Below are 126,307 nucleotides of genomic sequence, written 5' to 3' on the forward strand. Positions count from 1 at the left end.
AGTTTTGACTTTCACCTATACAATTTCCAACTCAGATCAGTCACAAATCTTAATACTGAAATTTAAGTGGTTCAGATGTGTTATGTGATAACATATAAACAGAATTAGATGGTGATGTTTCAACATCTAAATATCTATCTAAATGTATTATGACTAAGAAAAAAAACACAAAAGAAAGTATTATCAGAGTTATACTTGTCATGTGAAATAAGAGTAAAGTCCAGTGGACTTAAACACCCAGTTAAAGGCATTTTTTACTGAGTCAAGGCAGTAATTTGCTGTGTTTAACTTAAATATGTATTTTCACATTTTCTTTCTTCTTCAAAAAAATAACAAGAAATCCAGTAAAATGAAAGCCTGAGGGGAAATCATCCCACACCACATGCACAGCTGATTACTGTGATACAAACGTGGGGTAAACAGCACATTTTGGATAAAAGTCCGACATATTTGGACAGTGAAGTTGTTGAGAATAAAGAAAGTGGTTAGGTTAGACTACTGTGATATCTCAATGAAATAAACAGAAATTTACTCTCTAGGGGAAAGTGCAATTCTGAACATCCCTCTGAGCCCAGGTAATGTTGTGCTATCATCCCAGCCTAAGCTATTCTGTCCTCCAGGTGCACCAATGAATGACCTACCCAGTCATGTTTAAGCCACTGTAATTTTACCTCTACCACACTATCAGCACTAGATTATCATTTTCCTGAACAATACTATACCTTTTACAATCCTTAGGTAACAAATTGTGTCTGCATGGAGGCAATGCATGCTGCTTGATCTCTGAACCTCAAACTACAGTCGTTTGGACTTTTCCCCCCCTTTTTTTGGAGAAGTCCTCGCTGTGGAGGAAGTTAGGAAATATAACATTGCAGTATTAAAAAGGTTTTGTGCAGGAATTTCTCTTGTAGACATTTACTACTGTATTCAATAGTTTGCATTTGAATTGGCTGGGTTAGTGGCGTGGCAGTGGTTAGCAAAAGTAGCTCAGATAATAAAGTGATATGGCCACGTTGTAAGGTTATTAGTTTGAACCCTGGCATTTATTGATATGTTATAACTATGACTAAGCACAAAATAATAGGAACACTGACTAAACTATGTTAACATATATCAAATAATACTCAGAGACTTGGGTGCGACCTACACTCGTCAGTAGTTTTCCTCTGTTCTAACACTGCTCTTCAGTTTATGGATGGTCTGGACATGCCTGGGCTTCACCTGCAGGTGGGGTCTCCTGTGCCTGCTGTATCAGACTCATCATCTAACTGAATTTAAGGACCAGCTCCAGCATTTCGTCTCTGCCAAATTGCTGTTTATTGTAGAGCAGTAATCAGGCTCCTTCGTGGTTTTAGTGCCCCCCTGAGTTTACGGAGTGCTTACATCCTTACTGTCTTGTTTTCCAGTCGTTCTTGTACAACTTAGAAGCACACTCCCTCCAAGATTCACTTACCTGTTTCCACAAAACTGGTCTATTTCATCTGGAAGATTCTGGCCAAACACTCACCTCTCTGACTCACCTGCTTGTTCGCCCTCCAGTGGTGCTAAACTCCCACAGAAACCTGACCAGTGGCTCCCTCCTTGTGTTCTCCTTCTTCCAAGTAAGAATACTGATCTGCACTATTAGGCAATCGATGACTCACAGTTTGGCCTGGACTAATTCTCTCTCCAGTCCCGCCAATCCCCTCCACGTTTCACTTGTCACTCCTAATTAAATGCAAATAAAACTGTAGAACTATAAACTGTCAAGTCTCAGGTTCTGCTTCAGGGACTGCAAACTGCCATTGCCTTTCAAGGCCATGACACTTGGATAAAATAATGCATCAGTAACTGAAGGGAAATGTTGCATTTAACTGCATTTCCCTATTGCACATGGAAATCCATCAGTCCTTTATGTGGAAAAAAAACATTTTCAAAACTAAATAAACCTTATCATAGACCTTAAAACCAGAAAAACAAGAAGCTGAAAGAAAAGGGCTTCTTGTGTATGTATAGGTTCTCACTCAACCTGGTTGTGGTAGTCTCGGGTCCTTCCAAGCACTCAAGCCTTTGAAAGACTATCTGTGCTGTTGCTTTGTCAGTAGCACTAGGACTGACACATTATCATTATGAAATGGATAAATAGATTCAAATGAAAGGGATCAGTTAAAGTAGTACCAATGGAAGACCACAGAGAAAGTTTATGGATGTAGTAAAGGATGACGTGTAGAGGGTTGGTGTGATAGATGATCAGATTACCTGTTTTGGTGACCCCTAAGGGAGGCATCCAGAAGAAGAATTATAACAGCACCACAACAAAGATAAAGACACACAATTACAGCTAAAGACTGCACTTTAAAAATTTACTGTTATACTGAGTAACATTATAGAAAAACAAAACCTAGCCAACCTATAAACCTGTGAGGAACCACCTTTCTGAACCCCCATTTTTGTCTGATTCCAAGTCGAGTCCAAAGCAGGACCTCAAACTCAACTACTAGCTACCAGCTCTCTTATCTGTGAGGGAACTGGAGGAGGCAGCCTAACCAGAGCTGCTAAAATGATTCATGTTACAGTGAAACATGTTTGCCAGATGTTTTACCCTGAGAGTCGCAATGAGCTAGACTATACACAACTGTTGGCCAACCATCGATGACAGTTCAGGATGTATTAAATGTTGTTGGAACTGAAGAAGAACCAACAATAAGTGAAATGTGGTTTCATTAGTTTCTGCTGGTGACTTTTGATGTGGTTCCACCAATATCTCCTCACCCCCAGGCAGATGGCTGCCCATCCCTGAACCTTGTTCTGCCAGATGTTTCTTCCTGTTAAAAGGGTGTTTTTCCTTCCCACTGTCATTTAATTCAAGTTCACAGGCAATCATGTCATTGTTGGAGTTTTCTCTCTAATACGACAGGGTCTTTATTTTAAAGCGTAAAATGCCTTGAGTAAGGCTTGTTTGGAAGGGTTGGTGGGTTTTCCCAAAAAAGAACATGCCAGCACAGCTTAGGTTTGGAAAGCTGCATCTGAAAAACTTCTGGTAAAATGTCTTTTGGACAGACAAGACCAAAGACAAGATGTTAATAATGCAATTGAGGAAACAATGGAGGAGTGACGATTTGGGCTTATTTTGCAGCCACGGGACCTATAGAGCAGTCACTGAGACCACCGATGTGCACTAAAGTATTCTAGAGTCAAAGGTGAGGCTACGTGTTTGGCAGGTAAAGCTCAGACAAAACTGGATCATCCACCAGGACAACGATCCAATGGTCAAAGTAGAAAATTTACAACAGAATGACTGAAAAAGAGTCATAGTGCTGCAATGGCCCAGACACCAGATCCCAACCTGACTGAAAAGCTGTGGTGGGATCTAAGAGAGCTGTGCATAAAAACAGTGAACTGAAGCAATGTTCTTCAGTGATGTGAGAGACTGATAAGGATACATTTACTTAAATGTAACTCCTAGTTTTGAATATGTTTTATGTCCTGACATATAAAACCTTAGAATTGACGTGGGTGTAAATTTTTATTTATTTTTACTTATTTTACCATGGCTACACACAAATATGATAGTTGATTGTTGAAACTGTATTTTTACGTGGAGGTTTTAAGCATATATGATCACTTTCGCAAAATGATTCTCTCTCTTTATTTTATATTATCCTAAACCGAGTAGACTATTATTAGAATATGAACTATGGAAAATTCTTTTGGACATTTTTCATTTCCAATAATTAAATAAATAACGTATTTTTTTTTTAATTAAGATATTCTCTCCCGGTTTAGAGACTTTATCCACATTTGTTCTTTTCACCTCTCTGTCCTGCTGTTTGTTATGTGCAGAGCTACCACACTGTACAGCGCGACCTCACTCGACCCCGTGCAGACCGGAAATGCTGTAACACATCGGCTGACCAAGTGTCTCTGTCCGGAGCGTCCATCTCAGCTGCGCCTTGTTCACAGCAAAAGGACAACAATCTGGCTAAAAATAGTGCGCTGTCTCGGACCTCCGCTGTCATCCCGATGCCCAGCGCCTGCGCTAGTCTCCTGCGGCTGACGTCACATCCAGCATGGCGGTCAAGGTGACTCCGTCAATATTTCTTATCAGATAATAATTTTTAAAGGCAATAAAACGGCCGCGAGCTTTGCGCTGTCGGATGCCGAGGACGGCTCGTCTGCGCGGACGCTTGGTTTCAAATCCTTAGCCTGAAACGCAGCGGTGTCCTCCCCCCCTTTTATTTAAGCTCTGCATCTTTACACAGGCGCATCTCTCCTGGCCTCGCAGAGACAGCTGTAATTTCTTTTTCTCTGCTGCTTGTTTCTGATTCTGGAAGATTTGATGGGACTTTGCTGTGTGAAAGGATCGCAGCACGGCTACTTCCATATGCAATGCCAGACTGTTGCTGTTAGTGGTCTGTGATCGATGCGTAAAAAGGGGGGGAAAAAAATCAAAGCTAAACTGTGACAGACTGAACTTCAGCTTTATTTATGGTAGAGTTGCCTGCTGGAGCTCCAAAAACTACAGGCATTAACGTGGTATGGTCAGTTTTTCATAACAAATTCCAACTTGTGTGTTACAGGTGCAAGCAACCAAAAGGGCAGACCCCCAAGACTTGAAGACTGTTTTTCTGAAGGTAAGGCTTGCTCACAGGATTAAAACTGTTTCTAATACTAACTGGTATGAAATCAAACAAATACTTTAAAAAGCCTACTGGTGCAGTGAGTGAGTAGTTTGTGTGGCGTCCACAGGGACACGTAGCTCTGTAAAGGTCACAAAAATACTCTGACTAATTATGGATCAGCTACTACAGAGATTCGTCCTTGGCTTTAACTTTCTGCATGTGCAGAGTGTGTGTGTTCTTTATTTTTATTTTTTTATCTTTAAAAATTAAAGAATTCCTCTTCGTTCTTCCGAGACAACCAATTCCCAGCATTGTTGTTTGTTTACCCCCAACAGGTCTTGTTTGGAGTGTCAACTTCTTAAGTCACCTTATGGTCCCTGAACATCTCTTCACTCTGCTAGAACAGGGCTGCGTAATTTGTGTTGCACATTCAGGTGGAAGGTTAATTACTGGAAGCTCATTCTGACTGCCTGTATAATTTGATTAAGAACTACTTGAGGCCTACTGCGCGGGTGAATAGATACACAATCATGTGATGGAGAAATGTGGCAATAAATTGCTCGGAATTAATATTTTCACTTAAAAAGATTAATTCAGCAGACTGCGTTGAATTGTCCTGAAAACACTTGGCGTGGAGGTCTCCTCCCACACTCTCAGCTGGGTTCATGTCGTACTCTCTCTGTCTGAGCTTGGCTCGGGCCCATGAGTGTGGCCTTTCTGTTGCCAGTTCATGTGGTGTTTGTGTTCCCAGAGCTATCTCTGCTCCAACTTGAAAACCAACCCGGGCTCTAAAAATGACCTTATGTCTTAGAGCGTGACCCAGATCTCACGTTCAGCACGGCACTGTATTGCATGCTTTGCGTCAGCAGAGTGGAGTAAAACACATTTGCAACACAAGGCTCTGTTATATGCAATTTATTAATTGCAAGTAGATTTGGAGGTTAGAATTGTATATCATGAAACAGCAAGGATTTACACCACTTAATTTTTTTTTATTTTTAAAATTTTGGACAATTTTTCAATCTTTACTGCTATAGTTTCTAGATAGTCATCATTCCTAGAGTTTCAATCTGCATGTCAGGTGGAAGCTCTGGAATTTCTATGGAGTTGTCGTCCGAGATTTAATTTCTCTGGAGAAAGTTGGTGAGAGACACTGTTGCATGGAGAAGATACTGATGGAAAGATGAGGTTCACTTTGGTTTTGGAGTAATACAGGCTATGAATCACCTTGTACTAAATCAAACTACCATGTGGTGTTGGAACACTTATGAATAAGGGATATTGCTTCTTCCCAAAACTCTGTTAACAAGCTGCTGACCAAACTTGGACATTAAGTGTGTCTAATTTGAAGGTAATGAAAAGAAAAAAGTAAATTTGGAAGGATGCAAACTGTCAGAGTTGCAGTATCTTTTGCTCTCCAGGCTGAACATGCCCTATTCAGCTGACTAGGTTTAAAAGGATGGTTATGCCACACTGGGGCATGTAAGGAGATACTAGAAGCCTTGCAGGCTACTTTTGTCTGAGTTGGTATTTGTGGGGACTTTTTAAACATAAAGTTTTGTTGTGTCTCTAACTGCACAACTGAAGAACAACAGATAGGAAAGGGGTATCTTTTTAACAGCTGAGGTCTCACGGAGTACCCACAGTGGGACATATCTTTATTACTTCCAACAAGCAAGGCCTCTCACATTGGCTGCCCAGTAGTATCACCTCGAGACCGGAATACCAAAGCAACCGTCCTCATTAGACTTGTGTTTAGCCCTGTAACACCATATACCCCCAAAACACATAGCATCCATAGATGTTCACGCTCAAATAAATCTCTACATAGTATACTGTGGCACAGCATGTTTCACACCACTGTACAGGATTACACAACATAGAACATCATAGAAAAATGTATCCTGCTAACTTAAGACTTTGGATAAGCGGGCCTGTTCAAGTCCCTGATTGGTGAGATGAGTGAAACAAACATTTTCCCATCCCTGAGGAGCCCCTGAGAAAGGCCTTGAACCTCTCACACGGAGGCCACTGGAGCTGCTCAGCGGCCAGCAGATTGTACTGCAGCTTCCAGGTTTGAATGTGTGCAAGTGTGTGAGTGGGAACAGGGTGTTCCTGAAAAGAGAGGGGCTGTCAGCAGTGTTGCTCTGAATGAGTAAGGGGTAAATCATTGTAATACAGTGTTCCTCTCACACAATAACACTTCTTTTTTTCTTTTTCTTTTTTTTTTCTTTGCAATTTCAGTGGCACGGCATGCATCATTGTCTGTTATGTGTGTAGCAGCGTCTTTTGTACAAGAATGAGATTCATGGTTAGAATGAAGTCAAGAGATCACAAAGCTCAGAGATGCTTTTTCAATGCTGCCTGTCATTATGGGCTGTGGCACAGCTTTATATATATGCTTAAAATGCTCTATAGGGCCGATAGATTTAGATTCCTTTATGCTGTTAAAGGAAGCGGGATGCATCGTATTGTTACTGAGAAAAGGGATATGTCCACATCTTCCTCTTTTTATGCACACAGTAAAGTTTCAGCCTTACTGGTTCTCCAATTAAATGCACATATGGATCCACACTGAGTCTTGTTTATAGCTTGTCTGTTTCTTCTTTGCAGTATGCCAACGTGGTGCAGGATGGAGAGCATTACATGACCCCCAAGGACTTTGTGCAGCATTACCTGGGTCTGCATACACAGCCTCAACACAATCCCAAAACTGTGGAGCTGATAGCCGGAGTGGCTGACACCACCAAGGATGGGTGAGTAAGAACAAATCATGCGATGAAGGTTGTTATGCTTAGCTCTTTTATCTTTTATCTTTCTTTTTTTTTTTTTTGCTATAAGCAGATATTTATTTTAGTACATCAACAACCTATCAAACGTTTTCTTTTCTTCACTGATAAATAAAGGAGATAGATAGATAGATATGCGTGTGTATATATCAATGTATAACCACTGTTAATAACATTATTTCATTGGCTAGTTTGTGTTGTTGCTAAGAATGAAAACTGAAGCTCGGCTATAAAACATATACCTTTAATGCTTTTTGCGCCTTGTCCTCAACATCAGTCCGTGTCCTGGACACAGACTGATATTGAAGATCCATATATGTTTCATCATTCATTTTTTTTCTTTCTTCTCCAAACAGATTGATCTCTTTCCAGGAGTTTCTGGCCTTTGAGGCAGTTCTATGTGCCCCCGATGCCCTGTTCATAGTTGCCTTTCAGCTGTTTGACAAGACTGGTACAGGGAACATCTCATTTGGTATGTACATGGTAGTTAATGTCAGTGTTTCTGCACAGAGGATAATTTAAACTGGATAATGTTATTATACCTACGTCTGACTTAAGATGTAGACCTGATGTAGATAATTAAAAGGAATTTAAAGTGCTTCTTGTTGAAAGAAAACATTGATGACATAATGGTGAAAAACACTAAGAAAGTACTGGGGTGGGGATGATTAAACACTGTAGAAGTTCTTTTTTTGTGTGTAAGCATGTATAGTCAATAAATATGGGAGTATCAGAGCTTTTGGGGGCTTCTTCTTTAGAGTATTAAATATGCTAGCAGTGAGACCTTTTTAAGGTCTTGTCTCTGGGCAGTGCTGCAATGAGCTGTGTGAAACATCACATTATACGCAGCTCCATTCGACATGAATCCAGTCTGTCATAAACCAAGAGAGTCTTACAAAGAAACTGCTGTCGTGCTCTTTCTGTGCAATAGGCCTCCATAAAGGCAGCTGGAATTGAGAGTAGAACTTATACAGAAAATTTCCTGGAAGGACTCACGACCCTCAAAATGTAACAGCCACTTCAGATTCGCCATCCAAACTGACTCTTTCATCTCCTTTAACTGGGTTCTCTGCAAAGGGAATGAGCACGCGAGATGGACATTACAGCTCCATCTTGCAGGTTTTTCCTTTTGTCTTTTGTTACTGCTCACTCGGGCCTCTCTCTTCCAGAGAATGTACGTGACATCTTCAGCCAGACTACAGTCCATCACCACATTCCCTTTAACTGGGACTGTGAGTTCATCAGGCTACACTTTGGCCATGAAAGGAACAAGAACCTCAGCTACACAGAGTTCACCCAATTTCTGCAGGTATGTATTTTTATCTTGGAGCTTCATGTCAAAACTGATGTGCAGTGTGTTAAAGGAATGAGCTAAATTTCACAGATGAGCATCGGTCCATTTTTAAAATTAAAGCAATGATTTTACATTTTGTGCTGTGTATATTACGTCTACAGAAGCCAGATAACAGAAGCTGCATCTAGGCTTGTGAAATTTGTATCTCTGCTGCTGCCATCTTGCTCGGAGGGGTGGGGCGGTGGGGTGGTTCATTTCATATCTCAGTTGGTAGACTGGTCCTTCTTTTTAAGTTGACTTAATATTAAATAACACTACCTTCTGTCATTTAAATTGGCTCTAACTCTGTTGGTGTTCTTCTGCAGCTTTCATTACATGTCTGACGTTCACAGTTCTCTCTTTGTAATGACGAGATTTGTTAGATCAATTTTGAATTTTTACAAACTTTTTTTGGGCAGAATATTACCGACAAGCAGATTGGTTAAATTCCTGCCAAATGTTAAGCAGTATGGTGGAGCAGTGGGTGGTAGTTTCTCATCTCACACCAAGAAGGTTTGGGGTTTGAACCTGCTGCCTGGCTTTGCACGTTCTCCCTGTGACTGTGTGGGTTCTCTCTGGGTAATCTGGCTTTGACCTCCAGTCCAAAAACATGCACTTTAGGCAAATTGTTTATTGGCTGTAGATGTGAAAGTGAAAGTGCAAGTGCTTGATTTCTCCCAGGATCACATGAGATATCTCTAGAATAGGCTTCAGCCCCCATGTGACTTAAAGTTGACTAAGCAGTTGATGCTTAGTCAACTTTGGATGAATGGATGGAAACCTGTATTGCCAGTATTTTGTTATGAAAACAAATAATATTATTAATATTATAACAATAATATTATAAATATGGAATGGTGGACTGAAAAAAAGTTGAAAACTAATGATGACCTGTGGCCTCTGTAGACATGTATGCAATATATATTACGGAAAACTGCATTCCCTGTCAATCATGGCGGCCGCGTTGATGCATCTTCCAGTGAAACAGAAGTGACCCCTGCACTATCTACATGTGTACATCTGTGTTCAGAGGAGCCACTTTTCTTTTGCTTAGTCTAAAAAGTAGCATCTATCAAAAGGTTTTTAAAAAACACACAACAACGTCACTATTCCAAAAAGTGTAAAATATACATCTCACGCTCTTTTCATATGACATTTTTTTTATTTAAGAACATGCCCCCTCTAAATAAGTGCAAACGTCTTTAAAGATAATACTTAATGAACAAAATCCAACTTTCTCATCTAAATCTGATTAAGCTCCTAGGACCTGCCGTCCACATATGTGGACATTGCATTTTGGGTTATTTAGACCAAAATACTCAATTTTGCTCTACATGGGCCTGATATCCACTTATGAGGACATTATACTGCTACTGTTCTATCAAAACTTTAAACGAATATCCTCATATGTGGCTCTTATTTTTCTTAAAAACAAAAATAAGGTAAAAAAAAAAAAAAATCTGGTAATTCTTTGTTTTTACATTCATCGGGCCCCAATATGCCCAAATATCAAAGAGAAATTAAAAATGCATGTCGTGGAAGAGTTCGGGTCTTAGGAGGTTAATTTAGTATCTTCTGTATTTAAAGTAAACAGTTTGTACAGAAAAGCAGCCAAAAGTGCTTCAATAGCATCAGAAAATATGAAGTCATTTCTCCTGTGGGGATTTCATCCCACTTGGGGTCACATTGGACTATATGCCATGCATATAGTTGGCATGACTAAAAGGGAGGGGAGTGTAATCAGCAGTTCTGGTGGTTTGAGGGAGCCTGTTGTGCCATTAAGACAGTTAAAGTTGGGCACCAGTTTAGCCCACTTGTTGAGCAGGCGCCCATACAGTTACAGCTGACATGCAGTGGCCCAGGTTTGAATCCAGTATGTGTCCTCCCTTGCTTTCTCTCTTCTTCCTAACTTCGCTTCACTGTTAAACTGTCAAAAAATGCCCCAAAATCGCTATTTTGCTTGATTGATTATTGCCCGGTGTGTGTGTGTGTGTGTGTGTGTGTGCATGTGTTGTCAAAAAGAAAAAGCGGGAGCGGGGCTAGTGCAGCGACCTGGTTCAGAGTCGAGGGCTGTGGTCTGAGGCAGAAGCTGGGTGGTCCAAGATTTATGCAGGCTGCACTCTGTCTCCACTTCAGTGTGGGATCTCTCAGAGCGCTTTGTGGTTTATCATACTTGACTGGAGCTTCCCACCGCTACACCAAACACTCCTCTGTGTGTGGAATTTCATCTCTATGTATCATTTTTATTGTCTTGTTTTCTGTCATGTCCGAGCACATTACATTTCTTCTAAGCGTTACTTGAAATTGATGCAAGTAGATCCGATTGTTATTGAAAGTTAGGGCTCTTTCACAGGAATGTGAAACTTCATCGAGTTCACAGAGTGTTTGTAAGTCTAAAAAAAGTACATGTCTGTGTAATGAGTATCATGACCAGTTTTGAGCATTCTAATCAGAAAACATTGTGAGAATAAATCCACTGATTAGGTTATCAGAACAAGAATATGAGAATGAAGAAGCACCTCGGTGTTGGAGTTCCTCCACAGTCCTTTGGTTATACGCGATGAGCTTTGACAGCAGACACTGACCCGGGGTCAGCCTCCCCCTGCATCCCCTTCTGATTGCACGGTTGTCATATTGAATCATCTTGTTGCGGACACACCTGCCGGCCGCCTCGCCAGCCACTCAGCTCAAATGCGGGATCAGACTACCCGGGACGTGGTTTTCATTAGTCTCTGGAGAAACGACTGCTATTAACAAAAAAAATCTGTCTAACACGGTCACATCTCATGACTTTCACATCTGTTTAACACTGATATTATTGTACTTTCTTCTTCCAAGGTTCTGGGAACGCACTCTGCTTTTTTTTTTTTCTACCTTTTTAGCATCTTAACCTTGTGTGTCTGTGTGTGCTACAGGAGCTGCAGCTTGAGCACGCCCGCCAGGCATTTGCACAAAAAGACAAGAGCAAAAGCGGCACCATCACTGCCTTGGACTTCAGTGACATCATGGCCACCATCAGGCACCACATGCTGACTCCGTTTGTCGAGGAGAATCTGGTTTCAGTTGAGTTATTACATTTTCCTTTTTTAAACAGTGACACAAGAATTCACAGTTAGCTCGGACATCTGTGTTAGCGATTTATGTCTTACTGAGCTGCTGTCATTTAGCTGGTTAAGGAAGATTTGAAGGAACATAATAAGATCCATCCGTAGTCCCTCCTATCCAGTAGGTCTGACAGGCTTTTGGTCTTGCTGTAGGCTGCGGGAGGGAGCACCTCCCACATGGTGAGCTTCTCCTACTTCAATGCCTTCAATGCTCTCCTCAACAACATGGAGCTGATCCGCAAGATTTACAGCACGGTGGCGGGCACGCACAAAGACACTCTCGTCACCAAAGGTACTGCCGAGCGTCTCCCGAAATAATCACGTCTGCATCGTAAATGTGATGTGAGATGTTCGATCATATTTTAACTTTCTTGACAGAGTGGTGTGAGTGAACACTCAGGAAACATTTACTGTAGCACTAAATTACTAAGGTAAATGAACATTTTCAATCTGGTAATCAGATCATCCCCTCCCCTCCCCACACATGTATACCTGAGTAACTGATAGTCGTTCTGTCAGTCACATCTGTTCCCAGTTGTGTTTCCCATTCAGATGCAAACTTTAGACTTCTGCTTCCTCTTCATTGGTATTTTGCCTTGTAGAAAAGACTTTGAGCAAACAGTATTTGCAAATAATTATTGTTATTTGTTGCCGAGCATGTCGAATATCATTAAGTTTTAAGCGAGCACTCGCATGTCTGCTGTCCTTCACCGAAAAGTATATCATTGTACGCCTCGAGCATACTTGTAACTAAAGGTGTGGAGGAAGTGAATAACAAACTCTTTCCCCTCTCTCAACAACTACCATTAGGTTTCCTTTTAGAACGACCACCTGATGGCAATGGAGTTTCTCAGCAGGCAGCAGTAAAGAAGTGAATATAAATCCCATATAGTAGAGCCGTGCAGGGTGCTGCTGAGAGTGGTTCAGTTAGTGGTAGTCGAGGAAGAAGTAAAGCGCACACAGGACTGGCTTTAATGGTTTTAAAGATTTTTCTGCAACAAAGAGCCACATAAAGAAAAAAAATACAAGGAACATTATTTGCAAATACTATATAACACAAACCTCCAGTATATAATAACTAATGTTTTTATCCTCTCGGCCTCATGTCTGATGTTTGACACAGCGAAGCTTTGAAATCCAGTTTGTGTGACTGCATCGTCTCCTGTCTTTGTTAAATTGTAGAGGAGTTTGTTCATGCTGCAAATAAGTTTGGTCAAATCACTCCGATGGAAATTGACATCCTGTATCAGCTTGTTGGTCTCCACTCTCACTCTGGGTAAGATCTCCAGTTATTCTGTTGTCACCTGTGGATGTTTATTGGTCAGTGAACATTTTTCAGGCTAAAACACGTTTACACTAAAGAGTAACAAGACTTTACTGGACAACAGTTTATAATAAGGTACTTGTATTTACCATTAGCTTATTTCCATGCTTATGTGGAAAATCTTTATTAGTATTTCAAACATTTTCCAATTAGCAGGCCATTAAGAGATTACCTCTCAATACCTCAACTGCTTTATAAGTTCACTTAATATGGATTGCTTAAAAAAAAAAAAAAGAACCCTAGTTTAGTTGTATTACGTTACACCAGTGATGCTCAAATAATAGCGCTAGTAGTACTTTCACAGTAACTAAAGGCTCAACTCATTTAAAAAAAAAAAAAAAAAAAAAGCAAGAAAATACAGTTAATTAAAGAACTGATTGACCTGGACAGGTTTGTATGGAAGCTTGTTTCTGCCACTTCTCAGTGGCAGAAACAAGCTTCCATAGGTTTGTGCAGAAAAGTTCATTTTAAATAAAAACAGGATTGCGTAAATGATAAAAAAATTGGTAAATAAACAAGTACGCAGGGAAAAAAGTTGTACACCCCACTAAAAGTGTTGTCAGCTCACTGCATAATAGATAATCAACTGAAAGACCTATCAAAAATTTAGATTTAAAAACTAGGAAATTCTTGACTAAAGGTGTAATTAAGTTGAATTTATTGAGCAAACATGAGCATATTAAGAAAAAACTAGTTAGCTAAACATAATGGAAGGAGTGGTTGAAATGAAAAGTTTATATTTATAGATAAGCAGTTGAGACCGTTTACTAACCATAACTGATAAATGGTGAAGTGAATCTAATGGGAAAGAGTAAATGGTAACCTGGTCCAGTTCCATACTGAACACATTACAGTGCAATAAACCGGTTCTCGGGTCTGTGGGGGGACGTTATTATAACAGCAACCACTGCATTTGACTGTATTTAATAAGTGTTATTAAGGAAGAATGACCGTCCCGACTCCTGAGTAAAACATACATTATAAAGAAAAACACTAGGAGGATATTGATGGAAAACCTTTAGTTAATGACCTACAAATTGAAGAATGTTTTCATGCATATGAAGCATTAATAAGTGTTTTATAATTATTCATATAGATTTACTGAAAAAGTAGTACACATGCTAATAAACAGATGTCTAATGGTGAATATTTGTACTGTAATATACAATGTGTCTTTTAATTGTACCTGTTCATGTTGGACAAGCTGAAAAAGTGCTCTTGTACATAGTGCGGCATTTAAATTTGTAACTAAATTATGAATATGCTGTCATTAAAAGGACACAAAAAGAAACTTGGACAAACTTCCTTAATATTTTAATTTTTTTTCTGTTGTGTTTATGTGTATAAATGGGGAAATAATTATTCCAGCTTCTGGATTAACTTGGGTGGTTTTTGACTGTGTAATTTTTTAAATGTAGTTCGGATTTCTAGCAGACTAATGCTTTCCTAAATTGCCAAAGTCCGACCTGCATATATGTGAGGAATACATGAAATGGAACGAACCAAACTCGACGTGGAGTCCAAAGAAGTGCAGAAATGTTCTTTTCCACTGTCATTAATGCAGTCGCCCAGGTAGCTTCTCCTGCTATTCCCTCAAATTTACATTTACGCAAGCTCGTGTTTTTATTCTAAGCCGACACGAATGGAATGAATATGTTATAAACATCTGTTTATTGGTCGTAAAGAGAAAGTTATTGCTCATTCTGTTTAACAATGGTTGCTCCAGTGGCTGATTAACAAGACACACATAAAACATGAATGCAGTCTTTATGATGCGTCAGACCAGCGGGGGATACTTGGATCTCCAGCATTTAGTAACAAAACACTTTCATTTACTCATTGGGCCCCTTCCAGCTTTGTTTGTCTGTTGTGTGTATAAGCTCGAGTAGCAGGAACTTTAAGTTATATGGCAGTAAAAGGTCTGTGGAAAATCTTACATCACTGGCTGCCGCTCAGAGTAGATGCACGGCTTTCTGCTTTTTCCTGGACTAAATCCCTTCCTCTCTCCCCCTCAAGGCGGCTGAACCACGCAGACATCGAGAGAGTTGCCCCGCTGGAGGAAGGAGACATGCCATACCACCTAGCAGAGAGCCACAGACAGGTAGCCTGAGTGTCTCCTCTAATACACCTCACATCCTCCTGCCTTTCATCAAAGCCTTTCCCACTTCTTCGCCCTGCTTCCTTCTCAGAAAGAAGCGAGAAAAAGGAAGACTGTTCGGTCGCTGAATTAGCAGAGTGCCCATGTTTTTCTTCCCCTGTGAAGTGCATTTCTTTAACTCCCAGATAAAAGTACTCCAATTATAGTCATAGAGGAGGAATGGATTGTTGTGTTGCACCTCTCCATGAAAGGCACTGCCTATTTTATTCAGTATGGCTGTACATACACATCAGCTGCAATCACACATCTGAGACGCTAATAAGAGGCTTTTATCAGTGTGGGGCTTGAGAAGTTTTAGGAGCCTTTAGCAAAGTCTGCTAATGGCAGGAGGGGAGTGGGAGTCAAGGTGGATGTGGGAGAACAAAATAGTTCCTGCCTCCACCGGATAACACGGCTCTATATCAGGCTGTGGTCAGAGCTTTCAGGCCACTCCTGGGACTCGTGCTCAGAGGTCTGGAATTTGATTCCTTTGGGGGGGATGCTGCAATTCTCAGCCTTGCCCTTCTGTGGAAGTAGGCTAATTGTTTAAACCCTTTGATCAAGACCTCGATCTTGTTAGCATGCAACTCTGGGTGGAAGCATCTGGGAAGGGGAAAAAAATGATCTTCTCCACTCTCCGCTCATCTGTTGGCAGGAGAAGTTGCTAAATACATCGACTTGCACACACATTTGACGATGTCTCGCTCGGACCGTGTAATATTCATGTAGATTCTTATCTGGACATGGAAAAGAGTTGTGAGGCTAATCAGTTCCCAGTGAAAACAAAGGCATATGCTTTCAACATCAAACACCAATCCTGAGATCAAGTGGATAAGGGAGAAATTATGCTTTGTTATAAAAATAAAAGAAGACCTTTTTAGCTTTTAGCCTCCCACATGTCGCATGCGTGGAAAACTCAGCCGCAGGTTCACACAGTCATTTACTGTATCCAGAGCTAGTCTGTCTGTGACATTTAATACAGGCTGATGATGAATCAGACATTATGTGACATGTCTGCATTCCATCGCCTTCCTCCGCCGTTGAGTACTCTATAGCATTTTTCTTTCCACAATGTATCTGGTTCGCTATAGTTTAATAGCCAGCCGATTCATGTTTAGCGTCTGATCCCCCCTCCTGTCTTTCTCCAGATTCATTTGACCGCTGGTGTCTTTTTCTCCTATACAGCACGCTCACGAAACGTCTCGGTCCATCTGGCTCCAGGCTGCGGAGTCTGCCTACAGGTTTTCTCTGGGCTCAATCGCTGGAGGTGAGTGACATGTCTGCGGCGGAGCCCCCGGCCCGCCCGAGCGGTAACCTTAGCCGGCTGGCTGCCGCGCCGAGGCCCCGGGGCCGACCATTGTCCTGCAGGGAGAAGGGCTGTGATGTGAGGCTCCGGCATTGTGCTGCCGTGCCACCGTGGCTCCAGGCTGTCGTTGGAGTCGAAGCTTTGGAATGACACAAATCTTCCGGAACCGCACTCCCTGGAATCTCCCTCTCTAATTACGCTGGGAGGAACTGATACAAGGAACTTCTGACATAACTGCCCCTCAGATAGGAACACGGTCTTTGTATGTGTGTGTGCGCACTTGTTCTCCCTAAATACGCAAAGAGTTATCAGTCATCATTCAGCAGAAGCCAATTCAGGCCAGGTCAGAGAGAGAGATATACTGTAAGTCATGAGGCATACAGAGAAACCACCAGGAATGAGCTGTTTCTCACTCACTGTGCTGCTTTCTCTGTTTGCATGTTTGGGAATCATCATTACAGCAGGCCTTGATGCCAAACAAGACATACCGAGTGTAACTGATAACAACAGTTTAGTGCAGTGTTGCTCAAACTTTTTCTGGCAAGCTTCCCTTCAGGAGTTGAGAGAGTTCACACCCGCCAAACCGTGATTTGGCGGGTGTTATTTGATTTTGGCGGCCTTTATTGTTATTTACAATAACAATAAAGGCTCGAAGGTGCATTCTTTTGAAATAACAGAGAACATAAAAGCTTCAACACTCTTCTCTCCTTACTTTTCCACAAATCCTTCTCATTAAACTTGATTTCATCTTGTATTTTTCACCCAGTCGTCCACTTTGCAGGACTTCCTACTCTAAGCTTTATGATGATTTCTTTGAAGTGATAAACCATCCCCAAATGTAGCTGCAGAATTATTGCTGTACATCTCAGTTGTGTAGGACTCTAGATAAATAAAGTGATGGCTTGTATGCACTAGAGGGCTGTCCAATATCAACAGGTAATTAATTGAGTTAAAAATAAATTAAAAAGTAATTCATTGTTAGAAGCACAAAGATCAAACATTTACTAGCTTGTCTAGATTGGGGAAAAAAAGGGGGGTTTCTTTGTCATTTTGGGTTTTCTTGTCTGCCAGTTACACAAATCAGAAAACAAACTGCAGCTCTTTTTGTCACATTTGCCACAAGTCAAATTTGAATTTGCTTTCTGACTTGTTTAGATGCTCAAAAAAAATCTGTCCAAAATAGCGTAAACCCCCCCAAAACTAGTTCATTGTGTGTGTGTTTGCAGCTGCCGGCGCTACGGCTGTGTACCCTATTGACCTGGTGAAGACGCGCATGCAGAACCAGCGCTCCACCGGCTCCTTTGTAGGAGAGCTGATGTACAAGAACAGCTTCGACTGCGCAAAGAAAGTGCTCCGGTACGAGGGCTTCTTTGGCTTTTACAGAGGTAATCCTTTACAGATTTATTTTTTCAGTAAATGAAAAGACCTGAAATCTCTGTGCAAGCCAACATGTGGGTGTCGTGCAAAACAAACCATCTGATGGGAAAGCATCAGCATTCGCCAGCACGCTAATATCGGGAGCATGGTTCGCTAATTGATACCAGAAACCTTTGCCCTCCCTGTTCAGCAGTGAATAAAGCAACACCCAGGGGTCACGTTTTCATTATCTCAGTCCCTGGGAGAGTTGCCCGAGGAGAATGACCAGCAGTATTCATGTAGCAACAGCAGCAGCGGTGTCTGATCTGCCTCTGCCTGAGTGGTGATAATGGTGCTGAAGGCTTGTGATATACAACACTTCTTTCATATGAGGGAAGTCAAGACTGCCATCTACTGCTGCCTCTACCGCTGCAGCACTTTGTTGCTCTGATCTGCGTCCCCCTGCCCTCCTTCCTCATCTCTTGCACATGATAAGAGGGTGATTGACTCAGAGACAGACACGCTCGGCTGTTTTCTGGCTGCACACCAGCAGCAGTCACTCAGCAGCTCCTTCAGAAGTTTATCTGGCCTGATGAAGGACAGACGGTGAAACAGTATGGCAGTTATCGCCACTGTAGCACCCAGCCTCCCCCCTCGATCTTGTACGTGACCACACAGCTCTCTCTGTTCCCCGCTAACAGCAGGATCAAGTCTCCGCGATGCTGATCCCATATGGAGCAGCAGTGTCATATTTTTGGGGACTTTTGTTCAATTTCAGTGGGACCTTTGTATGCTGGTGCATCAGCTGTATCAGGCACCATCTGTAAATATTTATGGGTTTGTTTTACACGCACAAGAACCCCGCAGCTTATATTGTTCTAGCTGTCAGTGGATGTATTCATTCAGCAAAGATACAAAAAAAAATGTGCATTCATTTCCAGCCAGACTGTCTTTCTCTCTCTCTCTCTCTGTCAGGTATTCTAATGGTATCTATGAATAATATTTTGCAGGTCTCCTCCCGCAGCTCATTGGCGTTGCCCCGGAGAAAGCTATCAAACTCACGGCAAGTCATTCCACTGTGTAGCTTAGAGTGCTCAAAAAGTTGTTCTGAACGATTCATTGTGAATGGGGAAAAAAACATGCAAAGAAGAAGAGACACACTTTGCAATCAAGATGCGACTGCAACCACAAGTTAACATTAATGCCCTGCCATCAAGACTGCGATTGTGTCTCATCTGACTTTTTCTTCTTCTTCTTCTTCTTCTTCTTTGTGTCTTCTTTCCTTTTTTTTTTCTTCTTTTCTTCAGGTGAACGATTTTGTCAGAGACAAGTTCACCAACCAGGATGATACCATCCCTCTTCCTGCAGAGATTCTGGCTGGTGGATGTGTAAGCATTACTGAGGCGATCATCATTCAAATTCAGTCTGTAGATGAACTCAAAACACCTTAAAGATAAGCGATGTATGCATGAGTAAAAAAAAAAAAAAAATAGTGCCGGGATTATGTGCGTTTTGTAGTCTTGGGTTCATAAGTAAGTACAGAAATAAAATGTGTAAGTATTTCAGATGCAAAGCCAAACTGATACCGCTCTTTTAGTGTTTTAATTTTTGTTTTAACGTATGTGAAGGGTGAGAAATGTATTTAACATGCATGGAATGATCATTATATGCCGTGTGGATGAGGTATTCAACTTTACTTAAAGGTGTTATATGTAAGTACGTTGTTTTGTATTTTTTTAACATCCCTCCATCATGTCTGTCCTCAGTGTCATTTAGCTGCATCTCCAGTGAGTCTCTAAAATATCTCCAGTGGATGGATCCAGCTCCACCAGCTGCAGCTGGAAAGCCCAAGATGGGGGAGCTGGTTCTGCTCTGCATAGTAACACGGGGAGCTGGTTCTGCTCTGCATAGTAACACGGGAACCAGATTTCTTATATGTTGCAAGTTGAGGTCGGCGTGTCAGAGAGACTCAATGTGGAGGCAGCTGAATGAAATCTAGGACTACCACAATATTAATCTTACCTGTCGGTAGTAAGGATGAGCATTTCAGGCGCGTATTGTTTTCAGTATTCTTCATGTACTGCCTTGCTGTGCCAGGCTTTTGCCATTCTAGTTCAGTTTTTAGCTTAATGACCATTTAAATATTTGTAAATCATGACCATCCATAGCTGTCAGGTAGGAAAACATAAATATCTTTCAAAATAAAATACTAGTGTAAAGCCAATTAAAATAAGAGTATCAAAACATTCTACAAGTCCACATCCTGCATCACCATCCAGAGAGGTCAGTTAAAAGTACAAATATATAAAAAGTATATATCTTTATTGTTACTAACGAGGCCTGCAGCACTTGTTCACTTCAATCATGTATTTAAACGGACACGTATGTTAAGTTTCACTTACTGCTATTCTTTTTATCTTCACTACATGAGTGTATATAGTCCATCCATTCATCAGAAACACAAAACAAATGATAATATACACATACATTTAAGACGAGGTAATCAATCAGACACTATTACTATCACTGTTTGATGAACACTTATTAACAAATATGGATGACAGCACTTTCCAGTGGCCCCAAAGTGCCACTGCACTACAAATTGAGCAAAATGTATTTACAAACGATGCACACTTATCATAGATCAGCTACTGTGCATCATCTAAACAAATTATTAGGATTCGAGTGTTATATAATTATTCCCAAAAGCTATAAACATGTTGATAATCCTGGTACCCTAGGCAGGTTGTACAGTGAGTTTCATCCAGACTGATCAATGTGTCTAAGAGGAACAGACATGCATATGCCACAATCATAAAAGTAAGATATTAATGCATGATGAGTAAGTAGTTTTTTGCAGGTGAGAACATTATAAATACATAGTACAGAAAGAAGTGTTTCCCTCTTTAATGTGGTGATGTGGAGTAATGAAATGAGTAGACTACAGTCACCCTGTCTTTGCACCTAAGCAGAGTGCTTGATGCACTTTTACAGTCCCACAGAAGAAAAAAGACACTCCTGTTTTGTTGTAATGTTTTGTGCCTATGTTTGTGGTTGTAACCACACCATTTAGAGGAGAAGGTGCCCCGTCTTGTTTAAAGGTTTTGAAAGACAAGTCTTTCACCTGCGTTTGGATCTTTGTGAGGTGTCCGTTTTGGATTTGTAAACACAGGGAGACATCGTGGTTTTATTTTATTTCATTTCATTTACAGATTTTTGCTTTAAATTGAATCTGACTTCATTTGCCAGTGTGTTTACTGTTGCTATGGTGACTCTTATTAAGTGAGAGAGGTTGCTATAATTCAGCGTCTAATGTCAGCACATCGGAAGTTTTCCAAAACAGAAACTATGATTGTGAATCGTCTGAAATGGCGACTGCGGTCAGGTGTGATTCCTTTTTCTGTGTAGCAATTTCTCGTTGCATCATCGGATTAAAGATGCGTCTGTGCCGGCTGTGCTGAAATAAAGCAGGAGCGCTGTGGAGCAGAGGCCGCAGGTTGGACTCAGAGGAGCTGAGGTCTGCGGGGTCGTGACCCCTGTCAGGGTGCAATTGAAGGAAGAGGCCCTGGAGGAGCCTGGATGAAGCGGGGTCTAGCTCATTGTGATTGAGTTTGACAACGCGGTACGAACCTGAGGCGTAGTCACCGTGCAGGTCTTTGCACAGGATGAGGATGGTGTCCACTACAATGCTCGCTGCGAAGAAGTTATTCCATCTGTGGACCCTGATAGAAATGTATTTTATGACTTTCCCCATATTCTCGTGTTGCTTCATGAGAGTTTGAAGTCTGCTTAATCTGATAATTTGTTAAATAATTGCTTCCACCAGACAGAACTGAAGGAGATAAAAGGGAGCAGACGAGTGAATCAATCTTCAGAGAAGCGGATATTCCCCGTCCACTCTGAAGATGACTAAATATGCCTGAGCTTTTTTTAGACCTTTGCTCGGATGTTTACAGATAAGACCCCTGCCCTGAATGTCACCAGCAGGCATCCTGAGGCCTGATTAGATGTGGGGCGGGTGATAAATGTGCCTGAGTCAGAGGGTGCCGTGCCTTTAGGGCATCGCTTTCCTGGACTCTGAGCTGTCTGGGTGATTCAGCGCTCTCCCCTGGGAATAGGGGTGAATTGGGGAAGTGTGCGGGCCGAGGCCAGGCTGGGCCACTCACCCTGCCACAGGAGGTGCCTCGGGGGAGGCGAGGGGGCAGAGGGCTGGTGCCAGGGTCAGAGCCTCCCAACCATGAGCCGAGACTTCTCCTGCTCTATTGTGACCCCGGTTGTTCTTCTATCAATGCTTGCTTTTTCCTCCTCCTGTCAAGGCCACGCTCTGACAATATCACATCAGATTTAGGAGGAGAAAAAAAAGTATTCTTTGTGCAAGAGGTTTACCGAGATGATTTTAGAATCCCTGTGGGGGAGAAATGCTTACACATCATTACCATTTCACCCAGAATTCACCCCTCACTTGTGCAGCCTCACACACCACTGAAAATCCACTTAGAGACCCTGATCCTTGCATTCTTAAGCCACAAGTCAGCTGTTTGTTTATTTTTATTTTTTTTCCCGTTGCAGGCTGGAGGCTCCCAGGTGATTTTCACCAATCCTCTGGAGATTGTTAAGATCCGTCTGCAGGTGGCTGGAGAGATCACTACTGGCCCAAGGGTCAGTGCCCTGACTGTTGTGAGGGACCTGGGCTTCTTTGGCCTCTACAAGGTAGGTCAGCACCATGACGTCTGCAGCATCAACCTCCTTTAACTGTCATACAAGGGCAGTGAAAGGTACTCCGATGTTCCTGAGACACAAGCAGCCAACAACATGAGGAGTTTATTTTTGTTTGCCATGGTGTTGTCACTTAAGTAAGTTTCTCATCTAAATTTCTTTCCACTGATTTTTCTTGATTTGATGAAATGTTTGATACGTTAAATTCACAACCAACATCCCTCTAAATAAGAAGGTGGAGACTGACATCTTTAATATTTCTGCTTGTAATTTTAAACATTTGTTTGATTTTTTAACTATAATTTACATTGGGTCTGACAGTTAATATAACTTGTGCAATGAAAGTGGCAATACAGCAATTTAACACCTAAAGGTTCTCGATGCAAAATCATATCTATTCTAATATTAGTCTTAATTTCCAACTCTCTGTATCAAGAGTAAAAGGCACAATATGAAACACTACTGTTTTTGAACAAACATCTTGTATGTGTACATAGACATAATGGAGCTGGAGAAACAGAAATTTGAAGATCAAACATTGCTCTGCTGACTGTTTGCAATTTTCCAAAACAGTGTTAAACATGCAAACGGAACCGCGGCCAACAACCGACAGCAAATTACTGAGGGATTACGCTTTGCTACTGCTCCTTTCCAAATCCTTGCGGCTTTACTTACAGCTGGAGTCATGTGTTCATACTCCATATTTTAATGAGCGGCAGACAGTGTGTGGCTTGTTTGAAAAAAGAAAAGGGAAGGAGGGGGGAGAAAAAACGGACTTCCTCTTGGTAAAAGAAGCCAGCACACTGAGGTCTGTGGTGTGATGGATTTTTCTCTGGAGGTCCAGTGCCTGGGGCTCTTTGGCTCCATCATCAACACTAAAGCCCCCTGTAGGTTAAAATAAATCAGATCCCAGACCATTTAATCCCAAAGACAAACCTGCTCCACTGCTGTCTTTACTCATTCTTCAGCCCTGTTACGATGCATTTATTTTTAAGATCTTCTTTTTTTTCTGTTAGGGAGCCAAAGCTTGCTTCCTGCGTGACATTCCCTTCTCCGCCATCTACTTCCCCGTTTATGCCCACACCAAGGGGAAGCTGGCAGATGACGATGGAAGGCTGGGGGCTCTGCAGCTGCTCACTGCTGGAGCTATCGCAGGTAACGAACATCTGGAAAGCTCAGAGAATCTGGACATTGAAACAGCGGCACGTTGAGTCGTTTTGTAAAGGGATCTGTCATGTTGTCTGCACAAAAAAATGCATTTAGGCTTCCTCCCCGTTTGTGCATAGCATAGCGAGAGTGCTTTATGATGTGGTTGTTTTTTGTTGTTTTATTTAAACAAGGTGTACCAGCAGCTTCTTTGGTGACCCCTGCTGATGTCATCAAGACCAGGCTCCAGGTGGCAGCCCGAGCAGGCCAGACGACGTATAACGGAGTCATCGACTGCTTTAGGAAGATCCTCAAGGAGGAAGGTTTTAGAGCGTTTTGGAAGGGCGCAGGAGGTAAAACACACACACACATATATATATATATGTGTATGTGTGTGTATATGTATATATACACATGTATGTATATGTACATGTGTATATGTGTATATATATATATATATATATATATATGTATGTATGTACAGTGGGGCAAAAAAGTATTTAGTCAGCCACCGATTGTGCAAGTTCCCCCACTTAAAATGATGACAGAGGTCAGTAATTTGCACCAGAGGTACACTTCAACTGTGAGAGACAGAATGTGAAAAAAAAAAAAATCCATGAATTCACATGGTAGGATTTGTAAAGAATTTATTCTTAAATCAGGGTGGAAAATAAGTATTTGGTCAATAACAAAAATACAACTCAATACTTTGTAACATAACCTTTGTTGGCAATAACAGAGGTCAAACGTTTACTATAGGTCTTTACCAGGTTTGCACACACAGTAGCTGGTATTTTGGCCCATTCCTCCATGCAGATCTTCTCAAGAGCAGTGATGTTTTGGGGCTGTCGCCGAGCAACACGGACTTTCAACTCCCGCCACAGATTTTCTATGGGGTTGAGGTCTGGAGACTGGCTAGGCCACTCCAGGACTTTCAAATGCTTCTTACGGAGCCACTCCTTTGTTGCCCGGGCGGTGTGTTTTGGATCATTGTCATGTTGGAAGACCCAGCCTCGTTTCATCTTCAAAGTTCTCACTGATGGAAGGAGGTTTTGGCTCAAAATCTCACGATACTTGGCCCCATTCATTCTGTCCTTAACACGGATCAGTCGTCCTGTCCCCTTGGCAGAAAAACAGCCCCATAGCATGATGTTTCCACCCCCATGCTTCACAGTAGGTATGGTGTTCTTGGGATGCAACTCAGTATTCTTCTTCCTCCAAACACGACGAGTTGAGTTTATACCAAAAAGTTCTACTTTGGTTTCATCTGACCACATGACATTCTCCCAATCCTCTGCTGTATCATCCATGTGCTCTCTGGCAAACTTCAGACGGGCCTGGACATGCACTGGCTTCAGCAGCGGAACACGTCTGGCACTGTGGGATTTGATTCCCTGCCGTTGTAGTGTGTTACTGATGGTGACCTTTGTTACTTTGGTCCCAGCTCTCTGCAGGTCATTCACCAGGTCCCCCCGTGTGGTTCTGGGATCTTTGCTCACCGTTCTCATGATCATTTTGACCCCACGGGATGAGATCTTGCGTGGAGCCCCAGATCGAGGGAGATTATCAGTGGTCTTGTATGTCTTCCATTTTCTGATGATTGCTCCCACAGTTGATTTTTTCACACCAAGCTGCTTGCCTATTGTAGATTCACTCTTCCCAGTCTGGTGCAGGTCTACAATTCTTTTCCTGGTGTCCTTCGAAAGCTCTTTGGTCTTGGCCATGGCGGAGTTTGGAGTCTGACTGTTTGAGGCTGTGGACAGGTGTCTTTTATACAGATGATGAGGTCAAACAGGTGCCATTCATACAGGTAACGAGTGGGGGACAGAAAAGCTTCTTACAGAAGACGTTACAGGTCTGTGAGAGCCAGGGATTTTCCTTGTTTGAGGTGACCAAATACTTATTTTCCACCCTGATTTACGAATAAATTCTTTACAAATCCTACCATGTGAATTCATGGATTTTTTTTTTCACAATCTGTCTCTCACAGTTGAAGTGTACCTCTGGTGCAAATTACTGACCTCTGTCATCATTTTAAGTGGGGGAACTTGCACAATCGGTGGCTGACTAAATACTTTTTTGCCCCACTGTATATATGTGTATATATATGTGTATATATGTATATAATAGACATAAACATCTTTAAGGTTTGTTCAGATGAAACCAAGGTGAATTTCCACCTCATATTTCACCTGAACTGAACAAACAGACTGTATATGAAGATAGAGACAGCCAAGTGTAAGTTTTGATGCCTTAGCTTTTTGTCTAGCAGATCTGTCAGTCGTAATGACAAATGCAAGCTTTAAGCATTAATAAAAGGGTTTGTGGGGCTCAACTGTAGTGGCCTCCAGAGGAACTGAAGAAACTGCAGTTTCACGTTTCCATTAATTACCGACCCTCAAGGTTGCCGTTTAGCCCTAACAACCATAGAAGTCCTTTGATTTCTATAAATGAAACTCACACGACGCTCACCAGAGTAATGCCATTTCTCTGTAACTGTCATTTTTAAAATTTCTCCCTCTAGCTCGCGTCTTTAGATCGTCACCGCAGTTTGGCGTAACACTGGTGACCTATGAACTGCTACAGAGATGGTTGTATGTTGACTTTGGAGGACAGTAAGTACATTAATCGCGTCTCAAACAAGCGCGAGCCACTCATTAATGCATCACGAGGCTCAGCATCTCCTAATCTTTCTTCTCAGTCGTCCTGCTGGATCTGAGCCCACTCACAAACCTACAATCAAGGACCTTCCCTCTGTGACTCCAGACCACCTGGGTGGTTACCGTCTGGCTGCCTCAACATTTGCTGGCGTGGAGAGAAAATTTGGCCTGCACCTGCCCAAGTTTAAGCCTTCCGGAGAGGTGACAATCACATCAGCGACGTCCAAAGCGGAGCCTCAAGCTTCATAAACAGTCACTTCTCGTGAGGGCTGCATGCTCTTTCAGCCCTCATTTCCTCCTTTACTTAACCACATTTCGATTCAATGCATAGAAGTGGTTGTCTTACTATAAATGCTGCATGGGTATGGCTTTAATTGCATTTTCTTTGCATAGCTTGCACAATTTTTTTGTACATCTTGTACTTCTCCACAGAGGGACATTATGGCATCACAAAGGATTGTCACTGTGCTTTTCTGGTGTGCATGTGTGACTTACATTTAAGAGACACGAGGATGTACAGATATTTTCCAAAGTATTTATTTTGAAATCACAACCAGGGGACTTGGGAAATAATTTAAATGTATTTATTGTATTTTACTGAAATAAATCATTCAAACTGTTGATTTCTATTGTGAAATGTACATTCTCTGTTTTGACACCAATCTCTATTCAGAGCCCATCACCGTACATGACAAACGTGGAAATCACAGAGCAGTTACAGCATACATAATCACCCTATTCAACATGCTGGGGTGATATTCCAACCATCCCGGATCCAACTCGAGCTGCGCTGATTAAGAGGCAAGAAGTGCAGTATAAAACAACATCTTGGTAGAAAGACTTTGACATTTCACTATTTTACAAACACGTGTTTATGTTATCCAGTCTAAAAGAACAGAGATGGCGACGTGGGCTACAGCTATGAGATGTTTACATTCCTGGGTGTTTAGAGATGTGATTGCTTTACTACAACTTTGGTGGAAATGGAGAACAGCTCTTACTGATTTTCCTGAATATGTTGAAAGTGGAGCACCGACTTAACTCATAATTAAGGCTGCCATGCTGTAAATAATGGTGGGTAAAGACGTGACAATCAAGATTTAAATTAAACTTTAAGGCATCTGGTTGAAGAAAAGATGACTGTTTTGTGAATATGGCTTTGGGTTAGTGTCTGAGGTTCGTAGCCCTGTCGCTTGGCTTATTCAGAGGAAGACAGACCACGGTGCAGCGAACTAAGAAGGCAATTGTCTAAATAAAAGGAGCGTTGGAAACCAAGCGATATCCATACTTCTTTCTGATACAAACTTCATCTTTTCCATCTATCAAAACAGGTCATTAACGAGCACATGACTGGTCCCTTAAATGCCTCGTCCAGGGAGATAAGCTCATGCGGCCAGACGCTGAGCTGCAAGCTCCTCTGCGTCATCCCTGTTCTCGTTGATTTCTGCCAGTGTGCGAACAAAACGGGTCCATTCGTCATTTCGCGGTACCGCAATTTGCTGTGGGGGAGGAACACGACAGAGCCGTGAATTTCAAATGCAGACAGGTTATGCTCTGTGCATTTTTTACTCACAAAGAGCAGACCTAAAATGCACAAATTAGTCCTTAAGATGCTCTTCTAAAATCTCAATAAGGTAAATGCTTTACAATTAATCCCTCATTACTAAATTACACATTATAGCAGGTGAGAGGCTGACTCATTTTTGCAAAATCCAAATTGTTTTTTTTTTTTTAAAGGTACAGTCAGAAACTGAAAGGCTGACTCATGCTTGCTCACCTCTCCAACATCATAGACAAGGACTTGTCCATCAGAGTCTCCCACAGCGATTTCTTTGCCAGAATGAGCCCATCTGACCCTGTTCAGGGCTGGGTTACCCTGCACTGTGACGCTGGCGGTGGGGACCTGAAACAATAACAGCAATCAGGAGTGTACTTGCACGCACAGGATCTGATATGGTTAAAAAGGTCAAAATCAAGATATGAGTATCTCGTCTACAGTAAAGATGGTAACAGCACACAGCTGCTCTTCTGAGAAATGTCTATTAATATTACCTCTGTGTCATTGTTGAGGTTCCACAGGTCGAGATGACCGACTCCGTCCACGCAAGCAAACAGAGCAGGGTGAGTCGGGGACCACATGACATCATACACGTAATCAGAGTTATCCTCGAACGAGTACAGCGGCTTATTGTTCTGCAGGGAGGGAAAAAAAATAGCTTCATTCAAAAAGGTTTCCAGTTTTAAATGTATAAATATCCATCTACACACTAATGCAACTCAGTGATGTTTTAAACTGTTAAAACGCTTATGTTACTTAGCAAAGCCAGTCAACATTATCACAAACTGCAGTGTGAAAGATCAAACATGACAAAGGTTTGTGTTTCAAAAGAAGTGCATGGTTATGTTCATACAGGACACACAATAAGACACTGAACCCCAAGTTGCTCTGCAATGAGTCCATTAGAGTGTGAATTTTAAAAAAGTGCTTGTGTGAATGGGTGAGTTTGAGTGCTCAAGTAGAAAAGTGCTCTAAGAACCTGTCCATTTACAATACTGCTAAAAAAATGCTTAAAGGTCACTTAGAAATGTTGTAAATGACAATTAATGATTAATGAAATCAATCAGAAGTAATTTATGATTTGTAATGGAATATGTATGCAGGCACAATTCCAGCGACGATCATTCATGTTTTTCCTAATGGGACACTGTGTTACCTAATGCAGCTTTATCATGTTAAAAGGCTAATTGATCATTAGAAAAAAGCTCTTTCCTATTATGTTAGCACAGCTGAAAACTGTTGTGCTGATTAAAGAAGTAATAAATTTGGCTACTTGAGTATCTGGAACATCAGCCTCTGTGGGTTCATTGTAGTCTTTAAATTTGTGTGTGTGTGTGTGTGTGGGGGGGGGGGGGGGGGGGGGGGGGAGAAAAAATAAATAAAATCAGAGAAATTTTTCCAAGAAAAACAAAACAAAAAAGTTATTTCATGAATAGATTTGCAGTGAACAGATTTCAATCATCTGTTCTATTCGACTCAAGAATAGCACAAACCTCTAACCAGAATAAAATCAACAAGACTGAGACGCTGGCCTATAACAGACCAAGAAGAGATGCAGTCTCTAGTTTGAAAAACAAAAGTCTCACAAGCCTCAAGGGCACCCACAAAACACCCGATTCTACCTCGACACTGAAGTGATGACACCAGGATGGTGGGCTTCTAGACAGAGTTACTGAACTCAAGGGAAAGATTAAGATGGGCGAAAGAACACGAGCGGCAAAAAAGTGCAGAGGCATCCAAATTTGAGGAGACAAAGAAGAAAATTTGACAGACGTAGAACAAACAAAAAGATAATCATTTGTCAAACTGATGGAGGGAACCTGAAAGGCCGCTTCTCTGCGATGTGCTCTTTTTAATCATAGAGTATAAAAATAAAAGCAGTCAGCTGATACCCCAGTCTGTAATGGAATGGCTGGGCAGAATCGCAGGATCTCAAACCCACTCATTCAATTCAATTTTATTTATATAGCGCCAAATCACAACAAATGTTGCCTCAAGGCGCTTCATAGATACAGAGAAAAGCCCAACAATCATATGACCCCCTATGAGCAAGCACTTTGGCGACAGTGGGAAGGAAAAACTCCCTTTTAACAGGAAGAAACCTCCGGCAGAACCAGGCTCAGGGAGGGGCGGCCATCTGCTGCGACCGGTTGGGGTGAGAGAAGGAAGACAGGATAAAAGACATGCTGTGGAAGAGAGACAGAGATTAATAACAGATACGATTCAATACAGAGAGGTCTGTTAACACATAGTGAGTGAGAAAGGTGACTGGAAAGGAAAAAACTCAATGCATCATGGGAATCCCCCGGCAGCCTACATCTATTGCAGCATAACTAAGGGAGGATTCAGGGTCACCTGGTCCAGCCCTAACTATATGCTTTAGCAAAAAGGAAAGTTTTAAGCCTAATCTTAAAAGTAGAGATGGTGTCTGTCTCCCGAATCCAAACTGGAAGCTGGTTCCACAGAAGAGGGGCCTGAAAACTGAAGGCTCTCCCTCCCATTCTACTTTTAAATACTCTAGGAACAACAAGTAGGCCTGCAGAGCGAGAGCGAAGTGCTCTAATAGGGTGATATGGTACTACAAGGTCATTAAGATAAGATGGGGCCTGATTATTTAAGACCTTGTAAATAATCTGTTGTGGGAACAGCATGACCGTATGGTTTGTAAAAAGTGTCCAGTGTGGGAGGGGAAATGTCTACAGAACAAACAAAAAAAGCCATCGGGAATTCTGTAACTGCTGCAAATGGATGAAAAAGACTTGCTTTGGGATGGGATGCAATGGGGATAGCCTTTTATGTCAGAACAGAGCTTTTACAGTTTGCCGGGCTTAAAATGGCCCTCTGGGAGCTGACTATGGAGTAAGTGTGATTGGTCTTCATACAGTAAAAGCACAAAGTCATAATTGTTTTACCTTTCCTATTACTTTTTTGGTCATTTTATAAACAAAAATGAGAAAAGCTTGAGTAACATTCCTTATAAAAAAACAAAAACAAAAACGTTTTTTCCACAAGTATGGTAACTTTCCTTTGGTGAGAAGAAAACAAATTCTAAATAAGTGATGCGTTTTCATACCTGACCCTTGATCATCGTTTCTGAACTGTAAATAGTGCACATATTTCGTGATGTTATATGTTTCACATGTAGAAATGTTTCTAAGACCACTCTTGGCAGCCCAAATTCGTACATCATTTCCTGTGCACGCTCAGTGCACAGGAGAGTGGGCCCAGAGGAGGTTCGCTAAGTCCCAGCCACCAAACACTTGCCATTGAGCCTCCCCATCCCTGGGTGTTGCTCCACAGTGGGGCCCCAGTAACCCTCGCTTGGGCAGGGCATCATCTCGTTCCTGTTCTCTTCAACAGGGGTTTCTGAATCACTCTTCACCTGGCCCCTCACTTAACACTGAAATTGCCCCAGGGGACCCCACCGGGGAAGGCTCCCTCTGACAACCGAGCTTCTGGGATCACAAACCCCGTCCACGTCCATAAGCTGGCGATGCATGAAGGGGCCAGATGAAAAGAGGCTGTCTCCCAAAAGAGCTAGAGGAGGTGGCCGTGTATGTGTCTATTCATTGCCAAATAAAGACAACAGAGCACAGGCAGGTGAGACTTTCACTTTGACAACACTTCTTATGAATATTCATTACATGCCCTTTTCTCTCATTGTCTCTTATTTTTTTCAGTCCCCCGAGTTCAGTTCAAGAGTGTTCTGTATTATTCATTGTGATGTACAGTCAAGATGTCAAAAGTGAAAATCTTCCACTGCCACCACTAATGCATTATATCAAATGTTGTTTTTTTTTTTAAAAATCCTATATGTAAAAATGCAGGGTAACAACTCTCATTTAACAACTACAGATAAAAAAAAAAAAGAGAGTCATCCATTTTTATATAAACATTTTAAAATAAACATTAGAGCCTAACAGTCTGAGCCGACCTGTTGCTGTGGAAACCAAACTGTGGCAAATAGGAGGTGAAAAAATTTATTATTTTGGCTAAACGGAGTGTGGTATTGACTGCTGTATCAGGACATCTGTCTACAAATTCAATCAATAGCCTTTTAACAGAAGTCTGTGACTTAAAAATCAACCTTAAAAGAATCATTAGTCCCACCTTACGGCTGAAAGTGAACAATAACTGGATTATAGTGAAGCCCAGAGAGGCACAGAAAGGGAGGAAACTTTTCCCTATGCAGAGATGGGCCAAATAAATGAATCATGGCTTTTAAAATACATCCTAGAGCTCAAGTCATACCTTGGTGCTCCACAGCTTGACAGTCCAGTCGAAAGACGAGGTAACAAACAGGTGAGAGAAGTCCAGTGGCCCTGCAGCTGTGTGGCAGTGGAGCCCTGTGATGGGGCCGTGGTGTCCCTCAAACATCTCGCTAATGCCTGCTTTGCTGTGGAGCACACCGATAAATATGGGTAAATATGCTTAAACTGACAACAAACAATTTAATTTTACCTTCAGATCTAATGTCTGAATACACATTTGTGCGCACTGTAGAAACTTTAGAAAAAAAGAAACAACAAAAATGCACAACACTGCTTGTTGTTACCATTTACGCAATGCATTAAGCAGGTAAGTAAGCGACAGGCACAGATGGACCTCTGCTGGACGTATTCACAGTAATCATTTACTTATATCGTGTAATTACCAGCAGGGAGGCAAAAGTGACTGCATCCCTTCAACCACATGTTGCAGAGCTGTTACCCAACTGAGGCTCTGATAATTAATGTAGAGAGGTAAATACTCAGCATGAGTGATGCTTATGCATTATTAACTGCGATGAGAGTATCATACCATTGAAATGAGGTGGAAAATTATTCCCCCAATTACAGAGGTGATTCTGCAGTGCAAAACCTCGCAGCTATCACCTCTCTGTGGTCTCCAGGCATACTACAGGACATTTGGTGCGAGGCTGACACGCTGCTCACTGGCAGCTTTGATTTAAGCCACATTTCTCTGCCGAGGACCATCCTAGATGAAGAGCCCCAGTCTCCTAAATGAGAACATTGTGGGATGAAGTGCAGTTTTAATTCTCCCAGGGATGACCGACTGTAAACAAACTCTCTCACCCAGAGAAACATACTGAGGGAAAAAAAATTAAATAAAAATAAAAGAACAGGGGGGGAAAAAATGATTTGTTTCCCCTGCATGTGTGCCCTGTTTATATTGAACAACCTTTACAAACACAACTGACAAGCGGAAAAGAAAAACAGGATGACTGGGCAGGAGTGAAACCTCAAACAGCAGGAGATCAAGTGTTGGATTTGCATTGCACTGGGAAGTGAGTGGGCTATATTTATTTGACACACGGGTCTAGGTGGGCCTTACAAGTCGCCTCAGTTTCCTGCTGGTGTTCGGGAGGCGACACGGTGGGACTGCGGTTGCTTATGAACGCACCTTCCATGACGACATGACATGTAGACTGAGCCGTCCTCGCTGCCCACTACGAAATTGTTGACATCTCCAAGAGGGAAAGACATAGAGGTGACAGCTACAGCTTTGGACTGCTTGAACACCAGCTCCATGCTGTCCTGTGGAGGGGAGGAAACATGGAACAACATCTATAACAAGCTCCCCGCCCAGGCTTTAAGTTAACACACACTCTGCCAAGCAAAACCTATAAAAATCACCCAACAGTTTATTAATGTGTAATCTAAATTCGACTAGTGCTTTATAAAAAAAAAGAAAGAAAGAAATCAGTTTGACAGCGAGGGCTTGGCAGCAGAGATGAAATGACACAGCTAGCAAGAATCATTTCCTTCAAAGTGAAAAATGAGCTGTAGAAAAAAATAAGGGTAAAGTCGAAGGAAATACCAAACTGGAATGTGAAAAGGAAAGAGTCCAGCCAAAATGTCTGACATGTAGCACGAATGCAAAGGACAGGAAGCATGTGGGCAATGTGAAAGAAGAAAAAGAGAGGAAAACAACATAAAATATATTGTTTTTGCTAAAGTCTGATGCATTATCATTATAAAAACTTATTTTTATAGTTAATACTTTAACTTCTTCACAGCAGAGCACACATTCAGCGTCTGCCCTGTGTTATGTTACCTGAGGCTGAGAGAGCATGTCCAGACTCCAGGAGCACATCTTGCCATCAGTAGAGATGCTGATGAGGTTGTGGGCATTCTGGGTGCCGACCACATTTACGCAATATACTGGGTGCTGCGAAGACAGTGATGGGGAAATTTTACCTTTTAGCTAAATATAAATGAAGTATACGCCCACTGTGTCAGACCTTTACTGTACCGTATGTGCTGCTGCTGACAGGGGAGTCCTCTGCACAGGGGTTCTCTTGTTGCTCCTGTTGTCCCACAGCACAATCTGCCCCGAGTAGGTGCCTCCCACCACAACGTTGGGGTGGAACTTGGCAAACGCCGCTGACATAACAGCAGACTGTCACAATGAAAGGGTGCAAGAAGGGTTGGGCAAGGAAAAATAAAATAGAGATTTATATTGAGACAGCCGCAGCTAACAATGGAAGCTCAGAGACAGTTTACAAAGATACCGTGAATGTTGAGGTATCGGCTGTTAAACTAAGGTGACGGGGCTTTTGCCAATGTAGCCTCTAAAGCATGGAGCAGTCCAACTGGAGTCGCATCACTACTGAAGAGTTTACCTGAAATACTCTTATCAGAACATCTTTATAATTTTTTTTCAATTTTATAAAATGTTTTATTCTGAGAAGCAGTTTGTAACTTTAGGATAAGTGCTACATATGAAGTATAACATTTGTTTAATGTATTATTCAGTTTTTTCCCCATTGCAATTTCCTAACCATTTATCCAGTTTCAACTTGTGGAGGCGGGCTGGAGACTTTCCGAACTGTCGTGGGATAAAAAGCAGGGTACCAGAGAGACAGACAGCAATTCTCCAATTAGAAATACCAATTAATCTATCAAATATGTCTCAGGGCTGTGGAACAAAGTCGGAATACCTGGATGGAAGCCACACACATACAGGGAGAGCTGATCATGGCGTCTGGTCAGCTTGTAGATTTAAACTCAGGACTTTCCTGCTATGAGGCGATGATGCTAACCGCTGCACCACTGTGTAGCTAATGTTATTAATTTTAGCCCAGTCTTAATTTGCCTCTTTCTCTTAAAAAATAAGTCTAAACAGTCAACCACTTTCCAAGATAACAAGCGGCAACACTACTGATATTTCAGAAAACAGTGACACTATTGACCGAGGGCACCAAATGACCCCAAAAGAGGAAAAAATAGCTCATTATTTAAGGTTAGGTAACCGCACTGTGGAGCGAGTGATGAGAAGGGAAAGAGTTTTCATAGAGTAACAGGCCAATGGAAATCTACAGCAGTGAGGACATCATGCCACTTTCATTTCAAGGAAACTATCCCAAAACTGACGAGCTGAAAAGAAAATGGAAGTAGCGAGCCCTGCAACATGAAGAGGGCACAGCAAGCATGCTGAGATTTTATGCTACTAGTTGATTTTTGCACTGCTGCTAAATTTGAATTCTTCCACACAAACATTTTTTTGAGCTGTTTTAGCTAAAAAAAACAAACAAAAAAACAACTGAATTTTATTAAGAGCAAATGTAATTATTTCATGCTATTTATTTGCTGAAATAGAAATAGAAATTAAAGTCAAAATAACTCCTATTTCCCACTGATGTTCTCAACCACAAGTCAAACCTATGTGGGGCTGTAAAATACTGCAAAGATTTGCATCAGTAGCATTTAAAATCTCCAAAGATGCAATAATATGGACATGGAAAACACAGACTTCAATCTGCAGCTTTTTCCTTCTTCTGCGTCATCTTGCATGTTCCCTCTTTATTAAAGTACAACTAAACACATCTTACATAACTCGAGCCTCAGTTCTCACAGTGTAAATAAACAGACCTCAAGGCTGGCTGATAAGATCAGTATATATTTTTGGATTATGGTTTAGGTGGACTACACACACTCATCACCCCACCTATAACATTTCTTTCCCCAGAAAGTCATCCCGGCAGAACTTTTAATGCATAGATAAACTGACTTGGAGGCAAAAAGAAAACTACGTTAACACTTCTGTTCAGTTTTACTCATCTGAGCAACACGCCTGCATTTACATCCGCTATGGAGGCCAAAACATGTGGTTCTACTCAACTTGTCTTGGTGAAGGAGCCTCAGGGCAAGCATTGTAATAAGGCTGGGCAGAGCGGAGGAGCTCAACTGGTCTCCCAGCTAGCTTGTCTGAACACAGGGCCCTTGTTTAGATGCACATGATAACCAGCCCTGCCCCACTCGCTTAATCCTGCTGCGGTGCTCAGATTCCACCCGACTCCACAGGTCTTCTCAGGCGCCTCATGAACATGTGTTTTTGCATAGATGTGGTGGAGGTGGATGCCAGCACTGTGAACTCACAATGTGGATGAGGGTAAGGGGGTAAGGGAGCAGAGGAGGAGGCAGGGAGCCTGACAGGATGGCTGGCCGTGTTCCATGTTTGTCATGGACGAAGCCATCCGTGAGGTTGCTGGGTTATGTTAGTAAAAGGACAGGAAAGATAAAGTTGCTTTTAGTACCTGACAGTGGAAGACGTACTCCGGTGTAGTTTTCTTGTACTTCATGTTCCACACCAAAGCCACACCGTCTGGCTCATGAGGAGCATCCTCATTGTTGTTGTATGAAGCAACCAGCAGTTCAGGATACTGGAGACAGACCCCAAAAAAAAAAAAAAATCAGACTGAATGAATGTCGGAGGGAGGCGGGCAGACATGCCCCCCAGGCTTGGCTCCAAGTGGAAAAGCTTTGCCTGCCCCGAGTGCTGCTGCTGAATGCCTTCGAGAATGACTAACCCTTTCCTCCAAGATTTATGGCTCATTTAACTCACCCTACCCCCCGAAGAACGTTGGTAAATGATGTTTTTATTCCTTTGCATAATTTTAACTAAAAGCTACAGTTCTGCAAGGGCTCAAAAGAACATAGAAGCAGACTCAGCAGCTCAGTAAGGATCTCATAAAACACAAACCCATCGCAGTGTATTTCAAAAAACACAGACTGCAGAAACACTATCCAGATGTTGACAAACGATTAACCTCTGCTGCTTTTAATACTTAAATTTAAGTACAGTGGATGCATCACTTTACATCACAAGGGTGTGGATACTGCTCTGAGCAAGAAAATACAGTTAACAAAGAGTTGGTGTTCAATCACTGTCACAAGTCATTGCACAACAATGCATTAAATGACCTTAGACACCAGAGGAAACAAATCATTACGGCCTCTGACTAAGTGACAATTTGTATGGGACGTAACCTACTTTTCCTGAGGGAGCTGAGGCTGAAAGAACATGCTGTCAAACTCAAGCTATGTAATCATAAAGCATTATGGCTGTGCAAATCTAAGTTGTTTAAACAAGCAATTACAAAACAATTATGCTCTTAGCAGAATTCCAGCACAAAGACACAAGGATTAGGATTAGCAGATGATCCATGACGGTCTCTCTGAGAAAATGTGTTAAAATGCTGGTTTTAGGGCCAAACTTTTAATACCTGTCGGCCAATACTGACCATATATGAAAATCTTTAAGGGTTTTTTTTATTATACTGTCTGCAGAACACCAAAGTATGCATCAAAACTGAGCATAATCAAGCAGTAACTTCAATGGTGAGTGGCCAACGTGTTTGTGAAAGTCAATACTTAATGATTTCAATATGACTGGAAACATAACGTCTGTTTATATATGTAAACCACACAAAATCCACTATCAGTCAGGCTGTAGTTGGCTTCACCATGAAAACTTTGTTAAGAAAAATGACCTGGGGTGACCAGTCCAGGCAGGTGACAACACGATGTTTGGACCAGCGCTCATCCACAAACTGCCTGTTAAGCGAGAGCTTTGCTCCGGCCTGGATTTCACTGTGGAAAAACAAAGCACCAAAAATCAATCAAAAGCACTTCTTCAAAAACCAATTACAAGTTTTAAAAACACTAGCTGCTCAATAATTACCCCTCTTTCTCTTCAAGGTCACGGCCGCTGTAGTCAAAGAAGAGGTCCATGTGCTCGGATAGAGCACGCTCGATAATGCGAGTGCTGTGGTCGAAGAAATCTGCAAACTCCTCCGAGTGCAGGATCTGGAGTTTTTCCTCCTCTGTCAGCTCATGAGGGGGTGCTAAATGGAGAAACACAAACACAGTGAAATGTCGTGAAGATCCCTGGTGCTAGTAGCCATTATTTTATGCAATCTGATCCCCTCAATTATATAGATAATCTATAACACTTACATATTTTAAGTGTTAACTAAACTGCCTCAATTTCAGCAGAGAATCTCAATTATCATTTCTGCTGTACCTTCCTCCTCCTCCTTTTTCTGGTCCTCTTTCTCAGCTTGAGTCTCAACTACTTGCTGAGGTGGAGCACTTTCTTCCTCTTCTTCTTCCTCTGTTGATGAAAAAGATACCCGTATTAAACATTTGAAAACAACTCTCAATCAACATAACCTGTGTAAGAAGTAGTAAACGAGTATGTTTATGATCATCATTTCCTCGGAATTTTCAAATACTAAAAGGTATAAAAATCAAACAACAAAAAAACAACTTTAACAAAATGAATGAGTATGCTTCCAAACACAGACGTTTCATACCTTTTGGTCACTATATTTTCCACATTCATTATTTTTCTCTTTCAAGAAAAGCTCCACCCAGTGATTACTGGCACAGCAATAGACTGATTTTGTATCTCTCCCTTGCATTTGTTTGGTTTGTCAGCACAATGTCTCCTTTCAAAAAGAACTTGCCTCTGTAAAGCGGGGAAGTTTGTCATTTGTATTAAAGGGACACAGCGCAGCGGGTGTCTTGTTGTCATAGGGACCCCTGTCTTTCCCAACTGTTAATGAGACCCTAACCATTCAATAGACAGTCTAGCTGTCAGTGTAGCTGTTTCCTCTGTGTCCCACTAGTAGGTTGCCCCCTTCTAGGCCACGGGGCAGAGGTTGTGGAGCAGCTGCCCAGGCCCGTCCCATTGGACTGGCCAGATGACGGCATGGTGCAAAAGCAGATGGTGATGCTGGGATTGTCTTGTGCTCTTCAGAGGTGGCATGGGGATGGCACAGAGGTTTTCCGCATGGCTGCCCCGAGACAAGCTTCTCCCTGAACGGCAAGCCTGTGCAATTACCATCCTAGCAGGAGGTCTTGCAACTCCTATTCAACCTCAGAGAATGTACGACAAAATACAGGCCACACCAGCTGGCAAACTGCACACCGGCTCTACCTCAAAGAAGATGAACACATCTTTTTCAAACACATTTCCTAGAGACACTATATAGACTATGCTTAAAAAAATAATAGCAGAAGGACAAAACAGATTCATGAGGAAAGTGGAAATACTCGCCTGGTTCCTACAGGCGTTTATCTTTGTATGAACCTTACAGTTAATCTAAGATGACAGCACCACACGCCAGAGTTTCCTTCCTACTGAGATAATCTAAATGATAATGTCATCTGTCACTTTGTCCATAAAATGATTTATCCCCTTTCTCAGATGGAGGTTTGGGGGATGAAGGTTACCGGGTGCACTGATGAGTTTACAGACCTGGGTTGATGACACAAGCCATTTCAATGTGCGGCCATACTCTGCAACCAACAGGAGAAGGTTAAAATCTTTCCTTTCAAGGGCCTCAATCAGGCTTAAAGGAAAACAGTAATCACTGTCTTTCAGCTAGTCCCGGCCGTGCTCGTCAGCCCTTTCCCTGGTGAGGCAGCCAGAGCAATCAACCTGCCAGGCATTAGGAGCGGACAGACAATCTGAAAATAAAGGGTATAATGCACCTGCCAGCCAAAATGGCCATTTGGAGAAAAGCTAGTGATCCTGGTGACCCCACTGGGGATGTGCGTGTGTGTGGGGATGTGCGTGTGTGTGGGGTGGGTGGGTGGGGGGAATAGCAAGGGTGGGTGGGTTGCATTTAACAGAATTCACACGGATCAGCAATGTCCCATACGCTGACACCTCCTCTCAAAGCTGCAAAGCAGGTCCAATTATGGCTTTTGTACCACTTAAGACATAAAAGCTTTTTTGTTGTATGTAGTGGTGGTGGGGGAGTAATCACAAGTCTTCCTCAATAGACAATATATTAATGCAAACATGGCGTGTGGCCAGTGGTGAGCAACTACAGAACTAAATGACCTTGCAGGTGGCATCCGCATTCTATACGCACAGACAGACCAAGGCTGTGACTTCAGCATGTGCAACATGAAGCCCAATAATGAAACCATAGAAGACAAATTTCCACCAATTCACACGTACATCTGAACTATCATTTCTTTTATGCTGAAATAGACCTCTTCTAGCACCAGCGTGCAAAAGGCCTTTCCAAAGTGTGTAGTTGCATCTAGTAGTGCAGCAAATAAAAACATCAGCAAACCCTATTACATGAACAATAACAAAAAACAAATTGCATAGGTGCTGAAATCATACACAGAAAAAAGGGGAGAATATTCTCTCTTTTTTTTTTTATTCCAAATGATTAGCTACTGTATGAGAGAAGGATACAACAGATATTTAAGGGTACTAATCATCAAGTGCATAAAAGCTGACCACAATTACAAGTGGCACTTCAAACAAGAAGACCATTAAGGGCTTTTGTGATTAAAAGTTTTGACCTGCCTCTGAATTCATCGTGATTAAAACAATCACATTCAATTAAATATTAGATTTACTAAACTGCTCTGCATACTTATATTCCTGACGAGCCAGTCCAGCCCTTCCCCTCCACCCCACACGTACTCCCAAACCTCCAACCTTCCACAATATCTTATGCCATAATTACAGCCTCTTGTTGAGGAGTGCATACTGATGCTGCATATTACCTACTAGTGCAATCTGGGAATCGTGCAGCGGTGGCATATTCGACAATCTAATGGCTTAAACTAACAAATTTTCTGAAGCTACCTACAGATGAAAATAATTAATCTCCAGTGCACTGAATGTGGGGCAGGCAGTGCTTTTAAAAATAATGTGGGTTTTTTATTAGGCAGAAAAAAAACATTGTATAATTTCTATGTCCTTTCCACTTTGTCTATGTGCACTTGTTGGGGTTTTTTTAGGCTTTTGCCAGGTAGTTTGGCTCAAGCATTTTGGAGAGCTCGCCACTGTTCTTCAGTGTGTCACTGCTTTCGCATGTAATCTCAGACTGACCTCACGATGCTGAAATCAGCTCTCTGTGGGTGCCTGATCAGCTGCAAGGCTCGTTGTCATAGACGACAGAGCGTGTAGCTGTGTGTTTGGGGTGGCTGTGTGTTTGGGGTGGCTGTGATGTAGAAATATGCATGTGGGAGCCAAACATATGTTTTCCTGAAGGTATTGTGTAATGAATAAAAATCTCAACAGCTAATATGCCTTGAAACATTTGCACAGTGCTGTTCACTGTTTAATTCCCCAAAAACTGGGATTAATTATAAGAAGACAGTACATTTTCTTCTTCGGCTACCCCCTTTAGGGCTCACCACCGAGGATCACCTGCCTCTATTTCACCCTATCCTTTGCATCCTTGTCTTCCTTCACTATATCCAAGAACCCTCTCTCTGGGCTTCCACTTTTCCACCAGCCTGGCAGCTCCATCATCAACATCCTTTGTCCTACATATCCATTATACCTCCTGTGCACATGTGTCTAAAATGCTGAGTCTGAGCTGTCCCTCTGATCTACTCTCTCTCTCATACTGACCCTCCTGGTCACTCCCAACAGAATTAATAAGAAAAGGAAATCAAATATTAAAAAAATGGAAGTGATCCTTATACAAGCACAGGTATCAAGAGTCTTTTCATACACCAAGAAAACGAGTATCCAGTTGTTCTTGAGTGATATACTGTTCTCATTTCCAACTATTTTAAAATGTGGATGGCTTCTCCTGGACTGCTCAGAGGACATTCTTAGTGCCAATGGGGCAGGTGATCTTAAAATCTTTTACTCCTTTTTCCGAGGTGTCTCACTGACACTGTGGAAACCCTCAGTTTGGAGCAGCCAGGGCATGGCAGCCGCTACCCTCTAATGCCACCGCCTGCTGACCTTGAGAGTGCTGCGGCGTTGCCTCCTTTTGACAACATGATAAATCGCTCAATCAGAAACCAGGCCTGACGCCACCCCACACATCAGAAATGCGCCAAGGGGAGCAAGCTGGGAAGGGGATGCCATCTCATCGAGTGCCAGAAGTGATGGTGTGAAAATGCACAATGTCACTGAGTGTGTTTTGTTATGTGCCTGCGCGGTGAAGGGAGAAGACAGGGAAGCGAGGGAGTTGATGAAATGATTACATAGTGGCAGAGAGGGGAAGGGGGGCCCCAGTGTTGAACAGCTGGCAGAAACCATCGTTGTTTAACACAGTTTTACAATGCCCAGTAGAGTCCAGCGTAAAGAGCGATGAGGAACACTGGGATGCTCTTCATCCTTCACTAGTTCCGCTTGTAGTTTTCCACAAAATCACACAATTTTATCTTACTCGAGCTGCATGCCACCTCAGAATTTTCTACACGTCACCTGATTAGACCACACAACCGACACGCCGTACACTTTTTAAAATCCTAACCAGGCTCTCAGGGATGCTTAAAACACGCTTAGCTGGTGCAAATCATTTGAGAAATCAGCTTAAAAAAAAAAAGAAAAAAAGAAAGTGGCTATGAGTGACGGTACAAAACAACTATCCTAATCAGGATTTCAGTCGAGCATATTACTCACCATCAGTCATTAGAAAAATCAACCGAGAACAAGAAGCATGACCAAAAATATTGCATATTTGATGGAACATGTGCTCACCATGTGAATTTTAGTAAAAACCCCAAATATTCTCTTCATCCAACCACATGAACACTTTGCTGCAGCATTTACATACATATTGACACGCTTCAGAGGGAATGAGCCGTCCTATGCACAGCATTTCATATCTTCCCTTCCAATCTCATTTCTCCTTCCTGTCACAGGCTTTCTCATCCTGCTCATTAATTATACCAAAGCAGCATTGGCTGGAAGGTTCAGAGGAGCAGAGCTTGTCAGAATCTAATCCCTGCCCTAACTTCTTATGTTTCCTGGGCCTCATTTTTCCTTTTCTTTCATCTCAGTAAAATCATATCTCTTGCACTTGTTCACTTCTGCTCTCAGAGAGACCCTGTTAAGAAGAATGATATGATATAATCCATGCAAGCACGCAGTTATGTACATGCGCACACATTTGATTGCGTTTTTCAACATTAACCTATAACACTTCATGAGTCACCTTCTTTCGCCTGAGTAATGGTCTGGGTCTCTTTCGTGTAGGACACAATTTCACGTGGTGGGAAGTCCACTTGTGTAACTTTGGCCATCCCCAGTTTTGGAGTTACACGCCTAAAAGGAAAGAACAACTCAAGCTTTGCATAAAATCACAGTGAAAGAGACAGTAAAGACAAAAACATACAACACAGTGCTACATCTGTAACCACTCTCACCTCCTTGCAAGTGGGATCTTTTGCTGATTAAAGTGAGTAAATTAGTCGCTTATGGGATTGCAACAACTTCATATTAGTTTTTTAAACTATGTAAATAATTAAAAGGTTTTGTCTCACCATTCCTGCATGCATCCCTACATGGTTTTCCTGATCTGTCTTAACTGAATAATGACTTTGAAAGACAAAGTAATCATGCCATAGATTGAGAGAAGGGAAAATGACCAGGAAAGGAGAGAAGAGAGTGTCCAGTACCCCAGCTCAGAATCAGAGTGAAGTTGAAGAGTGGACGGGTCAGAGTCCCAATGCAGATTCCTGGTTAGTGTCACAGCAACAAGGCAGCATTAGTGAGAGAGAAACAGGCGAGCACAAATGAGGAGAGGAAATAAAGTTAGCATTATGGCACATAACAAACATGCTGATTGAATCCTAGGTCACAATTAAAATCATTCTGCATATCCAAACACCCAAAAAGTGAGTTTTCTTTATTACAAATTAAGCTTGAATCTGTTTACATAAACCCAGAGATGGAAAAATGTATCTGCTTAAAATGCATGGGCACACAGACCCTGTGTGCGATGGCACAGGGTGTAATGTTCAGGCCGAACTGTGTCACACCACAGCACTGAGTGCTGTGCCGACAGAGAGGGGGGAGGGAAGGAGGGAGGGAGGGAGAGAGAGAGAGAGAGAGAAAGAAAGAGAGAGAGAGAGAACCCTCAGGGAGAAAACATGACCTCCATGTGTGTAGGAAATGGCCATGCTGGTGAGGGAAATGAGTCAACACGTAGGGGGAACAACTCACTGGGTCTGATGGGACACTGGGGGAGCTTGAGTTTCAGCACTGGGAAGGGGCTCTAATTAGGGGTTAAGAAGTCCCCCAGGCGTCACAGCAGCCTGCTGCTTTATTGTTAATTTAGGATTGTTCTAATTCGATGGCACACAAATGAAATAAACATGCACTCAGTTGGCACAAATTCATCATCGTTCGCTGTAATGATGTAGGACTTTGTAAAATGTTTTAACTCAGCTGCTGTTAATGCAATTGTGCTTAACAGGTATTCATAAGCTTTGTTTATAGAGCTTGAAAGTAATGCCAAGCATAAGAAAGCAGAACAGACAAGCTTCTTTATGTTGTTTTCAAAATGCTTCACAACTAATTTGCTGCAAAACAGTTCTGCAATTTAAGCTGTGACAAAGACACTGGAAACATATATTGCAGATATAAGCATAACAGTTAAATAGAATGCTGAAGTAACTTTAGAAAAAGCAAGGTAGAATCAACAAAGTACCAAGCATTTGATTATTATTCCTCAGGTAGAAACAGTTTTAGTACAAGTGCAGATTGTGAGACAGTGTGTGTACCTGGGTCCCACAGCTCCATCAGAGTCCTGGCTCCCTGCATCACTCGGTGTACCTGCAGATTTGGCAGTTGGAGAAATGGGAGGAGGGACTACACAGGGAGACAGACCGTAATCATCAGTAAACTGTTTATAGCAGTACAATACAATATAAATGTCTCTGTGTAAAGCAAGCAAAATGCACAAATCTAAATAATAAACGTAAACTCTTGCAAGCTCAAGCCATGTTGGGAAAGGAGATTTCAGCACAATTGCACTGTCTTCATCAATGAAATCATATGCAAGACCAAAAAAATACAATTAAAAACTAGTAGTATTAAAAATACAACCATGATTGTTTTGAATGTCTTATTTGGGTCCGCCTGCAAACTCTGATAGATTTTTATATGGATCTCTTCTGCCATCTGCTGTTAGCAATATGACAATGCTCTAAAAATCCACTGTGTGTATACTAGTATATTTTTGGAAATGTTTCATTTTTATCCATCCTTCCACTTATTATCATCATCATCATCTAGTGAGGCTCATGTTTGACAAGCTATTTACACAAACTCATCATAGTAATAATATCATGATTAGCCTCATCTTCCAGGCAACTGGATTTAGTTTTGCCACAATTTTCATAGTCACAGCTCAGAAAATGTCTAATATAAAGCTACAAAAGAACAGTGACACATTTGTGTTACTTCAGATCTGTACTCCAGCATATCTGATACGAAATAACTGTAATGGCCACCACATGAAAATGAGACTATTATGGTGGCGTTTTCTCGCATCCATCAGCATCGAGAAGTATAACATTTCTTTCTTATTTTTAAAACGTTAATCCAATTTTAGGAGTCAGCACAACCATTACAGACAAAAATGAATGAAATGTTTATCAAGTAGTCTAAAGTATGCTGCATCTATGCACAAAATCAAGTGATTTAATATGACTATTAATGAAGATTCCAGTGCTTAGAAACTGAAATTTTATATTATTTATTTATTACCCCAAATATTCTAGTGTGAGTGATGTGGAATGAAAAATGCTGATTTCTGCACTGCTCATCCATGAACACCCAGACACCAATGTCAAAACATAGTTCTAGTACAATGACCCAACACTATGTGTATGCAAACTAGATTCATTTTTTATCCAGCAATGTACTGGGGGTTTGAGCTCAGTTACATATGCATGTATTTTCCTAAGGATGTACAGTTAAAAAGTAGGTATCATAATGGAGCTCTATGTAAAATAAAACATACCAACTGTAACATCTGTGGTTATGCCCACGCTCTGTAGAAGAGCCTCAGCTTCACGTCTTTTCTTCTCCAGGTCAGAGTCATCCTGAGGAAGTACGACTTCTTTCAGTTCCGCCTAGAAATAAAAACAAACAAACATAAAAACACCAATGATAACAATATTAAATTGACTGGATCTCAGGCAATACAGTAAACCATCCAGTCTCTTCTGCTTAACCAGTTCAGTGTCAGAGTGGGCTAAAGCCAAGCTGTCATAGACTGAGAGGTGGGGTACACTCTGGAAAGTTTGCCAGTCTATCACAGGACTACACAACACATTAATATTGATTTATGACTTTTTTAGTGATTCACAGCTATGAGGAAGCCCATTCTCTAAATTAAAAATTAGTACTTAATTGTTTTATGATGCACTCTGTGCAAGAATCTTATTACTGCCAAAGGGCATGACAAGTGCAGCAAAGAGCTGATCAGCAGGAACACCAGCAAGGATACATAACATTAATTTGGGGTGACTGTGTGGAGAGAAGGTGATCCACTAATTGGAAGGTCAGTGACTCGATCCCTGAGCTCCTTCAGCCTACATGTCAAAGGGTCTTTGGGCAAGATATTTAATTCCAAACCTTTCTTCAGTGTGTTATTGAGAAAGAGCTGGAGGAACAGAATAAAGTGGTGTATGCTTGTATGTTTGTAGGCTATCAAATGCTAGAAGAGATATTTTGGAGAAGAAGAAACCGAAAAGATGGATGCTATTAAATACGTCTGAACACAGAGCAAACTAGATTTGGTACATCTCCATCATTTAAGAGAAAGGCACTTGCTCCATGACATAAGCCTTGCCACCAGGATGTAAATGTTCTAAGTAAGAACTCATGTAAACTGAAGAATTTGGGGAAAATGCTCCTTAAAGGACAAACCTGGAGAACAAAACAACTTTCCTTTCCCATTCAATAATCTGTAGCCTTCATACCACAAAGAAATACAGCTTTTATGGATAGGATGGATTATATATTCAAAGGATGTGGAGGAAATAATCACACTAAAAGTAGCAACATGCAAATATCAATTAAGAAGAAGAGTTCTATATTGTCAGAACAGTATGAAACTGTCAAAACAGAAAATAATCAAATGATCTACACGTGCTTTTAAATTACAGTGGAATATCGGATTATTTTTTTTATTCCAATCACATTATAGAAGTTCAAAAAACATTATGTAATATAGCCAAGAATGGCTGGAGAGGGAGACTGACAAAAGCATCAATATAGCCATCTACCAAAACACAGCTACTCTGCTAGAAGAAAATGCATACTGTATACTAGCCACCTCATATTGTTTTATCACATTAGGCCCAACTTGAGCTTGTTAATGCAATCTACTTACTATCAGTCAGTTGAGAAAAATCAATCCATGAAAAACATTTTACTTTTCTGTCTTACTTTTGCCATTCAAAACAAATAATAGAATTTATTATCTATATAAACACAAAAACCCTTAATCCCTGCAGGGATTAAGGGTGCAGGGATTAACCCTTAAAAAACCCTGCAGGGTTACATTTGGATTAGAAATTAAAAGCGTTATCACTAAAGGAACAGGGTTGCTTATCTTAATATAAATACCTTTCTCACCTACCTTTCTCAGAAGAACCTTATCTCTTTGTCAATGTGTTGTGTGTATTAACCACTTTCTCCTACTCTAAACTTCATATACAAATGGCCAAATAAGTTTGACGATTAATGTGGACCATTGTAAATGCATATAAACTAAATATTTACAAAACATTGTTAGCATACCTTCTTGCGCTCCTCTTCCTTCCTTCTCTTCTCCTCTCTGATTTGTGCTAAGCGTTGCTTCTTCCTTTCAAGCTCTGCTTTCAGCTCACTTTTGTCAGACATGATGCCAAAGCTGTATAAAAAGATACAGCTCTGTTATATTAAGTGTCGATTAAGATTAGTCTGAAATATAAAGTATTTATCAGCTAAAATTATAGCGAAAAAGTATTTGGACAAAGACACAATGTTTGTCATTTCAATATGTGACTGAAGTGTAGGCTTTCAGCTTTAATTCAAGTTTCACAGATTTAGCCAAATGCTGCAAAACTGATCAGACAACAAGTTCACAGTGCAAATGAGAAGTGGGATACTGTTCAATGGTCACCTGCTCTCAGCCCAATAAAGCATGCTTTTTAGATACTGAAGGCAGAGACCCACAAACAAGCAGTAAAGGTCTGGCAGAGCGTGTCAAGAGAGGAAACAAAGCATTTGAAGATGTCCATGGGGTATAGACGTCATTGGTTGTAAAGAATTAACAACAGTCCTGTTATGTCCGTTGGTCCCGTTTCTTCTGAGTCTCTGAAAACTGGGAGGACTCCGTAATAAAACGGCTGTAACTCCGAAAGAGTTCATGCAAATCTTTGGTTAAACCCCTCAAATTAAAGCTGAAAATTTGCACTTCAAACACATCTCAGTCTTGTGATTAAAGTCTCCATGTGATTGGGTTTTGAATAATCAGGCAAAAATACAAAAACTGTTACTTTCCAAATATTATTTATATATCAAAGCACCAGAAGTGTCCTAGTGGTCTCGCTGTGTTTACAGGGTGTCCTATACCATAACTCAAAGCCAAGCATTTCATAACAGCTTCAGGAGCCTCTCACGACATTTCAGACGGCTTGTATCGACCCAACCTCTCACTGACCGCACAATTAAACCGACCAGTGTTTCAGCCTCCCCCGTGGATAATTGAGTTTAATGTGTTAGCCATGTATTTTTTCTTCGCTTCATGTAAAGACTGGCTGACCAGTCATTGTCATTAGCTAGCTAACAGAGAGCCCCACCCTAGAGTCCGTTCAACCTCCCACACCCGCTAACCTCACCCGGCCCGGTGTTACGTTATCCATGTAAGCTAGTTATTCCCGGTTCATATTAGCTTAATGTACCAATGAACTCAAAGCATTATGATGCTTTGTTTATTAGTTACACTGCAGTTTAAGGGAAACCCGCTAAGCAGCAAGGGCCTCGGCTATTGCTAACAGTAGGCTTCCGTGTTATTAGTAACTACTGTACTGGCAATACAGCGCTTTTCTCTTAATAAACACCCACTACTATCTCCATTTATTATTTTTATATTTTTCTTGCTGACTTCAAGGCAATAGAATATTTCTCCCAGAGATCAACCCAAAAATAACGGCTAGAGATACATCACTTTGATAGAAGCTAGTTAGAGCAGCTAGCTACAGCAGTTACTGGACTCCGGTCTGCAGCGCTGTCACGCTGACCACACGGTGAATAAAGACAGTTCGCTTACGAACACAGACATACTTTTACAGCTATGTGAAGCTACGGTTATATTGATGGTGATGTGTAGAGAACTAACCTTACAGAAAGTTTTGGACCTGTCACCAAAAGGCTTTAATCAACACTGAGCCAAAACAATCGGGCTCCCGACCAAAGTACAGGTGCCGAGTAGAACCAAAAAGAGCCGCTCCGCCTTGACGTGGCTGTGCTGCTGTCATTTCCAGGCCATGCCAAGCACGCAGTTTAGAGTCTGTCAACAACTCTGGTAGTGAATTAACAGCAAGAGCATTATTACTGAAAAAAAATATTATAAGACCGTATCAAGGACCTTCAGTCCTAATGGTTCATGTGATGCATGTACTTTTTTTTTTTTATAAATTTCTGCAGTCAACTTTTGATGTTCAGTCACATTTTACTCGAATTAAGTTGGATTTAATTAAAGCGATCCAAAATCCTGCGTTACTTATTTATGATTTTTTTTTCACCCTGCTGGCAAGGAAAGAAGTGATTCTGACAACCTTGGTTTCTTTCTTTTTATCTAATTCGTGCACCTGGTTAGTACTGTTTTAAATGTTCCACATTTTTTTCACATATGCAAAATAATATATGTATATATATTAAAAAGTATTAACATCTACAATAATAACAATACAATCACTATCTAGAGCATATAGTTTCTCTCTTTCACTACTGATTTAAATTTACAATGTGAATAATGGAGACATTTTATATGTATCAAATGTTTATTATAAAATATAATGTCAGTATCAAACTAAGAAAATACAATATAGAGTATTTAGTGTATAGAAAACCTGCAGTGATTAAATTGTGCAGTGTATGCCTATTTTTAAATCATTGTGTAATCTTATTACAGTAGTAGCTCACCATTATTTACATGCACTTACATATACAAAAAATCAAAATGAAGTACTTTAAGGTGCGAGAGTAAAAACTAAAAAGAAATGAAGAGCAGTACAGGAATGTAACAATTTGATGCGTTCCTTTTGATTTCCCTTGTTCATTTAAACTGGTTGCACATACATTAATCCACTCTTTTTTTACTTTTTCTATCAGTTAGCCTGTTCATCAGATTTGTTACTCCTCTTCCTGGCATCTCCAGCACCGTAAGCATCAGATCCATCTGGCAGTTGAGACAGTGCTGAAGCGACTTTAATGTTGTCCTCACCTCCCCCATTGGTATGCAGACTATGCAAGATCTGGTCACTGGGGCGTTTCCAAGATGTTCGAGTGGCAATCCAAAGAATCAGACCTCCAAAAAGCACCAGGAGGACTCCAAGTACATTCACAAAAATTGCCTCTGGGGGAGAATCCTTATACTTTGGGTCTTTCCTTTTGTGATGTAAACAGAGGAAAGTTATTCTCACTGTTCAGCATTTACACTGTATTCATCTCATTTTTAACTACTCTCACTCTCTATTTTAATACTTACAGGCCAAAGATGAGTTTCTCTGTGATGCCCATAAGTGCCACGGCTATGACACTGGTAAAAAGTAAAAGACCGCTGTAGACGTGGAGAGGCATAAACTCTGCTCTCCAGGACGCAGGTGTAACTGGTATCAAGTACATGCCAACTCCAAGAACAAGCTGCCCATTGAAAGAGAGAGACAGATAAAACCCACTTCAGATCTGAAGACTGCTGTCCACTATGGCTTAGTCTTTTAGAACCACCAGTAAGAGGTTCACAGAAAAATGAGAAAGCTATACTGTTATACTTTAGAGGTCTTTGTTGTAACTGCTTTAAAAAGAAAACCCAAATAATTGCATCTATTTACCTGCAGACCGTACAGTATAACAGCCGTGAGGCCCAGCCAGCTGTGCAGACTGTACATGTTGGGAATGTTGGCAGCATTGTGGAAGTCAAAAACTGCCACCATGGCTATAACAGCAAAAACGAAGGCTAACAAATTCAGTCCTGCATGAATAAACTTCATCATGAGTTTGCTGCACTGCCAGGTCCAGGGGAGCCTGTAGACTATTATTGCTGCAAGAGAGAGTAAGACAGACAGTTAGCAAGAACTTAAGGCAACAATAAAGCTTTTTTTCTTTTAAAAAAAAATAGAATAAAATACATTTGACTACATATTTCTAAAGTTGTAGGCTTACTTGCTTTATACTATCTAGGATGTAATGTTTGGGTCTCATAGCCTCATGAAAATCATATGGGGTAAAAAAAAAAAAAAAAAAGCACACAGGTGTTGTAATGCATATAAAATCTATATGCCATGTACCATGTCACAGTGCATGTTCAATCATAAGTTTCTCTCTTTAGATGAAGGACAAGTGTACTGCCAGCTTGTGATTCCCTCATTACGCAATGAAGGCTAGAATCAGGCAGGCAAACAATCCAAGCCAGCCCACTTTGAAAAAGTCTTTGAAAAATGTGAAGGAGGACATCAATTTTGGATTTTTATTTGCACCTTTTAACCCCGCAGATATCGTGGTATAATAAAAAGAAGTGCACTTTCAACAGTTAGTCTCAATTATGTCTTAATATGACAATAAAGACCCTTCTTACCTATTCCCTGCAAGAAAATAAATCCAGTGACTGTTAATACCGGATGCCAGTTGAATTCGGCGAGCCCTCCATCCCAGGCCAAACCTTCCTTAAAATACAGAACCCATCTGAAGACGAAGATTATGGAAACAAAGCCGGCGGCGGTGGCGGCACACAAAGCCAGCAAGAAGTGCTTCAGGTTCTCCATCGGCATCTGCAGCGGGGGAGAGGCAGAGACTGGACCGGAGCGGCTGCTGCCAGGTACAATAACAACTTACAACTCAGCGCTGCCCGTTGAGGAGGGACCGCGGTCACGTGACCCCGAGCTGAGAAAACGTTTGGAGGGAGGGTGTTTTGCAACTTTTGTGGTTACAGAAGAGAGTCTGGGATCGGTTTTATAAGATGTTTTTTTTGTTTTTTGATGCTGCGTCACCCTCTAACTCCCGTTACAACTCAATTCCACATCTACGCAGTCGTTCAAAGTCAGAGCTCCAGCGGGATTAAAGAAACAGCCATGTGGGCATGACTAGACATCTGTGGCTCTGGTTTTGCTTTGTACTACGTTTTATGAATAGGCACTTTTGTCATTATCCCCTCTATTTATATCTTACTAATGCACCACAAGCCACATTACAAAGAAAACATGAAGACAACCCTTTGCGTTTTTCTTTTAAAGCTATACCTACACTGTAAATATTAACGTGTCACTTACCCTGACAGACAGCTACAACATTTAGGGTTGGAACACAGACACAAAATCCTACAAACAAGCTCAAAGCCACTTTTGTTACAACTGAAGATTCATTATTTAAAAACTTATTAAAGAAGAACACTTGGGTGGTTTTGCAGCTGGTGGCCACAGATCATTGCTCTTTTCTTATCCTCCCTGGCTGATTTCTTTTCTCTTATTTTGCTTTTTGTTGGTGTCAGTACCTGCAGCCCATTTGGGTTACAGAGGTAGTCCAGCTCCTCAAGGGTGAAGCATCCATATGTGCTGTTGCAAGATTTGCTGTGACTCCAAGGATAGTTTTTTATTCAAAATATTTTTATTGGGTATTTGTGGATATAGTTTACAAAAAAGAAGAAGAAGATGGAAAACACAAACTGTTTACAATGAATACAAAACAGAACTTCTCATGTTGGAACATTGTTTTCCTGTCTTATTATTTACCAAACATACTCCAAGGATAGTTTCAAGAATTTAGAGGAGACACCAAGTGTGCCATTACATGAGGAGAGCTGGACAGTGCCAAAGAATGGCATCAACCCAGCAGCAGGACCAATATCTGCTTCTTTATGTAAATGACAGTGGAAACACTGCCAGTGTCACTGCCCACAAAATGACCTACTCGTGCATGTTTCTGTGGAAAATCAGTCAGAAGGGATACAGGAAAAGCAACAGTCCTGCTAAACCATTTCCTTTTGGGGAGGGGTTGTCTTGTTGTTACCTCTCCAGCACATCCACTGTGACTTTGTGCCAAGACAGGGGAAAAGGATTCACACTGTGACAGATTGGTATCCCTAAAGTTATCCTTTAATTTTTGAGAAGTGTCAAGATTTGCAAGGGAAATTTGACTAATTCTGTGAGATAATATATACTTTTGATAAACCTAACTTAAAAGGTTAGCTAGAACACACAAACTGGTTTCAATTTGGGTATCTATGCAGTAAAGAACAGACATACTTTATTGTACTGCTACTTTTAATTTATTATGAGCATATTTAAGAGCTAAAATTAAGATATTTAACACCATCACATCTTTTTTGTAAACTGAAGCCAATCAAAATTTGTGATACTATCTCAATATGTGGGACAAGACAAACACGTGATCACCCTAACTTCCCATTGTGACATTCTATTTTCTTTTATTACATCTTATAATGAATACAGAAACCGTTTAAAAAAAATATAGAAACTTGGTATACATAAGTCTCCTAGTCCGGTTATGAGATTTTTCTTTCACGTTAATTTGGAGACTTTTTGGAAAATCAAAACCTCATATCTGTAACCCATGCATGTAAATAGATCTGCAATTTGCATGCGACAATCATTTGTGAAACATGACACTGTCACCACATTTAATCTGCATGAGTGCACTGCAGCTGGCAAATCACTTTTCTGAAACAAACTTCATTAGGATGGCGTCAGGCAATTTCATCAGCTCTGACTGTTAACATCAAGCAAACAATCGCATAACTATCTCAGATCCTGGCTCAGAGCAAATATCAATATCTTACAATTTGGATATGCATGACGGAAAAAGAGAAGGCTGAAATACAGAGCAACTTGAAAAAATAAAATATTTTATTTTTAGAATAAAGGAAAAAAGTGAGATCAAGTTTAATGGTACAGACTTAGAATAATCATAACAGAAAAAAAATAGTGATAATCAAGAGTAATCATATGAACTTAGGATGCAAAGATCCATATATTAAAAAAAACAAACAAAACATAGGGGAAGGAAATCATATTACAAAAAAATCTTAAGTGATCATGAAAAGCTTTACAGCAGCTTTGATTCAGTTTTGCACCGCTTATGTTTTGGTCGTGAACAGTTTGTAAACATGGCAGCAGAACTTAGCGTTCTTTTGTTCAATATGAACAATCGTGTCTTTGTCGAAGAACACCTCGTTTTTATTTGTCTGAAACAAAAGAGAAGAGCACACATTAATCCACATCCAGACTACTCGCCCTGATGTTTGCATACTCATGTCAAGTTACACACCTCATCCCAGGTTTCAATCAAATCGATCGTCCGCAGTAATTGTCCGGTCTGGTTGTCATGGAGTTGGATGCACGCTCTTCCTTCTCCCTCCTCGCCGTTGGTTACTACGATTGCCAAAAGGTCAAGCTCATCCTCATATTCCACCATTCGGAAAGTCTGCATAATTAAAAGGCCGTTGTGAATTAAGTGCTACGTACCACGTTCTCTTTAATAAACAGCTTTAAGAGCTTTTACTTGCCTGCAGTGTTTAAACCTGAAAGCTTATCAGTGAAATTCTTCAGAGGACATTACCCAACACATATCTCACCTGAGGAAATGTGTAAGGACAATTAAATGTATAAAAATCAATTGAGCTGCCATCCTGAATATTCTGCACTTTAAATAAATATGCAGGGTTTTTTTTTAAATTCTTCTAAAAATATTTTGTTGCACACCAAAGAGGCTTTGGCTTTCCCCTAGGAAAAGGAAACTCCCACTGGCTCTCTGCCTTACGTTACATGGAGACCAATTTAGGTTACATACATACTCACCTCCAAAGGCCCATTTCGAGCCAGGAAACCTCTGAAAGGTGTTTTTAAGGACAGAGGCTCTTGTATGATGACTGAATTCGACTTAAAATCCTCATTCATTTTGAATTTTTATTACTGAGCTGTAAATCTATTTAAGCCTGGTGGGGTGTTGACAATACCTCATCAGCGTCTTACAGCTGATTGGGGAAGAAAAAAACAGTTTTGCATGAAAATTCAGCTGAAAAGAAAAATAAACCCTGCATCAGTTTGCTATTTTTAGCTGCAGATTTGCAGTATTAAGAGGTATTTACAGGAGAGGAAGTGTAGGCAGGATTGAGTCATGTCTGCCACGATGGAGAAAATTGTCAACGGAAATTTCTTTGGTTTAGGTTACAGAGGAAAAACTAATATATATCGCTTTTTTAATAAATAAGAAGAAAAAGATCTTATTTATATTAAGAAACAAAAACAAATATATATCTATCTATCTATCTATCTATATATATATATATATATATATATATATATAGATATAGATATAGATATATAGATATAGATATATACTAAATAGACTAAATAAATAATAAAAATGTGGATATTGTGTTTGCTTCTTATTTTAAATAAGAGAACAATCTAATCCAGATTTGTGGATCTGTTTTGTCAGATCCAAACCCTCGGGGCATGCAAGCGACTTCGGGGGATGTCTTGTTCTGCTCTTGCTCTTGACGAAGGCGGTCGCACTTTTCTCCTCTCCTCCCCTTAGCTTCCCTGCTTAGCGTCTTATGTCCTTGTCTAGTCTTGTGTTTTTTTGTATTACTTTTCCCTGGAACACTCTCTCACAGTCTGTTCTCTAAAACCTAAAAGAGGAATTATGGATTTGATCAACTGGTCCCTGAATGCAATTGACACCCTTTTCTCAACAAGAAGTTTGGGCTTAGGTGAGCCTGAGTGCTGAAGATATCTACCTATTCGGAACCATGGTAACAGGGTTCTGGCGGATCAGAGCTGGCTTGGCCCTGACTTATCGAAGAATTAAGAAAGCGGAACCGGCTGTTCAAACCCCCACAAGGCTGCCCGCTGGGATTGAAACGATGGGAAGAGGCGCGAGTTTCTCAAAATGGGCTCATTGAGTGCAGCACGGATAAGATCTTGGAAAGGCTTACGGCTGCCGTGAATACTCAGAATAAGATCTCGGAGTGCAGACTGGATTACATCTCGGAAGGGCTAGCTCAGAATAACATCTCTGAGCGCAAATTGGATGACATCTCGGGGAGGCACACTGCCGTGAGTTCTCAGAATTGGCTCTTTGAGCACAAGAATGACAACATCACAGAACGCAAGTATGGCGAAGCTCGCGGCTCTCCAACGGGAGATTGAGAGACCAGTATTGGACTGTAGAACTGCTTTGAAATTCATATGAGCTGTTCGCACTAAAGTAAAAAGCACCATCACTTCATGCAGATACCCTTTCGGCGCCAGCTGCGGTCGCAAGGTTGGAGCCGACAAAAACACCCTGATAACGACTGTGTTTAGTCTGTTCCTTCCCATTCCATGCAAGGCCACCTGGGTTGGCTGGAAGACTGTTTACTTAGCCTAGCAGGGCGAAGGACACTGTCTCAGCTGAACTATGGACACGCACACACATACATGTACACTGATATGCACACACTCATCCCCCCTCCCTTTCCAAACGCCTTCAATGCTTGCTCCCTCCTGGGAACACGGCGGGTCTGAGCCCGCGCTGGAATGGTAGCGCTGGGCAGGATGGCTGCTGTGTTTGCTTCGGATTACTCCTCACCCCCCACCCGACCCTGTGGCTTGTCACGTCTTTCCCATTGTAGTGTATATTTCAGTGTTTTTTTTCTGTAACGCTACCGCTCTCCGACCTGTATCCCCATGTGATGTTTGTGTTGTGTGTGTAAGGTCGGGTGTGTGTGTGTGTGTGTGTGTGTGCCCTATTTCACTGCAGGGCAACCTGCACATGGCGAATAAAGTCTTGATTGATTGATTGATTGATTGATTGACTGGTGTCTGGCTTCAAAAGTGACAGTAGCAGACGGTCTGCTTGATCTGGCATGCTGTGAATTCTTGATTGGGATCTTGGGAGTTTTTAGATTTTGTCAACACCTTGCTGTTTTTATGGTGAGGCAAGCCACAACATCCTACAGGAGGAGCCTGCTGGTGTACTCCAGAGGGGTATGTATGCTCTGTCATAGTGCATCTTAAAGTCACTCAAGTAATTAACAAGAATGTCAGGACCCTTACTGCATTGTAAGAGGAAGAAAAATATTATTCACTTCCTGTCACTTTCATATATTGGTATTTAAGTTAGTAATTTAATTAGATCCTATTTTTACCTTTTGAGATGGGTCATCATCCAGCTGTTGAAATCTTCTTTTTACTGTGCGGCCTGATGAGGTCACAGTGACTTGGGAGATGGGCTACAAGAGATGGAAAGCATAAACTTTACATTTTCTGAAGGAGACTTCCACCTCTGTTGTAGCCAGGCTGATTTATTGTACAAGGCTGATCCATCGCAGGCCAATTAAATTTATTCAGAAAGCAAAGGACAGCAACTAAAAATCTCAAGCAAATAAATTTTACACTTACATTGTTTCGGTGGGTTTTCAGGGAGAAATCCTCAACGACCTTAGATGGCAGAGCACTGTTCAGTTCACAGAGGATTTTTAGGACACTGAAATATAAAAAAAACCGAAACACAAATATTGTACAATAAGTATATTTGGCAAATAAGATAATATGATGATGTTAAATAAATACCGGAGCACTCACTTTATGGTGATAGGTCCCACATGGATAATTCTTCCTGAATCATCAGGATGGAAGAAGATCCCGTCGTTCTCAAGAGAGTAGGAGTCCATCTCTTGTACTCCGTTTGTTGCCTAATTTAATAAAATCAGAAAGCAAAAGATGCAGATTTCTTACAGTTTCTAATTAGCACACAATTTAAAGGCTCCTTCCATCAGGTCTGTTTTCTTGACGAAAAGGTCAAGATGCAAAGAGCAGGTGAGAAAGACAGGAAGTCAGATACAACAAAAAAACAACAGTGCAGAACATTGTAACAGACCCACGACCGACACATTCCCAAGGTTACATTAGTGGACAGTAAGCCTATGTCCACACGTACATAGGTATTTTTGAAAAGATTTTATGATTCTATCCGTTTGGGCCTTTCATCCACATGTAAATGGCGTTTTGTGTCACTGAAAACAGAGATTTTTTTAAAATCCTGCCAGCGTGGAGATTTTCGAAAATTCACTTTTTGCATTTAGGTGTCGATGAGGAAAATGGAGACTTACTCACGCAACGTCAAAGGTGTGCACCGTTTTTGATGTCACGCTGTGCGCCACGTTATTGTTTACACGAGATTCATTTCTATAATGGCGGACATAGACAAAATACTATTGCTGTTAATCTGACTATCTGCATTTTTTACACTCTTACATATACAGGCGCAGTTTCTGTCCCTCCATTTAGAAAGACAGAGGCGTCAGAGAGAACTTCGGATGTGGCTTCTACATTTAACACAGACGCTTTCACAACCCAAATCCAGATGTTGGGTTTGAATAAATTTAACTTTCAAGGTCCATTTTTAACCTTTTCCAGCACATTACTAGAAAAAAGAAAAAAGATAAAAAGAATGCATGTTCCGCTTGTCATCACCTCAGTAAGGCCATGTAAAAATTAAAACAAATCATTTTAGCTTGACTTAAATGTCCTTTGTTCCCCTTTTGTTAAAACATAGAAAACGGCACCAAAGACAGATACTGAAAAAGGAAATGGTGCACTATGCATATAGTGTACAAACTCAAAAAACAAATTTCTCTTAAAAATAAAAATTACAAATGTGAACAAATCAACTTGTTAAAGATATTCATCTCCACTTGAACAAAAACAAGCCCACAAAAGAAGAAAACTGCACCAAACGCTCCAATAATACACAACAAGGCCAAATTAATAAGTCTTCTCATCAGATATTGATGCTTCTTTCTAATGTGACACAAAAAAAGGAGACAGATGTTTGTTATTTTAACTAGTTAAGCACCTACACCCCCAAAAATGGGGGCAAAAGGGAGGAGATTACGTTTAATCGATTATAACACAAGGTCAGAAATATAAGTGCTGACATGAGTAGTGTCCACAGAAACCTCTGAATCTCAGCTAAAAGCTCATGTAAACCATGTCTACAAACACCAAACAAAGCAAAGACACCAAACAGTGAAAAGAGCAGTTACGTCACCATGAATCTGTGGACAGGTAATATCCATATTTTGATTTATGATTTTCTGGAGTTAAATGGGAACCAAAGCATATTTTCAAAGGTGTTATATGCTATAAAATATTTTTAAAAATTAGGTGAGAGAAATAAAAAAAAATCATTTTTTCTATGTTTGAGTCACATTAACTTTGACATAGTAACATCTGCAGTATTGTTCATATCTCTGATGACATCTCACAAGCGTTCGCTTTATTTTGACACCAAGACTGTTTACACAGAGTTTGTAATCGCAGAAAAATACATTTATTTTGGTCATTTCATTTTCAAGTAGGAAGGTCACCCTTTTTGTTATACCCTTTAGATAAATACAGAGTTTTTTTAATTAAATACATATTCTTTAAATACTGTTCCCTTTTATAAAAAGTAGGATAAATAAAAAAATACATAAAAAATAAAAATTATTATGGTAAATGGCCTGTATTTGTATAGCGCTTTACTAGTCCCTAAATACCCCAAAGCGCTTTACACAACCAGTCATCCACCCATTCACACACAAATTCACACACTGGTGATGACAGCCACCCTGGGGCGCACTGACAGAGGCGATTGACAGATTATAGCTCTGTCACGTAGAAAAAACAAACCAACTAGTCTAAAACTAAGAAACACTTAAATATTAAGTTAAATTTGAAAACTGTTTAAAAAAAATATATCCCCATTCCACATTCCAAAATGTCATGTGACAATCTGATTGGCTTAGGAGTGATGATGTCACAAGGATCTTTGATCCTTTGAAGTTTTTCCTTAAGTAGGGGTGAGAAGCAGCAATTTTTAGTTCGTTTCTTCACAGCCTTTGTATTTGCAGCCTTCAAACGTTCACTACAGAAACATTCGGAAACCTCTCAGAGTCATCGGATACAAACGCCAACATGTATCCAAGATTACGGCAACCAAGACAAAAAGATTACGCCGCCTCTCCTTCCACCCGTGGCCGGCCAATTTCTCCAAATGGCCTCTTATCCATCCAAAGGGCATTGCAGGAGAGTAGGAATGAAAACAACCATCTCCAGAACAAAATTCAACAAATTGAAAAAGAAAAACTTCACCTGGAGAAGAAGTGCTTACAAATGGAAGCACGAAACAAACACCTGGAACAAACACTACAGCGCCAGCCCGACATCAACATTATTAATGAGGGCTGGGGGATCAAGTTTGCTCAAGCCAGAGAGCAGATTGTATTCCTCATCAAAGAAAACAAGAAAAAGAGCGCTGAAGTTAAAGAAATGTCCGAGCAGCTTCAAGGCAGGAAAGCGACGATTGATAAGATAGAGTGGGATCTCCAATGCATGGACCAAAAGAATCACCTGCTCCAAAGAAAGCTTGATGAAGCTGAAGAAAAAAATAAAGAAATCCTCCAACAGAAGGAAGAACAGGACACAAAGCAAAAAGACCTGCAGCGCGAACTCCAAGGCATGCAGGAAAAGTACAGTATGGTGAAGGTAAGGTTGGATCAAACACTGTGCCAAAATAAAGACCTCCTTCAAGAGAAAGAACAACAGCAGGAAAGACTGACAGAAGAAAAGTGCATTATCAAGGACTTTGAGAGTAAAAATCAAAAAATGCAAGAATTCTGTAATGAACTGAAGGTCAAAACAAGTGAGCTGGAGGGAGAAAAGGAAACACTGGAAAAACGATGCTCACATATGCAAAAAAGGATCGATCACATGGCAAAAAACAACCCAGAGCTCATTAAGGGGATATTGTTGGAATTCAACAATTTGAAGCGGGAAAACACAGAAATGCAGGCCCAAAAACAACAACAAGACAAAACGCATGAAGACCTGCAGTGTACGCTCCGCGACATCCAGAAAAGAAATGAGCAGCTAGAAGGCATGCACAAAGAAGATCAACTGAGAACTGCAGACCTGCAGAAGGCAAAGCTAACACAGGAGGCAACATCCAAAGACCTCAAAGAAAAGCTTGAAGAAACACAAGCAACATTAGAACAGGTGGAACAAACATGCAAGAAACTTGAGAAGCAAAACACAGAAACCATCGATGAGTTGAGAACCCTCATCCTGGAGAAAAAGGCGCTCGTGGAAAAGTCCATGAAAAAGAAGAAAAGATTCTTCAGCTTGTTCCGGAAGAGGGACAATACTGCTTCTTCAACTGATGTAGCCTCGTCTTGCTCCACCTCTGTTCACCCCCCCAACCAGTCCCGGCAGTTGACTGCCCCCTCCTGAGCCTGGTTCTGCCGGAGGTTTCTGCCCGTTTAAAGGCAGTTTTTCCTCCCCACTGTCGCCTAGTGCTTGCTCAGAGGGGATTGTTGGGGTTTTCTCTCCTCTACCTTGTTTCTTTATTTACTTGTTAACTTTTTGCTCTTACTTCGTTTTACCTTGTTTCTTTAATTACTTGTTAACTTTTTTGCTCTTACTTCATTTAACCTTGTTTCTTTATTTACTTGTTAACTTTTTGCTCTTACTTTGTTTTACCTTGTTTCTTTATTTACTTGTTAACTTTTTTGCTCTTACTTCATTTAACCTCGTTTCTTTATTTACTTGTTAACTTTTTGCTCTTACTTCATTTTACCTTGTTTCTTTATTTACTTGCTTGTTTAACTTTTTGTTCAACTTATCTAACAAAATAAAACAGTTGAATTTATCCTTTGAGTTTTGTTCATCTAATCTTTACAGAGTTTCTCCAAAACACTTTCAAACATTCAGATCTGTCTTACGTGCGTGTGTGTGTGTGTCACAGGTGATATGGTGTCACTAGTCCGGTAATCATGTTTAGGCTCATTCACTCCAGAATTATTTAGGCCAAATCTTTCAAACGGTGTCATTGCACACACTTTTCAATCACACAAAAGCAGGATTAATTATTTGCAGTATCTTATCTGATTTATTATGAGAATGTCGTGCCTGATCATTTGCACCCACACCATCAAAAATGGGGGCAAAAGGGAGGAGATCGCATTTAATCGATTATAACACGAGGTCAGAAATATAAGTGCTGACATGAGTAGTGTCCACAGAAACCTCTGAATCTCAGCTAAAAGCTCATGTAAACCATGTCTACAAACACCAAACAAAGCAAAGACACTTTGCTTTGTGCTTGGAAATTCAAGGATTCCAAGCACCCATACGAACCCTGTCTACACAACAGCCAAAATACTGTCTTTAGTTATTAACATTTGAATTGATGAAGGCACTTGAAAATGTCACTTGAAAAGTAAAACAAAATTATCTTCCTTTCCAGAGAAACAAAATTTTTTCAGAACTACTTTAGGTTTTGTCAGGTTACAAAACCCTGTTTAGTCTTTCCCTCCCAGGCGTCTAAATTTCTGATTGGCCAACATTTGGCTTTTAGCATTTCCATGTGGAGGGAGATATTTTTAAAACTGCACGTGTGGACAGGATTAAAAAAAAAGAAGAAGAAAATCTCTGTTTTCAAAGATACCATTGTACGTATGGACGTAGCCTAAACTACATTTTGGAGGCTGAACTGGAACTGGAAACCTCCCTTATCTTTACCAACTGACAATCTGATATCCATTCCACTTCATACTATAAAGAGTGTTATACCCCCCTTTGATTCTCCTGTTTTCTATTCAAGTATGTGTGGTATTTTCCACATGAACAACTCAGTGGAGAGATTATGTGAAAATAATACATAACACATAGTAATATCATCCCTAATCTGATACAATGTCATGGCTTCTCAATGGGAGAGAAGGCAGAGTTTAGAGATCAGCACAAAGGTAGTATTGTGAGGTGATTACAGGTTTAGTTCACTCCTGCTCTGTCCACTGACTGAGTAGGAAGACTGTCAAAAACATTTGTTGCCCTTCTTACAATGACAACTCACCAGGGTCTGACAAATTTAGCAACAGCTCATTCTACCACAAACTGACTTATTACTGTCACGTTTTACTCAAAGTACAACCATAACTAAAAGGTAATAATGAGGTAAATTTATAGTTGATGAGGAATTTTTAAATATACCATAGTGCCGTCCTTGAGTGAGCAGATGTGGTAGGTCCCCTCGTCTTTTTTACGAGGCGGTGTGTAAATGTAGTGCCATGGGTTTCCTCCAATCTGAACACTGTTTTCAGCACAAGAGACCTTGAAAAGTACAGGAGGGCAATCTGTGCAATGAGAAAGGAAAAACAAACATTATGCTCACTTTGTGAAGCAAAACATTCTTGGTTAGAGTGGCTATCACTCTGTGACCCCTGGAACAGCAGCAGAAGAAAGCTGCTGCGGCAAATAGGGATGTTAATAAACAGAACCAAATATGTTTAATATCATGTTCATGTCAAGCACCATATTTTACATGATTCACAGTTGACAGCCTTGAAGAAGTCATTTCAGGTCCCTTACAGCTCGATTTAAGACAACTTTCTTCTTATTAGCTGCCTCACAAAAATGGCTTTATTAGTTATTTGAAGCTATGCATGTACTCAACTTTATGCAAAGATACCACTGGTTATTAAAAAAAACAAAAACAACCTGTGATTTGAATATTTAATGGGATACCAAACGGTGCATCTCCGACTGTTTTGCCACCAAGAAGAGGACTCTGCTTTCCAAGTGTTAGGTTCTCTGTCAGGTACTGAAAACAAAGAAAATGTTCATCATGTTCTTACATCCCAAAGATGTAAAAAGCAAGCTAAGCAGAATGATAATAAAACACTTTCTATTAAAAAAAAAATCACATCAAATTGGTAAATGGCATGTATTTGTATAGCACTTTACTAGTCCCAAAAGACCCCAAAGCGTAGGCAGTAGGCAACGGGTGAAGTGTCTTCCTAAGGACACAACGACCGAGACTGTCCAAGGCGGGGCTCAAATCAGCAATCTTCAGATTACAAGGCAAACTCCCGACTCTTGAGCCACGATCGCCCCTGATGCAAATTCTGATGCATTCACTAATGTCTAAATAAACACAGACTTACTCTTTGGACAATGTGCTCAAAGCTGTACATTTTCACTGACTTATTGCTGTAATACAGTGCAAGGACACCTTGAACCAGATCAGCACCTATGACACCATTTCCAAACACCTACAAGAAAAAAAAAACAAAAAACCTTTAAATAAAAAACCTCCAAAAAATGTACATTTGAAAAAATGTAAATTGTATTTAAAAAACAAGCAAACAAACAAAAAAACTTACTTTTTTATTGATCTCCATAATGCCAATAACTTCCAAAGGGAAAACGTGAAAAATAGCGATGTGCATCACTGTATTCTGAGTGATACCTGCCTGTGGGATAAATCAGAAAAAAGGTCACGTCTCCACCTCCTCTCTTCATTTTTATAGGACTTACAGAAAAATAAATAATTAATTAACTGTCTAGTTGCACAAACAATAAATTATTACTACTAATAATAATAATAATAACAACAACAACAACCTTCTGATTTGAAACCAACAACTACAAGATGAAAAAAGAATAATCCTTAAATCTAAAGAGTAGTAAAAAAATGAAATGATAACAAGAGTCACGTATAGCTAGTGACAGCTATGTTTAATTTAAATATAACATTAACTTATTATTGACTTTCTCTTACAAGACACAAATACTTTAAATACATGTATTCACTTTACCTGTCTGGCTAAAGGTGTTTCCTTGTTTTGAACAGATTTAACATAAAATGTCTCTTGAGAAACATCCCAGCCAAGATATCTACAAGATAACAACAAACTATAAAGCTAAAAAGGCTTTAAAATGAACCAAATCTAAAAATACATTCCACTCAAAGGACACTGAAATCAGAACCTTAGAGATACCTGAACTTATAGTTTGGAGAGAGGTAAACTCTCTGCAGTTCTTCTCCTGTTTCAGCTGAAAGGCGAATTAGCCAGTTATTGGCCGTCAAAGCCAAGAGGCTTGGTTTATGATCAGATGGAGAAGATAAGGATTTTTCCTTTGGATGAGAACAAAAAAAGAGGTAACACAACAGTCTGAAATTTTCTATCTGAGCAACACCCAGTTTATTAATGTTTACTTACAACTGGGCTGTGACACATCAACGTATCTTCAATTTTCTCCTGTTTGGACCTCGTTGGCAGTTTGTACAAAATCTGAGGCTCAACATGCACACTGAGACACATATACAAAATATAAAACATAAGCAGCTTGTCAGTGTTATTGGGCATACACAACACTTTCCTACTTCATTTAAAGCTCCTTAGATCATCTGTTCCTCTGTATCCTACATCACTGTTTTGCAAAAGCAACAATTTCTAACGAAGTTAAAATGACACAATGGGTTTTATTTTAATTGTACACATTTACATTAAATATCATGGCCCACTTGTTTTCACATTATTCATCAGACATCTATACTTTTCCCTGTCAGATAAGATAAGACAAAAATATTCAATATCTTCCACTGCTTTGAATGGTTTTCCGCATTTTTTTAACAACTCATCAACTTGCTACGCTGTTACACCCATCTCCCTTTCATTCACACGCATCTATTCTGATTTGCATTCCTCTTCTCTCCAGAGCATACCTCAACCTTTCCAGGCTCTCTTTCACCTGATCCCTACTCTCACTACAGACAATAATATTTAATACACTCAAGTAAAAACTTTAAAACATTATATATCCATTACATAAATGATTAAAGAGGTGATGATTTTCATTTGGCTCTGGCTATATCTCTTAAGTGGGTGCCAAATAAATTTATATTACAGGCCAGTGTAATATGAACACTTCATGTTTAAAAAAATTATATTTTGTATAGGTAGATTTTTAACAACTCATTTTTAATAGTGTATATGACCAGTGGAGAATTACTTTAACGTACCAAAATAGTCCTGTGTATATTTTGGCATGTATACGTGTTTAAAAACTGAAGCTAATTAAAGTTAGGACCCCATACTCACCAGCTGTAGCAGTGCTGGTAGTTTTCAAAGTATAGTTTGCAATTTTCGTACATTACTGTGGATTTTGAGGTCTTGCTCCATACTTTCGTAAAAGTCCGGTTTTCCTACAATATGGCAACAATAATTAATATGGTAAAACACCAACTGAAAGCAGTAACACTACAAACTGTAACATTACCTGAAGGAGAATACCTCTCAGGATCTTCAAATTATGTCTGATTAAAGTCCCAGTATTCCCAAGACCTGTGCTCCTCCGGCTCAGCAGTTCAGCTGCGTTAGCGCTCCCCTTTCTCTGCTGTGGCGCCATCTGCAGGTGGTACGTTTTCCTACTGGGGGCTGCTAGCAGCATGACTAGATGCTGACTGAAGTGACACAACAGCCCACCCAGAGCGAGGTAAGCACCGTATGGTTTTGTAGTCCAGCACGCTACAGCTGTTTTCTATGCTTCATGTTTTCAACGCCGTCGCGACCTCACACGTCCAATGACTAACATGAAAAGTTAACAGCTAGCTTAGGTTAGCATGAGCTAAAGAACCTCGACATGTCGCCAACTTCGTCCAAAAGTTTTGTCTGTTATATGACCCAGAGGAACTGCTCGGAGGTTGCATGGAGGGTTAAATATAATTGTTAGGGTTAAGTTGGCGAGCATTTCTTTCGCCTGTCGACTGGGGTTGTGTTGTTAGTTAGCCCCATGCCTCTCCATGTTTTCACACGCGTCTTCTTCTGCGGCACAATAGCGCGCTCGCTGTCCCGCTGTAGCGCACCCATTCGTCTGCACGTACCCTGACCAGAGATACACTTAAAAATCAGCTGCATCCTTTAGTTTCCGTTTTTATTTGCAGTAACAGTCCGATTTTATATTTTAGGAATTATTATTCAAACTATATAGCTTTTTTTGAGCATTTGAGCGGTGTTAGCTAAACATATTTGTCTGTGTGTATGTGTATTTAATCATTTATTTATTTTATTTCTGTTTTGTTTTTCTGTATTAAATTTGAGCTAATGTACTTTAAAGAGTCACGCTAACGTATTATACTAGGTTCTTTTTTAAGGATTTTGTTGCATTGTATTTAAATGTTTATGTATTCTTGACTTTTGTTTTCTTTTACTATTCTACTACTTTGAGCTCATTTTAGTTTAGTTAGTTTTGGGGATTTTTTTTTTTTAAACAAAATGCATGCATTTTCTATTTTCAGGACATTTCCCAGCTTTCAGGGCAAAAGAAGAGTTTATCGTATTCTGTTATTTTATTTACATGTATGTATTAACATTAAATAGACATTTGGATGGTGTCTTTAGGGGTCACCACAGCAGCTCATTTATCTCCATCTCACCCTATCCTTAGTATTCTCTTCTGTAACAGCAACCCTGTGCATTTCCTCCTTCACTACATTTATCAGTCTTCTTTGTGGTCTTCCTTTGTCTCAGCTCCATCTTCAGCGTCCTTCGATGCTAGTATCCCTCCCCTGCATGACATAGATATTGCTTCCACTAGTCTTTTTAGGCAGCGATGTACTGACCAGGGATTGTTGTGTATTTAAACCTATGTGCACTTTTACAGAGTAAATGAATAAAGTGAAGAGGTTCTCTGTAGCCAAAGTGGCTGCAGTTTTCATCAGATTCTCTATGAGGTTAAAGAGCTGTGACAGTAGACCTTCAGCTCCACTGGGTTCACGGATTCTGACCAGTCCTGATGACATCTTCAAGCACAACATGTGGTAAGTGATGCGACTTTAATGAATATGTGTAAAAGTTGCGTTTATTATTCCACATAATAAGAAGACACCATGTAGCTTGTATATTGTATATGTGTTATATATAATAGTAAATGGCCTGCATTTGTATAGCACTTTACTTAGTCCCTAAGGACCCCAAAGCGCTTCACACTACATTCAGTCATTCCCCCATTCACACACACATTCACACACTGGTGATGGCAAACAACATTGTAGCCACAGCTGCCCTGGGACGCACTGACAGAGGCGAGGCTGCCGGACACTGGTGCCACCGGGCCCTCTGACCACCACCAGTATACTAATAATATACTATAATATATAATAATATACAATCTAAAATATAGGTCACAGGATTTCATGACATTAAAGCTAATTATAACAAATTAAATTGTGAGTCATTATAGTTAAATTGATATATTAACATTCAGGAGTTGCTTTAGTAATGTTTTTCATGTTAGGGATCATGTACAATGGACAGAGGAGGACAAGGAAAATGCACGGCAGAAGGCGGAGGAAAATTCCACTGTACGACTTCCTTTAAACGAACAAGGCAAGAATAAAACATTTTAACACATTTAATTTGATTTTTGGGAATTACATGGAAACAAAAATGATGAAAAAGTTCTTGAATTCTGTCCTTGCAGGTAAATTTGTTACAGCAGCTTGCCAGTACTGGGACATGTTTTATGAGATTCACCAGGACAAGTTCTTCAAAGATCGCAGGTGGCTGTTTTTAGAATTCCCAGAGCTGCTGCCTTCAGGTGAAAGAGGCCAGAGCACAAACACGTGTCACGGTCATCAGCAAGCAGCCATTCAACTATGTAGTGCATCCAGATTGGACACCGAAACCGGAAAACATCAACGGTGCGATCCCATTGACCATCACAGGAATACAGACACCTTTAACTTTCAGGAGTCCTGTCAACAAGCTGCACGAGGAACGAATGAAGCTGCTGTGGATGATTCTGTTTTTCCTGGACAACGTGCATCCTTCAGGATCCTGGAGGTTTTTTAAAGTGTTAATATACTCTGTTTTTGTTTAAAAAAAATTTATACAGGATGTGCATGTTATATTATTGCATGTTATAACACAGATAATGTTAAATAACTGCTTTGCATTTTCTTCTCTTCACAGGTTGGATGTGGAGTTGGTAACAGTGTGTTTCCTATTGTAAATAACATCAAGTAAGTCAAAATGTTTCTCTTTAATGAATGATCATACAGATGTTTAGTATTTAATTGTCTCTATTATCATCTCTGTTGTTGACTGAGAGCAGAGCATACACATAGAACACAGTGGAAATTTCTCTGTGAAGTTGTTGTGTTTTCACCTACATTAGAAAAAAAGTTTCTGCCGTTCTTCTATTTTCTCTTTAGTTCTTTAGCTTTAGTTCATCCTGATCTATGTCCTTTGGAGAAAAACAAAACAATTAAGGCACTTGTAAAAAATATGTGTTGAGCTACAAAATCACTTTGTTAGTGTTTTACAAGTACTTGTGGTTGTAATGTGATGATTCCCAGTTGTTAAACTGTTTGTTTTCTTCCACAGAGAAACAGACTCATTTTTATACTGTTGTGACTTCTCGCCACGTGCCATTCAGCTGGTTAAGGTTAGCATCTGTTTCGTATGAAAATATAAAGTGTATACTGTATTATAATAATAATTTAGTCATCTACAAAATATTGCCATCCCTTAAATGTTTTGGGAAATAATTTAAATTCAACAGCTGATTTTTATCTATAAATAAAATATGTCTCTATCATAAATTTCTACCTAGACAGACACAGAAAAGATAAATATGACATCCTGTGCAGAAATGTAGCAGAAGAAAAAAACATCACTGTTACATATCTCCACATTAAATAAATCTCACACATAGAAACTAATGTTAGTAATGTAAAAAAGATGGCATTCATATACACTTGCTAGCCAATTTGTAAGGTACACCTATTTAACTGTTTGTTAACTGATCCACTGGGACTTTCCCACACAACCATCTTTAGAGTAGCTAGGATAGGCTCCAGGCTGTCCTGAATTGGATAAGAGCAAGGATGGATGAATGGACGGATCATCTTTAGGGTTTACAGAGAGTGGTCTGAAAAGGAGAAAACATCCACTGAGTGGCAGTTATTCAGGTGAAAATGTCTTCTTGATGCTGTCAGACAAGAATGACCAGACTGCTTCAAGGCGATAGGAGGTTTCAAGAGAAAATGTCTCAGAACTGTACATGAGCTGCAACACCAATGTGATAATGACATGCTTAATAGATATAATCTAACTTATTTTTCTTGTGTAGAACCACCCAGACTATGATGACTCTGTGTGTCACGCCTTCGTCCATGACATTTGTGACAAAATGGCCACCTTCCCATTTCCTCCTCAGAGCCTGGATGTTATTCTGGCAGTATTTGTGCTCTCTTCCATTCATCCAGAGCGGTAGGTGAGGTTTAGAGTACAGAGATGGGAGACCCTAATGTCATTTATCACCTGCCAGCCAGCCCCTCCCCCTCCACAACCATCCCATTGCCCAGCCTTTGTCTGAATGTCACTACAAACCCCAGTTTGAAATGGAAATATTAAACCATACAGTTAAGTGCAAGATATTGAATAATTGATGGTTTGCTTGACACTAAAAGTATAGATGAATTTGGGAAACATATGCATACAGTGGGGCAAAAAAAGTATTTAGTCAGCCACCGATTGTGCAAGTTCCCCCACTTAAAATGATGACAGAGGTCAGTAATTTGCACCAGAGGTACACTTCAACTGTGAGAGACAGAATGTGAAAAAAAAAAAATCCATGAATTCACATGGTAGGATTTGTAAAGAATTTATTCGTAAATCAGGGTGGAAAATAAGTATTTGGTCAATAACAAAAATACAACTCAATACTTTGTAACATAACCTTTGTTGGCAATAACAGAGGTCAAACGTTTACTATAGGTCTTTACCAGGTTTGCACACACAGTAGCTGGTATTTTGGCCCATTCCTCCATGCAGATCTTCTCAAGAGCAGTGATGTTTTGGGGCTGTCGCCGAGCAACACGGACTTTCAACTCCCGCCACAGATTTTCTATGGGGTTGAGGTCTGGAGACTGGCTAGGCCACTCCAGGACTTTCAAATGCTTCTTACGGAGCCACTCCTTTGTTGCCCGGGCGGTGTGTTTTGGATCATTGTCATGTTGGAAGACCCAGCCTCGTTTCATCTTCAAAGTTCTCACTGATGGAAGGAGGTTTTGGCTCAAAATCTCACGATACTTGGCCCCATTCATTCCGTCCTTAACACGGATCAGTCGTCCTGTCCCCTTGGCAGAAAAACAGCCCCATAGCATGATGTTTCCACCCCCATGCTTCACAGTAGGTATGGTGTTCTTGGGATGCAACTCAGTATTCTTCTTCCTCCAAACACGACAAGTTGAGTTTATACCAAAAAGTTCTACTTTGGTTTCATCTGACCACATGACATTCTCCCAATCCTCTGCTGTATCATCCATGTGCTCTCTGGCAAACTTCAGACGGGCCTGGACATGCACTGGCTTCAGCAGCGGAACACGTCTGGCACTGTGGGATTTGATTCCCTGCCGTTGTAGTGTGTTACTGATGGTGACCTTTGTTACTTTGGTCCCAGCTCTCTGCAGGTCATTCACCAGGTCCCCACGTGTGGTTCTGGGATCTTTGCTCACCGTTCTCATGATCATTTTGACCCCACGGGATGAGATCTTGCGTGGAGCCCCAGATCGAGGGAGATTATCAGTGGTCTTGTATGTCTTCCATTTTCTGATGATTGCTCCCACAGTTGATTTTTTCACACCAAGCTGCTTGCCTATTGTAGATTCACTCTTCCCAGTCTGGTGCAGGTCTACAATTCTTTTCCTGGTGTCCTTCGAAAGCTCTTTGGTCTTGGCCATGGCGGCGTTTGGAGTCTGACTGGTTGAGGCTGTGGACAGGTGTCTTTTATACAGATGATGAGGTCAAACAGGTGCCATTCATACAGGTAACGAGTGGGGGACAGAAAAGCTTCTTACAGAAGACGTTACAGGTCTGTGAGAGCCAGGGATTTTCCTTGTTTGAGGTGACCAAATACTTATTTTCCACCCTGATTTACGAATAAATTCTTTACAAATCCTACCATGTGAATTCATGGATTTTTTTTTCACATTCTGTCTCTCACAGTTGAAGTGTACCTCTGGTGCAAATTACTGACCTCTGTCATCATTTTAAGTGGGGGAACTTGCACAATCGGTGGCTGACTAAATACTTTTTTGCCCCACTGTATATACTTGGGTTAAACTAATACAAATGCACTGCTGACTGAAGTCAGTTATATCTCAGTGAATGCATTTCTCCTTGGCCTATATTTTACCGATGGCTGCAAGGATCACCTTAGATAAAAAAAACCTTAGCTGCAAGCCTGCTGCATTATAACATAATTTATCCAATAACTAAATTTTATTGACAGCTTGCAAAACGTTGTGAACCATCTGTCTGCATACCTGAAACATGGTGGTGTACTCCTTTTCCGTGATTATGGGAGATACGACTTCTCACAACTCCGTTTTAAGAAAGGTAAGCCTCCAGATATACCCGTTGTATCATTTTACCCTAATTTCTTATATATTCTTAATACATCTTTGTCTGTGTGTGAGATTCTCCTTTTTAAACAAATTCTTTGTCATTTCATCTCTGACATCCAGGACGGTGTCTATCAGAAAATTTCTACACACGCGGAGATGGAACCTGTGTTTATTTTTTCACAAAAGGTATTTCTACTTATGGTGTGTGGGTGTTGACACCCCTATTCTGATCAGTGCTATGATACAAGTTTGTGGTGTTTACAAAGATGGAATTTACATTTATTGGTGAATGGTTATATATATGCATTATCTCAGATAAAACTAAATTCCAAAATTCGTAAAAAAGAAAACTAATGTATAAAAAAACAGCTTCACAGTAATGCACACAAAACTGTGTTTTCTGTTGTCATGGCTTTCTTGGCAGAAAGAGAACCTGGACTAAAATTTTGGTTCCTGACTGTTGTGTTTTATGTTTTACAGAGGAGGTTCATGATTTGTTTTCCAAAGCTGGACTGGAAGAAATTCAGAATCTAGAGGATAGACGACTGCAAGTGAACCGAGGAAAGAAAGTAGTAATGCGCCGGGTGTGGATGCAGAGCAAGTACAGGAAACCATATCCACCTTCAACCTCTTAGCATCCCACCATGCACAGATCTAACTAGAATTGTGTATTTTTCATACTTTTATACTAAAACTGGTTTATTTGGGCCTAGTAATAACTGGTTTTTGGAGGCAGCTGGGGGTAAAATATATAAAACTCAATAAAAACCAGTAAACAGGTGTTTGGTGTTTTCTACTTTATTTCTCATTATATTCATATTTAGATACTGACACAATGTTGTTAAGTCCAGGTGGGCTCGGGTACATGAACCATGCACTAGATGTTTTAAGGCCACTGTAAGAATGATTGACAGGAGATTATGTTCCATTATTCAGTAAGGCACATAAGCCACTTCAAGCCACTTTTTGCAAGAGAGAAGCAAATTAGCGGTTGCACTGATGTGTTGCCTGAATATATGCTCAGCCGTGTTTATTGATGCTGATTTATCTGCAGATAAGCTGCAAAACTGACTCAACCTCACTGCCATAAAGAACATTTTAGGAAATCTTTCCCACTGTTCTAAGAAATACATTGAGCAAATTAGAACTAGTGAATCTTCTCGGATGAGAGATTTAACATCTTCAAGAATTTTAAAGAAGTCCAGTCGCTTTCTTTCCAATCGCCTTAGATTCCTATGACCTGGATGACTCTACACGGATATTCCTGTTATTCTTTATGAAATTGTACAACAGCTCTTGTTTTTGTGACCGGAGAACACATCCAACGCACACCAGGACACATGATTACATGCATATTTCTGTTCCAAACCTCCTTGCTGCTGTTTCTTAAGTGTACAGTGTACGTTATTTGTTATGTCATTTCCACCACTGTTTGCTAGAATTTGCTTTTGCATGATCTCAGTATTTTATCTTTTTTCTTTATATTCATTTAATTATCCTATTTCAATTTTTTTGCACTGTTTTACATATTAAAGCCTTCAGTATTGGCCTATGGTACTTTTAATATTGTTTTATTTTTTATAGATTATGCTATTTTGATTTTTTTGTTCTTTTGTAACAAAAAAAATCTGGCAAGCTAGCTATCAGCAGTGCTGTGAAGAAGTATTTGTCCCTTCTAATGTCTTAGTTTGCATATTAGTAGTGGTTAAAATTAGCAAGAAAGAAATTGTTTTAAAGAATGTAATCGTTACTAAACTGAAATACTCAAATTTATGATAAAATATATGGAATTTATTTACCAGCAGTGGAGAAAACATGTGAGGGGGGGCCAAGTTAAATTTTCAAGTTATTATCTCAAAATTTCAACTTACTAAGTATCTAAAAGTTTTGCCTTACTTTTGACTAACTGGAAATGTCAAGATACTTTACTCAAAAGTTTGAGATAACTAAAAATGTCAAAATATTAACTTGAGTTTTGAATTACAAGATGATTTTTAATAGCATAAACAAGCTTCCATATTAACCCTTCCAAAAGTAAACTTTTTTTCTTAATTACTTTTTCAGAATTTTTAGTTTCCATCATAATTTTGACGGAATAAATTTCTTTTAATTTGATTTCTTGAAACTTTTTTTTTTGGACGTCAGAATCACAACTTAACCCTTACTCTAATTTATGCCTGAGAGTAGAAAATAAAAAATATTGCATTGTATCTAACTATTAATCTGAGTATTTTTATAATTATGTTAACTTTCAACCGTTTTATGTATTTATTTATTTTAATTCTTAATTAAATGAATTAGTTTATTTATTTATTGAAAAGAGATGTTTTGATATGCCATGCTATGACAGTTTAATACAAGGAAATCGATTATTTCATTCGTTTAAAAGTCATGTCTCGACCCTTTGAGCATCGTAACCTGTAAAAATAAAACATATGGTTGTCATGTTTTCGTATGTTGTCGCTGACGCTGGGGGGGGAAATGTTTCGCCCTCGCGATAAGAATTTTGCACACGATGCATGACGTTTCATAGCCAACCACTTGAAGACGGAGAGGTGGGCCCGGAGCCCGGACTCGCTACTGAGGTGTGAAGAGGTTTGTGTCCTTAAAACACAATAATTAGACATTTTCACCTACTGGCAGTCACCGAGCCCTTCTAAAGTCACACAGGGCACGCCAGTCGGTCAGTTTTTCAGGCAGTGTTAAAGCCTACCCATGTGCGCTGCAGCACCTACACACGAAAAGTAGCTTGATGAGTATCCAAAGTAGTGGAAGTTTGGAGGGGACGCCATCTTTAGTCCCAGCTCTCCACGTCCCCAACACGGACTGTGTTTTCGGCTACATACCACGGCAGTGGTGAAGGTCCAGAAAGGTACCGTGAAACATTTTAAGCCGCACGTCTTTTCTACTTGTTTGCGTTGGTCTTTTTGTGCATATAGAAGGGAAATTCTATTAAAATGACCGAACAAATCTTGGTGGCGAAATCTGCTCGCTAGCTAACGTTACTGTAACGCGTCAGCTCCAAAGTCCATTGAGCCTGTTTGGCTAGCTACTAGCACCGAAGACACAGGACCGTCTTTCTGTGCCCAGGCCAGTGCAGTAACCTTAAGACTAGTGCAATGGCGATTAAGCTTTGTTTTGAGCAGAAATGTAACTGTTGTAGTCGATGCATCCTCCATTAGGCATGCTGCCTGTTTAAGAGCACACATTAGCCAGGTTACCGATAATCATGTGCAAATGGAGATAATCAAGCAAATTCTAGTAATGCTTAGTGGATTGGCAGCAGCCAGTGCAAAGGTGTGCATCGCATCGTTAGCAATCCTTTGTGTGTTAACTAGTGTTTTCCTTCCATCAGTGTCCACATCATCTACATGTGTAAGTGGTGTTGTTTGTCATCTTTACGGTACACAGGGGTCTTGCATCGGCTTTTATCCTGGAAGTATTTGTGGTCTGTAACTAAAGCTAATGCACTGGATGCTTGGTAGCCTTGCTTGACCTTAGCTTTTCACTCTAAGTAATACTCAGTGTTTGTGTAGAGATGACATACAAAACTGAAGGAGAACTTATGGCTGGGCTATGCAGCATGCTAATCATAACGCCATAAAATACATCTGTAGTTGGCACTTAATGTTAATATTGCTTCCTGGACGTTAGTAGTTTTCATTGGCTGTTGTAATGATGGAGGACTTTACCCAGCCTAGGACACTGATGAATCTCTCCACTTCGTTTTGTAAACACAGATTGACATAAATTATTAACAGCTGACTACATGAGAATGAGACTATAATTTATTTTGTTCATTTTGTTTTCAAGTTTTCAATGAATGGACTCAGACTGAAATGGCCTGTTCATCTAATGTCAGGGTTTTTTTTTTTTTTGTTTGTTTGTTTGTTTTTTAAACGACTTTCCAAATGTCTGCCATAAACAGGTGGTCAGCTTGTCTGCTGAGCAGCATGGAATTAAAACACATCCACAGCATGAGCTGTAAGGGTTCAACCGCTAGCTCCCGCAGGGGCTTGAATATAGATAATATTTATGCTCTGAGGCCTTCATGTTTGAAACAAAAGCAAATCCTTGAGAAACAATACGCAGCTCATGTGTATTTATGACGTGAAACTGGCATAAACATTTGGAGAGATGTGGTTATGAATCCGTCTCAGCAAAACCAAGTCATAAAAATGCGAAAGTATTGGTTGATCATCTACAACATTGGACATTTCAGAGCTTATGCAGAAATGATAATCATCACTGAACGTAGAAGCCAGTTATTCCCTGCATGTGTTAGATTTTCTAATTAAGCGGTAGTGAGGTGAAAATGGTACTAATCATTTGAATGAGTTGAAAATGAAGCCGATGTGTTAAGGAGCGTGCGATATTTAGTTACTATATACAGTGTTGTGTAATATCAAAAGGCTTCTTTTTTGCTTATTTTTCCACACCTGTTTCAAATCACCCAAAAAATGGGTAAAGGTAACCCAATTAAAAACAAAATGCAGTTTTTAAATTATTACATTTTTAAGGGGTAAAAATTAAAAGATATGTTTAATTTTGATAGCCACACCCATATCTGATTACTACCGACTTTGTTGAATCAAGAAATTGCTTAAAAACAACCTGTCTGACGAAATGAATTAGGCTGAAAGATCTCATCTAAAAGACACTTAAGAACAGGAGAGAAACAAAGTCGTTGACATCTATCAGTATGGAAAGGGTTATAAAACCATTTCTAAGGCTTTGGGACTCCAGCAAACCATGGTCAGAGCCATGAAAACCTGGAGCAGTGGTGAACCTTCCCAGAAGTGGCCACCTACCAAAATTACTCCAACACCGTATCGACTTATCCAGGAGGTCACAAAAGCACCCAGAATAATATCTGAAGAACAGCAGGCCTCACCTGCCTCAGTTAAGGTCAGAGTTTGATTTGATTCAACAACAGGAAAGCGACTGGGCAAATAAGGCATCCATGGGAGAGCTCCAAGGTGAAAATCACTGCTCACCAAAATGAACACAAAGCCTCATCTAATGTTTGTCAAAAATTTCTTTGGGCTGCTTCAAGACCTGGATGACTTGGCATAATTGATAGAACTATGAAATCCAGAAAATCCTGAAGGGGAATGTCCAACCATCAGATTGAATGGGTTAAAACAAAACAAACAAATAAAATCAAGGTTTTGGAGTCTAGAGATGGTTTGGCATGACCTTAAACAGGCCGTCAGTGCTAGATTGCAGTTCTTGCTTATTAGGTTTAGTGGACAATTACTTTTTCACACATGGTGAGGGTTTGGATACCTTTTTTTTTCTCTTTCCCTTAATAAATTAAGTCACTGTTTAAAAACTGCTTGGTACAGATACTTTTCACAGTGCTATTTATAGGGGGGAAAAAAGTAAATATTCTCCATAAGGTTATTTTATTTTTTTTACTCTTAAATTGATAAAGCTGCCACATGCAGAAAACATGGTTAGCTGTGTTAGGTACGTGACCTGCAGTAAATGATTTCTCGAGCAGAATTTAATTGGGAAATTACAGATCCACAAACATGACAATGTTAGGAAGAAAAATGTGCGGGTTGCCTAATTTTTATTTATTTTTAATAAGTTATTTAAAAAAAAAAAAAACCAAGGTCTATCGGGTGGTTGCGAAGGGTAGTTAACATTATCAGATTCATGACAGTTTGACCTTTTTATTAAGTCTTAATCAAGAAGTTAGGGCAAAGTAGTGATTATAATAAGCTAAGCAGATGCATCAGTGTAATCATTGTTATTTTATATCTTGCTTGCAGAGCATAAATATGACAGTATTATGCATGTATTGATCAAATTTCAGTGAGGCAAATACTGATTGTGGCTTACAGTTCCATGGCTTCTGTGGTGCTAGACTTGATGCATAGCACCACAAATACTTCACTAAGTGTAACTATCGATCACAATATAGTGTCAGTAAATGTAAATTAGAAGGCTACATTAATAGCAGGTCTCTTTTCAGTTTAAATGTGTTACTGCATACACATAAAGATAGCAAATACATCAGTTAAAAGTTTTCAGATAGAATTTGCCTAAAGCGATGACCGTGGTGGTTATTTAAAAAAGGTAACGGACGCATCTCTGTGGAGGTGCTGATAGCATGCTGGAAGTAAAAATATCCTAGCCTGGTTAATTTTTAAAAGTAGCTATTGACTTTTCAGAAAATTAAAGTATAACAGCGTGTTGGAGCTGTTTTTGTGCATGACACCGATTGGTAAAGAAGGGATTTTGATTAACGACAGGACACGTGATTCTTTTTACGTTAGACACACTTTTTTTTTTTTGTGTGTGTGCTTATCTGGGAAATGGCTTCATGTCAGTATCGTTTGGTGTGCCAGCTGTATTCTGTCTGTTGCAACCCATTTGTTAAGTTGCTTTGTGTTTGCAGATGTATTGCAAATCATACCATAATAGGAGACAGGGTTTTGGTTTGAGAGGATGTAATAAATTACTTTTTGTTTAGCTGTGTGCGCAAACTGTTATGTGAAGTCCTCAGGGTCTAAATGAAGTGCAGATTCAGTCCTGAGATCATTGAAGATTTTATTTTTCATGTGAAACTGTGTGTGGTTTAATTTGTATTTGTTATCTGGGATAATCAGGGCAATCACGTTCAAGTTGTAACTATTTTTTCACTCCGTTTAGAGAGACTTTTTTTTTTTTCATTTCTGTAGGTTTGTTGTTGCACTGCTGAAATATTTTAAGCAAAAGTACATGTATTTTGGTTTCAGTGGTTTGTAATACATATCCTCCAACAATTCATGTCGCTGAATGCTACACGGTGACTTTTTATTAGAGGTGGGAATCACCATACATCCCACGATACGATATTATCACAATACTTAACGCACGATACGATATTATTGCAATTTTTAAAAAAAATATTTTGCGATATTCAGATTCTGTACATAAAGGTAAACTTTATCAATATTCATTTTATCAAATATCAAAGTCTCACACTCAGTCTTTCTCTCATTTCAGTCAGTTTTATTGTTGACAAACTGAACCGTTTGTATTACAGTCTAGCCCAGGGGTCGGCAACCTGCGCCTCTTTTGTCCTTATACTGCGGCTCCGGGTGGTTTGGAAAAATAAATTAGAAGTATTTAGCTGAAGTGTATTTTATTTGTGTTTAGTTCTTTTTTTTAACTTGTAGTTCTAAATTGGAAGATTATTGTGATTTTGAAATATAAAAATAAAATTAGATTATATTATTTTTTTCACCGCTCAAAATAAGCGTCACACTCGCGGACGCCGGTATACCCGCCGAAACGCCGTGCATTTATCAAGACTTTTGACCCCAGGTAGGCCAGTTATGGATCTTCGGATCCACATTATGTCAGCAGCTCCACCATGAACTATGTTAAAACAAACACCGCTCACGCCTCACAGATGACAGCTTAAAGTCCTGTGTAAAGATGAAAGCCCCGATTTGCAGATGCTGTGCGCAGCGGTCGGGACCATAAGTCTTATTGTAAACATATCACGGCAGACCCAACGATGTTTCCATGAACATGCTTTTCAGCATCTCTTTACTGACCACTTTTCACACGCGGTTGCTGTACGCATACAGCCGGCTGTACGCATACAGCCGGCTGTAGCTTTTCAGCTCACAGCCCGACAACACCACAGCACAGATAGCACAGACTTTAAGGCAGCGAGGCGTGATTGCGGGTGCAGCTCAGGTGCGTCCGCCTCCCAGCGGCGCTGCAGACCACGCCCCGCCACACACATTAACCAGGTAAAATACATATTTAGGCGGAATTTTGCAAATATCTATTTTTCCTTTTTTAGCAGCATAGTGCTTTTTTCCAATTACTTTTTACAAGTCAGGTCAAGGCTCCAAAGGCGATATAAGGGTGGCAGCTCACAACAGTTTTTGTTTGCTGGATCATTTTAGTTCAGCTGGGTGTCTTTCCTTTTGTTATATTTCTTTAAGAGTTCAAAATGTGTTAATTACATAAATAAAATGTAATTTTCTCTGTAGGACTTCATGGATTTTATAAGCAACACACCTTATTTGCTCTGTGGATTATTTTAAAAAGCAGTTAAAAACTTTTCTGTTCAAACAAGCCTTTTGTTGATCTACGTATTTTAGATTCTTTACATTATTTACATTTGATCTTTTACATTGTGTATAATGTCTATTGTTTGTATTGTTTATTTTAATCTTTGTGTACAGCGCTTTGTGACTGCCTCTCTGTGAAAAGCGCTTAATAAATAAACTTTACTTACTTTAGTTGTTCACACAAAGCATAAAGGTAAAAAAGCAATCTATGCAGTGTTATCTTCATTTTAGATTTCAAAAAGTATTTGCGGCTCCCAGTGTTTTCTTTTGCGTGGAAACCGGGTCCAAGTGGCTCTTTGGGTGTTAAAGGTTGCAGACCCCTGGTCTAGTCCAACTTAACTGAATGCAACCATCTGGTACAATTATAGCCATTCTGAACTATGCAATTTGTGAAAACTATGCAGCCCCTTCAGCAACTGAAGAATTTGAAAGTAAATTAAAAAAAAATATAATTTTACATTAAATAAAAAAGTTTTAAACTTAATTAAAATAAAACATGTCTTAAATTAAAATAAATAAACTGTCATGTTTATTGCTGCCAAAAAAAAGTTAAACACATTTGGACAGTGAAGGAATGTCAGGATTCTTGCTCAGAAAAAGGATCAACATGCTCTGAAGTCAGAGCACAAAAAAGCCTTTTTTGTAACAAAATATCGATTTCTGCTGTCCCTGTATCGATACATTATTAGCAAACAAAATATCACGATACTACACAGTAACGATTTTTTCCCCCACCCCTACTTTTTATCCTCGATCTTTAGTTCACATTTATAATCCTAGCTGGTATAATTTTAAACACATTCAGTGTGTTCTTGTCTTTCCTACTCTTAAATGGATTTTGAAAATCCTTACCTACTGTACTGAGCTTGGATGCAGTGCCAAACCTCCATAGCCCTTTCAAAATGGTTGTCTCATTAAAGCACAGATTTAGTGAGCAGGCACTTCTGAGTCTGCAGCAACACCAAAGCCCATGGTGCTCCTGCATCATTCCCACAGGAGCGCTGTGAGCAGTATTGCCTAGCATTTGAAACATTGCCCTTGGATTCTCATGATTTAAAGAAAAGAACAAAACAGAAAATTTCTGAATGTGGCCTCTGCATATGGAGAATATAACGCGTTCTTTTGAACATTTTTGTTATTTAAGTATTAGGCTTTTACCTGTAGAGTTGGTGTAATCATAATCACCCCTAGCTTATCTCCTCAGTACTTGATGAATAAATATAGCAAAACCTGCCTTGGGGATGCCACTAGGGAGTGGGCAGAAATTTGGTGTCGGCCTACATTCTGATCTAGACTCAAATCCACTCACCTCTCAGTTTTAGTCACATTAATCATGACTCTGCTCATAAGCTTACTGCTGCTGTGTCATTTGCCCACTCGAGTGGGCAGTAAATGGGTTCAATTAAGCTGATCGTTGAATAACGGAGACACACTGTGATTTGTTGCTAATCCTCCCAGGCACCATGGAGGAGCTGCACAGCCTGGACCCCCGGAGACAGGAGCTGCTGGAGGCTCGTTTTATGGGCGGAGTCAGCGGCAGCACAGGGGGCAGCACTGGCAGCGCAAGCGGGGGAACCAAAGTGAGTCAGAAATGAGGATGTATCTATTTATTTATTTATTGTTGAAGTGTTTCCTATTGTAGTGTTGACTCAGTTATTAATTGTCTCTCTTTATTTCAGGGCTTGACCAATAATGAATGTTCAAATCACAGTTTTGGAAGTCTAGGATCTTCAAGTGACAAGGAGTCGGAGGTGAATATCTTTAATCCTATGTGGGAACTACTCTGACCACATTTACACTGTCCAGATTAATCATGCTTGACACAAGTATTTGTGTCCTTTGCACGCTAATCTTAAGCATTCCATTATTATATAACCTTTATTCTGGAAATGATATATATATATATATATATATATATATCTCATTTCCAGTATCAATATTGTTAAATTAAACAATATATTTTTAATGTAGTCTTGAACTGTCATTTACTTGCTTTACTGGTGGTTATTTTATACTCTTAATTAATAATTTTTTAAATAAAGATTTTCTTTGATAATGAAGTACACTTGCAATAAATGCTTTTCACTGTTAGTCTGGTCACTTATTATTTCTGGGTAATAAGTTTTGGTCTAAAGCTTTCCTTTCTTGTCATTATAGGGGTCTGATGTGAAAAGAGGGAGCTCTCCTGCTTATTCGGTGGGTAACTTATCAGATCTGAAAATGAATATTTTGCATTTAAAGGCTGGAGATTTGTCTGGTCAACACTGGTGTTTGCAGTGATCCCTCTAGGTTCAACATGACCGAAACAATGCTATTTATTTGTATTTTTCAAAAGACCAATATTTATAATGGAAATATTTTTCAGATATTAGGAAAGTACTTTTATTATTCCAGAACTTGTTGCATTTCTTGACTGTTGTTAACCTGGACTATTGGGGACTTAAAAAAAGGCTGTTACAGCTCCAAACATCTATTGTAATTTTACTCATTCTGTATATAAAGCATGAATATCTATAAATACCCATTGGAAACAAAAAGCTATCACTATATAGAGAATACAGCAGCAGTCTAGATTAAGGTTCAGAGTGTCCGTTGTGCAGTAATCATACTGTAAAATTATACCAAATTAAATTTAATGTTTCAGACCCCAGAGAAGAAACAGACTGAAACAACTAGAGGCAGAAAAAGGAAACCTGAGATCCAGTCAGAGAGCAGCCAAGGTAAGTGTTGTTCTGTTATACCGATTATAATTATTTTACTCCTGTTGTTTGTGTTATTCCAATAAAATATGTTTTATAAATCACAACACTCATCCCTGCTTTCGCTTGATTTTAGGAAAATCAACTGTGCGAGGACCCAAAATAAGTGATTATTTCGATGTAAGTTTTGTGTCAGATATTTCATATATGAAGTATGAACAGTATACTTCATGGCACTATATATGAATATATAGTGCCCAGAAAATAATGTGTGCTATATCAGTCTGTTGAAGATCTGAGGCGTAATCCATTTCCTGTCTGTAACCACATTACAGTGAAATAAAAGGAACTGCTGGCTGTCTGCTGTTACCAGATCTTAGGCAGCGGTGCTACTTATCCTCTCTTTTCATCTTGTAGTTCCAGGGAGGGAATGGGTCCAGTCCTGTGAGAGGTCCCCCACCAGTGATTCGTTCGCCCCAGAATTCACATTCCCACTCGACTCAGGGCACTTCTGTAAGCTGTGATAATAACAAAATAACTCTTTTGTAGCTCACCATAGTGTTGACCTGTTTTTATATAAAATATCATCACTCTCTGTCTTCCAGGTTAGACAAAATAGTTCATCTCCTACTAGTCTGTCTTTTGGGGACCATATGGCACATCCAAAGCAACTAGCAGTCAAATTTGTTCAGGTGAGGAGGTTGTAACCAAAGCCTTTCTGCATTCACTCTTAAAACATGTTTGATATGACAAGTGTTTAACTCCTTTTGTTTTTCTCTCCAGACTGACCTGACAGTGTTAAAATTGGCTGCCCTTGAAAGCACCAAGAATCTAGACCTTGAGAAGAAGGAGGGCAGGATAGATGACCTGTTAAGGGTAAGGGGGACATCTTACTGTTTTATTGACTGAACTAGTTTAAAAACAAGGTGGATAAAACTTCCCATAATTCAGTTTTATAGTAAATGTGTTTAGTAAAGCATTTTGTTTCTGTCTGCTCATCCAGTGTCATTTTCTGCTTCACAGGCAAACTGTGATCTCAGGAGACAGATAGATGAACAGCAAAAGTTACTTGAAAAATACAAGGAACGCTTGAATAAGTGCATCACCATGAGCAAGAAGTTACTTATAGAAAAGGTAAACAAGTGTTTTTTCTGTGCCCTGCGTTATTAAAATTAGGAATGTTTGTGTGGCTGTGAACCTGCATGCTGTATTTTATGTTGTTGTTCAGAGCACCCAGGAGAAGCAGGCCTGTCGGGAGAAGAGCATGCAGGATAGACTACGTTTAGGCCACTTTACTACAGTGAGACATGGGGCCTCATTCACAGAGCAGTGGACAGATGGCTATGCCTTCCAAAACCTTGTCAAGTGAGAAGCTTTTAAATTGTTTATCTTCCATTTATTTATTAAGCTTTGCATATTTTAAGTTTAGCTCTCCACGCACACCTTAAAGCTGCACATTACATGCACATTTAATTCCCCTGCTACTGAAAAGTTGGGGGTTGTAAGCTCAGCTCCAGGGCTTCATTTCCTAGGACAGCTGCCATGTCACTTCTTAACATTATTCGCTTAAGAGTAGATTTAACCTCATGTTGTCAAAACAGACTTAGTATTTTTAGTATAATTTCACAGAGTTTTGCATTGCAGCCCTCATCTGCAGTATTTCCATCGTCAGATTCAAGTTGAAAATTCTAAAATGTAGTTGTACCTCTAAAATTAACAGCTTTAATATGTCCTTCGGCAGGCAGCAGGAGTGGATAAACCAACAGAGAGAAGACATTGAGAGGCAGAGGAAACTTCTTGCCAAGAGGAAACCTCCATCTTCCAACAACTCCCAAACACCAACCACAAACTCTGAGCCAAAGCAACGGAAAACCAAGGCGGTGAATGGAGCAGAAAACGATCCCTTTCTAAAACCCAGCCTACCTCAGCTGTAAGTCCACACCCTTGTGTATGTGTTGTGTAGGATCCTTTTTCCCCCTGTGTTTTGCTTTATTACCTCATCTTTACCAGGAAAGCAGATTTTAACAGCCTGTAGCACAGTATTAACTGAAAGTGTTGAATTTAAGACGCACTGTTAAATTAGGCTCATGCTTTGTTTCTATATGCTTTCTTATCCTTGAAAGGCTGACATTAGCAGAGTACCATGAACAGGAAGAGATCTTCAAACTGCGACTTGGACATCTGAAAAAGGTTTGTGGAAATATAAAGCCTGGTAAACAGAATTGTGACGTTTTGTTTGATTGTTCAATCAAGTTAATATAGTTCAGAGTGCCTGACAGATAATTGACAAAGTAAAAGAACAAAATAAATATGCAACAGTAAGAAATTTAAACAGACAAAACATTAATGGCCTAAAAGTAGGATGAATCAATTTAAAAAAGAAAAGAAAAAATATTAATAAAAAATGCAGGTTATAATGGAATAAAATGTATGATAAAAGGTAAAAAATATAAAAATTGAACATTGCAGTGCTGGGTTTTAGGTGTGATGTCTTCCTTTTTGAGTGCTATACACTTAAGCGGATGGCCCTTATTGCTTAGTAACACCCCCTTTGGTGAGAGTGGTTACTTTTAAAAGCCACCTAAATACTTGTTTGAGGAACTTGTTTCCTTCTTCCTGCAAAAGGGTTCTAGTTTTGTCAGATTCTTGGGCTATCTTGCATTCACTGCTCTTTTTAGGTATGACTACAGATTTTTGATGAGGTTTAGGCTGGGGAACTGCGTGGGGCCCAGGCATAACTGTTAGCGTGCACCTCTCAATGTGGCCAACTGTACCGAGCCTTCCATGAACATCCAATTTGAGCAGATGTGGCTGTACAGCAGAGGCATAGCCTTCTCCTACTTTTTGGGCTATGGCTGCATATTTTTGGGCTAAAGGTTGACTTGGTATATTCATAAACCTTTGAAATTTGCATCACCTGACCTTTCCCAGTGGTTGTAAACAAGCCTTAGAAATTGCAATGACCGACGTCTTTGTAAAAGGGATAAAAAATGCTAATGCTTTTTAAAATAACAATAAAGAACTGTAACTTTGACTTTTTAAATCTGTTCATCTATTTAGATTTTAGCTTGTGGCCAAACTTTCTGCATTTATCTCTTCCACCTTTTTCCTCAGTTTCCTGATTAAAAATCCTGTTCCATTAGTAAAGATTGTGCAAAGAATATAAGGTCAATATACTCATTGTTTTCATGGAAAAAAAGCTTCACTGAAAAGCCCTAACGGACTCTGCACCAAGTCAGATGTTAATATTTAATTGCGAGCTCGTCATGTGTATGAGTGGGTTTTGATGAACTCTCCTTGTAGTCAGTGCTCTGAAGTTCCTTCTGTGCATTTGTGTGTTTGTGTGTTTGAATCATTTATAGGAAGAAGCTGAGATCCAGGCAGAGCTCGAGCGTCTGGAGAGAGTGCGCAACCTTCACATTCGGGAACTGAAGAGAATAAATAACGAAGACAGCTCACAGTGAGTCTAAATCACTTTCCTTGACATATGCTGCATTGACATTGGAACACGATGTACAAGCAAGGCTACAGTCCTCGTCCGCAGTCGAATAATAAAGGGTTGTATTATGTGAAATTAAGCTTCTTGTCGTTTTTCAACATGTCTTGTCTCCAGTGTGTTGTGAGACCCACAAAATGAGGAGGGGGGGGGGAGCCCATCTCTTTTTGTCTATTCCTTTCTCTGTCACATTCAGTGTGTCTGAACTTGCTGTTCTGATTTATAGACCATTGTGGTGTCAGAATGGGTTAACGCCACCCCTCACCCCACCCCAGCTGGAAAACAGATTCATCCTCTTGAATTCTGAATGAACAGCTCACAGTCTGCCATTATTTCCCTGCTAGAGCCATGTCTGCTAACTCAGAGATGCATTAGCTATGAGCAAACCGAACAAAATGTCTGTTCTGTTTTTGCTCCTGCAGCCCATAAGTCTTCATGTACTCCAGTATTCGGGGGGAATGAAGACCCAGTGGATTACTTGTATTTACAATGTCCTTAGAGTAATAGCAAATGTCCTATTGTTGGCACATTATGCTGCTAAATATGGTTGGCAGTATTACATTAATTCTGATTGTATTCACACAGACTACAGCTGCGTTAAAAGTAAAATTAAAAATTATGGGAGCTTTGAGACCGATTCGGAAAATTAAATAAGAGGTTGCTTTTTGTGCTTCGGTTTATTGATCACATCAGATTTCTCTCCTTATATTGTGCGCTTGCCTGCACTTTATTTTTATATAGCAAGTTCTTCAGTAAAGGGATTATCATGTATTCATTTTTGATTCTTTCGAGAGTGATTGGATTTTGAAATGTGACTGAAATGTTTTCATAAAATCTGCATGTTAACATCTAAACAGTGTTTGAGCAGCTAGAATTTGGACTTTTATAACCAAAACATCTTACTTGTCTTACACAGGCGGCCATAGCTAAAATGAGAAGGTGCGAGAAGCAACAGAATTTCTTTGTTTTTTTCCCCGTCATTTATTCATGTCTGTATATCAGCTATAATGCAGTATGCTGCTCCTTTATCGCACTCACTGAACTCTACTGTAAACCGTTGTGGCAGCAGTTCATGATTACACCTGTAGTCAGAAAAATGACCTTTTAAAACGTTGCAGAAGCTGGAAATTATTTATCTGTGCAGTATTTGGAGCTGAAATTTGACACTTTCAACTGTTATGCGAGACTTGCCGTTAAGTTTTTAATAAGCAGCATAATGTGACTTTTTGCTCGTCTTTGTAGTACTGAACCTAAAATAAATTGACAAACAAAGCTAATTTTTTATTAATTTGTGATTCACATATAGGTCCAAATTTAAATTTTACTCCTCCCTCCCTTATTATTATTTTTTTCTCCAATCTAAAGATTTAAAGATCACCCAACGTTGAATGAAAGATACCTGCTCCTGCATCTTCTAGGCAGAGGAGGCTTTAGTGAAGTTTACAAGGTAAGTCATTAAACATGGAAAAAATACTCTCAATAAGTGTTGCTGTGCAGGTTTATTCTAACCGTCACTGTGTTGTTCAGGCTTTTGACTTGATTGAACAACGATACGCTGCTGTGAAAATCCACCAACTTAACAAAAACTGGAGAGAAGAAAAAAAAGAGAACTATCACAAGTATGTTAGTCTGTGTGAATATGTTTGTATAATAAGGGAGCACAGCACCTTCCTGCTTTGGTTGCTAATGGTATGATAAATATTATCCTCTCTACAGGCATGCATGTCGAGAGTACAGAATACACAAGGAGTTGGACCATCCCAGGATTGTGAAACTTTATGATTACTTCTCACTGGACACAGACACGTCAGTCACTCGGTGCATTTTTGACACCTTTCACATGCTATAAAATGTGCAAAGAAATTCTTACTTAATTTATCCATCCAACAGGTTTTGCACTGTTATGGAGTACTGCGAGGGCAACGACCTGGATTTCTACTTGAAGCAGCATAAATTAATGTCTGAGAAGGAGGCACGGTCCATAGTCATGCAGATTGTAAATGCACTAAAATACCTGAATGAAATCAAACCTCCCATCATCCATTATGACCTTAAACCAGGTAAACACCCCCTTCTGAACAACGGATCAGTCTTAAACAGTTTCCCCCCTGGAATTAATAAAGTATTCTGATTCTGATTGAGCGTGATTACTGCTGCAGTTCTGACCTAATGTGTTTTGATTTGAAGGTAATATCTTGTTGGTGGATGGCACAGCCTGTGGGGAAATTAAAATCACTGACTTTGGTCTTTCCAAAATTATGGATGATGACAACTACGGCGTAGATGGGATGGACCTGACATCACAGGGTGCAGGAACCTACTGGTGAGAAGAAATGCTCCTAAATCACATTCAGACATTTAAAATTGTCTTTAAATGTTGATTGATGATTACCTAAAAGTAGCAGTAACATATTATAGGCGTACTTCTTTATAAACAAAGATCCCGTATTTAGTTTTGTGCTTTTGTGAAAGTGTCAAAAGCTGTTTGTGAAGTAGACGCTTACATTGAGTGTTTAACATCATTACAGTCCTGAAACGCCTTAAATGTCGATGATGTTCCTGGTGGAACCAAGTTTAAGAGCGCGTTAAGTGCTTTTATATAATAATGTGAAAATCTTTTAAAGGGTTTCTTTGGAAAATGCCTTCTTTTTACTCATTTTCAGTTCTCTCCTTGTAACTCACATTTTTAGAGGAATACTTTTGTGTCGGCTTCTTGATACCAGTCATTGAATCGCTCAAGCATAAAGGCATTAACTGCTGGGATAAATTTTGAATTCGGTGTCTTTCAGTGGCAGTGTTGTGTCAACGCATTAAGAGATAATTCTGTTGGCTATTAACAAAGAGAATAGAGTTATATTTTAGCTGTAGCTGAAAACTTGGCATATTTTGACATGCTGTGTAGAGCATCCTTTGAGGAAACTGGACAAAAAGGCTACAGGTTAGCCAGTGTACCCTGACTGCTGTTAGGCATCAGGATGAAATCCTTGCACCCAGTGTCAGACTGTATGCTTGCGCAATGGGTCCTGGGCTCTTCCTGGTGCGTGACAATGACTGGCCTCATGTGGCGAGAGCATGCAGCCAGTTCCTGGAAAATGAGGGAACCGATACCACTGGCTGATTTTCATGCTCGCCAGACCTAAATCTAACAGAACACCTCTAGGACATTGTTTCCATCCATCCAACACCACCAGGTTGCATCTCATACTGTCCAGGAGCTCAGTGATGCCCTGGTCCAGATCTGGGAGGATATTCCCCAGGATAGCATCCCATTGGGAGCATCCCCCGACTTTGCCAGACATGCATACAAGCACATAGGGCCATACAAACTACGGAGTGTCATTTTGAGTTGTGATGTGTGATGAAATTTTGGACTAGCCTGCTGCATCAGTTTTTCACTTTGATTTTGGGCTGTCTTTGAATTCTCTGTATTGTTACCTGGCATGATTTATTTATTTCAGTAAGGTATAATGGAAAGAAAAAAGTAGCATAAAATAGGCATCCATTTGTAGCAACAGTACTATTACTACAACTATTTGTAGTTGTAGTAATCTATAAGTAACTTAAAATTGTAAAAACGGTACTGACCATAAATGTGTGTGCCAACCTTGTCCTTTGATTTATGCATATTGTGACATCAGGTACTTGCCTCCTGAGTGTTTTGTGGTTGGTAAAGAACCTCCAAAGATCTCCAACAAGGTGGATGTGTGGTCTGTGGGTGTCATCTTTTTCCAGTGTCTGTATGGAAGGAAGGTAAGGACGATGGCTGGTCTTCTAGCAGTGTTTATGTTAATTTATGCCTGATGATAAAGCTCTGTCCTTCTTTCCAGCCTTTTGGCCACAATCAGTCACAACAAGATATCCTGCAGGAGAACACCATACTCAAAGCTACCGACGTTCAGTTCCCTGTGAAGCCAGTTTCCAGTAACGAAGCAAAGGTAGCAGAACTTGCACACGGTTGCTGTCTTTTAAATATCATCACGCATTATGACTTAATTTTGAATTCTTCAACTTTCAGGCTTTCATACGGCGGTGCCTGGCATACAGAAAGGAGGACCGGATCGACGTTCACCAGCTGGGAAGTGACCCCTACTTGCTCCCTCACATCCGGAGATCAAGCTCCTCTGGAAATCTGCAAATGAGTGCTGCGGTCTCAAGTCCAGCCTCCTCCAGCAACATCTCATATTGACAATTTTGAATTGTGACAAAAAAAACAAAAACACACATAAAAATTTAAAACTTGATGACTGAAGTTGCACCTGCAGAGCTCTTCAGAGGCTTGGGCTCGTAAGAGGAGGAACAGCCAGCGATGGAAGGAACGGGCTCAGGTGGGGGGCATCACCTGGCCTCCTCTGACCTGTGCCAGGCTTCTACTTGTTTACCAGGGCTTGATCAGTTGGAGGGACAGTAAAGGGACGGGTAAAGGACATGGGTAAATGGATCTCGTTGAAGGTCTAACAAAAAAAAAAAAAGCACTGAAACTGACTACATACCTTGAAGAAAATGTGATTGGACACTCGGTTCGGATCTTGCTGATGGACACAGCCTTAAAGGGCCGAAGGGAGACTTTGGCAGGTCACCATTTAGATTAAATAATGTGGTCCTGCCAGGGTGCAAATGATTCAGCTGCTAGAAGTTAATTTACTGTGAGGAGAAGACAGTCATTGTTAAGTAGAACTACAAAGATTTCACCATTGATTTGGGTAATTGTTTTGTTTTTTTGTTTTTCCACAAATGTTAGGCTTTAATTTGAGTTACTTAGCCATGAGAATGTAATGTGTAGCATACAAGTGGCAACTAGTGTCATGTAGACTGGGGCAGCATACTTATGTTTAATGCACAAAATAACCAAATGTAGAAAAAATTAAATTGTATAAAGAAAACCCTATGCAGGAATATTAACAGATAAATTGGAAACTGTATATGCTGTACAGGCGAATTTTCAAGTTTTGAGCTGCAGCAGTAATGTGTACAAAGAGTTCAAATTTTTCCCAATTTAAGAGTAGTTTCCTGGAGTGGTTTCATTTTGCTGCTTTGTTGCTCTTACTTTTCAAGGGCTTTATGTTCCACTTCGGGTACAAATTGTACAGTTCTGCTAAGAGTGAATAAATACCAGGAAACTTCTTTTTTTTCTCCCCATTGATCTTAGTGCACATAATCCACTCTTATTGCATCTATAAAAAGATAATTTAATGCTTATTCACTGTAAATTTTCAGGTGTGCTCTACCTACCATTATGGCTGTGATTATACTGACACCCTCTGGCTATGTTTAGTATTACATAGAAGCCATACTAGGATGCAGATAAGCTTCACAACAGATGAGAAAAACCAGAGGCTAACATTGAGAAAATACATGAGTTTAATCAAGGTAACAATATTTCACTTTACAAATAATTTCATACAATACAAGAAAACAATGTCTGCAACGCTGCAGCCAGCAAGCCTTGTTTTCTAATGGAAGATCCCCAGTAGTATAAGTTATAGTTGAGCCCTCCCATTAAGTAGTGTAATCCTTGAAGATGCTGATTTGAATTTGAATAACCCATGTTCCATATTTTAAAAAGAATTTAAATGTCCTCTGTCACAGAACTTAAACTCCAAAATGCTCTCAAATTTCCTTTAACTGCCTTCAGACGCAGGGCTTCTCTTCTGACACACCATTTCCAGGACAAACTGGATGTCCTGCATTTAATACCAGTTCCGTTCTTGCAGCTGAGCTCGCACAACAATCCTGATGGTCTGTTTGCACGTGTAATTTGTCAGCCGAGTGCTGGGGTGAATGGCCAGGTTACACTGTGTAAAGACTCTATAGAGAGCATGCCAACATCTTCAATTTTTGCTTTCTGTTAAGATGAGTCTGCAGACATTGTAATATTTATTGATCCAGAGGTGGTCACTGATGGGGAGTTGGGGGTTTTGGCATGAAAACTGTTCATTAGGATAGTGGAAGCAGGAGAAGTACTGGCAAAGACTGGGGGTGAAACAAAGTTGGATAGGGGAGGAGTTGCACTGGGGGCTACACCTGGCAGGTTAATTGCTGAAAGAGGTGGAAGACCTGCAGAAGATGACACAAAACCCTTCAGTTAGCAAAATTGTAATTTTACTTTAATAACATTAGCTCTTGGACACAAAACTTTTACTTTTCCTGCCTGGAGACGACACTCAGTATTAAAGAAAAGGCATCACCAATCCTGGAAAGATGCCTTTGTAAAGCACTTTCAAAGAGGTGTGAGTTAGAATCCAGTTTCTGTGCAACAATGTATTCAAATATTAAAGGTAAGTTACTCTTCCACAACTTTAGTTTAAATATAAACACTAAGCAAATTTGACATGATTTAAAATGATCGACTTGGAAATTGGTTTACCCTTGGACGCCTACTATGGCTAACCCTTTTCCGAACCGAACACTTTCGGTCATTTCAGGTTTGCTTCCAAAAAGAAATTTCTTGGTGTGCATCAGAAGTTAGTGAGGGTGATTTCTGCCTTGGTTGTCAAACCACATCTTAATGGATATATACTGTGGTGTCAACTCATCATTAAGGATACAGGGTGGTTATCAGATGTCGTCTTTATGATAAGTGGATTGATTCTCAATAAATCTTGAGAATAACTTTGAGTTCGGTATCTTGTCCAAGGAGACTATGGCTTACAGATCGAGCCACCAACCTTCAGATTAGTTGATGATCTGCTACACTGATCTACAACTATCCCTTTTATAGGGTAAAAGAGTTAAAGGTCCTTTAGACTGCAGTTGCAAACATGTGGATGGGAGGAAAACCGTCCAACCGTTAGAATTTACCAGGTTGAACTGTTGGATACATCTTTGCACAATGTCTCTGTCACTTAACTGTCTTATGAAAAGATCATGTCAAGACTAGTAATGGGAGAAGGAGTGATGTTAATAAGTCAAACCTGTTCCAGAATTTTCAAGGACACTTAAAAGTCAGTCAATCTAAATCCTATAGCCAAGTTTCACTAAATCGCTGCTATCTCAATATTAAAAATAAACCCTTAAACATTTGTTTCTATAAACAAATGTTGGGAACACCAAAAACAGCAAGCCTGCCATCACACTTTTAAAAGCTAAAATGTTACGAAGCTGGGCGTGTTCCATCAAAGTCACTCAGTAGTAATAAACTGTATTTAGCTGGACTATTCTTAGCTGCCTGTGGTCGTTACACTGTACGTCTTTACAATATATTTCTAATTTGCATTGGATAGTAAGAAAGCAAAATATCAGCGTTAGCCTTTACATCTGAACCTAAGCATGCTTGACAGAACACATTTATACCTGCGGGCTGTATTCCAACTCCCGGTGGCAATGCATGACTCACATCTGGCAATGAGACATTTAGGTTTGGTAGATTAGGAAAAGGTGAAAGACCTCTAGGTAGGGGCATTACGCCTATGCAACAAAAAGAAAAGGAAAAAAAAAAAAATAGACAGGTGTAGCAGACTCGCATCATGGATCATAAAGTATGAATTTTACAGACTGTACTTGGCACAAAAACTGGGGAGCTATGAACACCCAATGTAATTTAACCAACCTGGTAGCGTTGGAGCAGGACTGACAGACAGTGGAACAGTTTGTGAGAGGGGTACTTGGTTGTGCAGCGGGACAGCAGGAACTCCTGAAATTATATAATCATATGTTTTATTACATGAGAAAGCGACAACAAGGAGGAGATATTATAGATTTCTAAATACCTTTAACTCTTGTTGTTCTGTTATTCCACTTAGGTTTCATTTGAACTACTAATTAATTTCGGTGAGATTTCATCCTCAGATCAGCTCAAATTGTAAATGCTACAGAGTCAGAGAGGACAGTGTACCTGTATGACTGCTCAGGACTGATGTTGGGTTTGAGCTGACGGACAAGCTAGCGAGACCTTGCTCCAATCCCATCGAAGCAGAAGACGACACAGCAATTGGAACAGTTGGAACGACGGCAGAGAGGTGGACCTGGTAACCAACAGTGTTTTGTACATTTTAAAAAAAGCTGGAAGCCAGACAGCATCAAAATGATATTTACTTCTGGATGCAGTTATTAAAGATGCCAACTTACCTCTGTGAAGCCATCTTTTGGTGAAGGAGGTGGTTCGTAATGAGTCTGTACTGGTAAACTGATCTTCTTACCCTCAGCAAATGGCAGGGTAGGTATCCTGTGCAGGTAACCGTAGCCAATCCCACAGCCTAGACTGCATGGCAGAAATAGAGCAATACTGTGAAGGGGCAGCATCAGAAATATTGTAAAAGAAAAACCTGACACTCAAATTACAGTAGAACCTTTTCAACAATCAAACCCACTGAAACTCAGGGACCATAAAAGTGATGACAAGATACACCTCCTAAACATAGGGGTATCTTTTTTCTTGATGGCATGATTCATAACTTTCTAACTTTCTTTGTAGCAGAAGTATACTCCATCACTTTCTTAGTACTGGGTTGAACCTACTTCTGCCTTTATAATTGTCTTAAATCTTCATGGCACAGATTCAAAAAAAGTGCTGAAAACATTCCTCAGACACTCATATTAACATGATAGCACCAAACAGTTGCTGTAGATTTGCTGCATAACCATGATGAGAATCTCCCGTTCCACCACCTTGGATTGAGCTCTGAAACTCTGGAGGTCATTTAAGTGCGGGGAACTCATTGTCATGTTCAAGAAACCAGTTTAAGATGATGTGAGCTTTGTTACGTGTCACAGAGGATGGGTAAACTTACAGGGATGGATGTGGTCAACAACAACAGGCCATAGCACCTTGAAAAAAAGGTTCGTTGGTACTTAAAGTGTGCCAAACGGCAGGATGAATCCATGCTTTTGTGTTGTTTACACCAAGTTTTGACCCTACCATCTGAATGTTGCAGCAGATGTTTTTCAAATCATATAGTGTCTAATGACTAAAGAGTTTCCTGTTCTTAGCTTATTTGAGTTATTGATGCCTTGTTGCTATCAGCTTTAAGCAGGCTGACCATTCTCCTCCGACCTCTGACATCAACAGCAGTTTCAGAAATACTCATTAGTTCATCTGGCACCAACAACCACACCAACAAAGGCAAAGGCAGCATATGGCTTTGCATTCAGCACTCATATATCAAACAGTTTTTAAATCCAGAAATGAAAAGAAAAACATAGCCTAGAACAAATTCTGCATTTAAATAAACTAGCAGGATTGACTGTAAACTCCCCTCTTACGTAATATCAAGAACGCTCACAGATTTTAACCAGCAACAGAAACTGGGTGGATCATTTTTTTAGTGACTGTCATACCTGCCTTCTCCACCCCAGTCAGAGTTTGGGGTGATGACCACCTCGCGGCAATTGTCTGCGTCTGTGTTGTAAACATAGAGCTTTAGCTCCTTCCCTTCATGTGTTTCAATGAGGGAAAACAGATCTTCGCTCTGCTTAAAAACCACAAAAATACACATCAGGTTAACTTGTTCCTGGTTTAATTCCTGCATTAAAAAAATAAAATCTTAAGCAGGCACCTCAGTCATGGCGGTGTCCACTCCTATAATGTAGTCTGCATGCGGCCTCAAACCTGCCAGGGATGCAGGAGAATTCGGCTCCACTTCCTGGACTCAAAAACATGCAGCTATCAACACATGAGATCACAGAAATAAATAAGACCCCCCCCCCCCCCCCCCCCCAAAAAAAAGCAGCCTCAGACAGAACCTAACACTCACCAAGACATGCCAAACATTTTCATTGGCTCCCTCGAAGCTGCAGAAGCGAATGCTGACTCCCAGAAGCCCCTGGCCGCCCCACATGTTGCTGGGCGTGACCGTCGTCTCCCGCACTGCCAGCGTCTTGCTGCTATACAACAACATCTTGACGGGCTTCTCCACGTTCATCTTCAGCAGCTCTTTCAGGGTGTCATTGTCCCTGTTCTGTAAAGAAACCAGTATGATTACCAAAATGATTCCAGTACCAAATGATTCCTAGGAATATCCGTGACTAACACTGACCTAACCGGAAACTCACCAGCCGAGTGTCGCAGATTGAGATGATAAAATCAAAGAATGGCTCCAGTCCTGCCTGGCGACCGGGAGAATTCTCTTGCACCTACAGATTAGAAGGCGGTCAGAAGGTTTTCAAGTAAAGCAGGTTAATGCCAGTCTTTTAAATATCTGCACACAGGATAAAATTACTGCAAGTGTGTCTAAACTGAAAATTCTAAATATTTGGCTTTAAAAATAAATAAATAAATCCATGATGAGCGAGAGCTGGGTCTGAGACACCGACGGACACTGCACACCAATCACAAGGTAGCACCAAAGAAAACTTTGCTTTATCATCTATTTTACACTAAATGGGCAGACATGACATAAAGAACATTATGCTGTATTCAATAAGACTTTAAACTAGTGGTTGAGACCATAAACTCAGCAGTAAATGGTCACAGAGCACAGAGACAAAAAGACAGCCAACAGGATTTGTCACAAAGGACGAGCAGCATTCAATGAAAACCTGTACATCTCTGTTTTGGCACACACTCCCGTGTAGTTTAACATTCCTCTCACTGGTTTAAGACTAGTGTGTCAAGTGAGGTTTCCAAGAAGACTCATTAGTCTCCTTCTTAGAAACTAGTCTCCTTCTTGGAAACTAGCCTTAACTGGTTATTTTACTCCTTCTCACGTACAAAGTCTTGAATATTCAGGGCATATAGTCTTTTAAGAACCTCATATTACCATAATAACCTAACAGAGCACTTCACTCTCTCAGATGGCAGGGTTACTTCTGACACCAAAAGTTTCCAAAGTAGAACAGGAGGCCGAGCCTTCAGGTATCAGGCCGCTCTCTTTCTTTTCACGGTTTGGATTTAGGAGACAGGCATCCTCTCTACATTTAACATTAGCTTCAAACTGGCCTTTTTTGATAAAACCACCAAAACCATCCCTTTGCTATGCTGCTATAGGTTCAGGGCTGGTGTGGGACTGCCTGTGATGCACTATTTCTTATCTCCACTCCCCAGGTGTTTATTTTCCTTCCTCCCTTTCTTAGTATCCTTCCCACCATCATCTAGGGTATGCCTAGAGCTGATCACCTGATTGTTAGGGCAAGTGTTTTTATGAGTTGTTGTCGTCTCATTGCAACTTCGTGTCCCTGAATTGTATTTAAAGTATCTTTTTAAGAACGTTTAAAGGCTTTTATAAAACAAACTGAGCTAATGACCCACTGTGAATGAATTATGTTCAAAGTGATCCTTTTTTCTTAATGATCCTTGATCAGTGGGTCTTTAGATTGGACACAGATAATGATCTTTGAAGCACAAAATGCAAACATTTAGCATTTTACTTTTAGTGTGGCCCATTTTCCCTGCGTGTGATCTGGTGATGAAACATCTTTAAAAGCTTGGACTGACTGGTGGAGTATAACGTTTTCAAATGAAAACAGCCACACACACCCATTTCCATAAATCACGTATAGCAGCCACACCGGTTATTCTGGCATCATTCAGTCTGCTGGGGAGTGAGGGGACATCTGCTGATTGTCTCACAAACTGCACGTCTGAATGACAATTAACCGTGTCCAGTTTCTAATATGGATATATATCATTTAAACAGTGTAGACCGCGAGGCTATTAGCAGGCTCACACATCAGCGGTTGGTGCTACAGAGTGGGCGTAGCAGGAGCTTCCATTCAAAGGCGGTGACAGCTAGCCGTTTACAATAAAGACAACGAGCTATGTGAAGGATTTCTGGGTGTGTCTGAGTCCTCCCCGGGGTCTGTGTCAAACACAAGCCTCTACTAGCATCAGTATTTAGCCAGTAGTAGAGGTCGCTTCCTCTAAAGGAAAAATAACCCTTCTATCCTATCGTTAGCTGCTCCTCCGCGGGCTAACAGGAGGTCACAGTCCGTACGTCCACATTAAAATGTTCTCTTACCCTGAGGACATGGTATCCCTCTTTGCCTCCACCTGGTATCTCGACGCTCGGAGAGCCCCCCATGCCCTGAGTGCGACAGTCAGGGTGGGACTGACACCTGTGCTGGTTAGTTAGGTGATTAGTTAGCAGGCGGCTCGGATCATGCCGCGTTTCCTGTGGCTTTGGTTTCCCAGGACTTCCGCTCAGGATGATGATAGTGAAGAGGAGGAGGAGCGGGAGGTGCATCCCTCTGTGGTAGCAGGGTTTCATCATCTGTGTCTTTTGAGGTCTGATTATTTGTAAAGTAATAAGATTATGGGCGGAGAGGCTTTAAGCTTTAAATCTGGGTGCTTCAGGGCAGGGGGACCTAATGAGGACGATATTTTGGTGTAATTTCAAATAAGATGTTTCCTGCCTGTGAGCTTTTGCAAAATATGTTTGTTGGTCTTCATTATTTTAGCATAATATTAAATATTCTTAAATAACCGTGTTTATTAAGGGCGCAAAACCAAGGGGCAAGTAGTCTGAATCCATGGTGGTTATAAAATATAAATCATGACATATGCGATGCATTGTGGGGAAGCAGGTTAAGCACATGAAGGGAGAAAAGTCTCCCAGCAGATATATACTTTTAACTTAATCTAGCCACTTTCTTGTGAGGCAAGTCAAACAAGAGAAGCCCAGGTCATGTCTCAACATGAGCAGTGTGACTGGTAACATCTCCATGAGCCAGCTGGTTGTGAAAACAAGGGATTCTGCTCTGTGTGCACAGTTGAAAGTCTGAAACAGCCTCTTCCACCTCCAGATCACGTAGTCTACCTCATCAGCAGGACGACTCATGACTCAAAATGTCCTTTTTCTCACTGACATGTTCAGATTAGGAAACTAGACAGTGTGGAGAACAGGAAAGACTAAAATAAGACAGGACGTCACACCCAGTTTCAAGCTTGTCACGTGCAGTGTGTTTGCTTAATTGAAATCATTTGAATCTCTTAGGTTGTCAGTTTCAAATCATGTCTGGTGTTGTTTGCACTTGTTGTTTGCTGTTCTTAAATAAAGTGACTTATGATATTTAAGGTTTGTGGCCTTTCAAAGTTTGTCTGGGGATGTTTTATTCATGCTGAGATTCACCAAATTAAGCTTGAGGTCACATTTTGACAATCGTAATTTTAAAAAAATGTGCTGTAGTCCAGTTAAGGCTTCTTTTGCAAATGACCAACCCATGCACCATGAAGATAGAGGGATTTAGTTTGCAGTGCTGTTTGACTAATGCTGAGGATTTTGAATTGTGCATAATTTGTATTTCAATTACATATTGTATACATTTTGTGGCTTAAAATTACAAAAATTGGAGAATTGCTGCATTACTGCTGCATTATTGCCTTCTGCAAACACAATATCAGTTTTCATGCTTTGCCAAAGAGCACGGTGCTACAGTTTAAGATCCTGTCCTGTCACCTTCTGTAACATCAACTTGACTGAGAAATGTCTGTAGAATTCTCAGTTTATTCACATCATGGCTGATTTCATTTCAGTATAGCTCTGCCAGAGCAGATACGAGAGACCGAAGATGAAAAAAACTATCTCTATGATCAAACTGTGATGGGAGAGATCATCAGCTCTATAAAGAGCGTGAGCTCACCAAGTAGATTAATGCATATAAATTTGAATATCTCTGTAGTGCAGCAGCTCTTATCAAATAATTTGAAATAAACTTGCTCGGTGCTGTTATTCCCCTCATCAGTCATCAGTTATCCTGTCAGTCTCCAGATCCACAAGAGCTCAGCCTGATCGTGTGTCTATGCAGGCTGTAAGCTGGATTGTTATGTAAGACAGGAAGTCAGGCTTTACTCTAATAAATTCTGATTTTTATTATTTATAGTAAAAAATAAAAAAAAATGCAAATAAGGATTGCAATTTAATTCTGATTTTACAGTTTATTTCATGTTAAAAAATTAGGAAACAGTGAAAATGTAAAAGAAATTCAGTTTTCTTAATTATGAAAATACTGAAATGTGTATAACAAGTATAAAAAAAAAAACCACACGTTTCCAAGGAAACAACAGAATAAGTTTAACACATACACAAATGCAAATATTACTAATGTTCCCAGTAGGTTCTGCTATGCTTTATGTTTAGGACTAAAAGGCAAGCTACTGCTAAGGGATGTAGCAGTAATTGTCGTAAGCTGTCAACATTCACATGTATATTTTTTTAATGATACAAAAACGTCTTACAATCCTGCTCAGTCTTTGCATTTTAGGGATGGTAAGCATTCCACCTGCTAAACATCAGCATATTAGAAAGCATTCAGCTCCAAGCAGGCTATAAGAACAGCATCACAGGGCTGCAAGAGCAACATTCCTGCATTAGTAATTAAACCAAACAATAAGATGCTCAGTAAGAATTCTGTTTGCTGATGTAAAAGATGGAAAACATTTTTAGTTATGCATTTTTTTCTTTTAGACAATCAGTATTTTTTCTGTTGTTAGAGGACTGTGACTTTAAACTTATAAGGTATTAGTTAAATAACCATGAGGAGTTTATGCAAATATAGCTGCTGCTAGAATATAAGACTTCATCATTGCTTCAAGAAAAATGTAAACAACTCATGTGTTCAATCTTCTCAGTAAATAAGCATTTTATTTCAAATTCCATTTAAAAGCAATATGATATCAGTAGCAGGAACAACTTTTCAGATAAAAGCACAAAAAATTATTTGATTTAAAAAAAACCCTGGTGATTACCATTTTTATCACTGGCCAAATTGTAATGTATTGACTATTTGCATTACTTATTCTCATTATTATTATGATTACTTATTATTATTTTATGTTATTTTCTTATTTTATGCTATTTATGAAGTCGAAGGCCTTTGGCTTCATGTCCCTTTCATTTATCATGCACTGTGATCAACAGCATGCTAATAAACCATTCATTCACACTTAAACCTTTTATTGTACACAACGATTCCTCGTGTCACCTTGTATACCAGTTAGAAATATACTTTACACGTTGACGCTTGCTCCTTCGAGAAGCAGATAAATAAACGCTGTATTTCAGCAGCAGCTTGCTGACGCCTGAAAACTGCACAATCACTGATCTGGATCTAGTTCTCAGATTTATACTTCTTCAGTCCCTCAACAAATTTACAGCTAAAGCTGCAAAGAAATGCACCGTCCTTTTGTTCAGGCATTTTTACCACAGATGCCTAGTTTGAGCTGGCGAGGAACACATTAATGGCCCCTCTCTGGTGTCCACACACACACACACACATGCACACATGAACACACACACTGCATTTCGACACAGAAAGCAAAACCAGAGCTACAAACATAATAAGCCATTACTGTCAGGGTTACTTACTTAATGCCGAGCATCTGCGAGAGGTCAGTTTTTGTAGCATGAAAGCATCTAATAAATACATGCTCTCTGCTGACATAATGTACTCTGCTATTCTGGGAGGTAGAGATAAAATGCTAAGTGAATTAGAAAGACCTGCGTTAAGATGACAAAGCAGTGGAGCCAAATACCTGGACAGGCCTTTGTTGCGTTATTATTATTATTGTTGCTGTTTATCATTTGAATTTAAGCAGCATGACCAGACACACGTTTCCCGCACTATTGTTCCTGTTCAAAAGAGGAAAACTATGATGGTTCAGTGTGTGGTATTGTGCAGAAAACAGCGCCAACACTTCTGCCGAGGGTTTTTTTAGTTCATCTAGCATGCGTGGTAGCAATCACCATGGGGAAACTTGGTAAGCTGCTTTGTAATTGCTCCAGGGCTTGCGCTTATTCCTTTAGAAAATGTCCAGCAGAGACATTTACTAGCAGCCTTTCAATTTTAACAAGCACCACATTAGGTTTACACTCCCCAGCTATGGAGACAAGCAAGTTACAGTCTCTGCACTATTAATTTCCTACTTTCTGCCAGGATTAATCAAGCTGGGGGCGTGCAGTCAATAAGAGCAAGCTATTTAGATAAGTTTAACCCATTATAATTACTTTAGAAGTGAAAGGCGCCAAGGTTTGATAATTGATTCTCTTATCACCCTGTTGTCAAGCGAGGCTGCTGTTTGGCTTAAATTTGAGAGCATGCACGGATTTCATTAGCACATAAACACCTTTTAAAGGAGAGAGGAGCACAGGCTTATCGCCCCTAACCAAAAAGAATAGAAGCAGGAACATTTTTACTTTTGATAATAAAACATAAATTATTTGCAGGTGAGTCTTTGGTGATAGCTGCATGTGTGTAGTGATGGTGTGTGGAGAAAAAAGAAGTGGGGGGGAGGGTGAGGGCTGGCAAGCAGCCTGCAGTCAATATCATCATCATCATCATTTCATTAGACTTGCCTCACACAATGGGACTGTCAGTATCTATCAGGAAGCTAATGTGGCAGTGATTCCCAGGGGTGGGAGATATATTTGGCACATTGGGAAACCACTGACAAGAATCATAGATATATAAGAGAGGGGAGCAGCAGCTGAGGGGGGTTGGATGGGTAAAGTGGGCGTAGGAGGAAACTTCTGCATTAACCACAAAATATTCAACTAAACCAAAAATGTGTCCGCTGTGGAAATGAAGAAAACAAAACAAAAACACGGAAACAAAAACGCAGAGAGAATGATCACAGCCTTTTATTTCACTTCACTTGCAGTCTCATAATGAGTGCTGAATCCTCAGCGCGTGTGTGCCAGGTGTGAAATGGAGGGTGAACAGACTAGTTTAGAGACAGACATTAAGTGTTTCACGGTCTGGTGTTTAGAGAGGCGGGCTGGCCACACTGCACAGATTACTGCGAAAACAGAGCTGCTACATCCTCCTTTTATTTCACTCCCCCTAATCTTCTTTTCACTAATGTTTAATTATGCCTATAATTAAAACTGATGGAGTTACTGATATTGGATCAAAGTAACTAACGCCTTCAAATATTGTTTCTATAGTGTAAATCAACCATAAACCTCCTCTTTCCACATTACATGTATTAATGGGATAGTCTTACTTGTCTGATGCTATGATGAGGAGCATCCAGTCCGGAGTTACTAGACTGTAACAGCCTATAGTAGCTGAAGATTGGGTTTCATTTGCATTTAATCATTATAACATTCTCCAGCACCTGCTCCCAAATTAGCCATGTTATTATCCTTTGGCACATTTAACCTTCAACAATGCCCCCATCCATAGAGCTGCAAGCCAAAAGAAAAAGCTCTCCCCCTTGTAGATGTGGCAAGAAGTGATTATTTCTTTTGAAATACATGATTATTCCTTTAATTCTCTGCTCTCTGTAACTTTACAAAGCAACCCCTGACATCAGCTCTGTAATGATCGCTGCACTCAAGTGTGAAACGAAGAACCAGCGTCTGCCGGGTGGAGGAAGGGAGGAGAGCCGCTAAAACAGTCGAAATAAAACACAGCCAGGCAGATCCTCGAAATGGGCTCTGCGGGGGGGAAAATGTTAAGAAATCACAGTCTAATGCATTTTATGACAAAAGTGTGAGTGATGAGAGAAGTGAAGGGATTGGCAGGGGTCGCTCACGAAATCTCAGCTGTGAGATGGTCAGCCAATAAAAAAATCCCTCCAGGGTGATTAATCTGACCGTCGACTGGTGACAGCTAAGTGGACTGGAAAGATGTACCAGAAGAAATAAAGGGGAAAATCATGTCAGCTTCTTTCACTTTTCCCCAAATATTCTGCTACATTTTTTTTTCATATGTTCAGTTTAGTTATCAGTGATCCTTTACCTCTTACCCATTTTGATGCATTCAATAAATCTTTGGACCGTGAATATCCTGGAGGCCTTTTTTTTTTTCTTTTGTGAAAACATGATGAAAAATCATTATGATGATGAATTGATGAGATATCCTAGAAACCTGTTTGTCATCTAAGTGTCAATAAAGTTAGTAAAAATATCCTATTAAATTACAGTAAAATACTGGCAGCTGGACTGTTCAGCATTAAACCGTTATTTTACAGTGTTGTTAAATTAAGCTTTACTGTATAATATTATCATCTGTTTCAATCATTTAATTTTGGTGTTCCTACTGTCTCCATAAACAGTTTATTACTTTAAAGTGCATCTTTATGGCGACACCAATAGTTAGGTCCATCAGTTGTTGGACAATTATGTTTCTAGATGTTTGGGAATCACAGAGATTTTTATACACATCATTCAAATTGACTGAACAAACTAACAGAAGGATTGTTTTTTATACTTGGATGAAAATCCTATTTAGTCACTGACTTTCTGGAGTCTAGAACTGTTACTGCGTGTTTGTGGGTTTGTCCGCTTTCAGTTTTGTATTCAATATCTGAAAAGCATGCTCCAACTTGGCCATTGAACAATATTCCATTTCTTTACTTTAAGAAACTCTCAGGTTGTTTTTGTAGCATGTGTCATTATCCATCTGCACGCTTCAGAGTTCATCCTACGACGTCTATCAGCAGTTACACCATCAATGAACACTAGTGACCCAATACCGTTGGCAGCCCTACATGCTCATGTAGTTTAACAGATTATGTGGTATAATTTCATATCATGAGCTGTTTCCCATCATTCTGGTTCAAATGAATCTTGATTTCATCTGTCCAAAGATCCTTTTTCAGAGCCTTGCAGGATCTTTTAGATGTAGATGCAAAGTCTATATTCTGGTCGTTCTGTTCTTGCGTGTAACCACTGGTTTGCACTTTGCTGTAAACCCTCTATATTTCCATTCATGAAGGATTCTCTTGATTGTAGACTTTTACAATAATGTCAACATACATTTCAGTTGTACAAGCAAGAACACCTCACCTGGCCATGAGAATGCTTCGTTTATTTGTGAGAATTTGAAATAAAGCAGAAAGTCTGCACTTCAATCATATCTTAATTGTTTCATTAAAAATCTACTGTAATGGCGTACGGAGACAAAACTACACAAACTACATTTTTGACATTTTGACTACAACTGCATTCACACGATAAGGCACATTACTGCATATTCTATCAAAAAAACCTGGTGGTGTATGGGTGTCTTCCTCAAGCTTGGGTTATCTAGAAGCACCGTAGCTTTCTCAGCGCTGCACTTTTCTGAACAGAAACCTCTGATGTCACAAATGTTGAATCTGGTGGAGCCAGTCTTCCAGGTACAGGGGGTTACAGCTCTTAATCAATTTATTACCACTGGGACCACTTTGGACTTCTATTATCACTGGGATGTCTCAGTTATGCAGTATATATTACATATAGTCAATCCACATAACCATAAAACACACAACTTTTCTTTATTTGATGTATTTGTAATACTTTGAGGTAATTTCTGTATTTTTTTCTCCCTCAATGTGCACAATGTGGAAGCCCAGTTTCTGGTAAAGGGATTGGATGTTTGTTAAATATAACTGGATTGTTATAGAAGAAAAATGATTACTTTATAATAATAATAATTATAACTATTATTGTATATACAACAGTGGGGTCTGTTCAACCTAAAGGAATAAAGATGTAACACCAGTTTTGTTAACCTAAAAAAGCCATTCTGACAAAGAACTGAGTTCACAGACACCCTAAAGCTTGTGTTTTTATTAGCCTTGTAGATACATCAGTAATACTTTGCAAATGATTTGCCAAAGTACTTAAACTGAATATGACAAGAGACATTGTGTCCCTCTAATTAGGGAGTGTACAGTTGTTTAATAAGGCTTGTTATAGTAGCAAACACTGTGCACTTCATTGTTCAGGCAAAACATACTATGATAAACAATCCCCATTTCTCAACACAAAAACATTCCTATGGCGACGACGTTCAGACAGACAAAGTTTGCATATTATACTTTTACTCCACTCCGCACATTATAATACAGACAATCATGTGTCCCTCGAATCAAAGCTGCCCCACGATCATAATTTAGCATTTTTTATCAATAACGAAGCACCGGCAGTAGTGGCCACACTGCCAGTCAGTGAATCACAATGACATTGCACGGTTACACAACACTGATTGCACTAAAGTTAAAGGCATTAAATGAAGTACTCTTATATAAACATCTGAGTCTCTCTGTAAGGGAGAACAAGGGACATGTACATATTCATAACTCTTCTTTGGTTCACAAATACACTAAAAGACATGACTGTTATTCAAAACATTGGGATATAATACAGCAGTGTTTCCCAAAAAGGAAGGAAGGTAGGTTACAAATAGCAGACAACCTATTCACAATTATAATCTCTCAATATAAATAAAGTCATGTAGCTACCACATAACATATGGTTGATTTACATATAGGATTTCCTCACTGTAAAACTAGGACACATTTGGCACAAAGGCAATGTAACAGTACTTTACACAATCTACACAAAAATTTCTAAAAACACAGCAACCAAGTACAGAACCTGTTACAGTGACTGTGTTATATATATTCCCACTTGTGTATATCAAAGGGAAATATTAGCTAAAATGTCATGGTGAAACTGTCTTAATATTTACCTTTTATCGAATGATAATTATCACATATAGTACATATATACTATATAGCGCCCCGAACTGTCATCTGTGAAAAAAATATTTAAATTTTAGATCCTGACCAGTCTTTCATTTTTCATAGCAGCTATATACAGAATCATCAAGTGTTCAGACATTCTTGCTATTGCATATTTCATTGAAAAAGTAACCCATGTTAAACTCAGCTTCATCTCCTCTTCATGTATGTTTTTATCAAGAATGCCACTGTGCTTAAACCTTTTTACTCAGAGAACCTGTTGTGCAAATATGTTAAGTATATGTCACGGTTGCAAAAGACAAGAGACAGAAACACACAGGGCATGGCGCTATTATTTGTTGTGCATTAGCAGAAAAGACCCATAAGCAACATCTCTATATGTCTTGAGGAGATAGACGGGATACAAAGCCAAGCCTGAGTCTCTCCAGAGTTGGAAAAGACAAAATGTTAAGAAAAAAAATACAGGTATGACTCTTACAAGTCATGCCCCAGTCGCTCAATCTCTTCGACCAGGAAATCGATGTCTGACCTGGTGGCGGCAGGGTTGGAGATGACCATGCGAAAGAAGTTGACCTTATCTCCTTGTGGCTGGTAACCCACCATCGTAGTGCCAGACTCCATCATCATTGCTTTGATCTTCGGAGCCACCTGTTGCAAAAAAAAAAGAAAAAAAAAGTTCAGAATGATCAAAACACTAACCTGCCACACCACCTATATAATCAGCCAATCACATTGCAGCTACTCAGTGCATTAGGCATGTGGACATTGTCACGACGACATGCTGAATTTTCAAACCGAGCATCAGAATGACAAACAAAGGTGATTTAAGTGACTTTAAATGTTGCATGTTTCTTGGTGCCACATGGGCTAATCTGAGTATTTCAGAAACAAATAATGTTCCCACATAACGATCTCCAGAATTCACCGGGAATGGTCAAAAACACCCAAAATATCCAGTGAGTGAAAATATCTTCTTGAGGCCAAACGTCAGAGGAGAATGACCAGACTGCTTCAAGATGGTAGGAAAGCAACAGTGACTTAAATAACCACTCATTATAACCAAGGTATGCAGAAGAGCATTTCTGAATACACAGCATGTTGAACCACAAACCACATGGGCTACAGCAGCAGAAGACCACACTAGGGTGCCAGGAATAGGAAACTGAGGCTACAATTTGCACAGGCTCACCAAAATTTGACAATATAAGATTGGGACAACATTGCTTCGTCTGATGAATTTGTGCTGCAGCATTCAGACGGTAGAGTCAGAATCTTTTGTAAATAAAATGAAAGCATAGATCCATTCTGTCTTGTATGGCTGGTTCAGGCTGTTGTTGCTAAAGAACAGTCAAAGACATCAAATAATCTCAAGCTGGCTTCTTGAACATGACAACGAGTTCACTCCAAAGTCACCAGATCTCAATCGCATCAATGATGTTCAGCTGAAAAGTCTGAGGCGACCGTGTGTTCTCATCAATATGGACCAAGATCACTGAGGAATGTTTCCAGCACCCTGTTGAATCTATACTACAATTAATTAATCCAGTTCTGAAAGTAAAAGATTGACCAACTTGGTACTGGCAAGGTGTACCTAACAAAGTGGTCAATGAGAGAATACATTCAAAGCAAATGTATATGTATACATATTCATATTTGACTTTATGAATCCATAAAACCTGGCAGAAAAATGGTGCGTAAATCAATCTAAGAGAGCAGGGGAGCTGCAGATTGAGGAGTAATTACCTTGTGCAACCTCTGACGTCTCTCTTCACCATCAGGTAAACTGCGCAGGCTCGGTGGAATGTACCAGAAGCAGACATTAGTGTGCTGCGGCTGATAAGAGAAAATGGGAACAACATTTGTAATGAGTGCTGATAAAAAGCTGCCTTCTGTATTTTCAGCGTTTCTTGTCAACATGTCAGCAAAGCAAAGCGACCCAATCAATCCCAAAACCAAATTAAGGCATCAAGTGCTGAATTATTGCGGTTATTCATCACAAATGAAAAATATCTTTTGTGGAGCAGAAAACTCGGATAAAATAAAGCACAGACATTTTTCATCTGTTCAAGTTAGTGCTGCAGGGAATCTCTGGATGTTCATTTTTAAAATGTTTGCTGTGGAAACAGTCATCTCACCTCTCCATTGAACACCATCTTGAATCCCTCTCTGTTTTTGATTTTATTGTAGAGGTAGGCTGACAGATCCAGGCACTTATCAATATGCTGCTCAAATCCTACTGTTCCCTGTAAGGGGAAAAAAAGAAGCTGTTACCATCTGCTTCTGCATATGGCAGCAAAGCTGACAGAAGCACTGCAGATTAAAGCACACCTTTGCCTTCCACATCAGCCAGAACTTGAAGATATCGACATGCCGTCCACACTGAATGGCTTTGTCACCGGTGTCGTATGTAACGTCGTACTGTTTGTCTGGCTGGAAGAGGTATCCAGCACACATAGAGTTGCAGCCTTGTAACAGTCCCTGCAACGGAAGCGATCGTGATGAGACATAAACAAGATGGTTTTGGTGAAAGTGCACTGATTCGTTTGTGTGTGCAGAGGTGGTACGGTGCGGAGCAGGAAAGTGAAACAAACACATACTCACCCGCTCTCTGACTAGAATGGCAGAGCACTGCAGTGGCACTCCCATCATCTTGTGAGGGTTCCAGGTGACTGAGTTGGCCCTGCAGAGATATTGAAACAGTAAACACAGCTCTGTGAGGGTGTGGAAATGTGTGTGTGTGTGTGTGCTTATGGAGTCTGGTAGTGAAAGGTAAAAAGATACCGACCCTCTCAAGATTTGAATGTAATAATTTTGCATGCTTGCATTTTGAAATATGGAGTCTACAATCTGTAGCTGGAGCTGACAACAGATTGCACTCTTGGCTTGAGACTAAAATACAGATTTTCCAGTTTCCTCTCTGGCCAACGAAACACACTCTACTAAAGACACTGATTTTAATCAAATGGTGTCTCTTAGTATCTTTGAAATTACTGATGTGTCTCTCTGGGTTTGCCTATTTCTGTTCAATGCAACTATTGTCAAACTTTCCCAAAAAGCAAATAAAAAATACTTCTTGAATGCCAGATAGTGCCTCTTTTGACAAGTTTTGAAGCATTTTTCAAAATCTTAGCCTGTTTTTTTTTAGGACTTGCACTCTTCTTACATCTTATTGAGACAGGAATATTTAAAATTCTCAATGACAGAACATATAATACTCAAAAAAAGAAAGAAAAAGACTTATGGGCTATCTCAAGGCTCTGCACCTCATTATTTTCTCTCTCTGTATATTTGATCCCATTTATCACAATATATGCTACTCATCTGTATGTGCCTGTATATTCTGGCCTGCTGGTCTTCTCTGAAAAGCTCGAAGTCACATAATTTCCAGCACCTAAATTTTAACCGGCTGAAAGAATAAATGAGGTCACCAAGAATGCCTCTTTTCACTAACACGACATAGCTGAGATCATCATGAAACAGCTATCCAGAACTTTTGGTTTTTTTTTTTGCTTGTTGTGCATTACAAGGCATTCAGATTCTTGTTTTGGCCCTCTTATTGCCTGACTCTTGTCTTTCTCTTTGTGTGTTTTGAGTAAAGTGTGCTTCCTTTGTTAAATTAGAGTGTTGAGATTTTTTTTTTTCTCATTATATGCAGCTTGAAAACGCCTGGTAGGCAAGCTCTTGATTTGTGCTCATTAGACAAAATGACTGTCTTAATTAATATAGAAAAGATGCTGCTTTTTACAGGCTGAGTAGTGAAGCAGATGTGCAAGAAATTCGTCTAAACCCGTGTTTGCAAGATCAGGCGATGTGTTCATTTACCTCTCCACTCCATTCAGCTTGTGTCTGTGTTTCCTGGACATCAGCAAACCTCCTCCCCACGCACCCTGCACGGGTCACAACATGGTAATAACACTGAACATATTGATATTGATCATAATGCCACAGCAGACTGCTGATTTGTACAGCTTTGTGTTCATTTTTTGCATTGGAGATCAATATTCTCTTACATCCACATGAAGCCACATATTGTACTTTTCACAGATGTCGGCAATTTCATTGATGGGATCAAAGGCTCCGTAGACGGTGGTACCAGCGGTGGCAGTCACAAACAGTGGAACATACCCCTACGAGGCAAAAAGCGCAGCACACACAAAAAAGAAAAAGACAATTCTTGGTTGAATTCAGGTTGTAATGTTCTTTTCTTTCTCCCTGATTGTTGACATCAAAGAGATGGGCTAAAACACATTGCTCTTTCCATCTGCACCTTTTGTCGGGGCAAAATTGCTTCCCCATTTCTTCTAGTCTACGCATCACTTTGCCTTTGAAGGAAAGAGATACTTAAAAGCAGAGGGAGTGTCGTATGTGAACAGACAGAAGCATTAACTTTATTGAAATAGCCTCACTGCTCCAGCATACCGAGTGTTTTCTTTGCTACAAGCAAATTCTGCAGCTCATGTAAGTGTTTCTTATTTTAAGCAGTAGCTGAACAGAGGGAGTAAAAATGTTAGCAGGGCGATGTCTGAGTCCTTGCTGCAGACATTTACCTTTCGCTTCGCCTCTATTACTTTGGCTTCTAAGTCAGCAGGAATGACTCTCCCTCTGGAAAAGAAGAGGATATGCAGTAGTATCTCATCTAGATGTTAAATAGTTTTCCTAAACTATGTGCAGGTAGGTTAAATAACAAAACAAACCTTTCATCTGTGTTTAAAAGGATCAGATTCTCTGTTCCGAAGCCAAGAGCTGCGCTTGCTTTCTTGATGGAGTAGTGGCTCTGCAGGGACAGGAGTTCATCACTCATCACTATGATGCTGATATTTATTTGCCCACCTAATGTAAATATGCTCCGGTGGTGAGATATTCAGTGACACCGTTAATGGTTGACTAACATGCTCTGAGGTGAAGAGGACCAGTCTGGGTGCAGCTGCCATGCCTTTGGTCTTCACTTCTGGGAAGAACTTGTATCTGGCAATCATCACACTGTACATGTTGGAAATTGCTCCTCCTGCAGAAACAAAATGTGGCTTAAAAATTTGCGACATATGTGATCATATGGATATTTCAAAGGCAAAACTTCTTCTACTACGTTCTTTATTTGTCCCTGACAGTTACTAATAACTTTGTAGATTCACATACTTAAAAATAATTATGATACATTTATAATGGTAAAGCAGCCAGCTGTATATGAAGCAGTTAATACTAACCTCACCTTTTATTTTTTTTTACACATTTGTAATTTTATAATCCCAATGTCTGTTTCTTTTGTCTTTAAAATGGGACACTTTGCATCATGATGATTTGATGATTGCATTTTTACTGTTTTCATGCACATGTGCTTCAATTGGAGGTTAATCATTGGTTGAGATTTTACCTGGAGAAAATATCCCATCACCCTCTCCATCTGGCCAGCCAACAATTTCTCTCATTTTTTTCAGAGTTAGCTGCTCCATTAGCACAAAAACGGGGGCGATCTCGTAGGTGAACCTGAACCAAACCAAAAGCAGAGAAAGAGCTTGAAGAGCTACATGTAAATGAAACCCGGCTGTTTGATTTCCAGTTAAAAATGTAGCACAGTCTTTAATTCTAATTAATGTTTTAGAGATGGACAGTATTAGATTTTAAAAAAAAAACATCAGCTCAGTTGTGAGGTGAGGGGCGGCATGAAGTGCATTTGGATACTTTAATTGTATACAGCATGAGCAGTAAGTTAGTTTTTGGTGACACTGAAAGGGCCAGTCTTGATCAGAACAAAGAGTATTTTTTAAAGGAAAGTAGTCATCTGTTATACTCATGGGGTGAAAAAAAGGTTGTTGGAGATGCCAGCACTTGGCTGCTGCTTGAAAACAATATGAAATTCATCTTATTTTTGTATGCCATAAAGCTCTTCTTCTTCTTTTAGCCTTTAGGGGTCACCACAGCAGATCATCTCAAGCGGAAATTTTGCAGCTCTGGAAGGATAAGACCAATATGTGCCCATCAGGGGTTATAAGGAGTGGACGAATTCACCCAGAGGTCAAACCACGCAATGCTCAGACAAACTTAAAACCCCCCACAGAGAGCTACATCTCAGACTCTACAGGCCATGGGAGGCATGTTAAATGTTAAACTTTATGATAGTACAATTAGGAAAAGACTGAACAAGTATGGTTTGGAAGGGTTGCCAAGAAAAAGCCTCTCCTGGTGACCAAAAAACATGGCAATGATTTGTTCGATTTGAACAAATCACAAGACTTCAACACAAACACCTCATACCAACTGTCAAGCATGGATGTGGAGGGGTAAGGATTTAGGTTTGTCAAACATAGTCCAACACAAACTCCTATGTATACCAAAGTATTCTAAAGACAAATGTGAGGCTATCGCTCCAGCACCTAAGGTTTGGCCTAAACTGACAAGTTACAACAGAATGGGTAAAAAAGAAAAGAATCAAGATGCTGCAATGGCCCGGTCATATTGAAATTAAAGTTATTAAAATTTAGTAACTGAAAGAAGGTGTACTTTCTCTTCACCCTGACTGTATAAGATTTTTCATATAACAAAACAAGATGAAAACCAACAACCTCAAAGAAGCACACAGCCAATTTGGAATTACAGCACAAAAAGACTCATCCAATTTCTCCAAACCAGTATTCTTCTGCTTGCACAAATATCTGTCCATTCATGTAAAGAAAGTAACTAAATCATTAGGAACATTGCAGTAAGTCACACTGTAACTCACAGCATCTTCAACATGTATAGACCCATGGCAACATGAAGGGGAAAAAACATAAACAAGTCAGATTCATTCATGCAGACGAGGCTCACTCATTCTGATTATGTAAGACCAGGATGTGGTTGTCAGTCTATTAGTGTCAGTCAATATCTGCCAGGGGTAATTAGGGTTGATAGAGTAATTAATAAAGGCAAATTGGTGTGTAAGCAACCTCCACCCGTGGGTTCAACTCCTCCACAGGGGTGTCGCTAGCAACACAAAAGGTGAGGGTACTTTTTGAAAGCCACATGATGGACTGATGTCTCAACCAATGAGAGGGAAGAAGACTTTGAAAAGCATTAGTCTACTATAAACCTTCACATCTATTACCCTCTAAAAGCTCCACTAATCTCTAGATAATCTGTTGTGAAGGATGAGCTCTGCTCAGAAATGATGACAGATCGGTTATAAACTATTAAAAAAAGAAAAGAAAATTGCCGTCATTTATTGTGCTGAAGGAGAATAACTAAGCTGACCAATGAGGCAAAGGGATTTTTCAGTTTGGCAACCCATAATTTGTTCTTAACAATGGACTGATCTATAAGACATTAATGAACAATTAAGTTGTGTCAACAGCCATTTTTTTACAACCCTCTGTCGGCTTGTTTATGTAGCTTAATGACAAGCAAAGTCCAATTTTCATCTGGAGTGCAAGCAGTGTGATTCACAGATGACTTGTCCATGCTGCCAACCCTCCTCGTCTGTTTCGTATATAAGTGGTTTTAGCTGATAGATGCATGTACTGCCATTTAACAGTGAGACTGTAATGTAATGTAAAAGCATTTTTCTTTTTGTTTTTAAAGATCATTTAATTTCTAATAGGAGACAGGAAACAAGGTCCATGGCTAAAATCAAACCAGGCATCCGACACTTCTGCGATTTCTACATAAGCTGACCTTTGACGTTCAGGTGGATGATGTCTACCTGAAGTTCAAAAATCACCAGCACATGTAGTTTTATCACAAGCTTTGTCGTTTTCATGTCGATAGCACTTTTATGAGAATGTTTTATTATATTCTCAGCTCGTTCGGGTCACTAAACCTAAAAAACAACAACAATAAGAGACTTTAAGGTATTATTACACTGTGACCCCGAATGACCTCCCGGCTGATCCTAGCCTCCCTCTATCAAAGGAGTTTAACTTGTTTATGTCTCTGTATTCCAACATGCAGGAAAAATAGACTGGAAAAAGTCATTTCATACTGTAAGTCTTCTGAGTAACTCACTATGATCTCATTGTTATTGTTGCTTTTTTGAATATTTAATACCCATTTGATGTTTTTTTGTGTGTGTCCTTTTTGTCCTATATAAATAAATGATATTTGACTGCAGATCAAACAGGTGCACTGACATGTATCCATTAACCAAGATGTCAGTAAATATAAATATCTGGAATGGGACTGAGAAATTTGTGATGTTTGCTTTATAAAAATTTGTTTTCTTGCATAACTTCATTTGTGGACAGAAATCTAACCATGCTCTATATGAACATATTCACTAAGCTTGGTAACATTTTCAGCATGACACTGATTTGTGAGTCCTGTTTGTTGGGGTGCTCAGTGATACAGCTCGCCCTGTTACATTGGTACAATGTACAATATTGATTTGATCAGAGTATTTAAAAGTAGAATCGGAGGGAGAGCCTTCAGTTTTCAGGCCCCTCTTCTGTGGAACCAGCTTCCAGTTTGGATTCGGGAGACAGACACCATCTCTACTTTTAAGATTAGGCTTAAAACTTTCCTTTTTGCTAAAGCATATAGTTAGGGCTGGACCAGGTGACCCTGAATCCTCATTTAGTTATGCTGCAATAGATGTAGGCTGCTGGGGGATTCCCATGATGCATTGAGTTTTTCCTTTCCAGTCACCTTTCTCGCTCACTATGTATTAATAGACTTCTCTGCATTGAATCATATCTGTTATTAACCTCTGTCTCTCTTCCACAGCATGTCTTTATCCTGTCTTCCTTCTCTCACCCCAACCGGTCGCAGCAGATGGCCGCCCCTCCCTGAGCCTGGTTCTGCTGGAGGTTTCTTCCTGTTAAAAGGGAGTTTTTCCTTCCCACTGTCGCCAAAGTGCTTGCTCATAGGGGGTCATATGATTGTTGGGTTTTTCTCTGTATCTATGAAGCGCCTTGAGGCGCCTTTTGTTGTGATTTGGCGCTATATAAATAAAATTGAATTGAATTGAATCCCTCAGACCTTCCAGCTCTGATAAACAAACCTACAATGTTTAAGTATTTCCACCTGTTATTTTATTCATCGGCTAGATTTTGCAGAAATTACCAACAAAACTAATCGCTCATCTTTTTTATTTTACGCTGATGCATGCAAATGCAGCACTATTGCTATGTATGTTTTGTTCCTTCCCCTTTGAACGCATTAGGTGGCAAAACACCGCTCATTCTTCTCAGTCTATAAAGTATGACGTAATACAGTCCAACATGTCCACAGACTACAGCCCTGACTGCGACCACCTGCACAGTCTTCTCTGACAAAGAATCATTTAAAACTCACATTCAGGATTGATTGCACTATAGCAAAACTGAGCAGAGCCCCAATAATGGCTGCTGTACCGATCCTGTGAAGGGAAAAGACTCATTTTTCTCTCCCGGCATTGTTATGTCACAGGAACCAGCAGCACATGGAACAAAGACAACATGTAAACTGTGAATGCAAATCAATATGCAATTTAGTTTGCCTGCAGGGCTGAATTATGTGACCACAGCCTAAGCGCAGGACAACATCGACAATACTGCCAGTGAGTAGCCATCTGAATGTCTTCTTTTGTGCTCTTTATTTTCTTGCTTGGCTGACAATCTATTAGAGCATGCTGGGCATTCCTCTGCCAAACACAGTAATTACTGTATGTCCCTTGAAGTATTCCTCTTACTGGGAGCCTCTCTCTTCATGGGCCATTAAAAACAGTGAGTACAAAAAAAGAGCTTTAAAATAGGCTGAATCTAATGAACCTAATAACTTCAAAAACATCACATTTTTAATGCTCTGATCCCGGCTGTATTGCAGTACTCACATATTAGTGTTGGCTGTAGATGTAAGCCACTCTCCTGCCAACCCCACAATATCTAATCCGGTGGACAGCTGGTTAAAGAACCTGGGGTGACCTGCGATTGATGAAGATACAATAAAGATACTCAAAAAACACTTTATAATCTAAGAATTTGTGTGAGTTAATGAAAGTTATTGATTAGCACTACAGCCTGCAGGCCTCATACCTGTTCTCACTCCATATTTCAGCGTGTCTCTGCAGTCCACTAGGATCTGCTCCAGAGACTCAGGCTGGTCAGAGAGCTCCAGGTTAAAGCCCTCGATGCCCTCCAGCAGCTGGTGGGGATGGTGGAAGTCCAGGACCTTGGTAGACCTGTCAAAGGTCTTCCGGACGTAGCTGGTGAGGATTTCCACGACCTCCAGCAGGAACTGCATGGTTGGCTCCTCTCCATTTTTGGCAGGTAGCAGCTCTAAAAAATGACAAAGATCATCTGCATTTATTTGTGTTTTTGGGTTCATCTTTTTTTCTTTTTTTTAAAATTATTCTTTCAGATTTTTACATGTTTACAATTTAATTTTTATTTTTTGGGAACCTCAGGATCTCCCTACAACTTATATTCATTTTCTTTAAACCATCAAATTCAATAAAGACATTTTTGAGAAAATTATTCTTGCACAAGAATCCAAGAATTTCCCAGAGGTTTATGGGGGAATTTAGGCCTAATATATAATGATAATGTTAAAATATAACGAACGTACGGGCTTTCTTTTTATTTTAAGCCTACCTCTGGCGTACAGATTGGAGAAGTCGGACTCTGTTCGCCTGAAACGCGCCTCTCCGCCGCTGTTATCGCAGGACAGCAGGTTCTTGGCTGTGCGGTCCTTGAAGGAACTCACAATCCTGCTCCTCTCCTCCAAATTATTGTTCTTCTGCAGGAATCCTAAATATGAAGAAGAGGAGTCCGGAGGATGAAAACACTTCCCAAACATGATGAGAGCTGCAGCTTTTCCCACTATAACATGCACAATAACGAGTACTTCTGTTTTCGTGTTTCTCCAGTTTATCTCGTCTTTCCCGCTTTCTCTCTCGCTCTGTCCTTTCTCTGCCTTTATTTTGAATGAGAAGAGGCTCCCATTCTGTCCTATTCACGGGCGGGTGGGGTTTGATACCTCTCTGGGAGGTTGAAGTCAGTGACATCAGCACCATACTCCAGCCAGACAAAAACAAATGGCTGTCGTTTAGTGGATGTAAATTCTTATTAAGACACGTTGTGCACTTTACTGTGCAGCGGAGAACACAAGTAGTCATACATTCATATGAATATATGAATACAAACAAAATAATACAGCTAAAAACCTCTGACATTTACAATCTTACTTTAATTCTAAATAAGAAATCGTTGTTTTTGTGTTTCTTTCTCTATTTTGGCGCGTAGTTGTGGATTCTATTTAATGACCATAATAAAAACCAGTAAAACGTGTCGGTGAAAGATACCAAATATATACCGCATAACAACATACCACATAATTGTAGTGCGCACTGGTACGTGACATTCACCAGTATGGTAACTGTCCTTGGTTAGTTAGTGTCAGGCTCAAATGGACTCTGAAGGTGGAAATCAGAAAATCCATCCCGCGTAATTCCCTCTTTAATTTCATCAGCTCTGACTCGGGCATCAATTGATGGGTTTTTGGCAGCTGAAGCATTTTTTCCCATTTTGTGTAAAATGGCGAGATGAGATGTGTCTGTGTGTCTGTGTGTGTGTGTGTGTGGGGGGGGGGGGTAATTTAATAAACTGCATAATGCTGGTTAGTCTTGCGCTTTTTTCGCGAGGAAGGGAATTAAAAATCCAATTAGAGCAGAAATCAGCGCTGTTTCCAAACGAGCCGCGAGTAAAACGATGCAGGCCGTGAAGCCTACAGTCATGTTTGTAGAATATTAGCTTCGATCACTGAGAGATGCAGATTTATTCAGAAAAAAAGATATAATATCGGAAAAAAGGGGCGAACTTACCACATATTTTCATCCCCAATTTTCTAGTACAGCCATGCGCAACTCCACACCAAGCATCATAACCTGACATTTAAAGGAGGGAAAACTATTAGAGAAGGCCTCACAGAAAGAAATGCACTCTTTCATTTTGAATGCATTTATTTATTTTTAGCTTGAACAGTTACACATGAAAATAAATGATGAGAAGAAAATGAGAATGACGAAGAATGCTAAAGCACTTTTTTTTTTTAAAAAAATAAAAAAAATAAAAAATAGTTTCTTTGGAGTATTTTAACATTTAGCCGCACTCTGGGGGGCAGTGCTGTATTTTCAGCGCCTGTCACCGTTCATGACCTGGGCAAGGACTTAAAATTAATTAGCTCTTTGATCCTAAGCCAGGCTGATTGAGTGAAAAGATGCTGGTTAAAAATGCAAGCGTGGGTAGACATGAGCGTGCCGGCCAGTGACAGATAGAGAATTACTGTGTTATCAAGTGCTTCCAGCCAGAGAGGGGATGGGGCACCTTGGATGGGAAGCAAAGGCGAAATCCTCGAAAAAAAAGAAAAACACAGCAATTTAGGGGAGGAGGGAGTGCAGGGCTGGGGTGGTAGGAGTGGGGAGATAGGAGGAGGAGGAGAAGGAGGAGGAGGTGATCGGTCCCATTCCCACATCCCAATTTAACCCTTGCTTTGGCTCATTAGATAAATCATCGCTGGGCTCAGCTCACTGGGCACATTTTAAGAGACCCCCCCCTCCTGTAAGCCAGTAGAAATGAGACAGAGAAAAGAAAAATAGAAAAATGAAAAATAAATAAATAAAAACAGGCTGAACAAGCATTTTCATATAGGATTAAAAGCACACAATACATTTGCAGACGTGCAGATATATAGAAAAGCCAGGCAATGCATGGGCCTAATGTGAAGCAGCCAGCGCAGTGCATTAGAGACACATAAACTGCACGCGCAAAGCCATTCCTACAGGTTATCCAAAATCACACAGGACTGGAAACCTTAAATTCACCAGCATCTGTGCTTATTTCACGTCTACACCTGTTACATGATTTTAGACCCCATACTCGTGCTTGTATAACCGCTGCCAGTGAAAGGACTGCACAGTGCCCTTTCTCGAAGGCTACAGCGCTCAAGTGTGCCATTAGGAATAATTTATTAGGGCAGGTTTTTAACAGCAACTTCAGACGCAATTTTTATTATTCCATGTATGCACTTTAATTTAGAAATGAGTAAAAACATAAAATTATTATTATCATTATTATTGTTATTGTTATTAATAATAATAATTGATCCTCTCTCTCTCCGGTGGTGCTCCTCCGGGCTTGTCTTCCAGGCTAATCGCCTGCAGTGTGATGTTAGTAGAGGACATCATTTTCTGACAGCAGCACTGGTCTGCCACGCAGATGCCGGGAGGGGTGGAGGGTGGGGGTGAGGGGTCCGTATGGTGAATGAAATGCAGCGGTGATTTGTGGCGAAGGAAGCTCTCTCTCTCTCAAATGGCAGCGGAATTTTTCTCTTTCTTTCTCCACCCCCCTCCACCACCACCACCCGCACTCGCTCTCTCCCTCCCTCGATGAAAATGATTAATGGCATTGCCCACAAAGTAAATAGCACACGTGAAATAGCATTTTATCTGTAATGGACCTACTTGAGCCCGGTGGCCGTAAATTTGTCGAGTTGGGATCCGGATCGCCGCCAGAAGAGGAGGGTGCAGACGCCGCCATCACTCCCGAGACCCTGTGCCAAAGTCCTCACCTCAAAAAGCCTGGTCACTTTTTCCCCCTTCTTTATTCCCCTCCCAAAGCTGTCTCTGGGCTATCCAATGACAGGGGAACAGAAACAATACCGCGTGTATGACTTAAAAAACAAAAATGTGCCTCTTCCTCTTTAACACTGAAAGAGATGCTCAACTTGGAGACTCTGTGACGACAAGGGCACAGTCTCTCTAACAAGTTGATTTGGGGTTTCAAATTCTCAGCCCAAGCTACAAAAATAAATGTGAAACTAAAACATTACCACATTACGTTTACGCGCAACTAACAGTTAACTATTTAATTAAACCCTTTCTGACAGAAGCACATCATTTCAGTAACGTCGCTCATTGCTCAGATCTGAATGATGGTTATTTTTACCACAACAGAGCTTATTAATAACCCTAATTATTCTGGCTAAGCTATTAAAAATGAAAAACATCCATATTGTTTCTGGATGTTAGGCCAAAAGTAAAAAAAAAATGCAAATATAATAATAATAATAATAATATTTATTTATTTATACTTTCTCCAATTAATATCATGGTCTTATTGGTAATCAGTCATTAGCTTGAGCCCCACTAATATCAATGACAAATATTAGTTCAAGGTGATCATTCCTCTCACCGGCCCAGGTTAAAGTCAACCCACGGAAATAGACGACGTGTATCTTTATTCCCTCCCCCCATGCGGTTATTAAAGATTCAAATATTATTTTTATATTCGAAACCTTTTCAAAAATAAAAAAATACAAATACGTGCAATTTGCGTGCAAACTGGGCCAACGTGTAATTTAAACCTAGAAGTGTCAAAGGAACCTCTCACGCTTTATAAAAACACCTGTTAGAGCATCGATGGCAATAAAGGAGACTTTTGTTGCGTGCTGGCTTCCTACAGTAAACCCTGAAAATGAAGAATGAAGCCACTTACCGCGCCTATGTGTGTCCAAGTGAACAGGTATAGTCCAAAAAACAAAAAAGAAAAAGAAAAAAAAAATTGTGACTAAACTGAATCCTGGACGAGAGCCTGCCGCGCTCTTCCACTCAAACAAGACGAAGAAGAAACAATAGACCCGAGTCCCGGCTCTCCGTTAGATCCGACACAAGGTGACCTTGCTTTTGTTGATGAGACTTTGATTTGCTGACATTTAAAGCGAGCTTTGTCTTTCTTTTGTCACTGCGCACGGATGACTCACGGTGCTACCTCCAGCGGTGCAGCATATCTGTGAGGCAGCAGAGCAGTCTGCAGGTGTGACACTGAATGGCGCCGCTTTCGGCCCCCTAAAGAGCCACTTTTTTTTTTTTTTTTTGGGGGGGGGGGGGGGGGGGGTTGCTTGTCTCCGGATCTATACAGCTCTGGTCTGAATCCTAGTCACGAACATGGAGTTGAAGTTTGATTCTGTGAGCATGAGGAGGGATCAGGATCTTTAAAGGGGGGAGGAGGGGGAGCGCTGCTTTTTTTTTTTTTTTTGCTCTTGTGGAAAAAAACAAGAGGGCATCACACAAAGCGCCACAATCACGAGCCTGAAACACTCATTTTGTTGCTCTTGTTTATTTATTTATTAGAACCCCACGAGGGATTCTTCTATTTCAGCACATCGAACGGGAAATCAATAAGAAGCCATGCCGAGCAGTCCCAACGCGACGTGTGATTAAATGCAGAACATAGAGCTGTCACAAACATCTTATTTCCACACTTTCTGTGCAGACAGATCGGTGCTGAGCGGTGAAGATGTAACCTACGACACCAGCGACGCGCTGACACGGGCGAAAAATCCACAAGGTGGCAGTGAGAAACCAAGAATGGGTACTCCAGGAGCCCAGCACAAGTGGTCTATTTCCAGAAATACTCCATGAATCTAATTATAAACTGGCCCATTAATCTGGAACACGTCACCGTCATACGTGAAGGCCCGGGACATGAGTGGACACGCATGAGGCGCCCAATCAGGAGCAAAGATCACCCACTCCTGGATTCTGGGAGATTTGTTATCCTTGTTCTTCTGATGATGGATCATCTTGAAACCGATTAAAGGTCACATCACACGCTGTGTCATGATCTATAAAAACTGTTTTTGAGACTGTGGTGTTTTCAGCACTGGACAGCTCCATTACAGTCTGTGGAAAAGGCTTAAGAAGCCTACTGCTACCCAGGCCTGAGTTCCCTGAAGACAGTCAGGGCCAGAATAACCTACAGTCAGGGGAAGTTGAATTGCTTGAACTTTAACAATATCCACATGTCCATGTCTAAAGCATCATTGACCACTTTAACTATACATCCTGCTAATGCTAAAAGGTTCATGGATGTAGTGAAGGAGGACATGCAGAGGGCTGGTGTGGCTGAAGGGGGTAATAGGGACGGGGTGAGATGGAAGCAGATGATCTGTGGCAAGACTTAAAGAAAGAAGAAGATTTACAATTTAAAGTCCTCATACTATGAAAAAATACGACATTTAAGAATTTCAAATTATTACTAAGCTTTCTGCCAAACTAATAATTGGATTTATTGGATAAACTTGGATTGTGGCTTTGTGGTTGTGGTTAAAGGCAATTATCTCATAAACATCAAGAATATGAGTAAGTAGGTACATTTTATTTATGTAGGACATTTAAAACCAAAGTAAATGGTTTAGTGCAGTAACAACTTATCTGCCAACCACAGTTCAGATCAGCTGTTACAAAGAGCCTGAAACACAAAAAGACATATCTTTTAATTGGGTTCAAAGACAGTCACAGTTGATGCATTTCTGAGGATCATTTCAGATTCTTGGTACAGCAACAGCAAAGGCACAACCCCCTTTTTTAAAGAAGCTTTGACTGAAGAATGGGACAGAGTGACTGGGAAGCAGGCCTTAATGATCTTGAGGGAGTGCGTGGATGAAGTGTATCTACCACATATGCAGGTATGGAAACATTAAAGGCTATGAACACAAACAGTCTCCCTTTATAATGGATTGTATAACGCACAGGGAGCCAATACAAGGCTGCCAACACTGAAGTAATGTAATCTCTCTCTCGGGTTTTCTTTTGGATTTTGGACTATTGTAGACAAGCAAGAGCTGACTGATTAACTCCACAGTATGGTGCATTACAGCAGTTCAGTCTGGATGTAACAAAATCGCATATAACCATTTCCAGATCTCATTGTTTTAAGAAAGATTTTAGTCTGGAGATGGTTCTGAGCTCAAAGAACCAGCTTTTGATGGCAGTATTAATTTATCTGTCGAATTTCAAATTAGTGTGCAAGAGCATCCCAAAGTGGGAAAATCTGTTTTTAATCTGTGCTTTAATAAAAGAACTTAAAGAGCCTAAGCTATCCTTCAGTCCATCAATTAATACTGGAAGGCCTAAAGATATGACCTCAGTTTTGGACCTGTATAACTCTAATAAACTGTGGGACATGCATTAATTTGTATATCCAAGATTCACTCATTGAGATGCTGCTGTATACTTAATTATACTAACAGATTGTAAGTGGTCCCATTTTATCCATCCATCCATTCGCTTCCGCTTATCCTTTTCAGGGTCGCGGGGGGCGCTGGAGCCTATCCCAGCTGTCATAGGGCGAGAGGCGGGGTCCACCCCTGACAGGTCGCCAGTCTGTCGCAGGGCCAACACACAGAGACAGACAACCAATCGCACTCACATTCATTCGCACATTCACACCTAGTGGTAATTTGGATTATCCAATTAACCTATCCCCACAAGCCGCATGTCTTTGGACGGTGGGAGGAAGCCGGAGTACCCGGAGGGAACCCACGCAAACACAGGGAGAACATGCAAACTCCACACAGAAAGACCCCGGCCTGATGTTGGAATTGAACTCAGGACCTTCTTGCTGTGCGGCAACAGTGCTAACCACGGTGGCACGGTGGCACATTTTATTCTGAGGGAAAATGCAGCATTTTTTTTGTGTCCTACTCAGCACTAATTCGTTTCTGTGGATGCACTTTGCTAACCAAGCTTGCTAACATTAACTCATAACTTGGCACTTCAGCCTCTCATCCAGATATGTTTCATAACTCTGAAATGCTAAAACAAAGGCTTTAGAAGCCTTGGCTGCTGCTACCTTTAATCTTCTATATACAAATTACAGCTAATGTGCAAATAATTTAAGGTTCTTGGTTCTGAATCTACCGATTGGCTGGGGTCCTTTCTGTGTAGAGTTTGTATTTTCTCCTCGTGCCTGCATTGATACCCTCTGGGTACTCTGGCTTCCTCTCAAAGACCAAAGACATGCACGTGAGTCTTTGTCTGTATCTCTGGGTTAGCGCTAAAACAATTCAATTTCAGTTTAATTTATTTATATAGCTCCAAATGAAAAGAACAGGTGCCTCGAGAGACAGACTGGAAACTTGTCCTGTGATATGCTCCAGCACCTCTGTCACCCTAAATTGGATAAGCAGAAAAAAATTGATATTTTGCAAATATCAAAAGCAAACAAGCTTTAGCAAATGTATAATTATTTTAAAAAAATGTACAGCATTCAGTAATATTCTATCATTTCACTTCACTTCCAGCTTTATGCATTTCTTCTCAGTCACATCTTTATTCACCTATCTGCTTCCAGGAGGTCTTTACTAAGAAGCAGCTGCTGATGTGTTAAACAAGTAGAGTGTAACCTGAAAAGGAGGAATTATAAAAACAACAAGAACAACAAATGATTAAAAACCAGAAGGAATAAGAGTTAAAGTTGATCTCCACCAGAAGCTGTTTAAACTGTCCACAAGAGGGGGCAGAATTCAAGCGTCTACTATATATAGCTAAGTGAGAAGGAGGAATGAAGGATCTTTCAAGGAGGAAAACTGTTTATCCATTTCTGTTTTTGTGGCAGTAAGAAGGAGCGCGTGCGGGGTCCAGTTGCTTCCCCCTGAGCTTGGAGCTGGAAGTGAATCTCCTTTGATCTGACTTTAGTCTTTCCATCTCTGAATCAAGGCTGCACAGATCTCAAGTGCCACTTTATAATCAATGATTTTACCAAGTCGTACATTATAAATTTCTCACATAACAATATGCAGAAAAGAGACAAAATTAAAATTTAACAGCACAGATTAATCATTTGCCATTACAGTCACATCTTTTGCTAACAGTTAAACCCAGAAAAACAACTCTTCTTTTGCCTGCAGCGAACAGACCCCTGCTGAGAGACGAAGCAAGGTGACGTTCAGCTCTTAACCTGGAGCCCAGCGCTGTGGATTAAGGGTAAAATGGGCTAACACTGCACTGTGTGAAAATCATCGTTTGATCTTTGTTCTGAAGGCAGGACTGTGATGCAGTTTTCTGCCTCGCCACTAGAGGGCGCGGCCGTTTTGTGAGTAATGTTTTTGAATGGGATGAAAAATGGCGTTCATGGAGGCAGTGTGAATTCACAAGTTATGCTCGGGAGCAGTTTATGTGGGTTCTATGAGAGTGTGCGTCCATAAGACTGGTGAGTTACAGGATATTTCTTGTGTAAGAAGGATAGCCTGTATATTTTATCGCTCTGGACATCCTCTGTTTGTACATTTGCTATAAGCCAAGTTATCGCTAAGCTAAGCTAAGCGGGCTAAGCTATGCTAAGTTCGCCTAGGCCAAACTGAGTTTGGTTTCAGTTGGTGATTTGTTATGTGTATTTACCTTCT

The 126,307-nt window shown here is 40.1% G+C and overlaps 9 protein-coding genes and 1 long non-coding RNA gene across 18 annotated transcripts; 4 read left to right on the forward strand and 6 right to left on the reverse strand.

The window, feature by feature from the left end:
* Positions 1-3,874: 3,874 nt before the first annotated feature.
* Positions 3,875-27,096, forward strand: LOC146500697 (electrogenic aspartate/glutamate antiporter SLC25A12, mitochondrial-like). 3 transcript variants are annotated; one of them, XM_085134713.1, is made up of 18 exons: positions 3,875-4,061; positions 4,560-4,613; positions 7,215-7,357; positions 7,747-7,862; positions 8,560-8,699; positions 11,639-11,785; positions 11,981-12,119; positions 13,010-13,103; positions 15,168-15,252; positions 16,474-16,555; positions 17,821-17,979; positions 18,961-19,013; positions 19,258-19,338; positions 22,520-22,660; positions 23,683-23,821; positions 24,007-24,165; positions 26,337-26,427; positions 26,514-27,096. In XM_085134713.1, the coding sequence occupies exons 1-18, from the start codon at positions 4,050-4,052 to the stop codon at positions 26,719-26,721; spliced, it is 2,043 nt and encodes a 680-aa protein (XP_084990839.1). In that variant the 5' UTR covers positions 3,875-4,049; the 3' UTR covers positions 26,722-27,096. The 3 variants fall into 3 exon arrangements, with proteins under 3 accessions (XP_084990839.1, XP_084990841.1, XP_084990840.1); XM_085134715.1 differs by lacking the exon at positions 3,875-4,061 and adding an exon at positions 4,089-4,272; XM_085134714.1 differs by lacking the exon at positions 3,875-4,061 and adding an exon at positions 4,279-4,470.
* Positions 19,630-20,613, reverse strand: LOC146500698 (uncharacterized). Its single transcript, XR_014869722.1, has 2 exons — positions 19,874-20,613; positions 19,630-19,842 (listed from the first exon to the last, which is right to left on the reverse strand). It is a non-coding gene; the product is annotated as an uncharacterized LOC146500698 (long non-coding RNA).
* Positions 27,043-49,550, reverse strand: dync1i2a (dynein, cytoplasmic 1, intermediate chain 2a). 3 transcript variants are annotated; one of them, XM_085134718.1, is made up of 17 exons: positions 49,434-49,550; positions 47,852-47,963; positions 46,065-46,176; positions 44,821-44,908; positions 43,714-43,773; positions 43,251-43,360; positions 38,339-38,428; positions 37,997-38,159; positions 37,806-37,905; positions 36,570-36,695; positions 34,286-34,432; positions 34,088-34,201; positions 33,434-33,567; positions 32,282-32,426; positions 28,525-28,665; positions 28,250-28,375; positions 27,043-27,971 (listed from the first exon to the last, which is right to left on the reverse strand). In XM_085134718.1, the coding sequence occupies exons 2-17, from the start codon at positions 47,951-47,953 to the stop codon at positions 27,858-27,860; spliced, it is 1,872 nt and encodes a 623-aa protein (XP_084990844.1). In that variant the 5' UTR covers positions 47,954-47,963; positions 49,434-49,550; the 3' UTR covers positions 27,043-27,857. The 3 variants fall into 3 exon arrangements, with proteins under 3 accessions (XP_084990844.1, XP_084990843.1, XP_084990845.1); XM_085134717.1 differs by having other exon boundaries at positions 43,684-43,773; XM_085134719.1 differs by lacking the exon at positions 43,714-43,773.
* Positions 49,551-49,877: 327 nt separating this feature from the next.
* cybrd1 (cytochrome b reductase 1) lies at positions 49,878-52,202 on the reverse strand. The gene is made up of 4 exons (XM_085134727.1): positions 51,891-52,202; positions 51,148-51,356; positions 50,805-50,959; positions 49,878-50,704 (listed from the first exon to the last, which is right to left on the reverse strand). The coding sequence occupies exons 1-4, from the start codon at positions 52,081-52,083 to the stop codon at positions 50,425-50,427; spliced, it is 837 nt and encodes a 278-aa protein (XP_084990853.1). The 5' UTR covers positions 52,084-52,202; the 3' UTR covers positions 49,878-50,424.
* A 1,184-nt stretch (positions 52,203-53,386) lies between these two features.
* On the reverse strand, positions 53,387-66,591 carry dcaf17 (ddb1 and cul4 associated factor 17). Its single transcript, XM_085134720.1, has 14 exons — positions 66,421-66,591; positions 66,243-66,346; positions 65,361-65,451; positions 65,139-65,275; positions 64,956-65,034; positions 64,521-64,610; positions 64,302-64,409; positions 63,856-63,958; positions 63,349-63,491; positions 57,898-58,007; positions 57,715-57,799; positions 57,462-57,545; positions 54,596-54,751; positions 53,387-54,512 (listed from the first exon to the last, which is right to left on the reverse strand). Exons 1-14 carry the CDS (start codon positions 66,589-66,591, stop codon positions 54,405-54,407), a joined length of 1,569 nt encoding a protein of 522 aa, XP_084990846.1. The 3' UTR covers positions 53,387-54,404.
* Positions 60,192-61,965, forward strand: LOC146500702 (uncharacterized). The gene has a single exon (XM_085134723.1). It carries the CDS (start codon positions 60,274-60,276, stop codon positions 61,585-61,587), a length of 1,314 nt encoding a protein of 437 aa, XP_084990849.1. The 5' UTR covers positions 60,192-60,273; the 3' UTR covers positions 61,588-61,965.
* mettl8 (methyltransferase 8, methylcytidine) lies at positions 66,521-73,334 on the forward strand. Its single transcript, XM_085134726.1, has 10 exons — positions 66,521-66,636; positions 67,804-67,960; positions 68,437-68,528; positions 68,623-68,984; positions 69,114-69,163; positions 69,528-69,588; positions 70,276-70,415; positions 72,439-72,545; positions 72,674-72,739; positions 73,034-73,334. Exons 2-10 carry the CDS (start codon positions 67,809-67,811, stop codon positions 73,186-73,188), a joined length of 1,185 nt encoding a protein of 394 aa, XP_084990852.1. The 5' UTR covers positions 66,521-66,636; positions 67,804-67,808; the 3' UTR covers positions 73,189-73,334.
* A 1,704-nt stretch (positions 73,335-75,038) lies between these two features.
* tlk1a (tousled-like kinase 1a) lies at positions 75,039-91,953 on the forward strand. 2 transcript variants are annotated; one of them, XM_085134712.1, is made up of 22 exons: positions 75,039-75,148; positions 82,096-82,217; positions 82,317-82,388; positions 82,795-82,833; positions 83,282-83,357; positions 83,473-83,516; positions 83,754-83,849; positions 83,942-84,028; positions 84,120-84,212; positions 84,360-84,470; positions 84,565-84,701; positions 85,078-85,266; positions 85,460-85,526; positions 86,699-86,796; positions 88,198-88,279; positions 88,360-88,451; positions 88,549-88,638; positions 88,723-88,892; positions 89,020-89,155; positions 90,471-90,582; positions 90,660-90,767; positions 90,848-91,953. In XM_085134712.1, the coding sequence occupies exons 2-22, from the start codon at positions 82,101-82,103 to the stop codon at positions 91,016-91,018; spliced, it is 2,187 nt and encodes a 728-aa protein (XP_084990838.1). In that variant the 5' UTR covers positions 75,039-75,148; positions 82,096-82,100; the 3' UTR covers positions 91,019-91,953. The 2 variants fall into 2 exon arrangements, with proteins under 2 accessions (XP_084990838.1, XP_084990837.1); XM_085134711.1 differs by having other exon boundaries at positions 75,089-75,425.
* A 219-nt stretch (positions 91,954-92,172) lies between these two features.
* Positions 92,173-98,944, reverse strand: LOC146500705 (Golgi reassembly-stacking protein 2-like). 2 transcript variants are annotated; one of them, XM_085134721.1, is made up of 10 exons: positions 98,724-98,944; positions 96,820-96,900; positions 96,522-96,725; positions 96,324-96,410; positions 96,106-96,239; positions 94,897-95,029; positions 94,664-94,793; positions 94,379-94,462; positions 94,123-94,236; positions 92,173-92,886 (listed from the first exon to the last, which is right to left on the reverse strand). In XM_085134721.1, exons 1-10 carry the CDS (start codon positions 98,784-98,786, stop codon positions 92,678-92,680), a joined length of 1,239 nt encoding a protein of 412 aa, XP_084990847.1. In that variant the 5' UTR covers positions 98,787-98,944; the 3' UTR covers positions 92,173-92,677. The 2 variants fall into 2 exon arrangements, with proteins under 2 accessions (XP_084990847.1, XP_084990848.1); XM_085134722.1 differs by having other exon boundaries at positions 96,106-96,236; positions 98,724-98,941.
* A 7,287-nt stretch (positions 98,945-106,231) lies between these two features.
* Positions 106,232-122,075, reverse strand: LOC146500706 (glutamate decarboxylase 1). 3 transcript variants are annotated; one of them, XM_085134808.1, is made up of 17 exons: positions 121,618-122,075; positions 120,585-120,746; positions 118,947-119,009; positions 117,718-117,873; positions 117,160-117,402; positions 116,958-117,048; positions 112,548-112,660; positions 112,066-112,181; positions 111,871-111,950; positions 111,724-111,778; positions 111,187-111,303; positions 110,999-111,063; positions 109,778-109,856; positions 109,505-109,654; positions 109,312-109,419; positions 108,920-109,009; positions 106,232-107,824 (listed from the first exon to the last, which is right to left on the reverse strand). In XM_085134808.1, exons 2-17 carry the CDS (start codon positions 120,658-120,660, stop codon positions 107,651-107,653), a joined length of 1,776 nt encoding a protein of 591 aa, XP_084990934.1. In that variant the 5' UTR covers positions 120,661-120,746; positions 121,618-122,075; the 3' UTR covers positions 106,232-107,650. The 3 variants fall into 3 exon arrangements, with proteins under 3 accessions (XP_084990934.1, XP_084990933.1, XP_084990932.1); XM_085134807.1 differs by having other exon boundaries at positions 120,585-120,751; positions 121,618-122,074; XM_085134806.1 differs by lacking the exons at positions 118,947-119,009; positions 120,585-120,746; positions 121,618-122,075 and adding an exon at positions 117,971-118,154.
* Positions 122,076-126,307: the final 4,232 nt, after the last annotated feature.

This window comes from Neolamprologus multifasciatus, chromosome 16, assembly GCF_963576455.1.
Source record: "Neolamprologus multifasciatus chromosome 16, fNeoMul1.2, whole genome shotgun sequence".
Classification (NCBI taxonomy): domain Eukaryota; kingdom Metazoa; phylum Chordata; class Actinopteri; order Cichliformes; family Cichlidae; genus Neolamprologus; species Neolamprologus multifasciatus.

Bases quoted from the DNA above. Each gene is read 5' to 3' on its own strand.
- mettl8 (XM_085134726.1), top strand. From the start codon at position 67,809: ATGAATAAAGTGAAGAGGTTCTCTGTAGCCAAAGTGGCTGCAGTTTTC. The intron at 68,985-69,113 runs GTTTTTTAAAGT...TTCTCTTCACAG, and splicing joins CATCCTTCAGGATCCTGGAG to GTTGGATGTGGAGTTGGTAA. The intron at 72,546-72,673 runs GTAAGCCTCCAG...TCTGACATCCAG, and splicing joins ACAACTCCGTTTTAAGAAAG to GACGGTGTCTATCAGAAAAT.
- tlk1a (XM_085134712.1), top strand. From the start codon at position 82,101: ATGGAGGAGCTGCACAGCCTGGACCCCCGGAGACAGGAGCTGCTGGAG. The intron at 84,702-85,077 runs GTGAGAAGCTTT...GTCCTTCGGCAG, and splicing joins GCCTTCCAAAACCTTGTCAA to GCAGCAGGAGTGGATAAACC. The intron at 90,583-90,659 runs GTAAGGACGATG...CCTTCTTTCCAG, and splicing joins AGTGTCTGTATGGAAGGAAG to CCTTTTGGCCACAATCAGTC.
- cybrd1 (XM_085134727.1), bottom strand. From the start codon at position 52,083: ATGCCGATGGAGAACCTGAAGCACTTCTTGCTGGCTTTGTGTGCCGCC. The intron at 51,357-51,890 runs GTAAGAAGGGTC...TCTCTCTTGCAG, and splicing joins TATTTTCTTGCAGGGAATAG to CAATAATAGTCTACAGGCTC. The intron at 50,960-51,147 runs GTAAATAGATGC...TTCAATGGGCAG, and splicing joins TTATACTGTACGGTCTGCAG to CTTGTTCTTGGAGTTGGCAT.
- dcaf17 (XM_085134720.1), bottom strand. From the start codon at position 66,591: ATGCTGCTAGCAGCCCCCAGTAGGAAAACGTACCACCTGCAGATGGCG. The intron at 66,347-66,420 runs GTAATGTTACAG...GCCATATTGTAG, and splicing joins TGAGAGGTATTCTCCTTCAG to GAAAACCGGACTTTTACGAA. The intron at 54,513-54,595 runs GTGTGTAACTTG...CTTTTGTTTCAG, and splicing joins TGATTGAAACCTGGGATGAG to ACAAATAAAAACGAGGTGTT.
- dync1i2a (XM_085134717.1), bottom strand. From the start codon at position 47,953: ATGTCTGACAAAAGTGAGCTGAAAGCAGAGCTTGAAAGGAAGAAGCAA. The intron at 33,568-34,087 runs GTAACATAACAC...TCCCCTCCACAG, and splicing joins ACATGCTCTCTCAGCCTCAG to GACAGCATGGAGCTGGTGTT. The intron at 28,666-32,281 runs GTATGACTTGAG...CCCTCCCTGCAG, and splicing joins TCAAGCTGTGGAGCACCAAG to AACAATAAGCCGCTGTACTC.
- LOC146500706 (XM_085134806.1), bottom strand. From the start codon at position 118,139: ATGGTGCTGATGTCACTGACTTCAACCTCCCAGAGAGGTATCAAACCC. The intron at 117,049-117,159 runs GTATGAGGCCTG...CATCAATCGCAG, and splicing joins GAAATATGGAGTGAGAACAG to GTCACCCCAGGTTCTTTAAC. The intron at 107,825-108,919 runs GTAATTACTCCT...TTTTTGCAACAG, and splicing joins GACGTCAGAGGTTGCACAAG to GTGGCTCCGAAGATCAAAGC.
- LOC146500697 (XM_085134713.1), top strand. The intron at 4,614-7,214 runs GTAAGGCTTGCT...TCTTCTTTGCAG, and splicing joins TGAAGACTGTTTTTCTGAAG to TATGCCAACGTGGTGCAGGA. The intron at 8,700-11,638 runs GTATGTATTTTT...TGTGTGCTACAG, and splicing joins AGTTCACCCAATTTCTGCAG to GAGCTGCAGCTTGAGCACGC.
- LOC146500705 (XM_085134721.1), bottom strand. From the start codon at position 98,786: ATGGGGGGCTCTCCGAGCGTCGAGATACCAGGTGGAGGCAAAGAGGGA. The intron at 94,463-94,663 runs GTACACTGTCCT...ATATAATTTCAG, and splicing joins AGTCCTGAGCAGTCATACAG to GAGTTCCTGCTGTCCCGCTG. The intron at 94,237-94,378 runs GTTGGTTAAATT...TTTGTTGCATAG, and splicing joins TCCTGCTCCAACGCTACCAG to GCGTAATGCCCCTACCTAGA.
- LOC146500702 (XM_085134723.1), top strand. From the start codon at position 60,274: ATGTATCCAAGATTACGGCAACCAAGACAAAAAGATTACGCCGCCTCT.